Genomic DNA, 126,418 nt, shown 5'->3' with positions numbered 1-126,418 from the left:
CCCCAGACCAAACAAGTACAGCAAAATACATTGACGTGATGGAAGGACCGCTACAATGCGTCTTTTTTACGGTCAGGGGCGGTCATTTAGTGACGTCACGTACGGACTCGTCACCAACTCAAAACCAAGGCTTCCTGAATAATCAGCGCGAGTCTTAAAACGTAAAATATAGCTATATGCGGTGGAATCTTGAAATACGATCTGTAGAAGTCATTTGAAGCCATTTTACAAATTATGGACACAAAATTGTCTGGAGACGTCGGTTGTCCTTTAAAGTGTCCCAAAACTGCCACAAAATGAGCTTGGAACTGGGGGATTCAGAAAATCCCGCCCCCTTGTTTGTGAGGTCACGCTAGGATACTCCTTCACAAACTGCCTTGCTCCAGAATCAAAACAATGGCTTCGAAAGTTCAGATTCGGAGAAGATTCTTTCTTGTTACTCATCCTGTTATGAGTATATAGTGTTTGAAATAACGTCTGCCCGGAGGCCCGGGGCGTACAACTTTTACGTCGGGTGTACAACTTTCAAAACGTCTCAGCCCGGGTGACCGACAACTTTTTTTCAAATCAAACGTTTGTTTTATTCAATAAAGCAAAAGCTACAAGCAAACCACTACAAGCTACATGGACTCCTCTTTCTAAGCGCCTTTCAAAACTCTCAAGTACACTTTACAGTCACAGTATAGTCCGAAGTACGAAACAGGCTTCTGATTGCAGCCAATCACAAGCCTGTTTCGGTTGTCCTTTAATGGAAGACTCTGAATTGTGCCCAAGCGTGAGAGTAAACGCTGTTAGATTTTGGTCTTTGTACACCGTGCTAGTGGCTGCCCACCGGTTCAGTGTCTAAAAACGGCTGGCATTGGCTCCGGCGACCCTCCTGAGGATTAGGCGGTTTCAGATAATGCACACATATATGACATTGCGTCCCACATCTAAATTTCCGCCGATCAATTGTTTTTTTTTCCCCAGTTCAATCAATTACAGCTGAAAATAGTCAGAGCGCGTACACTTCCTGTCGTGTCACTTGCTGTTGTGTGGGGTGTCAAAGTTGTTTTTATGGTGGGGTCACATGTTTACATATTAGTATTAGCCTACAACAATCGGGCTGGAATATTTCACCCAAATTTGACGAATAAAAATCTACAGTTTTAATGCTAACACATGATCAAAAATGCCATAGACAGCCTAGTTAGCATTGATAATCTTTTTTTTTGCCATCAAAGAATACTGTATATGGGGAAAGTTGTTAAGATTGCACAACTGTACATGGATTTATGTTGCTGGTATGTTTATTATTTTTGCTTTATGTTGACTATTATGTGAAGCGTTTTAGTACAGCTGCAGCTGTTGTGAAAGCGCGATAAAAATTAGGAGGTATTGTATTGTACGCACTGATGGGTTAAAAGTGATCGTTCGTTCCTGGTTCATCGCTCTTTAGGGTGTTTGAAGTGGGATGGTGAAATCAGCAGGAAGCCAAGTGTTGAACAGAATAAGTTATTTTAATCTTGTAGACAGCAGGAACATTCTGGGGTCGGCCGAGGAGGGACAGAAAGGAAAGAGAGAGAGATCAACGCGCTTGGAGAGCATTTATGTCAGACGGAAAGGATGTGATGTGATAGGATGTGACGACATGTAAAGGCAGGCAGGATATGACGTAGCAGGAAGTCCAAAACAAAAACAAACGGTGCAAAAAGATGTTTAAAGATGTTTACAGATGTTCGTATAGCGGATTACCCCAACAGACCCCCCCCGCCCCTCTCGACGCCGATCCGCTCGGTCCCGGGTTTCGGCACCAATAATGATGGGTCAAAAGTAATCATTCCTTCCTGGTTCATCGCTCTTCAGGGTGTGAGAAGTGAGATGGTGAAATCAGCAGGAAGCCAGGTGTTGAACAGAAGAAGTTATTTTAATCTTGTAGACAGCAGGGGCATTGTGTGAAGTCGGCCGATGAGGGACAGAGAGGAAAGACAGATCGACGCGCTGGGAGACCATTCATGTACGACGGACAGGATGTGATAGGATGTGATGTAATAGTATGTGACATCATGTAAAGGCAGGCAGGATATGACGTATCAGGAAGTCCAAAACAAAACAAAACGATGCAAAAAGATGTTTAAAGATGTTCGTATAGTGAATTCCCCAACACGCACTGTGAATTCTGTAATCTAAATTATTTTATTTTTAATTCCATTTATTGAGAATTTAAACATTTAGACATAGTGTTGTGTTTTATAAGCGCCTATGAGTTACTTGCGGGTTGAGTGAACGCTGGCGCGTGTGGCTGCCGCTGCTCACCCGCAGAAAAAATATCCAGTGACTGTAAAGTGTCCTCAAGTTTTGAAAAGCGCTTATAAATGAAATGTATTATTATTATTATTATTATTATTATTATTATTATTATTATTATTATTATTATTAGGACATGAAGGTAGCTGGTGTGAGAGAAGGTAAAAGCCGAAAGGAAAAGAAGAGGAGAAGATTATTATTATTGTTATTATTATTATTATTATTATTATTATTATTATTATTATTATTATTATTATTATTATTATTATTATTGTTGTTGTTGTTGTTATTATTATTATTATGATCATTATTATTATTATGGCGCACATCTCTGCTCTACCGTATGTCCGCTGGCTCGGGATAACCCACAGGTGTCCTTTTCATGGGTTCAACTCTAATCACAGCCTATTTTGCTTGCAACTGCAACAAACGGTATAATTTGGTCATAATGCTCGCAATGCATTCATGAATAGTGACATGTTTATTTATTTTTTTTGCTGCTCCAAATCTGTCTCTTATTCGTGTCCTCGCAGTCCTGCGTCAGCCACTGTTCAGTGATTGGAGAAAGTGTCTTCCTCCTCACATTTGCTGGCCGTGACAGCTCCTCTCGGGGGAGAGTCGTTCAAACTTGTTGGAGACAGAGCACAGGCCAGAATATATCAGACTATAGACAAGGGCCACGAAGACCAGTAGCTGACCTTGATTTGTCCTTGTAGGGACAGAGTCGCTCTCTGGATGCCGCGAGACAGAAATAGTCATCGAGTAGCGTGACACCACGATGGCGGCCCTGCAGCATCTGGCAGTTAACTCTGGGTAGCTCTGATGCCGACAGTGATGCAGACGTCGGGTTTGATGAACGATATATCATATTACAGGTTTACAGAGACGTGCAGTCAGGGGAGGCAGGTGAGGCTGTGCCTCACCTGTCATCATGGAAATATCAAATGACAAAATAAATTAAACAGTTATATTTATTTAGTGATTTGTACTTAAATGTTCTTTTCCATTTAACTTCACAATTTTTGGAATTTTTTTCAAAATCGCTGAATTTTCACATTTACCGTTCAAATACTAAATAGAGACGAGTGGTGAGGCAGCAGCCGGCTGAGCCTCACCATTGATTGCGCAATCACTATGCTAACTGTGCTGGTTTGCTCTGCAGTGAGACCGCATTGCTGTCCCTCTGCATATCGCTATTAAAGTGTTCAAAAGCTTTTAGTATATGAACTAAATTTCTGCAGTTTAGCTGGTGTATATAATGTACAGTTACTGTCCATTATAAACACTGTACTACACTTTATTTTATTTTATTTTTATCAAAACTGTGTGCATAGGTGAGGCACACAGTTCTCCTGCCTCATGACAGGGGGCGCTGGTGATTAGAGATTGTTCTTGCGAGTCCTCGGATGCAGAATAATAGAATTAGTGACAGCAAGCTACAGTAAACAGTTAGCAAGTTAAGTGCAACCATCCAGTCTTTTTTCGTGTTGCTTGGCCTTATTTTCAGAATGGTGGATGACATATCTAACTTGAAACAATTTTCTAAACTGGACTTTCAATCGAAGCAGGAGATAATGATTGAAGGAAGACCAACACCGGAATGTATAGCTCACAAAGCTTTTTGGCCAAGAAGGATCTCATTGAAATTATTCCTGAAGCGACAAAGTTGCTACAGCTCGTGCTCACTGTTCCAGCTAATACAGCATCAGTGGAGCGGTCATTCTCAGCACAAAAGACTGAAAACATACAGTCGGACCCGGACTGATCAAGGACGACTTTCTTCACTGGCAGTGATCTCCATTGAGACAGAGACTTGGACTTCATTTATAAGTAAAGGTAACACGATAATAACATTTTTTTTTCTATGCTACAGTTTGTAGACAGTATATAAAGAATGCTGACATGACATTTTAAACAAAACACGTTTACTGTTGCCAATCAAATGGTAAATAAGCTATTCTGTGGAGTTCATAGGTTTGTAAATCTGACTATGACCTCAGTGCCTCACCAGCCATGAAACTCACCGCACGTTACTGCAGGTTTACACACAGGTGGCGCTCTGTTTGGTATACAGTACATCCAGCATGAAAACACAATCTTTGCTGAAAGGACAACCAACACCATTTCCCAACTGACATCTGAAAAACGTTTTATAGCATCTAAAATACACAAAACACGAAGGATGGTATTTTTAGTCTAATGCAAAACACAAATAAAAATGACTTAAAGTGTGCTGAAACTGCAAAAAAAAATGAAACCGGAAGTGGCCATTTTCAGAAGGTCCCGCCCCCTTGTTCGTCCAGCCTTGCTCGAAAATCAAAACAATGGCTTCAAATTCGGAGAACATGCTTTCTTGTTACTCATCCAGTTCTGAATATGATTCAAATAGTTCCGAAAAGGAAAGCATACATGTTTGCAATCGATTAAAGAATTTATTCCGTGTCATTTTGAGGCATCAGGGGGGGAAATGTCCCACCCAAAAAAGGCAGAAGATGGCGACAAAGCTCTGTGCAAATGGGCTAAAAAAAATTGTCACAACTCACAAGAATTCACCATCGCGTTATTTATGTGTTTTCCGTCTAATTTCACCATCAACACGAAGTTTTCAGACTAAACAAAGCACCGCAAAATGCATTGACGTGATGAAAGGACTGCTACAGTGTGTCCTTTCTCGGTCAGGGGCGTTCCTTCCGTGACGTAACGTCACGACTCATCACCAACTCAAAAACAAGACTTCCGGAATATTCGGCGCGAGTCTTAATATGTAAAATATAGCTATATGCTGTGGAATCTTTGTAAAATACACTCAGTAGAAGTCGTTTAAAGCGATTTTACAAATTATGGACACAACTTGCCCGTAGGCGTCGGTTGTCCTTTAAAAATCGAGCTATGAGCAACGTGATGCCCGAAAAAATGCAAATTCCATCATAAACACAGGCGGGCATTTGAAGTTCTCCCGGGCAAACTTTTGCTGCTATAGAAATATTTAGATGACCCTCCCACGTCTGTCATTTTAGGATACACTGTTGCTCTCCCAGAGTTTGAGGCTAAATGCTACAAACATACAGTGATACCTCGGTTTACGAACCCCTTGGCTTACGAACTTTTCGGTTCACGAAAGTTAAATTCATGAAAATTTAACCTTGGCATACAAACTATTTTTCAGGATACACACGGAGCGCCACAATGAGTGATGTGTCGTTCGCGAACGAGCCCATTTTCCTAACAAGAAAATGGCAGCTGACTTGTTTTTGTCCTCTATTGCCCGCCCCCAGTCTTCGGTTAAAGCCACGTGATTGGTCAAGAATGCAGCAATGGGGGGGAGGGGGTTACAGAAACACAGAGCTGCAAACTTTAAATAGATAGACAGAGAGAGAGAGAGAGAGAGAGAGAGAGAGAGAGAGAGAGAGAGAGAGAGAGAGAGAGAGAGAGAGAGAGAGAGAGAGAGAGAGAGAGAAAGGCCGTTCTTCGAGCATTGTCATCAAATGGTGAGTATAGTTTTGCTTTTTTTGATTGTTGTTGTGCTGATGACCACTTCGTGTTTGGGAGCCTTTTACTGAGCAAGTTGCTTGTTCTGTAGCCACAAAGGGACATAAGTATTCTTGTGCCGGTCCCAAGCCCGGATAAATACAGAGGGTTGTGTCAGGAAGGGCATCCGACGTAAAAGCTTGGCCAAAACAAACATGCGTATCATACCTCTGAAGATGGAGGTTACTGATTCGCTGTGGCGACCCCTTGAAGGGAAAAGCCGAAAGGAAAAGAAGAAGATTATTATTATTATTATTATTATTATTATTATTATTATTATTATTATTATTATTATTACTATTATTATTAAGGAATGAAAGTAGAAAAACAAAATACATGAGCTGCTAGAAAGGCAGCCACTCTCGCGACGCCGTCTTGAAGTCAAAAGAACAAACAAAAAAAAACTAAATTACAAATAATACGAACACACAACGACAATATGACAAACCAAAAACACAGAGAGTCATTCGTTCTTCAGGACTTGCTGTACCATCTTTGTGATGACATGAAGCAGTTCTAGATGAAAGAGGAAATGATCAAAGCATCTTTCTACCAGTGGATCAGGGACATCATGGTGGAATGTGCACGTCGACTACAAGCTAAATGTTGAAAGCAAACACGCAGCTGTAGCATCCATTGACGAAAAGAGATTGTGTCACATCTCCTGCCCCACATAAATGTGCTTCAATTCCAAGCCGCAACAGTTCAACATATGTGTCGCCACACTCCTTTCTTCTTATCGTGGGCTCGTCAAGCAATGCATTCATCCAGCCGCAGACTGTCCAATAGCACCACCGACCTTTCCGCGGAACAAAGAAGGGCTGTGAAGTTGCTGCCCATTACAGGCGCAAAAAAAGCACAATGGCCCCAGAGCTGTCCAGCGATGGCAGTCGAATGGCACGACATTCCTCCCATTCAAAAACAGTACTGGCATATTAATGCTGCCGAAAAGGCGCAACCGCTCAGCACAGTCTCCTCCTTGATGAATGTCGTGTTTGTTTCTCTAACCCCTCCCTTTTCACCTCACTAATGCGTGTGTCTGTAATTCTCCTCTCCCTCCTCTACTACGGATCTTGACCAATCGTGTGCGGCTTTAACCGAAGACTGGGGGCGGGAAATAGAGGGGGAAAGAGTCGGCTCACATTTCCGGCTCCTTCTTAGGAGAACCGGTCTCTTCGTTCATGTAAGAGTTCCGGCTGTAAGAACCGGCTCGTTCGCGAACGACACATCACTCGTCTGAATGTGCTCAGCATGGGCGTGAGTTGTGCCACCAACAGCTCCTGTAAGACTGTGCTACATGCTACGTGTGCTTAATAAAAGCCTGACCAGCTGTTGTACTTACTGCATTCCGAAAGGCAATGTGACGTTTGAAAGGCACAGATTCTTCACATGTGTACAGACAGTTGGAGAAACTATTGACCAATATGCAAATGAGCTGAGAAACAGGTCAAAGACATGTGAGTTCGGTGGACAGAATCACTGATCAAAGACAGAATAGTGTGTGGCATTACAGACAATAAACTGACAATAAACTACTCAGAGAATCAGATCTCGACCTGGAAAAAGCTTGGTCACCGGTGTGTAGTTCAGGTAGGTTCCGTGTTCCTCTGTCATGGTAGAACTTTTGTTTTTGTTTCTGTTGTTCTTTGATCTTCCTCACTTTCTCCCCTTCCTTTGTCTGTAGCAGGTTTTCCGGGATGGGTAACTCGAAGGCTAAACTGGATGAAGAAGTCGAAGCTTACGTACACATGATCACCAGTGCATTGCCAGTTGCAGATGCAAAGATGGAGATTATACGGATGGAAACAAACAAAGATGAGACACTGAAACAATGGAAACAAATCATCAAAAATGGATGGCCCGAAGTGAAACAAAATTGTTCACCAGACGCAGCAGAATATTGGAACTACAGGATGGAGTTATCTGTAGTCATATACAAAGGCAGTAAGATTGTCATTCCAAAGACTTTGAGAAGTGAAATGCTCAAAAAGATCCACGAAGGACATCTTGGAATTGAAAAGTGCAAGAAAAGAGCACGACAACTGATGTTCTGGCCTAGAATGAATCAAGACATCACAGATCAAGTGTCGATATGTACAATTTGCCTCAAATATCAAGCAAATCAACCGGCAGAACCACTACACCCACACCAAGCACCAGAAAGACCATACCAGAAGGTGGGTGCTGACCTGTTTTCGTGTCAAGGTAAAGATTATCTTTTGGTCACAGAGTACTACTCCTTGTATCCAGAGGTTTGCAGACTGCAAGCTACAACAGCAGAAGCAGTGATAAAATGCATGAAGGCCATATTTGCTAGAAACGGGATTGTAAAACAAGTGTTTTCTGATAACTGTGGTGTGATTGTTGACAAGATCAGTGGCGCTGGGCGATGACGTCAGCAGGAGGCGCCAAGGACCAGAGGGGGAGTGACTGGGAAGAAACACGGCATTGGAGGCTAAATAAAGAGTTACCCACGTTAACGCACAGCTGGACTCACGTGTGCCTTATTTGACAACACGACATGGTGTCAGAAGTCCTGTAGTTGACGTGGTGTGCGCGAAGAGGATATTTTGGAAACGCGGCGGAGAGAAAAAGGCAACATGAGCGACGTAGAGGATGGAACATCGGCACGGGCTAATGGAGCCATGGCGCGAGGTGCACAGCAGGCTGCGGGACCAGTCGTCACCGTGGGGCCGTGCGCCACGTTCAACATCCTGCCGCCAGAACCCTTTGACTTCTCAAAACCGCAGGAGTGGGAAAAATGGATCAGGAGATTTGAAAGATTTCGCCTGGCAAGTAACCTTAAAGCGAGTTCTGAAGAAAATCAAGTAAACACACTTATTTACTGCATGGGTGACGAGGCTGATGATATTTTACGCGGGTTGAATCTGACGGAGGTTCAACGGTGCACGTATCAAGAAGTGCGGAGGGGACTCCAAGACATCTTCGTTGTGAAGAAAAATGTCATCTTTGAGCGTGCAATATTCAACATGCGCTATCAAAAGGAAGGGGAGAGTGTGGATTCGTTTGTCACTGCACTGTATGCCCTGGCAGAGCATTGTAGCTATGGGACGCTACGCAATGAACTGATCAGAGACAGAATTGTAGTCGGACTACGGGACAAGGGATTGTCCGAACGATTGCAGTTGGATGCGGATCTGACCCTTGAAAAAGCCATAAGAATAGCACGGCAAAGTGAGGAGGTGAAGAGGCAACAGCCTTATCTGCGGGGGGACACCAACTCAGAGGCAAGTGGCGCCGAATCTGTTGACAGAGTGTTCAAAAGCAAATTAAAGACGGCTAAAAACTCACCCAACTATGCCAATAGCCAGACAAACAAGCCCCACAGTACTCACTTTAGAAAGGAAAGGGGGGCACAGTCAGTGTGCCAGAAATGCGGCAGCTCTCCTTCTCATCCAAAATTTGATTGTCCGGCCCATGAGGTGAAATGTCATGCTTGCGGGCGGAAGGGACATTTTCAGCGCGTATGTAAATTCAAATTGACGCATGAAATTACAGGAGATGAGGAAGACGAGGGGGAGGAGGCAGTTCTCCTTGGCAGTGTTGTGACAGACCGTGATCCGTGGATGGTCAAGATCGACATAAATCAGCGCAGTGTGATGTTTAAAATCGATACTGGCACCGACGTCACTGTTCTGCCATACAAAGCATTCAAGGTCACGTATCAAAACAATCTCCCTAAACTCAAAAAGGCAACAAAACGACTCCTGGGACCAGGGAGCAGCCCTCTTGAGGTTGTGGGCGTCGCCAAGCTTCCGCTGAGAAAAGGTGAGAAGGAGGTGATGGAGGATGTTTACATCAGTCGTCATGTGCATACTGCCTTGCTGGGGAGATCTGTGAGCTGCAGGCTGGGGCTCGTCGCACGCCTAGGCAGTGTCACTATGCAGTCATTAAAAGACAACTACCCAAAAATATGCACTGGACTCGGAAAGATGCGGCAGCCGTACAACATCAAACTGAAACCAGGGTCTGAACCTTTCTCTTTAAAAACACCAAGGAGGATTCCATTGCCATTAATGGACAAAGTCAAGAAAGAGCTATCCCGCATGGAACGACTCGGAGTAATAAAAAGAATCGAGCAGCCAACAGACTGGTGCGCTGGCATCGTGGTAGTGCCCAAGAAATCAGGTGCTGTACGAATCTGTGTCGACCTCACCAAACTCAACGAGTCAGTCTGCAGAGAAAAGTATATCCTGCCATCAGTGGAGGAAACACTCTGCATGCTGGCTGGAGCCAGGGTTTTTAGTAAGCTGGATGCAAAAATGGGGTTCTGGCAAATACCCCTAACACCTAATTCCGCAAAGCTTACAACATTCATCACGCCATTTGGACGCTATTATTTCAAGAGGCTACCTTTTGGGATAGCCTCCGCCCCTGAACACTTTCAAAACAGAATGGTAACAGAGGTTACAGAAGGGCTGGACGGTGTTGTTTGCCTCATGGATGATGTGCTCATATGGGGCCGAACGCAGGAGGAGCACGATGCCCGCCTGCATGCTACCTTGGAGAAAATCCAGGAGGCAGGCATCACTCTCAATGTGGAAAAATGTGAACTGTCAAAGTCAGAGGTGACATTTCTAGGCCATGTGATCTCAGACAGCGGCATCAGGCCAGACCCAGCTAAAACTGAGGCAGTAAGGATGATGCCGGAACCAACAAATCTAACAGAGTTGAGAAGTTTTCTCGGAATGATGAACCAACTGGGGAGGTTTGTGCCGGGGTTGGCAGATCGAGACAAGCCTCTCCGAGACCTCCTGTCCAAACGGAACTGCTGGGTGTGGGGCGTCGACCAGGCACGAGCCTTTCAAGATTTAAAAGACGCGCTGACGTCCACACCAGTGCTGGCCATGTTTGATCCCAACAGAGAGAGTAAAGTCTCTGCAGATGCGTCGTCGTACGGGTTGGGCGGAGTTCTTCTCCAAAAGTGGGAGGAAGAATGGAGACCAATAGCTTACGTGTCACGCTCGCTCACATCTACGGAGCAGAGATATGCTCAAGTGGAGAAGGAGGCTCTGGGGCTGACCTGGGCCTGCGAGAGGTTTCGTAACTTTCTCATCGGGAAGCATTTCTTGATGGAGACGGACCACAAACCTCTCCTGAGTCTCCTGGGGTCCCAAGCCCTGGATACATTACCTCCACGGATACAACGCTTCAGAATGCGACTCATGCGCTACTCTTACTCCATCTCTCACGTCCCAGGAAAAAGCCTGTTGACAGCTGACACACTGTCTCGAGCTCCAGTGGAGAAGGGGGCGACACCAGATGACAAAGAATTGCTCGAAGATACGAACATCTACGTCGACATGGTGATGGAGAACCTCCCGGCAACCACCAATTACCTCGAAAGGCTGACAGAGCAGCTGCAGAGGGACAGCGTGTGTGCACGTGTGATGCAGTTGTGCAAAGAAGACTGGCCTGAACAAGGCCCCAATGAACCGGCACTCAGGCTGTACAGAGCAGAGCAGGCATTCCTCACAGTCCACGACGGAATCCTACTGAAGGGACAGAGAATTGTCATACCTTCAACCATGAGAAATGATGTTCTCGTTAAACTGCATGAAGGTCACCAGGGCGTGGTAAAGTGTAGAGAACGAGCGCGGCGGGCGGTGTGGTGGCCTGGGCTAAGCCAACAGCTGAACGAGTTGGTTCTCAACTGCCGAACATGCTGCAAGGAGAGACTGAACCACAGAGAGCCAATGATTCCATCACCGTACCCAGGAAGACCATGGGAAAAGCTAGGAGCAGATTTGTTCATGCTCGGAAACAAGACCTACTTGCTGGTTGTAGACTACATGTCAAGGTATGTGGAAATAGCTCTGTTGGCCTCCACAAAATCGAACGAGGTAATCCGCCACCTCAAATCAATATATGCACGCCATGGGATCCCGGACCTTTTGGTTTCGGATGGAGGGCCTCAGTTCTCCGGAACAGTCTTCACAGAGTTTGCGGAGTCCTATGGGTTCCGCCACATTACAAGTAGCCCACGATACCCTCAAGGCAATGCCGAGGCAGAACGTGCAGTTCAGACGATCAAAAGCCTCTTGAAAAAAGCAGATGACCCCTATCTGGCCTTGCTTGTGTACAGGGCTACCCCTCTTGAAAACGGGTACAGCCCCGCTCAGCTTCTAATGGGGAGGAGACTCCGCACGAGGGTTCCCATCCTTCCTGTCCTGCTTAACCCAGCCATCCCCGACCGAGAAGCCATCATCCAGAAGGAAGATGAGAAGAGGACAAAAGATGCACAACGCTACAACACGCGACATCGTGCACAGAACCTCGTCAGACTCAACCCGGGACAGTGTGTGTGGATTAAGGATCAAGGAGCGGAAGGAGCCATCATCGAAAGACATGCTTCCCCACGATCATATCTGGTAGAGGGACCTCACGGGACCATCAGACGAAACCGGCGTCATCTCATCCCAATTAGGTCCTCGCCTGAGCAGAGTGGCTGTGATGCAGCGGAGCAGTCTTCGGGAAGCGATCCAGAAAGTCCATCAGCGGGACCACTACAGCACAATCTTCCAGAATCACCACCCACTCCTACTACCAAGACCAGGTTTGGGAGAGTCGTGGTGAGACCAACCAGGTTGGACTTGTGATTTTCTTTTTTTCACCCATTTTCCCCCTACTTTCAGGCTCTGCTTGCAGGGTTGTTTGTTTAAAAAAAAAAAAAAAAACGGGGGTGGGTGTATTCCGAATATTGAGATGTACTTGTACATGCTGTTCTGTTTGTCCATACAATGTTCAGCCCATTACAGAGCATAGAGGAGGATCAGTTAAGATGGACCATCAAGTTATTGTTCTCAAATGGATTGCCTCAAATATGTTTGTTTTTCCTATGCGATCCCTTGTCACAGTCTGAGGGACGAGCAGACCTTTCAACCACGAGGCAGAATAATCCTCAAGGTCTGTTGAATCATTGGTAGTCTATCCAATGATTCTAGAAAGGGGAGATGTGGTGTGATTGTTGACAAGATCAGTGGCGCTGGGCGATGACGTCAGCAGGAGGCGCCAAGGACCAGAGGGGGAGTGACTGGGAAGAAACACGGCATTGGAGGCTAAATAAAGAGTTACCCACGTTAACGCACAGCTGGACTCACGTGTGCCTTATTTGACAACACGACAATAACGGTCCACAATTCGCCAATGAGAAGTTCAGAAAATTTGCAAAGGAGTGGGACTTTAAACACATAACCTCAAGTCCACATTTTCCACAATCCAATGGCTTGGTGGAAAGTTCTGTCAAGACTGTGAAAAGGCTGATGTACAAGGCAACAGACAGTGGAACGGATTTCTACCAGAGCTTGCTGGTGTATCACACAACGCCGCTTGAGTGTGGTATGTCCCCGGCCCAGCTACTCATGGGACGCGTGCTGAGATCCAACTTACCCATCCCGGAAAACCTGCTAAAAACAAAGGAAGGGGAGAAAGTGAGGAAGATCAAAGAACAACAGAAACAAAAACAAAAGTTCTACCAAGAGAGAGGAACACGGAACCTACCTGAACTACACACCGGTGACCAAGTACGGTACAAATGTGACGGATGTCACAACAGTGACAGTCTTCATCTCCACGATGCTGCCGTATTAATGAAGACGAGACACGTGGATATGTCTTTTTAGTTCTTTTATTTCTGCAACACAGTATGGCAGAAGGGATGGGTGAAGTCGCATGGGTTTCGTCTTGTGATTAACCTGAATCTCCTCGAGATTGTTCTCAAATGCAAAACATTGTAGACAACAAAACAGAATTAACAATGTGTGATCGTATAGTGGTTATTTACAGAAAAAGAGAATACAACACAAGTTCAGGGTTATTTACAAGATGTCCCTGAACGCATCATAGGCGGAGACTCGGCAGAACACGCGGTGCGCTTGTAATGGCTGGCGCACAGTTCAACCCGCCACGGACCCTCACGGGCAAATGAAACACGACACAAGAAACTAAATATTGTTCAATAAAAATGAAATGAAACAATTATTACCTGCAACACAGTATGGCAGAAGGGATGGGTGAAGTCGCATGGGTTTCGTCTTGTGATTAACTGCGCAATAGAAAAGCACTATGAAGCACATGTGCTTCATAGTGCTCGACAAAACGTGAAGTAAATAATGACACAAAAAGTAATCTGGACTCGAAATGAATAAGGGAACTAATTAGATAACACTAGACAGTATAAAAGGGGGAACAAAATAAGATATTGTCATGAAAATGCACGTTAATCGAGACCAACAGAAAATTGCGACTCACCCTGAATCTCCTCAAGATTGTTCTGGAAACTATGGGCGGGACATGGTGCCACACTGTGCGCCGTTGCGTCACTTCCTTCATAATTTAATAATCTAAGTGCACAACTCCGTTACACAAAGACAAAACAGACACATGGTCACAGAAAGGAACTGTTCTGCGTCAGGTCCAACCAAGGTCATACAACATTCAGACAGAGGAAGGTGCTGTTTTAAGAAGAAACCGCCGAGATCTTCTCAAAGAACCAACCCAGTGACGTGCAGTCAGTGGAGGCAGGGGAGGCAGTGCCTCACCTGTCATCATGGAAAGCTGTCATGGAAATATCAAATGAAAAAATAAATTAAACAGTTATATATATATTTAGTGATTTGTACTTTAAAGTTGTTGTCCATTTAACTTCACCGTTTTAGGATTTTTTTCAAAATCGCTGAATTTTCACATTTACGTTCAAATACTAACGTATTTGAACGTAAAACGTAACGGCTGAAGAAACCTTCTCATCGATGGACCACTCCTGTACGACTGAGAGCTTACACAGACGTTCAAATACTAAGTAGAGACGAGCAGTGAGGCACCAGCCGGCTGATCCTCACAATGGATTGCGCAATCACTATGCTTACTGTGCTGGCTTGCTCTGCAGTGAGACCGCATTGCTGTCCTTCTGCATATCGCCATTAAAGCGTTCAAACACGTTTAGTATATGAACTAAATTTCTGCAGTTTAGCTGGTGTATATAATGTACAGTTACTGTCCATTATAAACACTGTACTACACTTTATTTTATTTTATTTTTATCAAAACTGTGTGCATAGGTGAGGCACACAGTTCTCCCGCCTCATGACAGGCAGGGGGTGCTTGTGATTCCAGAGATACTTCTTACTCCACGTCTGCAGAATAATAGAATTAGAGACAGAAAGCTACAGTAAACAGTTAGCAAATAAAGTGCAACCCTGCAGTCATTTTTTCGTGTTGCTTGGCCTCACTTTCAGAATGGAGGATTACATCTCTAAATTGAAAGAATTTTCTAAACTGGACTTTCAATCGAAGCAGGAGGTAATAATTAAAGGAAGACCAACACCGGAGATAAAAGGTTTGCTTCAGACAAGGGGACACAATACTCGCTCTTTTCAGGCGGACTGGTACACACGAAAAGGCTGGCTGTGCGGATGTCCAGCAAGAAACCGCCTTTTCTGCTTTTCCTGCCTTTTGTTCTCAACTTGTGACAATGTCGGGACTCAAATGGGATATTGCGACCTGAAAAATTTACAACGGAGCCTCATCAAAAATGAGCGAAGACTCAACATCAGCATCGACAATGCTAAGGTAAAGGAGAAGCGGGAGATTTTAAAAGATCTCATCAATGCCACCTGCTTCCTTGCCAAACAACAGCTGGCATTTCGTGGAAATGATGAAAGTAAATGCTCTGCTCATCGTGGCAACTATGTTGAACTATTACATGCTTTCGCTCAGAAAGATGACAGGCTAGCGAGTCATTTTGGGACATCCACTATATTTTCTAGCCTGTGAAACAAAATACAGAACGATTTCTTTCTTCACTGGCAGTGATCTCCGTTGAGACGGAGAGACTTTTAAAACTGAAGAAAGATAAGGAAGGCTTCTACAAAGAAGTTATCGATGCCTTTCTTCAGAAGGAGCGGCGCATGGACTAAAGGTAACATGATAAAAACGTTTTTTTTTTATTATTTTTTTCTATGCTACAGTTTGTATATATAAAGAATGCTGACCTGAAATTTTAAACAAAATACGTTAACTGTTGCCAATCAAATGGTGAATAAACTACTCTGTAGAGTTCATATGTTTGTAAATCTGACTATGATGACGTCAGTGCCTCACCAGCCATGAACCTCACCGCACGTCACTGAACCAACCATAGCAAGTCAACGAACAGAAACTGTAACAGAGACTGTTGTAACACCTCTAAATCCAGGACATGCTATCCGAAAATCCTCAAGGAAAGTTAAACCACCTGAGAGACTGATTGAAACCATTTAACATGTTTTTCTAAGTGATCATAGTGAAAAAAAATGATGTGAATGTTTCATTTATTGTTGCAAAAGTTAGAAATACTTTATTCAAGTTTAAGTTTGCTAATTACTGACATAATTAAATTAATTGCATTTGTTAAAAATAAAGAATTCAATTAAGAAAGGGAGATGATATGAGCAAATTGTATTTGCATGTTCTACTAGTGATGCCTGGCTTTAGATCAAAATAATTCAATTAAGAAAGGGAGATGTAATTATATGAGCAAATCGTATTTGCATGTTCTAGTTCTACTAGTGATGCCTAGCTAGTATAGATCAAAGGATGCGCTACTGCAAGTCAGTCTGATGAGAGCCTACGAGAGCCACACATGTCAATTGCCTTCTCCCTCCAACCAACACAGCCGTCCTAATAAAGACCCTCAACTCTATCCAGAAGTTGTATCATTTACCCGCTTACACAAAGCAACACAGCTGTGCCAGTGCGCATCCTTTGTAACGCCTAGGGGCATTACAATAAGTATCTCCGAAGTAACATCCTTTCCAAGCCCCACCTCCGAGTGTCCTTTGACACGGAAACGAACGAGTCACCACACGCAATTCCGCGTCAACATGGCGGCATCCGTGGCAGTCCAGGTTGCGACGAGAGGACTCGGCGTGGCCAAGTCACAGCACCGACTTCTGAACAGGCTCAAGGTATTGTCCTGTGGAATGCGAGCCACGTTCGGTAAACGTCCGCTCGACGTCGTGCTACGCGGCCAGTGCGTTCACGCGTCAATCAAACGCGAACGGGAGTGATGCCAGCTGAAGTCGACCGTCGCATCTTGATTCTGTTGCAACCGTGAGTGACGTGACTACGGTTACGCGACCCCTGTTTTGGGCGCTGCGGTTGTATCGTTCATCGCGTGGGTGACCTCTTCACCTTTTCGTGATGAATTCCTCCGAACCGTTCAACTGTAGGTTTAGACAAGAGTTCAGATCAAGTCCCTAACGCGCCGACGTTTGTGATAAAACTTGTGTGGAAAGGTCAAAGTCTGCACTTTGACCAATTGTTGACCGATTTCGGTACTTTGAACCTCACGCATGTTACTGGGAGCTGCTTGCGAACTGCTACTTTTCCGTTCTTGACCCTGCCGCTCGTGGTATGAAAAGTTGAAGTGACGAGTGCATGAACAATTGTACTCAAACCCCTCAGAGGATGGATTTCACTCGGCCGCCGTTCCTGTAATCAAAAGATGCTCCATCGGTGCACCGGTTCTCTTCCGAGCCCCATTTCTTTCATTCTGTCGACATTGCGGTTCATGATTGAGCCCAGAGAATTTCAAATTGCTTCACAAGTGCTTTACCTCCGCTTAATTACTTGTCCCCACATTCAAATTGTTTTTCTTTGCCTTCCAAATTGCTGTTTTCTGACCTTGCCCGTTCAAAACGCAAGTCACATGCTAACCAGAGAAACATGGCATCTCTGCCAAAGACCCTAAGTAGTACGGACGACCGGCCCCCTGGATTTAGATAGAGTCGATTGGCGTGCTGAAGCCCTCGCTCTAATCTCTGGCAGGCAGAAGTGTTTGACGGAGGGTACTGAAGTAATTAGCCCGTTCATAATCTCGGATCGAGCCATGTTGTCTTTTTCAATCGTGTTGCATTTGAGAAAATGCTGGACGGGTTAGGCAAAGCTGCTGCCAGATTACAAAACCGCTGCTGTGTCACTAAAATATGAAAATGGCTCTCATTTAAAAATTGATCAGTCAATGCCACATCAACACTTTGATCTCCTGGCCATTAAGGTGCATATGAACATTTAGAGATGGAAAAACAGGAAAGTGTAACATGTCAATTACAAATACAGTGTTACCTTGGTTTACGAATGTGTAAACTCTCAGTCGTACAGGAATGGTGAAAAGGTTTCTTCAGCCGTCATCTGTACTACTTTGAAGGTGTCAGACGTTTCCTAGACACTGGTTTAGATATGTGGACGACACTTTCGTCATAATTAAAAACAAGTAATTCAATCCTTCACAGATCACCTCAACTCGGTAGACATCAACATTAAATTTTCTCTTGAGGACATTAAAGAGAACCAACTAGCATTTCTGGATTGTTAAGTAATTATAAAAGAGGACAGAGCGCTAAAAACAGAAGTCTTTAGGAAGGCTACGCACACTGACCAATACTTACTTTTCAATTCTAACCACCCTCTACAACACAAACTAGGAGTTATCAGAACCCTCCAGCATAGGGCTAAACTAATACCAACAAGCGTCGAAGGTAGAGAAAAGGAGTCAAAACATGTCAGGAGAACACTCACAAACTGTGGTTACCGTCAGTGGTCTTTTAACAAATGTCAAAAGGAAAGAATAGGGAATGAATCTAACAATTCTGAAGATACTAAAAGGCAGAGTGTAGACTGCAAGGTTAAAATTCCCATCAATCAGGCTCCACAAATAACCCGCACTAGCCATCAGTTTGAAATGCAGTTTGAAATGCAGTTTGAAATGCAGCCAGCAGTTTGAAATGAAATGAAAAGACAAGCAAGGAAACAAGCTATTAATGATGTTTCTAGTGTGTCTGCTTGCATCTGTGGCTGTTACAATATCACAACTTCCAAGGCGTACAACCGAGGGCTCCTTGAAACACTTTATGCAAAAAGCTATCCTTTCCATCGAGCCATCACGACCATCACAATGGTAAATAAAACGACTTTATTATACTGTACTGTTTATTTCTTTAATTATAATACCATAGCACATTTATTATACATAAAATAAAGTATATTTTGTGTAGTTTTAAGGCTTAGGAAATTAGAAAATTATGTTCTATGGGGAACTGATTATTCTCATTGTAATGGTTTCCTATGGGAAATTATTTTTTGGGATACACACTATTCGCCTTACACACTGTCTGGGAACCAATTAAGTTCGTAAGCCAAGGTATCACTGTATGTGACTTTCTGGATCACCATTTTTTTCCGTGCCGTGGGCAGGAGACATCTTGATGTATAACAATGCGTCGTAGCAGTGCCATGGCGAGATTTATTGCTCAAAAACATCACTGTCTGCCTGAAAAATTGTTTTCCTCCAATCGAGCCCAGTCAGGTCTCCTTCACTCCAATCTAATGCAGCGTGACTATCAAAGAATGTCTTTGGGACCCCCAAAACCACAAGACGAGCTGTGTTCAAATGCAAAAGCGCACATCGGAAGGTCATTGACTCGGTTTAGCTCTTGTGTTCCAAAAAGTTATCTTAGATCCAGGCTGACAAGTTGGATGTCCATTGAGGGGCTAGTTGGCTGGATGTATATTAGCTAGCTAACTGGCTATCTGTTAGCTATCCAGCTGGTTAGCTATCCCGCTGGTTAGCTATCTGTTAGCTGGCTATCTATTAACTCTCCATTAGCTATCTAACTGGCTATCTATTAGCTATCTAATACCTAGCTAGCCTTTTATTTATTAGTTATTCCGGGTTGAGGGAACGCGTGGGGCTGCCGCTGCTCACTCACAGAAAAACTGATCCATTGACTGTAAGGTGACCTTGAGAGTTTTGAAAAGCGCTTACAAATGAAATTTATTATTATTATTATTATTATTATTATTATTATTCGATGAGAAGGTTTCTTCAGCCGTCATCTGTACTTTTTTGAAGGTGTCGGACGTTTCGCCTCATATCCAAGAGGCTTCGTCAGCGAACTAAAGTCTTACTGGTCATATCGGCCCTATTTATATATCCCTAATGTCCAGACATGGCGGCGCCGGACACAGCTATGATAGGTCCCTACTCTGAGGTTGGGGGGAGCAGAGGACCACCCCCTGTGGCCCAACTGAATGTTCCTACATTCTTGACTAACGACTGGCCTGTTTGCCCCACTCCCTCCGGTATCACCTCATTAGCATTGCGAATGTTGCCTAACCCGTGTTGCCTAAGCAGGCTATTGTATGAAAGATCCAAATTGTACATCACCCCACCAGACCGGTTTAATGAAGGATTTAGTTGTTTTATGAGAATCGCTTCTTTTACTCCCCTTTCAAACCATCTATGGTCTTTCGCTAAGATTTTAACCTCATTGTCGTCAAATGAGTGGTTGCTAGCTTTTAGGTGCAAATGTACTGCCGATTGAGGCCCACTTGTATTATCCCTGCGATGTTGATAGTCTTTTTTTGAGAATTTGTTGAGTCTCCCCAATGTACTGCTCTTTACAATTTTCATTCTTACAATGTATCGAATAAACTACATTACTTTGTTTTTCATTTGGCAGCCTATCTTTTGGATGCACTAATTTTTGCCTTAACGTGTTTATCGGTTTGAAATAAGTAGGAATTTTGTGTCGGAATTGTTGGATTCATTCCCTATTCTTTCTTTCTGACATTTGTTGAATGACCACTGAGGGTACCCACAGTTAGTGAGTGCTCTCCTGATATGTTTTGACTCCTTTTCTCTACCTTCAATGCTTGTTGGTATTAGTTTAGCCCTATGCTGGAGGGTTCTGATAACTCCTAGTTTGTGTTGTAAAGGGTGGTTAGAATCAAAAAGTAAGTATTGGTCAGTGTGCGTAGCCTTCCTAAAGACTTCTGTTTTTAGCGCTCTGTCCTCTTTTATAATTACTTTACAATCCAAGAAGGTTAGTTGGTTGTCTTTAATGTCCTCACGAGTAAATTTAATGTTGATGTCTACCGAGTTGAGGTGATCTGTGAAGGATTGGACTTCTTGTTTTCTAATTATGACAAAAGTATCGTCCACACTAAACCAGTGTCTAGGTTTTGTCCCCGGGAAGGATGTGAGGGCCTGTTTCTCCATCTCTTCCATTTACAGATTAGCCACTATGGGTGAAACTGGTGAGCCTATAGCACAACCATGAACTTGTAAAATTTCTCTCTAAATTGAAAATACGTAGTATTAAGGCAGATTTCTAATAATTGGCAGATGTGATCCGGTTTAAGTTTGGTTCTTTCATGCAGAGAAACAGCCGCCAGCAGTCTCGTCCTCACCACTGAGACTGCTGCTGGGGTTGGGACAGATGTAAAGAGACAAGTCACATCGTAAGATGCCAAAGTTTCCTCAGGTTCCAATATAAGGTATTTGATCCTCTTTACAAACCCTGTGGTGTTCTCTACGTGATATTCTGTATTACCAACCAACGGAGCTAGAATAGTTTTTAAATATTTGGCTACATTGTATGTAGAGGAGTCAGTGCTACAAACAATGGGTCTGAGGGGGAACCCTTCTTTATGTATTTTTGGCAGGCCATAGATACATGGCGTGGCCTCTCCCGGGTATAATCTAAAATACATCTGTTTGTCTATATGTTTTCCTTTCTCTAACTTTTGGAGCAGTCTGTCATTTCTTTCTTGTATCTATTGGAAGGGTCCCTTTTAGTTGCTCATAAGTGTTAGAATCACTGATTAACCTATTTATTTTGTCTTCATAATCCAATGTGTTGAGAAGCACTGTGCATCTGCCCGTCCGTGTCTGCTGGCAAAATAGTAATATTTTTGTCTTTTTGCAGAGTAGTTAACGCCTTTCTCTCTTCTAATGTTATGTTGGACGGAGGTAGTTTGGCACTACTGAGAAGGGCTGTTATTTTAATGCGTAGATCATCTGATCTCTGGATACGAAAGTTTATTTTCAATAGCCGATTCAGTAGCTGTGATGTAATCTATTGTAGGTATTGTTTTATGAGTTACTGAGAAATTTAAACCTTTGGTTAGTACAGCCTTTTCTGTCTCTGAGAGATCTCTGTCTGACAAATTTTCGATCCAATTCTCCCTTGAAATCTGCTCATTCCTAATTTTTCACGTGTTTACCAGTAGCTGAGATTGTTTCAGTAAAAGTAATTTTTGACATTTACCCTTTTGTCTCTCTTTTGTTTTGCTGTGGTGCCTCATGTATCCGGTACACATACAGTAAATTCACACACTTCCGGATAGATTTTGTGGGTAAGTTTAGTTTGTAATCGCTGATAATAAATTTCTATATCTGACTGTTTGTTTTTTATCTCTATGTTAAGTCTCCTAATTCGCAAATTTAGTATTTTCCTAGTATAATTTTGTTGCATTTTATCCGGGTTCCAGGGGTGCTTGCTTCAAGCATTTAGGAATTAACCGGCTCTGTCTACATCTAAGATTGAATCTGAGGGGGTTCTTTAAGTCAGCTAATTTAAAGGTGGCCTTTTCTAAGTTACGTACCAGCAGAAGGATGTCTCCCAAAGTTGGCAGCAATACGTCTTTGTAAGCTCTCAGTCGTACAGGAGTGGTCCATCGATGAGAAGGTTTCTTCAGCCGTCATCTGTACTTTTTTGAAGGTGTCGGACGTTTCGCCTCATATCCAAGAGGCTTCGTCAGCGAACTAAAGTCTTACTGGTCTACAGCCCTCTGTCAAGCTGCTTATTGAGAGTATATGCAAATTTAAGTGAGACATTAGTAAAACATAGTTTTTTTTAATTAAAATACCACGCCCTTGGAACGTTCTGAGCCCCAACAGCTGTAAGCAATAAAACATAGGTATTTTGTCTTTTCCATGAGCTGATAAATCTGTAACCTGACTAATGAGCTCTTCCTGTGACGGAGTTTCAAGTCGTGAATAACTCCGTTGATAAAGGAGTTTCCCAAGTCCAAAATTCTGTCCAAGGCCAGATCTCCGAGATGAAGATAACAGTTTAACTTGCTGTGTCTGTTAAACTTAGATTGACCTCAGGCCATCAGCGCCTTTTGTTTGGTTGGTCAGCTAAGCATGAAACTTTTAAATATAACTTCTTATTCTGTCTAATCTCGCTCATCATTCGTTAAAGAAATGCCAATTAACTTCGGGAAAAAGCTATTCAAATCTAACTCTGTCCCTTGCGGGCAGGAAATGTAAATGCATTCTGCAGCCGAGACAGAAGGAGAACCCGCCCGTCGTTTGAAGTTCCTACAGGAGCTGTTACAAGCAGGGGGGGTGGGGTGGGGACTCTCCGCCCTTCTGCGTAAAATATTCAGGAGCTGGTCTCATTGAGACACCTTTGTTGCCCGCATTACTGATCATTCAGTGTTGGGAAAATGTGGCAAAGTCATTAAATTGGAGTCCTTCAACAGTTAAAAAAATAGCCAAACATGTTTAGAAAGAAAACAGCTTGGCTCATCTCCATCTGCTTTGATCGATGACAGACTGGAAAAGGCGAAGACCTGTGATGCACCGTACGTGCCACAGGCTGTACATTTTGCTTCCGGATGAGCTTTTGCACAATGCAGATTCATGATGTTGATATCTGTCTCGCTCTTGATTGGTCATAAATCCCGCGAGGCATCGCGGCGCTGTCAAGCTGCAGCCGCTGTGTTTCTCTTTGCTACTCACGGACGAGATTTTTGCCATCTGTCCACACCTTGTTAACAAGCAGACGGTCAGTGTACATCACTGAATCATTTATGCCGCGGCGATTTGGGCACGCGCATCCCTTCGCGGAGCGATCCTGCTGGCGTTTAATCGCTAATCTCAGTTCATTTCTTACAGAGCGCTCGCTTCTCAGGGTGAGAGAAAACAACCCCCCCTCCATTGGTTTGACATTGGAATGCAATAGTTGCAGTCTTGTGTATTCATTCGTCCGTGTGCCTCAATCACCCGGTTTGGAGTTTGGATTCTTTTTACAGCTAAAGTCTGTCAGCAGTGTCTGAAATAAAGCCTGCCCGGATGCCTGGGGCGTGCAACTTTACCATCGGGCTTACAATTTACAAAACGTCTCCGCCCGGGTGGCTGACAACTTCTTCAAGAATAAAACGAAAAAAAAAATAACGAAAGATATTTTTTTTCTAATAAAACGTTTGTTTTAGTTTGTTTTATTTAATAAAGCAAACGTTTGAACAAAGATTTCGAAATCAGAATCAATTATTCCGATTTCGAAATCTTCATTCGCTTTTGGAAATTTCTGAATTTCGGTTTGTTTGGCAATTTGTATACTCTGCACGGCAGCCAATCAGAAGCCTTCTTCGTGTTTCCGTCTTTCGCTATCCATAACCAAGGGGGGGCCTTGGCTATCTGACCTTCTTCAAATTTCTATTCCCTCTCATTCCCTCAGATCCTCTTCCTCCCTCCACCTCTGTATGCCCCCCCCCCCCCCCATCTGTCTCAGCACGATGGGGGACAGGACTTTCAGCTGCTCTGCCCCCAAACTCTGGAACTCACTTCCTCCCAACATTCGTAACATCGATTCCCATCTCAAAACCCACCTATTTTAAGTCACATTTCCTGTGTAGCTCTTTCGATTGTTTGTATTTATATCTATTGTATTTATTGTATTCTATTAGTGATTGTATTTTATTTATTATAGTATCAATGCTTGTCTGTGACTGGAAAGTGTCCTTGAGAGCTTTGAAAGGCACTTAAAATGAAATGTATTATTATGTATTATTAGCATTTTTTTTATTATTTAAAAATTATTTATTTATTATGTTTTTATTATTTATTATTATTTATTATTTATTATTATTAGCAAGATGCACAGAACCTCAGCCCCAGAAGAAAGATTCAAAACAAGCTAACAAAATTTATGACGCTACAAAACCTAACTGTACATTATACCGTGACTGTAAAGTGTATTTGAGAGTTTAGAAAGGCGCTTAGAAATTGAACTACATTAAAAGCATCACTGAAAGAGGAGTTCACATGGCTTGTAGCAGACAACGCCAACATTGCATTGTGTAAAATGACAACCAACTGGAGCAAAATCATCAGCAAGAGATATTTACGATAAATTAAGCAAGGCTGCATTTGTGGTAGGTACATCCTTCATAAAAACAATCCTTAATACTTTACAACAAGTTTTTTTTGCTATTAGTCGTCTTATTGTGTTTCAAGTTGTGAAAAATGGGGCAGGCAACTTTTCAGAGTTGTCTGCCTGGTGTCCGCTAACTTTTAGTCATTAGTTTCAGACACTGCTGTTAGGTTAAAATATTAAAAGCTGATATTAGCATGAGCAGTTAATTTTAAAATTGTAAATACAATGAACGGAATTAAATATTTACCTTATTCCGCAACGTTATAACCCAACAATTGGCATGTTCGTTATGAGAGAGTTCACCAAAGAAGCCGGCGAGTTACTCACAGATGATTAATTCCTAACAATTTGCTCCAATACAGAATTCTGGGTCTCAGCTCTTTGACACAGAAAATATTTGTGTGCCCTCAAAATCAGCAGATGAGATAAAAGAGAGGCAAAGACTTGAGACTGAGAAGCCCAGTTTTAAAGGGTACTACGTGCATATTCAAGTTTGGCTCGAACAAAGAAATCAGCAGTTGATTGGATCCCTCTCCTCTGATGTCGTTCGTCCTCCTTTTGGCGACATCTCGCGGAGATGTCTCAAGTTGCCTCTGCCAAGTCAGCGTTGGCCACCTTTCACCGCCTTTGTGGAGCGTTGGCCATGTCGTAACTTTTCACCTTCCTTGGTTGATGAGGACCAGCTGACCCCCTTGACCCCCTGGTACCTGAACAAACAACTCACAACAAACATTCCATGTCCGCTCGCACATCCGCCCATTGAAAGCAAAGTACTATTTATGCTGAGTAACTCACTATTTTCACTATTTTATCCTACACAATGCTTAACATGGCGAACTAAATGTATTTATTTCTCTTGCTCATCTTCAGTGCAACTGGCCAAGTCCGAAAAGATGGCTGAATCTTCAGGAGTACCAGAGCAAAAAGTTGATGCAACAGTATGGCGTGGCTGTCCAACGCTTCTTTGTCGCCGACACGCCCTCGGAGGCCTTCGAGGCTGCAAAGAGACTTGGTGGGTAGTACAAAGACACATGCGCTAACGTGTTGTGCAGGTCAGTGGTGACGCGCCCCCGCCCTTTATTTTTTTTTTATTGTATCTGATTTTGGGGGGCCTCACTTGAGACAATTTCATGCTTTTCATGGTCAGTTTTTTTCTTTTTGTTTAAAATTGTTTTGAAATTGAACGTTATTTCAGACACTGCAATCGGGCTCCGCAAATAACCCGCACAAGCCATCTGTACAATTTGAAGAGAACATACAAGCAAGGGAACCAGCTATTAATGAAGTTTCTAGTGTGTCTGCCTGCATCAGTTTCTGTTGCAATATCACAACGCAAAAAGCTATCAGTCCAGGTAAACAAAACAACTTTATTATACTGTACAGTTTATTTATTTAATTATAATACCATAGCACATTTATTATACATAAAATATGATTTATTGTGTGTAGTTTTAAGGCTTATTTAGTTGCAAATTATGTTTTATGGGATTATTCTCTTTTTAATGGTTTCCTATGGGAAATTAATGTTTGGAATACACACTTTTCACCTTACACAGTCTTTCTGGGAACCAATTAAGTTTGTAAGCCAAGGTATCACTATATACAATATATGCAGTTTCTGAGTGTTTGGGAAGAGGCGGGATTTGCCACGCTGTCAGCAGTATCGACCCATCACTTTTTGCGGCAACTCAAAGGAATGGAGCCAGTTGATACGGTGTACGTCCAGCCCAAGCCAAATAGAAATGTAAAGGCATAAGAAGGCGATCAACTACGGTGAATGTGAGCCATCCGGCTGACCGGCCCTGCGCCTCACTCCATAAAGCCTACTTTGTTGCTCCTAGTGTCCCCACCAAAGTGCCTTTTTTCCAATTACTTTGGTCTTTTCCATTCAGAAAAAACAGGCGGCGTCTCTGCTGAAAAGCACTGACGGTAACATTTAGTGCAGAGGAATCTTGGTTTAACCACAGCCCTTCAGCAAGCATCTTTGTCACGTGAGCTGAAGGATAAGACGACAGTCCCTCTTAGAGCTTTTTGCATATTGCGCGTGCGATTGCCCGTACCCCGCCTGCTGCGCGGACACGGCCACGCTAGCCACCCTGGTGAAGGGGGAGTGAATCACATCACGGATAGATGAATTGACTCCGTTGTTTTGTTGTTGATATAGACTCATCTGCATATGGATACATATGAAACTAGATGTATCCAGTGGCGAGCTGTGCATTTCACATGAAGACCTTCATTCGTGCAATGTCTGAATCAATCCAACCCTTCATAAATATTTTATGACAATACTGTACAACCTTGGGCAGCTACAGCTGCAACTGCGAGTCATCTAAAAAGTGTAGTGTGCCTGACTACAAGTCCACTAGAGGGTAATGTTAGCCAGAAAAGAACGTCACCTTGCCTGTGGGAAGGCCGTGGTGTCGCAAACTCCAAATCTGATTGGTTAAAGGACAACCAACACATTTTTTTTTTGTTTCCTAACTGACATCAGAAAACCGTTTTATAGCATCTAAAATACCCAAATCACAGGCTGATATTTTAGTCAAATGCAAAACACAAATAAAAATGACTTAGTGTCCCAAAACTGCCACAAAATTTTCACAGTTTTCAAGGTGGTGATGGCAGTTGTGGATCCCAAAAAGCAGGCAGGAGGGAGCAGCAGGTTGTATTTGAGAAGTTGTATTACCGTATTTTCACGACCAAAGGGCGCACCGTGTGAAAAGGCGCAGTCTCATTTATGTGTGCCATTTCTGTATTTAACATACACATTGGGCACACCGGATGAAAGGACGCAAGTTTTATATACCGGTACATATCCTCTACTGCCATACGTACGTCTGCCTCACAGCAATACACAGGCATACAAGTGTGCGTATTTATAAAAACAGATCGGGAGCAAAACTGAGTTTGGTAGTGCTTTATTTATTAATTACAAAGTAAGAACATTTTGTATTCATCACTCAATAGGCGTCGGCATGGTTAAAACAAGTACATTACCGGTAACAGTCAGTAATCAAACCCATCAAAGTCCTCATCCTCTGTCTCAGAATCGAACAGCTGCGCTAAACCAACGTGGCAGGTTCGCTTTCCTCACGGTCAGTCACTTTCTGTGCTGTGCGGCTCCTCGGAAATTATGCCGGCTTTTCGAAAGCTCGAACCACCGCGCCAGCAGACACGTTACCCCAAGCATCCACAATCCATTGGCAAACTGTGGCGTAACATCCAGCCATTTTCGTTTGCTTTAATAATGACGCCTGCTGGAAATGTCTCTTTAGGCAAAGTCTTTCTTTTAAAAATCACCATCGGCGGGAGTTTCCCTCCGTTAGCATGGCAGCCAAGCACAACAGGAAACGAAGCCTTTTCGCCAGCTTTTCAGAATAATTCGCCCGACGTTGCTGCCCGACGTTGCTGCGCTGCCGTAGTCCTGGCCCGGATGGAAAAATGGCACACCTCCTTGGAAAGCCTTCAGTTTAAACTGAGCTTCATAACCATGTCTCTTTGCCATTTTCTGAGTTGTTAAAACAGCGATGTTCTGCATAAAGTACATACCTGTTCTTGTATACACAAACCATGCCCACACATCCCCCCTCATGTTTTCTACCACGTCCGCCTCATGGTGGCCTCTAATACATCCGCACTACAGGGCGCACCGCACATTTACAAAAAAATCTGAGACGTTTATATGCGCCTTATGGTCGTGAAAATACGGTAAAATAAAGTCAATAGGAACAAAATCTAAAACGTTAAAATCATTTGAACAGAAAAATACAAAGTATCAAAAGAAAACCAAGAGTAAAAGTCCGCCAAGGTTAAACAAACACATGCACAGCTTACAATGCATACAATTGCATACAAAGCATACAACAATGACCCGACAGCGAATGGTCGTGCCGGGAGTCCTTTTGAGTGTCACTGATTGGGAACGACCAGCACCTGCGAGGCAGCAGGCAGGGCTCTGCCTCGCAGGTGCTGACAGCACTACCCGTTGTTCGTCAATCCGAACGTGGCAGCACGCCAGTGATCGGGACGACCAGCACCTGTGCAGGTGCAGGCGGGGCCGACAGCGCCACCCGTTGGTCGCCAACCAGATCATGACAAAAATGAGCTTGGAACTGGGGATATTCAGAAAGTCCCGCCCCCCTTGTTCGTGATGTCACGCCAGGATACTCCTTCACAAACTGTCTTTCTCCAGAATCAAAACAATGGCTTCAGAGAGTTCAGATTCGGAGCTTTCTTGTTACTCATCCAGTTATGAATATAATTCAAATAGTTCTGAAGAGTAAAGGATAAATGTTTGCAATCGATTAAAGAAGTCCTTCTGTATCAATTCGAGCCGTTTGGACTCCAATGTAGTGCCCAAAAAATGCACAAGATAGCGCACAAGCTCCGTTGGAAATGGGCTGATTTGGCCGCTGGGAATTTGTGTAAACTTACACCTTCTTTATGCGTGTTACCGTAATTGGCTGCGACACACAACGATTCACCATCACGTTATTTATGTAGTTTTCCTTCTAATTTCGCGATCAACACGATGTTTTCAGACCAAACAAAGTACACAAAATGTATTGTGTGTCGCTTTCTCCATCACGGGCGTTCCCTCCGTGACGTCATTTAGGGGATCGTCATTAACTTGAAAACAATACTTCATGAATATTCATCGCGAGTCTTAAAACATAAAATATAGCTATATGCGGTGGTATCTTTATAAAATGTGCTCAGTAGAAGTCATTTGAAGTGATTTTACAAATTATGGACACAACTTGTCTGGAGGTGTCGGTTGTCCTTTAATTGTCCGTTCAAGAGTTAAGCAGCAGCAGTGGTTCAGCGGCTTGACTTCAACGCTTGACTCGCTGTTCGGTAGCCGTGACTAAATTGAGCGCGGCAAGGGAGCGATGTGCGTCACCAGTGCGTTCCCATTTTGAGTAGTTCTCATTCCTCACCGGTATTCATCTGCGACAAAGGAAGACAGATGGTTCGCGCTTCCTGCCACTGTGGCAAAAGCCCAATTCGGAGGCAAGGCAGTGGGAGGCTAAAATCGTATCAATCAAGGCTCTGAAACAACGCACAGACATTTTCAGAGTCAAAAAATGGCCGACAAAGCACTCTCATAATACAGAGGCATACAGATAGACCTGGACCGGATGTCACCACAGAAATTGGCGATTGGGCAAATCTCTGGTTTCCAAAAACCAAAAACAAAAAAGCAGCCATGTATTTTTCAACTGTTCTAGGTGCTGAAAATAGGCGTTATTTGGAATTATTTTCCACACGCATCCACCTCGATCCATTTAGCATGATACGAATGTGGCAGTGGAAGCCAACTGGAGACGATGACTTGTTTCCATGGTACCTTGCGCGTATGGAAGCAACACAACAATCCACGTGTAAGTTGGATTTTACTGAAGTTCGGATAATATTTTATGTTAAGAAACCCATTTGTTCCCTAGGTGTCATGATCTGGTTGGCGACCAACGGGGGGGCGCTGTCGGCCCCGCCTGCACCTGCACAGGTGCTGGTCGTCCCCATCACATTGGCGACCAACGGGTAGCGACGTCAGCCCTGCTTGCGGCCTCGCAGGTGCTGGTCGTTTTAATCACTAACACTTAAAAGGACACCCGGCACGACCATCCGGTGTCGGTTCATTGTTTCACGGTTTGCTATGTGGTGATGGCGGGTGCGGATCCCAAAAAGCAGGCAGGAGTGAGTAGGAGGTTGTTTGACAAATTTTATTAAAATAAAGGTCAGCAGGAACAAAATGTAAAACATCAAAATCATCTGAATGGAAAAGATACAAAGTAGGAAAAGAAGACCAAAAGTAAAAGTCCGCCAAGGTTAAACAAACACATACACAATGCATGCAGCAAACAAGCAGCAAACAGTGAATCAACACCGGATGGTCGTGCCGGGTCTCCTTTTAAGTGTCAGTGATTAAGATGACCAGCACCTGCGAGGCTGCAGGCAGGACTGACGTCGCTACCCGTTGGTCGCCAATCTGATCGGGACGACCAGCACCTGTGCAGGTGCAGGCGAGGCCGACAGCTCCCCCCGTTGGTCGCCAACCAGATCATGACAGTACCCCCCCTTCAAGGGGCTGCTTCCAGAAGTCCCAACAGTCTCCCAAAAGGTCCACTCGCCAGGGAACAATGCGCTGCCTCTCCAGCAGGTGGCGGCCTAATGGGAACGGGACTCGGCCTGGGGTGGACCCACCTCGCAGGTGCTGGTCACACACAAACTCCTTCCAAGAAAATACCGGGAACATCTGAGTTACGACCGGGTTCCGTTCCGACAAAACCATCGTAAGGCAAACGGTCGTATATCGAAAAGCATTCAAAATGGCTGACGCGAGGTTTACATGACAGGATAGTATACGATGTCAATCTGTTGTTTTTAAGCAACGTTTTCTATTGAATGCTATTATATACCAAAATGTTGACTGTTCATTTATAAATCTTATAACTTTTAGTGTCACTTTAATCATTTTATATTTTGTATTATCGACCTTTATTACTGTGTCGGCGCACACGCTTTCTGCTGACCCAAATACGCACGGCTTCCCACGCATGCAAGCTGTCCAAATATCGCTCTCCCTGCTCACGGAGAAGCCAGTAGAGGTCACCTGTCTCAAAGAGGCGGCGACGCCGACCGTGAGCGGCGTTTGCGTCGCAGCGATCCCACCCGCTTGAGCGCTGACACCCACCGACGCCTCGGTGGACACCCTACCCCAGTTATTTTGTATCAATCATCATTTATTATGATCAGAGTTATTTTGTATCAATCGTCATTTTGTGCAATACTGCTCCGGCAAACGTCCTACTTGTTCGATATTGTCACGTTCGGATTGACAGCCGGGGGCGGGGCCGCGTCTCCCCGCTTCCACCACCTCCTTCAGGACAGCGGGTACGAAAACGGGACACTGTCAACTTGTATTTATACTTTGTATTACCCTGGACGTTCTATATCTTCGGTGCTCGGTCCGAGCCCAAACACACACACACACTCACGCATCCCGTAATCCTTTCAGGATTGTTCCGTGTGCGAGTAGTTTTTTGCCATTGTCGGGTTTCCCATTACCCCCCACCCCCACTCGTCGTTTTTGTTATTATTTATTTGTGATCATTCCCCTGGTCCTCTTTTTGGGACCAGCACTTTGTGTTGTCTCTTAATAAATCATCCTGCACGGAACTCTGTCCCTGTCGCTTACTTCGGGATCCAGACATTCAATTTTGCTCCGACGAGTCAGCTGCTCTCTGCCTCGTTCAGAACGTGACAGATCTAAACAAGAAGCACCATCTTGAGTCTTTTATTCGACCAAATGCATCGCAAACACGCTACAGAGTTCAACAGCGTTGCTGGCTGTCGCGGTGGCAGCCGTAGAATTAAAAAAAAAAAAAAAAAAAAAAAAGTCTGCCGGTCACGGTCGGAAGTACGGGTGGTCGTAACTCGTAGTGGTCGTAAATCGGATGTTACCTAGACACTATTTCGCTTTTTGCAAAGTGGCCATTTTTATTCATGGTTTAGTCATTGATGAGTCCTCTCAACCCCGTTGGTCTAATGGTGCACCTTTTTATTGCCCTCCCCACCCAAACTCTCAGCTCCCGATTGCGAAGATGCGGTCTCACGAATGCTATGTTAGTTTAAAGGACAACTGACACATCGGACAAGTTGTGTCCATAATTTGTAAAATCACTTCAAATGACTTTTACTGAGCGCATTTTACCAAGATTCCACTGCATATAGCTATAATATAATATTCAGGTAGCTTTGTTTTCGAGTTGATGACGTCACGGAGGGAACGCCCGTGACCGAGAAAGCGACACACAATGCATTTTGGGTACTTTCTTTTCGTCTGAAAACAGTGTTGATCGCGAACATGCATAAAGGAGGTGTAAGTTGACACAAATTCCCAGCGGACAAATCAGCCCATTTCCAACAGAGCTTGTGCGCCATCTTGTGCATTTACTGGGCGCTATATTGGAGTCCAGACGGCTCAACTTGATACGGAACGACTTCTTTAATCGATTGCAAACATTTATGCTTTCCTGTTTAGAACTATTTGAATCATATTCATAACTGGATGAGAAACAAGAAAGCATCTTCTCTGAATCAGAACTCTCTGAAGCCATTGTTTTGACTCTGGAGCAGGGCAGTGTGTGACCAATAGTGACATCACGAACAAGGGGGCGGGACCTTCTGAATCTGCCCAGTTCCAAGCTCATTTTGTGGCAGTTTTGGGACACTTTATGTAATTTTTATTGGTGTTTTGCATTTGACTAAAAATATCAGCCTGCGTGTTTTGGGTATTTTAGATGCAATAAAACGTTTTTCCGATGTCTGTTAGGAAACAAAAATGGTTTTGGTTGTCCTTTAATCCCCGTCATTCTGTCAAAAACTATATTTTTCTCTCTTCGTTGTATTTCTCTCTCTGGCTCCTCCTGCGGCAAATGTATTTTTTCGGCCTCCGTGACTTCCCGGATTGTGTCTTTGTGTTCTCCTTGCTTTCGCTGACATGGGATGAGCTTGTTTCTTTCCTCATGCTCAAGGTGTTCATCCAGCTGTCCCAACCTGACCAAAGCCGTTTGTCAGTGGCTGAACTCGGCCACTGAGACCAGAATAACCTTTGCCCGGAGCCATTTCTCATCAAGAGCGCCGACTCCCGTTTAATCGGGGCAGTTCCTGGATGAACGCTGAAGCGGCGTGGGGAATTTTCAGCTCTGAAATACGAGAGCGCCATCAAGGCTTTCTTGATTTTCCTGTTTTCTTCATTTGAGAACGATCACTTGATCAATATAGAAAAGCCCGTTTTCTACATTGCGTGCTCTGGTCAGAGGAGCGAGACCGATTGATGTACGCAGTAAAAGCATCGATCGTCATCCTTGTCCCTGAAGTGAATATGCAAAGGCCGTACTTAGACGTCCCATTTCACGGCCAATGTTTTCTCTAATGGGTTATAGCGAATTATCCCAACATTCTCCACTTCCCCTGATCTGATGAGCAGCACGCTTAAAGGACAACCGACACCATTTTTTGTTTCCTAACTGACATCAGAAAAACGATTTATAGAGTCTAAAATACCCAAAATACACAGGTTGATATTTTTAGTCAAATGCAAAACACTAATAAATGACTTAAAGTTTCCCAAAACTGCCACAAAATGAGCTCAGAACTCGTCAGATTCAGAAAGTCCCGCCCCCTTGTTCGTGACATCACACCAGGATACTCCTTCATAAACTGCCTTGCTCCAGAATCAATACAATGGCTTCAGAGAGTTCCGATTCAGAGAAGATGCTTTCTTGTTACTCATCCGGTTATGAATGTGATTCAAATAGTTCTAAACAGGAAAGCATAAAGGTTTGCAGTCGATTAAAGAAGTCCTTCCGTATCAATTCGAGCCGTCTGGACTCCAATGTAGCGCCCAGAAAATGCACAAAATAGCGGCCACGCTACGTTGGAAATGGGCTGATTTGTACGCTGGGAATTTGTGTCAACTTACACCTCCTTTATGCGTGTTACCGCAATTGGCTGCAACACACAACGGTTCACCATCGCGTTGTTGATGTAGTTTTCCTTCTAATTTCGCGATCAAACACACTTAGTCTCCCAAAACTACTTCAAAATGACCCCGGAAATTGGGAGTTTCAGAAGGTCCCGCCCCCTTGTTCGTGACGTCTTCGCCTTGCTCTAGAATCAAAACAATGGCTTCAGATGCGTAGAAGCAGCTTTCTTCTTACTCATCCAGTTATGTATATGATTCAAATAGTTCTGAAGAGGAAAGCATAAATGTTTGCAATCGATTAAAGAAGTCCTCCCGTATGAATTCGAGCCGTCAGCACTCCAATTTAGTGTCCCACAAAATTCACAAGATGCCGCACAAGTTCTCTGCTGGGAAATTATGTCAACTAGAATCAAACAGTAGTCTTGGTGCAACACATAACGATTCACAATCACATTATTTATGTATAGTTTTCCTTCTAATATTGCGATCAACACGGACCAAACAAAGTACCCAAAATGCATTGTGTGTCGCTTTCTCGGTCACGGTCTCGGTCTCCGTGACGTCATGTCAGGCATCGTCATCAACTCGAAAACAAGACTTCCTGAATATTCAGCGCAAGTCTTAAAACGTAAAATATAGCTATATGCGGTGGAATCTTTGTAAAATGCCCTCAGTAGAAGTCATTTGAAGTGATTTTACAAATTATGGACGCAACTTGTTCGGAGGTGTCTGTTGTCCTTTAAATGGGACGTCGTGGTGCAAATCCTTGATTTATCTATTTGTGTCTTTGAATTGATTAGATTTTGAAGTGCCATTCTTGTCATGTTTTCCATTGATATCTTTCTTCCTTTCAGATGCCAAAGAGATTGTGTTGAAAGCTCAGATTCTGGCCGGCGGCAGAGGCAAGGGCGTATTTGACAATGGCCTCAAAGGTGGAGTGCATCTAACCAAGGAGTGAGTGGGCCTTCTGTTTGCTTTTAAAAAAGATATATGAAACTAATGGCAGTGTAACTTCTTTGGATGTTTTTATTTTTCTTTGTTTTTACGTCTCATTTTCTGCAGTGACCTCTAGTTTTATTTCCCAATGTAGTTTTGCCGTATGACAGATTTCACTGCAATTTTCCTCTCTTTACGGCATTGAGGAGCGCTTGTTTCCCGCTCTGCTGGATCCCTCCGTATATCCCCCAGTAGGCAACCACGTCTTTGCATCTTCTGCCATAGCCCCGCAGTTGTTGGTGAGCTGGCCAATAAGATGCTGGGTTTCCATCTGACAACCAAGCAGACGCCTCAAGATGGAGTCAAAGTGAAAACGGTCAGTTTTTGTCCAGGGTGGGGGTGGGACGATGGTCTTTGGTCCTAAGGCTCCTTGTGGGGGTCACCCTTCTGAGCTGACCCCCCGCCCCCCTTGTTGTCTGAGTGAAAGACGACAGTTGGCTTTCAAACCGGCAAATGGGTTCTTGCCAACGATAGCGGTCATCCATGTAGTGTGTTTTTGTTTTTTTCTTGTCTTAAACTGCCGTTGTCACCAATTTTGCTCATATGCTAGCTAGCTATATAATTGCTATCTATTTGTTATCTATTAACTGGCTTGTTATCTATTAGTGTTCAGCTAGTTAGCCATCTATTTTGTAGTGTTTTTTTAATTCTTTTTTTTTCTTGTCTTAAACTGCTGTTATCAATTTTGCTCATATGCTAGCTAGCTATATATTTGTTATCTATTAGCTATCTGGCTATCTCTTAGCTTGCTATCTAATAGCTGTTTATCTAGCTGGTTATCTAGCTGGCTATCTAGCTTGCTATCTAGCTGGCTATCTATTAGCGATCAGCTAGATAGCCAACTTTCCATGTATTTTGTAGTGTTTGTTTTTTTTCTTGTCTTAAAACTGCCGTTATCAATTTTGCTCATATGCTAGCTAGCTATATATTTTCTATCTATTAGCTATCTGGCTATCTATTAGCTGCTTAGCTATCTAGCCGGCTATCTAGCTAGCTATCTTATTAGCTATCAGTATATGTATATATCAGTATATGTGGCTGCCGCTGCTCACCTGCAGAAAAAAATATCCTATGACTATAAAGTGTCCTTGAGAGATTTGAAAGGCGCTTATCCATGCAAAGTCGTATTATTATTATTATTTGCTATCTATTATCTATCTGGGTATCTATTAGCTGGCTATCTATTAGCTGGATAGCTATCTAGCTGACTAGCTAGCTAGCTATCTATTAGCTATTAGCTATCTGGCTATCCATTAGCTGGCTATATATTAGCTGGCTAGCTATCTAGCTGGCTATCTAGCCAGCTAGCTATTAGCTATCACCTAGCTAGCTCTCTTTCTATTTTGTAGTGTTTTTTACTTGTTTTTTTCTTCTCTTAAACTGCCGTTATCGAACTTTTCAGTTTACGAACGTTACATTTATAAAAATTTTACCTTGGCATACGAACAATATTTCGGGATACACACGGAGCTGCCACAATGAGTGATGTGTCGTTCGCGAACGATCCCGTTCTCCTAACAAGAAAATGGTGGCCACTGTTTTTGTCGTCTATTCCCCTCCCCCAGTCTTCGGTTAAAGCCACGTGATTGGTCAAGAACGCAGCAGTGGGTGGGGGAGAGGGTTAAACATTAAAGATACAGGCAGACAGACAGAGTGAGAGAAAACACACACACAGAGGAAAGGGAGATGACAATTTTAAACCAAAAAACAAAAGTGAAAAATAAAAGGAAAAAAAGGTTAGAAAATGGATAGAAAACAGTGAAATTTAGACTCGTTTCAACTTAGATAATTCAAAAGCAGAGTGTAGGTTAAAAATATCCCATCAATCAGCCTCCACAAATAACCCGCACAAGTCATCTCTACATTTGATGCAAAAAGCTATCAACCCAGCTAAACAGATCACAATTGATGAAGAACTAGATTTATCACAGAGAAAGCACCGACAAGGGATCATTCCTCAAGATAGTGAAATAAGCCTATGTTCCTCATCAAGTGTTTAATGCTGAGGAAACCGGACATTCCATTCCATCAAGCCATTCACGACCATCACAATGCTAAATAAAATGACTTTATTGTACAGTACAGTTTATTTCTTTAATCATAATACTATAGCACATTTATTACACCTAAAATAAGGTATATTTTGTGTAGTTTTAAGGCTTAGAAAATTAGAAAGTAGAACATTATGTTTTATGGGGACCAGGGAACTGATTATTCTCATTGTAATGGTTTCCTATGGGAAATTATTTTTTGGGATACACACTTTTCGCCTTACACACACTTTCTGGGAACCAATTAAGTTCGTAAGCCAAGGTATCACTGTATTTGGTATCTTTTAGCTATCTTGCTATCTAGCTGGCTATCTATTAGCTGGCTAGCTATCTAGCTGACTATCTAGCTATCTATTAGGTTTCAGCTAGCTAGCTAACTTTCTACCTATTTTGTAGTGCTTTTTATTTGTTTTTTTCTTGTCTTGCCGTTATCAATTTTGCTCATATGCTAGCTAGCTATATTTTTTCTATCTGCTTATTTATTTACTCATTTATTTATTTCTATGTCTGGTTATTTGATTGTTTTTATACACTTGCGGGTTGAGCGAACGCAGGCGCGTGTGGCTGCCGCTGCTCACCCGCAAAAAAAATATCCTATGACTGTATAGTGTCCTTGAGAGTTTTGAAAGGCACTTATAAATGAAATGTTGTATTATTATTATTATTTGCTATCTATTAGCTATCTGGCTATCTAGCTGGATATCTATTAGCTGGCTAGCTATCTAGCTGGCTAGCTAACTTTCTATCTATTTTGTCATGTTTTTTTTTTTTTTTTTTGTCTTACTTAAACTGCCGTTGTTATCAATTTTCGACTCTGTGTCTTTGTGTTATTTGCTATTTTGTTTAGTTTTTTTTACTTTGTGTTACTTCCGGGTCGAGGCGTGGCTGCCACTGCTCATCCGCAGAAAAAATATCCTGTGAATGTAAAGTGTCCTTGAGAGTTTTGAAAGGCGCTTATAAATGAAATGTATTATTATTATTATCACTCGTGTTGTCCGTGCTTAGGTGATGGTTGCCGAGGCCTTGGATATAAGCCGGGAGACCTACTTTGCCATTCTCATGGATCGCTCTTGTAATGGTCCTGTTATGGTGGGAAGTCCCCAGGGAGGTGTGGATATTGAGGAAGTAGCAGCCACCACGCCAGAACTCATTTTTAAGGTATATGTCAATCCTGCTGAGCATTCCACATATGCTATTCGTCCAAATAGGAGATTGGAAGCCTCTAAGAAAGAATGCTGAGGAATGACTCTCACTTTGCTCCATCACGGTAGTATATTTCAATTTATAGTGATCAACCCCCCAGACGTATGTGCTGCTTCTTCAAATATTGTTGTCATAACTTGTGAATGACAATGAGGCTCATATTGCGGGAGAAGAATTCCTCGCAGACGTATTCTGCTGGACAATGACGCCCGATTGTTTGTGATTCCAAGAGAGTCTTTTTCACTGTCTGTGCTTCATCTTTTTTTTTTTCTTCCTCCCTGTACTCCGCCTCTCGTAGGAAGTCATAGATATCTTTGAAGGTGTACAGGACGCCCAGGCAGTTCGCATGGCAGCTAATTTGGGTTTCAAAGGCCCTCAGCAGAGACAGGTAATTGGCTTTGTAACAAAGTGTAATAGGCAGAGATTGTATATACAGTGATACCTCGGTTAGCTGGAAATGGGCTGATTTGTCTGCTGGGAATTTGTGTCAACTAGTATCAAATAGTAGTCTTGGTGCAACACACGACTATTCACCATCACATTATGTTTTTACCTTCTAATTTTGCCATCAACACGGCTCAACACAAAGTTTTCAGACCAAACAAAGTACCCAAAATGCATTGTGTGTCGCTTTCTCGGTCAGGGGCGTTCCCTCTGTGACGTCACTTAGGGCATCGTCATCAGCTTGGAAACAAGACTTCCTGAATATTCAGCGCGAGTCTTAAAACGTAAAATATAGCTATAAATGTGCTCAGTAGAAGTCATTCGAAGTGATTTTACAAATTATGGGTGCAACTTGTCCGGGGGTGTCGGTTGTCCTTTAAGTGCTGTGGTAATAAGTTGGGTTGAGTTGAGTGGCTGACAGCAAAGGTGATCCGCTATGTTTTGTTGCGCACGTGGGAGGCTGATTGGTGTCGGACGGACCGGCTGCTCGGATCTGAAGCATTGGGTAATCATTTTCCTCTGTGGACTTTGCAGGCAGCAGATCAGATTAAGAGGCTCTATGATCTCTTCCTGAAAGTCGACGCCACTCAAGTTGAAGTCAACCCCCTAGGAGAAACCCCTGAAGGACAAGGTGCGGCTTTTCTCTCATTATTTCAATGTTTTTCAATTTTGTTTTGCTTTTTTTTGCATGCCTGTAAGATGTATTTTGGGGGCTTTTGCAAGTGCTCAATACAACAGCAGCACCAACCACTGGAAGGGTGACGGTATGGCCATAACCCAGGGGTGACAAAGTCATTTTTGGCTGCGGGCCAAAAATGATCGCAGGCCAGCTAGCTAGCTATTTCCTATCCAGCTGGCTACCTACTAATCAAGCCAGCTCTCTATTACCTATATAGCTATTAGCTAAATAGCGATCTAGCTATTTTGTAACAGACAATAAGGAGATTAACTTAACACAACTAGCTACCTATTAGCAGTGTTTGAAATAACGTCTGCACGGAGGCCCGGGCAACTTTTACGTCGGGCGTAAAACTTTCAAAACGTGGCCGACAACTTCTTATAGGAAAAAAAAAAAAATATATATATATATATATATATAAAATCAAACGTTTGTTTTATTCAGTAAAGCAAAAGCTACAAGCAAACCACTACAACCACGTGGAGTCCTCTTTCCAAGCGCCTTTCAAAACTCTCAAGTACACTTTACAGACACGATATAGTCCGAAGCACGAAACAGGCTTCTGATTGGCTGCCGTGCCGAGTATGCAAATTGCCAAACGAACGTTCGTTTGGCAATTTGAATGACGACAAACGACAACTGGAGCAAAATCTTCAGTGAGGCATGAAAGTTTAACGTGTTAGGTTCACGCAACGCATGTTAGCTTATCCGTCTGATTCACTCTGCACCTGCAAATGGTCGCGTCTTTCCATTCAAATTTTCGCATTTATTGGACATGATTCCGTGTCACATGTCAGACTTTTATTTCGTGCCGATGACCATTTTGTGTTTGGGAGACTTTTACTGAGCATTTTCAGTTGCTTGTTCTGTAGCCACGAGGGGACATAAGCCAATGTCTTCTTGTGCTGGTCCCAAACCCGGATAAATACAGAGGGTTGTGTCAGGAAGGGCATCCGACGTAAAAGCTTGGCCAAAACAAACATGCAAATCAAACCTCTGAAGATGGACACTGATTCGCTGTGGCGACCCCTTGAAGGGAAAAGTCGAAAGAAAAAGAAGAAGAATCAATGTAATGCCTGCTTTTTTTTAAACCACGATTGAACTCGCTTGCTCACAATGGAAAGCTACACGAGAATAATGTCTGATTTTCGGGGATCTCAGCCAAACACGTCTGCTTCTTAGTAAAATATTGATTCCACAACACTAATGCGTTGGTTACAATCTTCTTCTTTTCCTTTCGGCTTTTCTCTTCAGGGGTCGCCACAGCGAATCAATGTCCTCTATCTAACCCGGTTTTGTGCATCCTCTTCTCTCACACCAGCTACCTTCATGTCCTCTTTGACCACATCCATAAACCTCCTCTTCGGTCTCCTGCCTGGCAGTTCAAGGCTCAGCATCCTTCTGCCGATATAGTCAGTCTCTCTCCTCTGGACATGTCCAAACCATCTCAGTCTGGCCTCTCTGACTTTCTCTCGAAAGCCTCTAATATGAGTTGTCCCTCTAATGTACTCATTCCTGATCCTATCCAACCTGGTCACTCCCAAAGGAAACCTCAACATCTTCAGCTCTGCTACCTCCAGCTCTGCTTCCTGTCTTTTCTTCAGTGGCACTTTTCTCCAGTCCAAACATCATGGCTGGTCTCACCATTGTTTTATCAGAATCAGAATCAGAATACCTTCATTGTTTTATACACTTTTGCTTTCATCCTAGCTGAAACCCTTCTATGACACACACCACACCTGACATTTTTTTCCAGCCTGCCTGGACACACGCTTCGTCACCTCTTTTCCACTCTCTCCATTGCTCTGGACCAGACATGGGCAAACTACGGCCCGCGGGCCAAATACGGCCCGTTAGGCTTTTTAATCCGGCCCGCCGAACTTGCCCAAATTAGAGTACAAACAGTGTCTAAAACTCATGACAAAAAGTTAGCGAACAACATGGCAGATAACTGAAAAGTTGCCTGCCCCATTTTTCACAACTTGAAGCACAGAGACAACTAATCACATTAAAAAACATTGTCACAAAGTATAACGTTTTTTTTTTTTTTTTTATCAAGAATGCACCTACTATAAATGCTACCTTGCTTAATTTACGGTAAATGTGCATGGCTGTAGATTTTGCTGCAGTAGTCGACTGTCATTGCGGTGCACAATGCAACGTTTGCATTGCTTCCTACGAGCCACTAAGCCCCTTTCATAAGTGTCACGTACACTTTACAGTCACGGTTTAATGTAAATTTACGTTTTGTAGCGTCACATATGTTGTTAGCTTCTTAGAGGTAGAGGAACATATGTTGTTAGAATCTTTCTTCTGGGCTGAGGTTCTGTGCATCTATTTTGGAAAATGACATGCAATTGCACGACTTTATAACGCTTGCGAAAGTCAGGAAGAAATAAGCAGCCTTCTGATTGGCTGCCGTGCCGAGTATGCAAATTTCAACTGCAGGTAGTCTGTTTGTGTGCTCGGCGACGGTACACGTGTATTGTTTGCGCGTGAAGGCGAGGGCGTCTGTGAGGAGTTTGTTGAGCGCGCGGTCAGGACAAACCATCAATGATTTGGCGGAATTTAACACAAGTAGGTATTATTGAGCCTGAATATTTCGTTGTGTAATAATATGTTTTGAATGTTGAAAGTGATTCCATTTTTCAATAAATGTTGATTTCTTTAACTTTGCCCCTTCGATGGAAATTAAAAACAGACACAATCTTGATAAATCACAGTGCATATGTTATTTTAATCTATTTCCATTTCCTCCTCCAAGTATCTGCGAAATAGTATGTAAACGCCATATTCCTTGAGACAAATGTATTAACTGATCAGGGATATTTTTCACATTTGAAAAACAGTTAATAAATCTGGTTGTAGTGTTCTTACTGTGCTATGAGGTTTGTACATACTACATTTAAAGGACAACCGGCACCATTTTTTGTTTTTGTTTCCCACTGACATCAGAAAAAACGTTTTATAGAATCTAAAATACCCAAATCAGGCAGGCTGATATTTTTAGTTAAATGAAAAACACCAATAAAAATGACTTCAAAATGAATCCGGAAATGGTCAGTTTCAGAAGGTCCCACCCTCCTGTTCGTGACGTCACGCCAAGACGTCTTGCCTTTGATCGAGAATCAAAACAATGGCTTCAGATGCGGAGAAGATGTTTTCTTGTTACTCATCCAGTTATGAATATGATTCAAATAGTTCGGAAGAGGAAAGCATAAATGTTTGTAATTGATTCAAGGAGTCCTCCCATATCAATTCGAGCCGTCAATGACAGCAATGTAGCACCCAGAAAATGCAGAAGATTGCGCCCAAGCTCCGTTGGAAATGGGCTGATTTGTCAGCTGGGAATTTGTGTCAGCGAATATCGAATAGTTGTCTTGGTGCAACACACGATTCACCATTGCGTTATTTATGTGTCTTCCTTCTAATTTCACCATCAACACGAAGTTTTCAGACCAAACAAAGTACCCAAAATGCATTGTATGTCGCTTTCTTGGTCAGGGGCGGTCCAAACGTGACGTCACATGGGGATCGTCATCAACTCGAAAACAAGACTTCGTGAATATTCAGCGCAAGTCTTAAAACGTAAACTATAGCTATATGCTGTGGAATCTTTGTAAAATACGCTCAGTCGAAGTCATTTGAAGTGATTTTTATAAATTATGGACATAACTTGTTCAGAGTATTTCCGGCCAAAACACTCCCTCCAAATGCTCCTGGCCCGGCCCCTCTGTCAAATTTTAGAACACAATGCGGCCCGCGAGTCAAAAAGTTTGCCCGCCCCTGCTCTGGACAGTTGACCCCAAGTACTTAAAATCCTCCACCTTCCTTATCTGTTCCCCCTGTAGCATCACTCTTGCACTTGGATCCCTCTCATTCACACACATATATTCCGTCTTGCTGCGACTGATCTTCATTCCTCTCCTTCCCAGGGCATATCTCCACATCTCTAGTTTCTCCGCCACCATAGCAAATAAGAAGGGGCTCAGAGCTGACCCCTGGTGGAGTCCCAACTCCACCTCGAATTCCTCAGTCACACCGACAGCACACCTCACAACTGTCTTACAGTCATGATACATGTCTTGCACCGCTCTGACATACTTTTCTGTCACTCCAGACTTCCTCATGCAATACCACAGCTCTTCTCTGGGCACCCTGTCGTACGCTTTCTCCAGATCTACAAAGACACAATACAATTCCTTCTGACATTCTCTGTACTTCTCTATCAATGATAATACAAGACAATAATAATAATAATAATAATAATACATTTTATTTCAAGCGCCTTTCGAAGCTCTCAAGGACACTTTATCAGTCGCAAACTTATTTAAGATGGCTGCCTTTCCAGCAGCTCATGTGTTTTGTTTTTCTATTTCTTTCATAACTTTGCTGCTGTGAAATGTAAATTTCTCCACTGCGAGACTAATAAAGGCAAATCCAATCCAATCCCCCCTGTGGGGATGCCTCCACAGCAGCTCTTTCTTTTTCTTTTCTACTTTTTCATTTATTTACTTTTCTGTTTGTGCTTTGTTTACTTTCGTTCCCTAAACCTACGGGGAGGAGATGGGCATCTTCACTTCTGCTCATCGCCGTTATTTTTTTACTTTTTCACCGCTCCTGTTAACGGGGAAACCACTCGCACTCGGAATCCCATTGTGTACAGTCGAGACCAGCATGGCGAGCTAATAGCGGACTATCGGCCGCCGCACCGGACATCCCCGACGAGCTGAAGAGGAGAAAACGAGGATGTCGGGTCAGGAAAGATCGCTGCAAAAGAACGAGAAAATACCGACATGTTCTCCCGTCTGTCATCATGGGAAATGTGAGATCGCTCCCGAATAAAATGGACGAGCTGGCGGCGCTAACGCGGCACCAGAGGGAGTACTGGGAAGCCAGCTTTCTACTCGTCACGGAGACATAGCTATCGGCAATCACTCCGGACACTCACGCTGAGTTGGAGGGCTTCCAACTTGTACGAGCGAACAGAAATTCAGGCAGCGTAAGCAGAAAGGAGGGCGGATTGCTGTGTTTGTGAATGACAAATGATGCAACCCTGGGCACATCACGGTCAAGGAAAAACTCTGCACTCGCGACATCGAGCTGCTAGCTGTTAGCCTCCGGCCGCATTACCTGCCGCGGGAATTTTCCCATGTCATAGCCGTGACGGCGTACATTCCCCCTACGGCAAATGGCCGCGCTGCTTCGGATGCCCTCATGACTGTTGTAAACGAGCTGCAAACCCAGTCCCCCAACGCCTTGTTCATCATCTCAGGGGACTTCAATCACGTTTCCCTGGAATGCTCCCTCCCAACATTCACACAGTATGTAACTTGTGCCACCCGAGACAATAACATATTGGACTTATTCTACTCAGATGCCGAGGATGCATACAACCCCCCCCCCCTCTTGGAAGAGCAGACCACAATATGGTATATCTCCAGCCTGTGTACAAACCCGTTGTCCAGAGGCAACCAGCTGTGACCCGCACGGTCAGAAGATGGTCCACAGAAGCTGAAGAAGCTCTGCGGGACTGTTTTGACTCAACCAGGTGGGAGCTCTTCAGATTCATGGGGAGGACATTGATTCACTCACCGACACCATCACAGACTACATTAACTTTTGTGAACAAAACACCGTACCCACTAGGACTGTGCAGGGTTTTTCCAACAACAAACCATGGATTAATCCCGGCATAAAAGCCCTCCTGAAGGAAAAGAAAAGTGCTTTTGTGTCGGGCAACAGAGAGGAACTGAAGGCCGTGCAGATCCAACTGAGGAGGAAGATCAGAGAGGGGAAGAAGGCCTACAGGAAAAAAAATGGAGGAGCAGCTGCAAGCCAGCAATGTGCTGGTGTCTGGAAGGGCCTGAAAAACATCTCAGGCCACAAAAGCCCAGTGACATTGAACGAAAAACACAAGGACTGGGTGGATGAACTCAACCGCTTTTTCAATCGGTTTGACAAGACGCCTGTCGCCCCCGGCCCACCGTCAACTCCACCTGCACCAACTCTCACTGTTGACTTACCCTCCCTGCCCACTCTCACGACCAGCTTCCCACAACCAACAACTGCCCTCCCAAACGTTGCCACACCCTCAGCCGCCACAGGTCCTGGTTCCTGCCTGTCTGTCACAATTGCGCAGGTGAGGAACCAACTGTGGAGGATGGAAGTGAGGCAGGCAGCAGGTCCGGACGACATCAGTTCCCGACTCCTCGAGAACTGCTCCGACTATCTGTGGGTCATTGTCCAGCGCTTGTTCAACCTGAGCCTGAAGCTGGGCAGAGTTCCACAGCTGTGGAAAACGTCATGCCTGTTCCCAGTGCCCAAGATTGCCAACCCAAAGGAGCTCAACAGCGACAGACCAGTGGCGCTTACGTCTCACCTGTTGAAGACGCTGGAGAGACTCGTCCTCGCCCACCTGCAACCGCTGACAAGCTCATCGCTGGACCCGCTAAAGTTTGCCTACCAGCCCCGCATCGGTGTGGAGGATGCCATCATCTACCTCCTCCACTCGGCGTTGCTGCACCTGGAGAATGCTGGGAGCACGGTGAGGATCACGTTCTTCGATTTCTCCAGTGCCTTCAACACCATCCAGCCAAATCTACTGGGGGACAAGTTGCGGCATGCCGGAGTCGACACCAACTCACATTCTGGATTACAGATTACCTCACAAACAGGCCACAATACGTGAGGGTAAAGAACTGTGAGTCGGACAGGCTTCTCTGCAGCACCGGAGCGCCGCAGGGGACATTCCTAGCTCCATTTCTGTTCACCCTCTACACCTCGGACTTCAACTACAACACCCCAACCTGCCACCTTCAGAAGTTCTCTGACGACTCCGCTATTGTCGGCCTCATTACAGAGGGAGACGATCAGGAGTACAGGGGACTGACAAAGGACTTTGTGGACTGGTGCCAGCAGAATCACCTCCAGATCAACACTGGGAAAACCAAGGAGCTGGTAGTGGACTTCTGCAGGAAACAATCCTCACCGGCACCGTTGAACATCCAGGGTTCGGACATTGACAGGGTGACCTCCTATAAGTACCTGGGTGTTACAACAATAAACTGGACTGGACTACAAACATGGATGCCCTAATCAAAAAGGGACAGAGTCACCTCTTCCTACTCAGGAAACTGAGGTCTTTTGGAGTTCAGGGGTCATTCTATGACTCTGTGGTGGCTTCAGCCATCCGCTATGGAATTGTCTGCTGGTCAGGCAGCATCACCACCTGGGACAGGAAAAGACTGGAGCGCCTTGTCAAGAGGGCCAGTTCTGTCCTGGGCTGCTCGCTGGACTCTCTGGAGGAGGTGGGCAACAGACGGACGCTCGCTAAACTAAAAGCTATGATGGACAGCCCCTCCCATTCCCTCCTGCCCACCCTGACAGCACTGGGTAGCTCCTTCAGCCAGAGACTATTACACCCGCGCTGCAAGAAGGAGAGGTACGGCCGCTCGTTCCTACCGACTGCTGTCAGGCTTTGCAATTCTCAATGATCACTTGTGGAAAAAAAACTGGAGACTTGTAAATATGGGTTTATGCAATATATCAATATGCCTTTCTTGATACTTGCACTATGTACACTTTTTTTATGAAACGGTTTTGCACATTAACATTTGCACAGTATACAGTTGACATTTTTATTTTGTTATGCTTAGAGTATCTTGTTTTCTATCCTTTCAACCGCCCCCCACCCCAGCCCCTTTCAAATTGCTGCTGTGGACTGCAAATTTCCCCATTGTGGGACGAATAAAGGTTTTCTGATTCTGATTATCTCATTCTGATACAATAATAAATAAAATACAATTATAAATAGAATACAATAAATAAAATAAAATACAATTACAGCAAAGTCTCGTTATATTGATATCGTTTATATTGATAATACTGCTTATTACGACACTATTTTCATTTCCCGTGCAGTACGATTCGTGGTTTTTACCATAATCCGGTTACTACGGTGCTCTTTTTCATCTCCCGCCGGCCATTTTGCTATGTTTATATCGATACACGCCATCGGTCGCGCCATTGGTCCACTTGGTCACGTGAGTTTGTTACGTGACCAGCTCCCGTGTAGCAGAGCCATTTTCATTTTCAGACGCTAGCTCGTGTGTAGCAGAGGAGATTGAAGTGTTTGTGCTAAAACAGGGGTCGGGAACCTTTTTGACTAAGAGAGCCATACAAGTAAAATATTTAGAAATGTTTTTCAGCGAGAGCCACAGGCACGCGCGCGCGCACATACAAACACTCGCCTGCGCGCGCACGCGCGCACACACGCGCGGCCACTTTTCAACAAAATATCAGAATGTATTTTTTTAAACAACTTTGTGATAGTACTCACCGTTAACATGGATGGTTTTCCGTTCGTCGTGTCTGGTACAAATCCAGGAAAACGATCGGAATGAAATTCAATTTGCCGGTCCAGAGGCGAAGTTACTGCTAGCTAGCCTGCACACGGCTCATAAGCTTCCACACTTGCTATCTGCAATCTACTACGTTAACATGGGGCTTGTTAAAATGTCACTGACATTCGACTGTTTCATCGATGGTATTGTTTCATTGCAAATTAGAATCAGAACATTTTCTCTCCTCTAATGCTCCGGTGCTTTCATGCTGAAGTGCACTAGTTGGGCGTGAAGTGCACTCGTTGGGCGTTTTCCTGTTTCAACATGACGGCCACTATCATCCAATCAACATGGCGCTTTCGGCCATTCTAGGTCAGTGTCATCCAATCAAAATTGTGCTTTCCGACAACTGCAGCCCCAACGGGAAATGAACGACGAAAAAAACGACAATATGTATTATAATATGTAATATTTATCGGCGAGCCATATGCAATCATTAAAAGAGCCATACATGGGTCGCGAGCCATAGGTTCCCGACCCCTGTGCTAAAAGGTAAAAATGGGAAGCAGAAGAAGATTGATGACTTTTTTAAATTGCATACATAATACAGTAAGCTGTAAGCGTTGCCCACTGTACTGTATATGAATGCAATCGTTTTTTGCAACAATGTTTCTTGTTTTGTCTGCTGAAGCGTGATGATTTTGAAAATTACCATACATTCCATGCTGTGTATTAAAGGACAACCGATGTCACTTTTTATTCAAATGCAAAACACCAATAAAAATGACTTCACGCCAAAACGTCTTGCATTGCTTGTGAATCCAAACAATGGCTTCAGATTCGGATAATATGCTTTCTTGTTACACATCCAGTTATGAATATGATTCAAATACACTGTAGTTCTGTAGAGGAAAGCATACATGTTTGCAATCGATTAAAGAATTATATGTGCCATTTTGAGGCAACATTGGGGGAACATCTATCACTAAAAAAAAGAGGCACAAAATAGCAAGCTCATGGCCAGCTCCGTTTCTTATATGGCGCTTGGATGCCCTCTTTTGGCGGCTTTTGTTAATGCAGTTCGCCGCAGGACTTGTATATCGACAGTACAGTTATACAGTGAGACCTCAACTTACAAACACCTTAACTTACAAACTTTTCGTCTTACAAACGTCAAATTTATGAAAATTAAACCTTATAATAAGCACTATTTTCATAATACACACCCACCACGGCTGGCGGAGTGATCTTTAGCGAAAGCACACGACCGAACAGCACCAGAGGTTAAGTTACCAACAGTCCTTATGGAAGGTGACTGTCCTTCCATAAGCCATCAATGGCCATCAAAAAGGTAAATAAAACTTTATTTCTTTAATTACAGTCCTCATGTAATGCGCCTCTCTTTCCAAACAGCAATTCCCTTTGACCTTCGACCTCCAATGCCATTCCATCAAGCCATAAATGACCATCCCAAATGTAAATAAAGTGACTTTATGATAAAATTCAGTGTATTTCTTTCATTACAATACAATAGCACATTTATTATACATATAATAAGGTATGTTGTGTGTAGTTTTGAGGCTTATTTAGTTGAAAAGTATATTTTTTGGAAACCCGGGAACGGATTATTCCCATTTTAATGGTTTCCTATGGGAATTTTTTTTTAGATACACACTTTTCGCCTTACACACTCTGTCTGGGAACCAATTAAGTTCGTAAGTTGAGGTCTCACTGTATCAACATTTTTTCTAACTCCCGAGAATATCGATATAACGAGACTTTACTGTATAAATAGAAACAAGACACAGAAAATGCTATTTTAAATAGATGGGTTGATGAGACACACAATGACACTCAACACAAGGAAGTGACGTAGAAGGAAACGGTGGGTAGAAGAGTGGTGCATTCAGGTGTGCTCAGTTTGGTCAAGAACTCTTTTCGGTTGTAAACCAAGGCATAAACTGCCCCCATTGGGAATCCGTGACACATCCGACACCAGAGGCGATCCCACCGGTCGCCTGGAAAGTCTTAACGCCACCTCTACGACCTGCACAAAAAGTATTGAGGAGGAAGATGAAGGCCCCGTGACTGAAGACCTGATCGTCATGGCTGCCTACACCCTGGGCCAATGCCGCCAGTCGTCCACCGCCGAGAAGGGCGCCTTAGTTACCGACAAGAAAGCCAACTCCAAGCATTTCAAGTTTGAGGAGCCCTTCACTGTCGTGCAAGAAGTCCCTGGGGAGTTAATCTACTAAAAAAAAAACACCCAGAGAAGGAAATCAAAAACCATCATTGTACAAATCTAGCTAGTTATCTATTTGCTGTCTATTAGCCATTTAACTAACAAGCTGGAAATCTAGCTAGCTATCTATTAGATTGCTAGCTAGCTAGCTAGCTATTAACTAGCTATTACCTAGCCAGTTAGCTTTCTATCTATTTGTTATTCCGGGTTGAGTGAATGCTGGCGCATGTGGCTGCCGCTGCTCACCCACAGAAAAAAAACTTATCCTCGAACTGTAAAGTGACCTTGAGAGTTTTGAAAGGCGCTTATAAATAAAAATGTATGATGATGATGAACTAAACACACTTTGGGTCAAACACCCAATTGGTCGAGAACCGAGACGTTCGAAAACCCAGGTTTGTCTGTCGCTTTTGGTGTTTGACATCCTGTTGCCTTTTTGCCTCAGGTCGCATTGGCGCTTGGGGTCTCCGGTTTGTTGCCGCCCGGTGCTTATTTCCGTCTTCTGTTTCCAGTGGTCTGCTTTGACGCGAAGATCAACTTTGACGACAATGCGGAGTTCCGGCAAAAAGCCGTCTTTGCCATGGACGACATGACCGAGAGTGACCCCACGGAGATGGAAGCAGCCAAGTGGGATCTGAAATACATCGGCCTGGATGGGAACATTGCCTGTTTTGGTATGGAAACGACACGGCGGGAACCACAGCTGATGTTTGCCTGGGGCAGCGGCGAATTGCACAGAAATGATTTCAATCTGCATCCTGAACGGAGATCTTTGTTCTCCATTGATCAAGTTCCGTTTGCTTTTCAAGAGCGTCATTTGGCTTCACCGGTCAGTTGCTGAAGGTACCCGCCCGCTTAGAAGGACAACCGACACCATTTTCTTGTTTGCTAACTGACATCAGAAAAACGGATAGCATCTAAAATACCCAAAACACACTGATATTTTTTGTCAAATGCAAAACACCAATAAAAATGACTTAGTGTCCCAAAACTGGCACAAAATGAGCTCGGAAATGGGCCGATTCGGAAAGTCCCACCACCTTGTTCGTGACGTCACGCCAGGATACTCCTTCACAAACTGCCTTGCTCCTGAATCAAAACAATGGCTTCAGAGAATTCAGATTCGGAGAAGATGCTTTCTTTTTACTCATCCATTTAGGAATATGAATAAAATAGTTAGGAAAGCATAAATGTTTGCAATCGAATAAAGAAGTCCTTCCGAAGCAATTTGAGCCACCTGGACTCTAATGTAGCGCCCAGAAAATGCCACTCAACGTTGAGGGCGCAAACGTCACCCAAGACTTGGGAAAGCCCATGTTTGGAGACTAAGAGCTGAACACAGGAGATGCCCTCGCTTTGTGACAGATTTCAAGGCTTTTGTATGCACAAGACTTGCTAGATCAAGGTGCGGTGTGCAGCTTGGCTAATAGTGTGTTCCAGGACACTTTGTTGGAGAGACTCCAAATTGATTCAGCCAGATTCCCTTGACCTTTTTTATGAAAATAGCTTGCACCCAAAAGCTAGCAACCACGCATTTCACACCAATGAGGTTAAAATATTAACGAAAGAAAATAGATGGTTTGAAATGGGAGTAAAATATGCTATTTTTATGAAACAGCAAAACCCTTCACTAAATCGCCATGGTGGGGTGAGGTTCAATTTGGATCGTTCCTACAACCGATTTCTTGGGTAACATAAGCTTAGTTATGCTGATGAGGTGATACCAGAGTAAATGGGGCAATCAGGCCAGTCGTAGACCCCATACTCAGGCAGGACAATAGACAATAGAAGTAATCAGTGTAGCCGCAGGGAATAGTCTTCTGCTCTCCCCAACCTGAGAGCAGAGACCTATTATAGCAGAGTCTGACACCGCTACATCTGGACAGTAGGGAGATATATATATATATATAGATATAGATATAGATATAGATATAGATATATATATATATATATAGATATATATAGGAGCAAAACTACCAGCAAATTTTAGTTCGCTGACGAAGCCTCTTGGATAAGAAGCGAAACGTCCGACACAAAGAAGTACAGATGACGGCTGAAGAAATGTTCTCATCGATGCCTTCAAAGGTGTCATTGCATTTTCCAAGTGGGTTGCAGGGGTCATGCGCGTGGTCACTTTGCACGCTGTCAAACGGCTCGAAGCTCACCGCCTCGACTCCCTCGCCGCCTCTTTTCTGAACTTCCCCGGGATGACCAGTTTCAACCCTCGCCAAGGCCAAAACGCGCCACTGAGCTGGCTTCCAATCCACGTTTCAAGCGCTTTTTGACTCCAGAAGGGACGGACGGCGGAGTAACCAACATGCTCTCATTAGCAATAATCCAGCCGCAAATCTCTGATTGTTAACGTTTCGCATTAGAGGCGCGCGTCCTTGTCATCAATCAAAGCTCCGACAGAGAACGGCTGCACCAACAGGTGTGTCGTCTCCTTCCTCCTCCCAGTGTGCCTTGTCACCACACAGTTTTCTCTCGGTGTTGCCACTCGTGGGGACGCCCACACCGTTTTAAAGATCCCGCTGGAATGCAATACAGTGACACCTTGGCTTACGAACTTAATTGGTTCCCAGAGAGAGTGTTTAAGACGAAAAGTGTGTATCCCAAACATGAATTTCCCTTAGGAAACCATTAAAATCAGAATAATCTGTTCCCAGGTCCCCATAAAACATAATATTCTACTTTCTAATTTTCTAAGCCTTAAAACTACACAAAATATACTTTATTTTATGTATAATAAATGTGCTATGGTATTAAAGAAATAAACTGTACTGTATAATAAAGTCATTTTATTTACCTTTGTGATGGTCGTTGATGGCTTGATGGAATGCTCTGGGTTGTACATCTTGGAAGTTGTGATATTGCAACAGCAACAGATTCAAGCAGACACACTAGAAACATCATTAATAGCTGGTTCCGTTGCTTTTCATTTCAAATTGAACTGATGGCTAGTGCGGGTTACTTGTGGGGCCTGATTGATGGGAATTTTAACCTTGCAGTCGACACTGTGCCTTTGAACAATCAAAGCTCAAACAGGTCCAAATTTCACTGATTTCTATCCATTTTGTCCAGACGTGGCGGTGCCAGACTGCTATATGTGGTCCCTGATATCAGGTAGGGAGGAGCAGAGGACTACTCCCTGCGGCTCCACTGATATTACTTCTATTGTCCTGCCTGAGTATGGGTCTACGACTGGACTGATTGCCTCATTTGATCTGGTAACCCCTCATCAGCATAACTAAGCTTATGTTGCCCAAGAAGTCGGTTGTAGGAACGATCCAAATTGAACCATACTCCACCATGGAGATTTAATGAAAGGTTTTGCTGTTTTATGAAAATAGCTTCTTTCACACCCCTTTCAAACCATCTATTTTCTTTCGCTAAGATTTTAACCTCACTCTCGTCAAATGAATGGTTGCTAGCTTTTAGGTGCATATGTACAGCAGATTGAGGCCCACTAGTATTATCCCTGCGATGTTGATAAAGGAAAGGAAGAAGTAGAAAAACAAAATACAGGAGCTGCTGTAAAGGCAGCCACTCTTGCGGCGCCATCTTGAAAGCAAACAACAAAAAAACAAATAATGTGACACAACACAAAAGACAGTCATTCAATCTTAAGCACTTTCTGCACCCGCTATGTTGTATGAAGCAGTTCTAGATGAAAGAGCAGAGGATCAAAAGCGTCCTTTTCACCAGTGGACCAGGGAGGCATGGTGAAACGTGCACGTCTGCTACAAGCTAAATGTTGAAAGCAAACACGAAGCTGTAGCATCCATTGACAAAAAGAAATTCTCTCACACCTCCTGTCCCATGTAAATCCGCTTCCATTCCAAGCCGCGACAGTTCCACATACGCATCGGTGCTCTGTGCTGACACTCCTTTCTTCTTATCGCGGGCTCCTCAAGCCATGCATCCATCCAGCCAGCCGCAGACTGTCCAACAGCACCGACCTTTCTGCTGAACGAAGCGGGGCTATGAAAATTCTATCCATTACAGATTCAAAAAGTGCAATGGCCCCTGTGGTGTCAGTCAGGCACCGACATTCCTCCCATTCAAAAACAGTACTGGCATATTCATGCTGCCGAAAAGGGGCAACCACTCAGCAAAGTCTTTACCTTGATGAATACCGTGGCCTAAAAGGGTTGAAAAACAATCCGTATCCGTTCCACATGATGCACAACAACACAGCTCTTGAGAGCACTTGCGGATGGCTATCTACTCGGGCGCCATCATGGACTTAAATTTCAATTTTGTTTTTTGTCCACATGTGTAGTGAATGGAGCCGGTCTGGCCATGGCCACGTGCGACATCATTGACCTGCATGGAGGGAAACCAGCCAATTTCCTCGATCTTGGAGGAGGAGTCAAAGAGAGGCAGGTGTATGAGGCCTTCAAGCTTCTCACAGCTGACCCAAAGGTAGGCCACCCCCCCACCCATCTCCCCTGTCCCTTTCAATCTTTCCACCGTGTCTCTGCCTTTACTTAAAGGACAACCGACACCATTTTTTTGTTTCCTAACTGACGTCAGAAAAATGTTTTATAGCATCTAAAATACCCAAAACACGCAGACTGATATTTTTAGCCAAATGCAAAACACCAATAAAAATGACTGAAAGTGTCCAAAACGACTTCAAAATGAAACTGAAAATTGCCAGTTTCAGAAGGTCCCGCCCCCTTGTTCGTGACGTCACGCCAAGACGTCTTGCCTTGCTGGAGAATCAAAACAATGGCTTCAGATTCGGAGATGATGCTTTGTTGTTACTCATCCAGTTATGAATATGATTCAAATAGTTCTAAAGAGGAAAGCATAAATGTTTGCAATCGATTAAAGGAGTCCTCCCATATCAGAGCCGTCAAGTACAGCATGTAGTGTCCCAGAAAATACAAAAGATGCAAAGATACAAAAGCTCTGTTGGAAATGGGCTGATTTGTCTGCTGGGAATTTGTGTCAGCGAATATCAAATAGTAGTCTTGGTGCAACACACAACAATTCACCATCGCGTTATGTGTTTTCCTTCTAATTTCGCCACCAACACGGACAACGTCGGTTGTCCTTCAAAGGACAACCGACACCACCGGACAAGTTGCGTCCATAATTTGTAAAATCACTTCAAATGACTTCGACTGAGCGCATTTTACAAAGATTCCGCATTTTACAGAAGATTTTACATTTTAAAAATTCATTAAGTCTTGTTTTCGAGTTGATGTTGCTGCCGGAAGTGACATCACTTTCGATGCGCCCCTGACCGAGAAAGCGACACACAATGCATTTTGGGTACTTTTTTTCGTCTGAAAACACATAAATAAGGAAAACTTCATAAATAACATGATGGTGAATTGTTGTGTGGCAGCCAATTGCGGTAACACGCATAAAGGAGGTGTAAGTTGACACAAATTTCCAGCGGAGAAATGAGCCACTTCCAACGGACCAGAGCAGTATAGCGCCAGCAAAGGTGAACGAGGAAGCTAACCGGAGGTACTGATTCAGCGCTAGGATAGCGGAAGTTTGATGCATGTTTACTCATTCAGTCACACTGCATGCTAACTTTGAGCTCCCCTGGTGAAAGAGAGCAATCACCATATTTGTGGAGCAAACTGATCGGACAAACATCCACTTTCCACCGTGTCATTTGTTACTCTGTAGCGCTGTCGAGCTGTCTGTCGTCCCAACTTCCCTGATGTCCGTGTGCTGCTCTAATTGTGCCGCTGTGCGTAAAATCCACCCCCTCTGATTGCCACGGATTTCAACCAATCACGAGTGGCTTTAACCGAAGGTCGGCTCATATAAGCGGCTATATATACTGGACGAAACGCCGCTTGTGCGCCATGTTGTGCATTTTCTGGACTGCTACATCGGAGTCCAGATCTCCTTCACCGGTTTCATCGCTTGCAGACGGCTCGAATTCATACGGAAGGACTTCTTTAATCGTTTGCAAACATTTATGCTTTCCTCTTCAAAACTATTTGAATCATATTCATAACTGGATGGGTAACAAGAAACAATCTTCTCCGAATCTGAATTCTGAAGCCATTGTTTCGATTCTGGAGCAAGGCAGTTTGTGACCTAACATGACGTCACGTTCATGGGGGCGGGATTTTCTGAATCTCTCCAGTTTCGAGCTCATTAGTGAAAGTTTTGGGCAATAACACAAGTCATTTTTCTTGGTGTTTTGCATTTGACTAAAAATATCAGCTTGCATGTTTTGGGTATTTTAGATGCTATAAAACGTTTTAGGAAACAAAGTTAGGAAAGGAAGTTAGGAAACAAAACAAAAAAATGTTGGTTGTCATTTAAAGGACAACCAACGCCTCCGGACAAGTTGCGTCCATAATTTGTAAAATCACTTCAAATGACTTCTACTGAGCGTATTTTACAAAGATTCCACCGCATATAGCTATATTTTACGTTTTAACACTCGCACTGAATATTCAGGAAGTGTTGTTTTCGAGTTGGTGACGATTGCTGACGTGACGTCACGTCAGGAACCCCCCTGACCGAGAAAGCGACACACAATGCATTTTGGGTACTTTGTCTGAAAACATCGTGTTGATCCGTGTTGATGGCGAAAATAGAAGGAAAACACATAAATAACGCGATGCTGAATCGTTGTGTGCTGCACCAAGACTACTATTTGATACTAGTTGACACAAATTCCCAGCAGACAGATCAGCCCATTTCCAATGGAGCTTGGGCGCCATCTTGTGCATTTTCGGGGTGCTACATTGGAGTCCAGACGCCTCAAAATGATACGGGAAGGACTTCTTTAATCGATTGCAGACATTTATGCTTTCCTTTTCAGAACTATTTGAATCATATTCAGAAGCCATTCTGAAGCCATTGTTTTGATTCTAGAGCAAGGCAAGACGTTCTAGCATGACGTCACAAACATGGGGGCGGGACCTTCTGTAACTCGCCATTTCGTAGGTCATTTTGAAGTAGTTTTGCATCTGACGAAGAATAGCAGCCTGCGTGTTTTGGGTATTTTAGATGGTATGAAATGTTTTTCTGATGTCAGTTAGGAAACAAAAAAAATGGTGTCGGTTGTCCTTTAAGTTTGCGTCGAGAAGAGTCGAGGGCACATGTGTGCACCGCTGCCACTATTAGCAGACACGGGCTGCGAAGTGACAAAGGCCTCCCTTGTTCACCTGCCATTCAAGCGTTTGCAGCCTTTGTCCTGATTATTTCCTGAGCGAAAATGGAGACGGGAAAGTTGGGAGAATTCCCTTGCTCCTGGGGAAGACACATTTAGTGAGAGAGAAAAGGATTGCGTTTTTTATTTGATTTCTGTATATTTATGACTTTATTTTGGCCAGGCAATGCGGGGGCGGCATCTTGAGTCAACCGGAAGCGGTTCGGCTTTGTGTTTAGGCCTCCAGCGAGTTGAAAGTGCGCCGATTTGTTTTGCGCACAGCAATAAATCGCACCCTCTCTCTTCATGGCCAGACATGCGAATGTTTGTGACCAAAATTCCCCCCCCGCCCACTGTCGAGAGGTTTACTTGATATCACCTGGAGGCAAGACGCCGGCCAAAGCAGCAGGAAAGACCAAATCAGCCTTTTATTGCCGTGCGCCGTTGCAGTCGAGTGACGGATGGATATTTTGTCCGGCTCGACATCCATTTCCTTCTCGGAGCTGCGGGCTGTTTTCGCGATATTTCTTGACATGAGCGCTATATGAATCCGGATTGGATTGTGTTGCGTTGTGTGTTGGCTTGAGTCAATCCTGACATTACGGAGGAGTGCAAAACATGGCCAGCGTGGTCTGGAAAGACGCGCTAGCTGCAGTCGACTGCGTAGTTTGACGTCCTGTGGTTTTCGCTTGCAAAAAGGAGTTTGGCTTTGATGTTGCTCCTTCCGACTGCCAGTCGCCGCCACAAAGCAAGTTCTTGCATCTATTTGCATCCATTTTGCATACCACCGCTAACGACGAGATGCCAAGGGAGCAAATTAAAATTTGCTGCCGTCAGTGTCTTTGGAATATCCCAAGATGCTTACCTGCAGATAAGTTGGTGAGTTCTGATCGCAGCCGTGATTTTGCTTTCCATTTTTTAATGATGATAATGGCAGTGTTTGAAATAACGTCTGCCTGGAGGCCCGGGGCGTACAACTTTCACGTTGGGCGTACAACTTTCAAAACGTCTCTGCCCGGGTGGCCGACAACTTCTTCAAGAAAAAATAAAATCTATATTTTTTCAAATCGAACGTTTGCTTTATTTAATAAAGCAAACGTTTGAACAAAGATTTCGAAATCTTAATTCGTTTGGCAATTTGCATACTCGGCACGACAGCCAATCGGAAGCCTGCTTCCGTCTTTCCCGAGCGCTATAAGGTTGTGCATTTGCACATCATTTTCCAAAGTAGACACACAGAACCTCAGCCCCAGAAGAAAGATTCAAAAGATGCTAATTAAATTTATGACGCTACAAAATGTAAACCTACATTATCCCGTGACTGTAATGTGTACTTGAGAGTTTTGAAAGGCGCTTAGAAATAGAACGTACATTAAAAGCATCGTGGAAAGTTTACGTGGGTTGTAGCAGACGACGCAACGCAAACATTGCATTGTGCAAAATCACCAGCAAGGGATATTTACAATAAATTAAGCATTTGTGGTAGGTAGATCCTTCATAAAAAAAATCCTTAATACTTTGCAACAATGTTTTTTTTGCGATTAGTCATCTTATTGTGTTACAAGTTGTGAAAAATGGGGCAGGCAACTTTGTGCCCGGGCAGGCAACTTTTCAGAGTTGTCTGCCCTGGTGTCCGGTAACATTTTGTAATGAGTTTCACACACTGGCAATGCTTTTGTTTGAATGGATGGATATGAGCTTTTATAAGCCAAGCTTTTATTGGGTTGGGGTGAGGAGCTCATCGTCAGAGAGGTAACAAAAGCGAGTCGTTACCGCTCAAGAAATATAGGCTAAGAGCAGTGAAACTCATGACAAAAAGTTAGCGGACACCAGGGCAGACAACTCTGAAAAGTTGCCTGTCCGGCCATAAAGTTGCCTGCCCAATTTTAACAACTTGAAACACAATAAGATGACTAATCGCAAAAAAAACAAAGTTGCAAAGTATTAAGGATTTTTTTTTTAATTCAGGATGTACCTACCACAAATGCTCCCTTGTTTAATTTATGGTAAATATCCCTTGCTGTTGATTTGTCTTCAGTTGTCGTTTGTCCATACACTGTTCGGCATGTTGCACAATGCAATGTTTGCGTTGCGTCGTCTGCTACAAGCCAGGTGAACTCCTCTTTCCCCGATGCTTTTAATAATAATAATACATTTAATTTCTAAGCCTTTCAAAACTGTCAAGGACACTTTACAGTTACAGGATAATGTACATTTATGTTTTGTAGTGTCATAAATTTTGTTCGCTTCTTTTGAATCTTTCTTCTGGGGCTGAGGTCCTTTGGAAAATGATATGCAAATGCACGACCTTATAACGCCCGGGAGAGTCCGGAAGCACGAAGTAGGCTTCTGATTGGCTGCCGTGCCAATTATGCAAATTGCCAAATGAACCGAAATTCCGAAATTTCCAAACCAACCGAAGATTTCGAAACCTGAATAATTTATTCAGATTACGAAATATTTGTTCAAACGTTTGTTTTCTTGAAAAAAGTAAACGTTTGATGAGAAAAAAAATATTATTTTTTGTTGTTGTTTTTTTTCCTCCAAAAAAGCGGAGATATTTTGTAAATTGTACGCCCGACATAAAAGTTGCACGGCCCGGGTGTCCGGTCAGTCGTTATTTCAGGCACTGCTAAGAGTCTCAGTCAGCTATTCCAGTGCTTCTCCGGAAATTACAACAGACTCACCAAGTTTTTTTGTGTGCGTGTGGGTGGATGTTTGTGTGTATTCAATGACTCTGGAGAGGCTGTTTGAACAAAGACAAAGAAAACAAATGCAGCCTTTGCCTTTTTGACACGTCAACACCGGCCTTTTGTTTGGTGTCCAAGCAAAACGATCAAAGCAGCTCTGCTGCTCCTCAATTATATGACGAAGGGTGGGGAGTTTTATCGGGCGACACATTGAGAGTTGCGAGTCCCAGAGAAGGTTTGGAACCCGCCCAAGACTTGAAGGAGCGTCGCCATCACGAACCACTTGTTGCCTCCTCGTGCCAAAACAAAGCGTTGCGGGAGTGGCGTGGCCATGAGCGGCTCTCCCTCCTCTCACGGCCCCCCGCCAGGGTGCCGTGGCATCCTCGCACGCTGCGATAACGCAAAGCCACTCAATCGGCGGGTTAATGAGATCACCCGTGTAGACTGGAAGTGCTCATCCTTGTTTGTTTTCCTTCTGCTGAGCGTATTAATTGACGTTTGGCTGCTAATTGCCATGAGAGCAATTCGGTCCTGCTGCAAATTAATTGGCGGTTTAAAAGATGAGCACCCTGCAAACTAACATGCTGACGTGCAAGGGAGGGAGGGCTCAAGCGATGCGAATGGATTTTTTGTGTGGGCTACTAAAGTGCTCGCCGCTATTTCTGAGACGCCGCTCTTTTCCAAAACGGGAAGTGTGGTACTTCTGCTTATAGTGACGCCAGGACGTACGGGAGTTTGGACACTTTTGGTACAATGCATACTTCAGACACTTTGACTTTTTCAGCAGATTTCCGACTTTTTCAGACCAAAATGACCATTCTCAAGAAAAGTGCAAATCCATTGAGAAAATTTAATGGGGAGTGGTATGGACAGTGTTCAAATCGCCTGCCTTCGTTAGAATCTAAGTCAGGGGTCGGGAACCTATGGCTCTTTTGAATATTGCATCTGGCTCGCAGATAAAACTAAATATGCATTCTCGCTTTTATGCTGTTGATTTCCTATTTCGGCTTGTGTTGGCGGTAATTTTGATTGGATGATCCTGACTTAGGTGCCATTGATGTCGAAACAGGTAAACGCCCCCTTTTGATTAAGTGGACGAGTAAAAAATAAAAATCAGGTTGAATGGACGGAATGACTCGCCTATGTGGAGATACAGGTTGTAATTTGATAGATTCTAATTTGCAATACCATCAATGAAACAGTCAGTGGCACTATGACAAGCCCCATGCTAACGTTAGCAATAATGTACTTCTGCGAGAGGCAGCAGAAAGCAGCGTGCAAGCTAATGAGCCGTGTGCAGGCTCGCTAGCAGTAACCTTGGGTATGTACATGGCAAGTTGAATTTTATTCCGATAGTTTGGCTGGATTTTTACCAATGATGAGGAATAGAAAGCCATTCATATTAATGGTGAGTATTATCATAGTTATTTTAAATACAGTAAAGTCTCGTTATATCGATATTCAAGGGAGTCCGAAAAAATATCGATATAACCGGGACTATCGATATATCCGACCCTGTTTGCATGTAATTTTCTCCGTGCGTGCATAGAAATAGTATCTATATAACCGGGACTATCAATATATCCGATATCGATATAACGAGACTTTACTGTAATACATTCTGAGATTTTGTTTAAATGACACACACAGCTATCTATCTATCTATCTATCTATCTATCTATCTATCTATCTATCTATCTATCTATCTATCTATCTATCTATCTATCTCTGCGTGAATTGGCTGAATTGATTTTCATTGGTAAAATGCAACTCATATGGTTACTTCTGAGTGAACGCTGGCGCGAATGGCTGCCGCTGCTCACCCGCACAAAAGCGTCCTTGAGAGTTTTTGAAAGGCGTTTAGAAATTAAATGTATTATTATTATTACTATTACTATGACGATTATTATTATAAAAATATGACGTAGAGCGCCATTCCTGAATGTGTTAGGGGTTTTTTTTTCATGCTTGGGTGCCGATAAAGCGCTGGTCAGACCTCTGGCAATTTTTTTTTTTTTTTTCCCCCATCCACGACGGGGCAGCATTTGCCTTTTGTCCATGTTCGCGCTTTGAGACAGCTTCAGCTGTTGCTAGCTAGCTATTAGCTGTCTATTAGCTAGCTAGCTTTCTATCTCTGAGTTATTCCAGGTTGATTGAAAGCTGGCGCATGTGGCTGCCGCTGCTCACCCCCAGAAAAACTCATCCTGTGACTGTGAAGTGACCTTGAGAGTTTTGAAAGGCGCTTATAAATTAAATTGATTATTATTATTATTATTATTATTATTTATTTACACTTTACAATTACAATGTATGTGTGTGTGCGTGCGTGTGTGTGTGTGTGTGTGTGTGTGTGTGTGTGTGTGTGTGTGTGTGTGTGTGTGCGTGCGTGTGTGTGTGTGTGTGTGTGTGTGTGTGTGTGTGTGTGTGTGTGTGCGCGCGCCCCCCCCACCCCCGCCTTTTTTTCACACTTTTTTCTCATTTGTCATTCTTATCCCTGCTTTTTAAATGCCTTCCAGCACAGAAGCTTTTGTCAGGGGCGGGCACTCGGTTGAGAAAATGACCCTTCCCCAAACAAAGCGCAACGTTGATCGATTATTGAGAGTGACAGTGAATGTGATCAAGGACTCATCAACTGATCTCGCGGAGGAAAACGGTCGTTCGGTCAAGTGGACCGAACGTACACTTGAAACGAGTTTCCGTGTCTATCGCGTTGTCAGACAAAGCGGCCGTGGCACAGCAAGAGATTGTTGTCGGCATAATTGCATTTTCCGGGCCTGACTCGATCCCTCCCCTCGACATCTGTATTATCTTGCAGAATGGAGAGATGATGACTCTCACTTGGAACATTGGCAGCCGCCCCATCCCCGTTCAGAATGCCGACTCCGCCTTTTTTTATGTCTGTGCTCTGGATGGAAGGTCATGTGACCCGCACGGGCGGGTATCAGAACTAGACGATCAGAATCATTTTTCAGAATCATATGTAGAACACACAAGGAATTTGTTTCGTTGTGTGTTTCCAACACGCTTCACTAGTATCATCATAAGAAAAATGGAGGCACAGTTCTACTTGGGTTCCTGTTTAGTTTAGAGAGTTAACGGCGGCGGGGGAAGAAGCTGTTGAAATGTCTGCTGGATTTGGTGTGCATGGATCGTTAGCGCCTGCCTGAGGAGAGTAGCTGGAAAAGGTGGTGGACAGGGTGTGGAGGGTCCAGTAGGATTTTCCGCGCCCTCGTTATCAAGCTATTCCCTATAAAAAGTTGCTGGGAAAAGGTAGTGGGCAGGGTGCGGAGGGTCCGGTAGGATTTTCCACGCGCTCGTTATCAAGCTATTCCATATAAAAAGTTGCTGGGAAAAGGTAGTGGGCATGGTGCGGAGGGTCCAGTAGGATTTTCCACGCGCTCGTTATCAAGCTATTCCCTATAAAAAGTTCCTGGGAAAAGGTAGTGGGCAGGGTGCAGAGGGTCCAGCAGGATTTTCCGCGCCCTCGTTATCAAGCTATTCCCTATAAAAAGTCGCTGGGAAAAGGTAGTGGGCAGGGTGCGGAGGGTCCAGTAGGATTTTCTGTGCCTTGTTTGGATTCTTGCAGTGTGCAAGACCTCGAGAGTGGGTAGGGCGGTGCCAATTATTTCTTTCTGCCGTCCTAACTGTCCATTGAAGTGGGATTTTGTCCATTTTTGTGGCGGCCCCGAACCAAACTGTGATGGAAGCACACAGGATGGATTCGATGACAGCCGTGTAAAAATGTCGTAGCACCTCCTGTGGCAGGCCATGCTTCTTTAGCAGCCTCGGGAAGTACATCCTCTGTTGGGCCTTTCCCAGGATGGAGTTGGTGTTGACCACCCACTTCATGTCCTAGAAGACTTGATTCCCAGGAACTTGAAGGTCTCAACCGTTGACACGAGGCAGTTGGATAGTGTGAGGGGCGGCTGTGGTGATGGATGTTTCCTGAAGTCCACGATCATCTCTACTGCCTTGAGCGTGTTCAGCTCTAGGTTGTGACGGCTGCACCGGAGCTCCAGCTGCTCCGCTTGTTGTCGGTACGCAGACTCGACGGCGTCTTTGATGAGACCGATGACCGTGGTGTCGTCTGCGAACTTTATGAATCTGACAGCTGGGTGCGTTGAGGTGCATCGGCCCTGTGTCGTCTTTTGGCGTCCACGGGGTCCATCGCTGGCTGAGCGGTTCACTCACACATGGCCCCCAAAAGTCAGAGACCTTTGGACCGACTGGAAAGGTGCGAGCAGGCGATCAAGCCGCTGATGACGCTGTCCGTCAGGGCGCGCCACGGCCCGCATCAACCCACGGGATTGATGCTTGACAGGATAATTAAAAAGCTGTCTTGGCCTGTAATCAGCAGCACACATCTCGCAGGAGAAGTAACACTTCCATTTTCTGTCCCTGCCCGCACAAAAGCCGGCCCATCTGTCACCCACTGTCAAGCGGCGTCTATCTTCATTCGGAGGCGGGCTTTGGCCGAGGCCAGTCCGCCTCCCGTGGACGACGCCATGGGGAGGGGGAGTGGGGGTTCCACAGAATAATAATAATAATAAGAAGAAGAAAAAGGAATAATAGTAGTAATGGTAGCAGTAGCAATAGTAGTAATAGTAGCAGTAATCGTAATACATTTCATTTATAAGTGCCTTTCAAAACTCTCAAGGACACTTACAGTCACAAGATATTTTGTCTGCGGGTGAGCAGCGGCAGCCACACGCGCCAGCGTTCACTCAACCCGGAAGTAACATAAAGTTTAAAAGTGTGAGAAGCAGAGCAGCTGAAAGCTCTGTCCCCCATCGTGCTTAGACGGGCAGGGTGGGGGGCACACAGAGGTGGAGGGAGGAACAGGATGTGAGGGAAGGAGAGGTAATAGAATTTTGAAGAAGGTCAGATAGGTATGGGGGGACAAGGATATGGATAAGCGAGGTCTCATTCTTTGGCTCGCGACAAAACATGTGGGCGGGAGCTTGACTCGCTCCAGGAAAAAAAAGTCAAGAACAAATGTTTGTCAGAGTAACGTGAACCTTTTTGTCACCGGTGTGACCGAAGACAAAATGTGGTGTTCACACTCTATTTTCCACCCTTAAAAAAGTCGGCACGGATGCCGCCAAGTATGTTGATGAGCTTCAAGGTGATAATTGGGTTTGTTTTCCTCATCGTGCCAGTAAATGAGAACAACAGCCGAAAACACGCTTCCAACTGGAATTTTTCTCAACAGCCACGTTGCGATCGGCATTTCTCCAATCGGCTTTGACATTCGTCGAGCCCACGAGTCAGCATGCAAATGCTGCAGCGGTGGAGGGGGCGGGGGGTCATTTGCCTTGCAAAGTACACCCATCTGCCCTTTCAGCGGCTCATTGGCTTCCGAGATCACCGTGCGATCTGAACCCAAGTTATTTGCTTAATTGACCTTCTGTGTGCCTACATTACAATAAATTAATTCGGGTACGGCGTGCAGCATTAAGAACACAGCGGGGAAGGCCTATTTAATATTCAGCCATCCGCCCGTGTGCGTTACTTGGCTCCACTTTGCTGCGGTGTAGGGGGTGGGGTGGCGGGGGTCCGTCACCTTGCCTTTGCTCCCCAAACCACTTTTTGCAAATTCCCAAAGTGACTTTGCACTTTGGGCTAAGGTGTCACCCCCCCCCCCCCCACTCCGTATTGGGTACACCCCTCTTGTCAATGGACAAGCATTCACAAAGGGGTTGTCCAATATTTGACGTTGGGGGTGAGTTCTCTTGCACACTTGCCTTACATTCGTCAGAAGATGTAACGCGCCAACTTTGGGCTTTGCGTGATATTTGCTCTTCCGCAGTAAGTCGATTGGACTCTTTTCTCCTCTTTTGACATGAAAACGCCAACTTTTGCCTTTCCGACAGCAATGATCCTATCGGGTCAAATTTGAATCATTTCATGCGGCACACAGGTACTTGCCTGAACATGGATATCGCCCCAAAACGCCGAGTCCGTGCATTATCTCTATTTTTTCTTTTCCTCCACAAAATAAAAATAATAATAATATCCATCCATCATCCATTTTCCGTACCGCTTATTCGTCACTAGGGTCGCGGGGGTTGCTGGAGCCTATCCCAGCTGTCTTCGGGCACGAGGCGGGGGACACCCTGAATTGGTTGCCAGCCAATCGCAGGGCACACAAAGACGAACAACAGTCACTCTCACACTCACACCCAGGGACAACCCGGAGTTGTCAATCTGCCTGCCATGCATGTTTTTGGAGTGTGGGAGGAAACCGGAGGGCCCGGAGAAAACCCACGCGGGTCCGAGGAGAACATGCAAACTCCACCCAGGGAGAACCGGCGACCTCTGCACTGTGAAGCCAGTGTGCTAACCACTCGACTACCGGGCCGCCCCTAATAATAATATGATTATTATTATTATTTATTTTCCATCCATCCATTTTCCGTACGGCTTATTCCTCATTAGGGTCGCGGGGGGTGGTGATGGCTATCCCAGCTGTCTTCGGGCACGAGGCGGGGGACACCCTGAATTGGTTGCCAGCCAATCGCAGGGCACACAAACAGTCACTCTTACACTCACACCTAGGGACAATTTGAAGTGTTCAATCTTCAATCTATTGGCTATATAGCTATCTAGCTGGCTGACTGGCTATCTATCCAGCTAACTATTAGCTATCTATTGGCTAGCTAGATAGCTTTCTATCTATTTGAGTTACTTCCGGGTTGAGTGAACGCTGGCGTGTGTGGCTGCCGCTCTCACCCACAGAAAAAATTATCCTATGACTGTAAAGTGTCCTTGAGAGTTTTGAAAGGTGCTTATAAACGAAGTGTATTATTATTTGTATTATTATTATTATCCTTCTTCTTATTCTTTTTATTATTGTTATTGTTTTGATGTTGGAAACAGATTTTTTTTGGACGAGTGTGGCAAAATTGGCAATTGGAGCGCCACTTGAAATTCCACACTTTCTTCTTTCTTCCATTTCAACACTGTCCCCAAAGCCGTTTTCGGCTGATCAGTCGTATTCACCTGCGTCGACGTTCAAACGTGATACGACTCGCCGTGTCACCCCGCCTGGGAAAGTTCTCTTCTACGGCCCCTGCGAGCAACTAAGGAGAGGCAAAGTCTTTGGCGCACGCGCATTGTTGCGAAACGGCGCTGACCTCCGTGCCAACTGACATCAATCTTCCCTACTGTATCATTTATATCCACGGATGTCAATGGGGGACGTGTGAATGGAAGAAATATTGTCCTTCCCAAATGAGACGGGCTTGAAAAATGACTTGCCAACACCAAGGGAGCGAGAGGGAGGAAGCCGGAGGAAAGTTTCTGGATCTCTGCTTCCCCCTTGTGGCGGTCCCTTGGCGTACGGCAGGGGTGTCAGTCATTTTTTTGCCACATTTTTTTGACATTTGGGGAGGCCATGAGAATGCATACTTGCCTAGAACTTTCCATATCCTATTCCGGGTTAGGGTTTATTAAGGAATATTACGTTTTTAAATTTTTTAACAGGTAATTGTCACCGTGCCAGCTGTTAGCTTCCTTCAGATGAATTGCGCATGCTACAAGTAATTCCTTGAATCGAGAGCAAGGCATGAGCATGATTTTTATCATTGTCATGTAATGGCATCTGCCGGAAAAAAAACAACAAAAAGTGTGAAATCTAAACGAAAACCACAGTCATTTCATAAAATGTGATCAAAACCATTCCTTCAATATCCATCCGGGGGTGGGGCTCGGACGAAAATATAGAAAGTCCAGGGTAATACAAAGTACAAATACTAGTTGACAGCGTCCCGTTTTCGTACCCGCTGTCCTGAAGAAGGAAGTGGTGGAAGCGGGGAGGCGTGGCCCCGCCCCCAGCTGTCAATCCGAACGTGACAATATCCAACAAGTAGGATGATTATTTGCTGGAGCAGCATTGCACAAAATGACGATACAAAATAATTGTTTCTTAACAAACGCGTACGACAATTTTCTCCAGCATGACACCATCTCACTCGCACAGCAATCGGGAGGATGGAGGGGTGTCCACCGACGCCGAGGCGAAGCGGGTGGGTTCGCCGCAACGCAAACGCCGCATCGGGCTCACGGTCGGCGCCACCGCCTCTTTGAGACAGGTGACTTCTTCTGGTTTCTCCGTGAGCAGGGAGAGCGATTTTTGGACAGCTCGCATGCGTGGGAAGCCGTGCGTATTGGGGTCAGCAGAAAGCGTGTGCGACGAGCGTGTGCGACGAGCGTGTGCGACGAAACAGTAATAAAGATCGATAATGCAAAATGATTAAAATGACACTAAAAGTTATACGATTTATAAATGAACTGTCAACATTTTGGCATATAATAGTATTCAATTGAAAACGTTGCTTAAAAACAACAAATTGCCATCGTATACTATCCTGTCGCATATATGTTATGATCACGTGATCCTCGCGTCAGCCATTTTGAATGCTTTTTGATTTATGACCGTTTGATTTACGACCATTTTGTCGGAACGGAACCCGGTCGTAACTCGGATGTTACCTGTATTTTCATGATTGACAAGTTTAAATATGGGTATTACTTTCACAAGTATATCTTTGATATTGATCAATTTTGTATGTTGTTTTTAGCCTCATTAAGTAGTTGTAATGTTAAAAATAATTTGGCTTTAGAGGGGCTTTTAACCCCTGACCAGGACTTTGTTCTGCGGCCCCTGGAACCCGCCATGTTACTCGGCTTTTATGGTTTCAGGAGTTGGCAGGTATGAGAATGTTTCATCGACTCCACATATTACATAGAGAGAGCACAACAAATTAATGAATAACTCGTTTTCAAATTTGAAGCCAAACTAATGACTGTTATTGTGGATTATATTTGACAATTTGAAATTTTGTTTCAGACTAACAAGCATCATAGCACTTGTTTGATTGGCTTTGGCGGGCCGAATAAAATGATACAGCAGGCCAGATTTGGTGTGTATGGACTTGTGGTGTATGGACTTTTTCCTCATTTTCTTTTTTCAATGAGTGACTATTCTGAGGAAGCCAAACACAAAACATTGGCCGTGTGAAATCTTTCAAAGTGATCCGTTTGCTGTGGGTGATCATTGAGCTATTTTCTCTCCGTTCTGTTGCCTCTGCTGAAGCCTGATGGCTGCTGTTTCCAATGACAGCATCATTTGGACAGCGTGTAAAGGAGGACGCCTGAACTGTCACTCTATTAGCTGGCCAAGTCCTTGATCCACTCTGCCAGTAAACATCATTAGCGCACGCTGAACGCGTGCACATTAGCATCCAGCGCACGCAGATGAGACACATTTACTTACAAGGCGTTCGCCCGAGTCGGCGCTCGCAGATTAGCGGTGATTACAAACACGCGTCGCGGATTAAGCCTGCGCATTCGGCATCGACTTTTCAACTCGGCAAAATCGGGCTAATTGACGCACACGAAGACGCACAAACGCTAAGCTTGCTTCTTTTGTTTGATGGCTGCCTAAATTGGCGCCGCTTGTTCTTTACGAGCAAATGAATTGTGGCGTCGTCTCGTCGGGATGAGGTCGTGGGTCCATCGTAAAGGCCTTTGCGTCTTTTCAGTGGCTGCCAAGGAAAGGTGGGCGCCGAACAAGTGCAAGTACAGTGTTACCTTGGCTTACGAACTTAATTCATACGCCGGCTGGCAACTGCGGATTCCAGACAAAGCAACTGAACATGCCCCGACCTTTGTTTATATTTCTTCCGTTCGGTTTTTGGCTGCCATGCCGATCCCGGATGCGCACATTCCGTCCAGTGAACCTGAAAGAAGTTCCGGGCACCCCTGCGAAAAGTGAAAAGTGAATCTGATTGCTTCAAACGAAAGCGGCTATTTGACAGCATGTGTGCCGATGCCGGTACAAAGTACAGTGTTACCTTGGCTTACGAACTTAATTGGTTCCCAGACAGAATGTGTAGGGTGAAAATTGTGTATCCCAAAAATGTATTTCCCATAGGAAACCATTAACATGAGAATAATCCATTCCCAGGTCCCCATAAAATATACTTTTTAATCTTCTACTTTCTAATCTTCTAAGCCTTAAAACTACACAAAATCAGACATCAAAATCAGAAAACCTTTATTTGTCCCACAGTGGTGAAATTAGCAGTCCACAGCAGCAATTTGAAAGGGGATGGGGTCGGGGTTGAAAGGATAGAAAACAAGATGTTCTAAGCATTGCAAAATAAAAATGTCAACTGTATATTGTAAATGTGCAAAAACCGTTTCATAAAAAACTGTACACAGAGCAAGTATCAAGAAAGGTATATTGATATACAGTAAAGTCTCGTTATATCGATATCGGATATATCGATAGTCCCGGTTATATCGATGCTATTTCTATGCACGCACGGAGAAAATTACATGCAAACAGGGTCGGATATATCGATAGTCCCGGTTATATCGATATTTTTCGGACTCCCTTGAATATCGATATAACGAGACTTTACTGTATGTAGCTGTATTGCATCGACCCATAATTACAAGTGTCCAGGTTTTTTTTTTTTTTTTTTTTTCACATGTGATCATTGAGAATTGCGAAGCCTGACAGCAGTCAGTAGGAACGAGTGGCGGTACCTCTCCTTCTTGCACCGCAGGTGTAATAGTCTCTGGCTGAAGGAGCTACCCAGTGCTGTCAGGGTGGGCAGGAGGGGGTGGCAGGGGCTGTCCATCATGGCCTTTAGTTTCGATAGCGTCCGTCTGTTGTCCACCTCCTCCAGAGAGTCCAGCGAGCAGCCCAGGACAGAACTGGCCCTCTTGAACAGGCGCTCCAGTCTTTTCCTGTCCTGGGTGTTGATGCTGCCTGACCATCAGACAATTCCATAGTGCATGGCTGAAGCCACCACAGAGTGAAAATCTTTAGGAGTGACCCCTGAAACCTAAAAGACCTCAGTTTCCTGAATAGAAAGGAGTGCCTATGTCCCTTTTTTATTAGGGTGTTTATTAGTGTTTGTAGTCCAGTCCAGTTTATTGTTGAGAATAACACCCAGGTACCTGTAGGATGTCACCCTCTCAATGTCCGAACCATGGATGCTCAACGGACCAATATACCTTATTTTATGTATAATAAATGTGATTGGATTGGATATGCCTTTATTAGTCTCACAGTGGAGAAATTTACATTTCACAGCAGCAAAGTGATGAAAGGAATGAAAGTAGAAAAACAAAATACATGAGCTGCTGGAAAGGCAGCCACTCTCGCGGCGCCGTCTTGAAGTCAAAAGAACAAAATGGTATTATAATTAAAGAAATAAACTGTACTGTACAACAGTCATTTAATTTACCTTTGTGATGGTCGATGGCTTGATGGAATGGATAGCTTTTTGCATAAAGTGTCTCAAGGAGCTCTGAGTTGTACATTTTGGAAGTTGTGATATTGCAATTGCAACAGCAACAGATGCAAGCAGACACACCAGAAACATCATTAATAGCTGGTTTCCGTGCTTGTCTTTTCATTTCAAATTGAACTGATGGCTCGTGTGCGTTATTTGTCGAGCCTGATTGATGGGAACTTCAACCTTGCAGTCTACACTCTGCCTTTGCCAAATACCAAATGTCACTGTTTTCTATCCATTTTGTAACTCTCTCTGTCGTCTGGCTGTCTCTTTAATGTTTAAACCACCTCCCTTCACTGCTGCGTTCTTGACCAATCACGTGGCTTTAACCAAAGACTGGGGGCGGGTAATAGAGGACAAAAACCATGTCGGCAGCCATTCTCTTTTTTGGAGAATGGCTTCACTCTCTCTCTGTCTGAAAACCCCTCCCCCTTCACTGCTGCGTTCTTGAGCAATTACGTGGCTTTACCGATGACTGGGGGCGGGGAATAGAGGACCAAAATAAGCCGGCTGCCATTTTCTTGTTAGGAGAACGGGCTCGTTCGCAAACGACACATCACTCATTGTGGCATCTCCGTGTGTATCCCGAAGAATAGTTTGTATGCCAAGGTAACAGTTTCATAAATTTAACGTTCGTAAACCGAAAAGTTCGTAAGCCAAGGGGTTTGTAAACCGAGGTATCACTGTAAAAAAAGTAGAGGTGACAAAAGTACTTGCGCTGGACTTGAGTACAACTTCTTGAGTGAGGAGGTACAAGTTGTCGAAGAGTCTCAAAGTGTGCAGATTCTTAAAATCCGATCAAGAGCAAAATGGTCCTGCAATTTCCATTGAGGAAATTGCATGACTTACATTTCATACCCGAGGCAGCCAATCGTGTTTCACATAAGCCACGACGCTGCATTACAAATGCAACAGTTGACAGTATTTTCATTCGCATCTGGCGAGTGTGGCGTACAAATGCGCCGAGGATTGAGAGGAAATAAATGTGATCTGTGCAATCTGTCATGCAAGGAGCATATTTGACCTTCAGTAAGTCAGGCCTCATCTTGTCCATTTCAGGTGGAGGCCATCCTGGTAAACATTTTTGGCGGGATTGTCAACTGCGCAATCATTGCCAACGGGATCACCAAGGCCTGCCGGGAGCTGGAACTCAAAGTGCCTCTTGTGGTCAGGCTGGAAGGTAAGAAAGCTCTAGAAAGCGGAGGGTTCCGCCATCGCATTGCCGCACCGGCTTGCATCGACTCCGCTCGCTAGGGTGTCCATGTGGGTGGGCGGCGGCAATGTCGCTGGCACTTAGCTTCTCCGTGATGGGCTCGCCCCATTCAAAGGTCATTTTAATCGAGAGGAGAAAAGACACACCGCGATTCCCACTGATCGCGAGAATAATAATAAATTTTATTTTAAGCGCCTTTCAAAGTTCCTAAGGACACTTTGCAGTCATAGACAAACATAGATACAATAATAAATAAAGTACAATCACAAATAGAATACAATAAATAAATTGCAATTATAAATAGAAACAAGAAAGAGCTACACAGAAAATGCAATTTTAAATAGGTGGGTTTTGAGATGGGATTTGAAGATGGGAAGAGAATCCATGTTACGAATGTTGGGAGGAAGTGAGTTCCAGAGTTTGGTGGCAGAGCAGCTGGAAGCTCTGTCCCCTATTGTGCTGAGACGGGCAGGGGGCAAACCGAGGTGGAGGGAGGAAGAGGATCTGAGGGAATGAGAGGGAATAGAAATTTGAAGAAGGTCAGATAGGGATGGGGGGCAAGGTTATGGATAGCTTTAAATGGATAAAGAAGAATTTTAAAGTTGATTCTATATTTGACCGGGAGCCAGTGGAGCTCTCGGAGGACGTGGGTGATGTGGTGAAAACATGAGGTTCTGGTGATGATCCAAGCTGAATAATTCTGGATGAGTTGAAGTTTGTGGAGAAGTTTCGGAGGGACACCAAGGAGAAGTGAATTGCTATAGTCAATCCCGGCAGGTGACAAGACTATGAACGAGGATAGCAGTGGTGTGAGGGGTAAGAGACATGCGAAGACGATTGATATTGCGTAAGTGGAAGTACAGTACGCAGATCGGGTTAAGCTATTTATATGGGAGTGGGAAGATAGTGTCCTGTCAAGGATGACATCTAGGCTTTTGACCTGATGGGAGGGAGAAAGGGTCAAAGTAGACAGAATATAAATTATCATATTTAAAAGTTTCATGTTATATGCTTATTGAACATGTCTGACTCGAGTACACAATGACAGCACAGAAACTATGGGTCAATCTGAACACAGCTTGTTAAACTGTCATCTTCATCTTGGAGATCTGGCCTTGGACAGTATTTAGGACTTGGGAAAACTCCTTCGTCATAGGAGTAATTTAGGACTTGAAACTCCCTCACAGGAAGAGCTCATTAGCCAGGTTACAAATTTATCAGTTCATGGCAAAGACTATGTTTTATTGCTTACAGCTGTTGGTACTTAGAGCGTCCAGGGCGTGGTATTCTAATCAAGAAAACTATGTTTTACTAATGTATCACTTTAATTTGCGTATACTCTCAATAAATAGCTTGGCAGAGGGCTGCAGAAATTGGGCGTCTGTCATGAACGACTGCGTCCCCTTCCGGCAGTAAAAGACAATCTTGCTGTGTTCAAGCCTTTGTCCACGGTGTCCGACCGAACATCTCTGACAAACTCTTTGCTTGGCTTAATGTGGATTTGATACCAACGAGGAGAATTTCAGTTTTTTTGCTGTTAAGTTTGAGGAAGTTATGGGTAAACCAGGATTTAATTTCAGAAAGGCAGAGTGAAAGGGAAGTATTCCCACTACCGACGAGGATGCTCACATCGGCTGTGGAGAGAATTTTTTTGGCAAAGTCACGTGTGACTGTGACTTGAAGGAAAAAAACCCTTTGTTCCGCAACAGAGTGGCTCTGCAGCAGCACCTAGTGGCAGCAAGCCAAGAAGGCAAAGAGCTTTAGGCCCAGTGTGGCTGGATTGAACCTTTGCGCTGTTGGACGCCCCACACCCTTGAGTTGTGACATCCTTGTCAGCTTTGTGTTTGTTTTCATGGTGGTGGCCAGCCCGTGGCTCAGTCTGTGTGGCTGTGTGGGGGGTGTCTCTCTCTCACTCACGCTATGTCAGGCAGCATCTGCTGCCGTCTTGTTCTAATGCAGTGGTCTCACACTCGCGGCCCGCGGGCCAACTGCGACCCCCGAAAGAATATTTTGCGGCCCGCCTTGACATGAAAGATTAATGTTAGTGCGGCCCGCATGATTGATGTCAATGAAACTTGTGTGTGGAGCTGAACAAATCATGGAACAAACCACCATTTTGGAGCTCCAGAGGGAATTTTATCACAGATTTGCAGACTTCTAGACGCACATAGCCACATTTAAAATGTTTGCGGACCCATTCTCGTTTGATGTGCAAGGTGCCCCTCCTGTGTTCCAAATGGAGCTCTGTGACCTAGAGTGCAACTCTGCACTCAAAGCCAAATTCAGGAATGTGAATGGAGAAGCAGACAAACTTGGGCAATGTTTGAGAGAGTTAACCCCCAGCTTCCCTGAACTTTCCCGAATGTTCAAGCAGACCATGTGTCTTTTTGGGAGCACATACTTATGTGAGAAGCTCTTCTCCACCTTGAACTTCAATAAGTCCAAGTACAGGTCCAGACTTACTGATGAGCATCTTCAAGCCCTACACAGATTCTCCACTGCCTCCTCCTTCAAGCCAAATGTGGCTCGGCATTGTGAAAAGAAGCGCTGCCAGGTCTCTAGCAGCAAGAAGTAGGCTAGAGAAGCCATGTTGAGGACAGTTCATGTTCAATATTTTCATTATGTTCAGAAAGTTAAAGGTTAAAGGACTGAATACAGACATTTGAAACTTTATGAAAATAAGTAATTTTCCTGTGTTTTTTTTTTCAGTCGTCTGCCTTATGATCATTATAATTATTTTATTTATTACTGGTTAATTTATTTTTTATTCATTTTTCTATTTATTTATTTAATTATTTTTTTGTGTGTTAAAAATAAACATTTTGAGAACATTGAAATGTTTTATCTGTGCCTTTCTTGTGGAAATCCTAATGCGGCCCAGCCTCACCCAGACTCTGCCTCAAGCGGTCCCCGGATAAATTAAGTTTGAGTCCCCTGTTCTAGTGGCAAGCCAGCGGCGCATACGGCGGCTGGCAACTGCGGATTCCAGACAAAGCAACTGCACATGCCCCGACCTTTGTTTATATTTCTTCCGTTCGGTTTTTGGCTGCCACGCCGATCCCGGGTGCGCACATCCCAAACATTTGAAATGGACTTTTAATCGGATGGTTAAAACTAAATCTGATTGCTTCAAACGAAAGCGGCTATTTGACAGCATGTGTGCCGATGCCGGTACCATGTACAGTGATACCTTGGCTTACGAACTCAATTGGTTCCCAGACAGAGTGTGTAAGGTGAAAAGTGTGTATCCCAACAATTAATTTCCCATAGGAAACTATTAAAATGAGAATAATCCGTTCCCAGGTCCCCATAAAACATGATTTTCTACTTTCTAATTTTCTAAGCCTTAAAACTACCCAAAATATACGTTATTTTACGTATAATAAATGTGCTATGGTAATTGAAGAAATAACCTCTACTGTATAATAAAGTCATTTCATTGACCTTTGTGATGGTCATTGATGGCTTTGAAAGGCGCTTAAAATGTAATGTATTCCATCCATCCATTTTCCATACCGCTTATTCCTCATCAGGGTCGCGGTGGGTGCTGGAGCCTATCCCAGCTGTCTTCGGACACGAGGCGGGGGACACCTTGAATTGGTTGCCAGCCAATCGCAGCGCACACAAAGACATACAACAGCCACTCTCACACTCACACCTCGGGTCAATTTGGAGTGTTCAATCAGCCTCCCATCCATATTTTTTGAATGTGGGAGGGAACCGGAGGACCCGGAGCAAACCCAGGCGGCATGCTAACCACTCGACTACGGGGCTGTATGTATTATTATTATTATTATTATTATTATTATTATTATTATTATTGATGGAATGGAGTGGGGGCGGCCCGGTAGTCTATTGGTTAGCACACGGGCTTCACGGTGCGGAGGTTGCCGGTTCACGTCCCGCTCCGGCCTCCCCGTGTGGAGCCTGCATGTTCTCCCCGGGCCCTCGTGGGCCCTCTCCGGGTTCTCCGGTTTCCTCCCACATTCCAAAAACATGCATGGCAGGCAGATAGAACACTCCAAATTGTCCTTATAAGGAAACTTTTGTGGCAACTGATTACGTCAATTTTTTTGTACAGTTTACTCTAAATTTTTGAGTACAGTTTACTCAAAAATTTTGAGTAGCGGAAATAACTGTTATGGGTTTGACTGAACTTAAATGTTATGAGTTTGATTGGACATAAATGTTATGAGTTTGAATGAACTTAAAATATGTACTTTCAGTTTACTCTAATGTTTGTTGTTGTTGTTATCTTAAATTTTAAGTTAAAATTAGGTTTCATATTTAAGCTTAACCAACTCAAATTTATAATGTTACATGAAAACATACATTGATGTATACTGTACTTACATTTGCCTTCTATGTCTAAAAACAAAAACCCACCTCACATGTATGTTTTAGTGCACATTTTTTTATTAAGGTTTAAAACAACCTTTGATAAAACATTAATGATAATAGTACCAAAATGCACAGCATGTCCACGTACCAAAACAACAAATAAACCCCTGAGCAGTTCTTTTTTTGTAATTAACACAACATTGTGATAAAGATGTGAAATAAACACAACAAAACAGAAAAAAAAAACAAAAAATTATGCTCTGCTGTTCTGTAAAAAAATTAATTCTCTGATAAGCATATACTGGAATAAATACAAGATAAAGAGAATACATTTCAATGTACTCGTTATAAGGTGCAAATCAAGGCAGAACTTACTAAAAACAAACAGTATTCATGAAATGAAAAAACACATTTTGGTGGAATCCAAGTTTACACATCAAATTATTCATAGAAAATCAGTCACAAACAGTACATCAATGTTGAGGTATACAAAGCAGAGTAAAACTATGAAATTACTTATCGAGTGTTGCTTTGTTCCGTAATATTGGAGGCACTGGTGCCTCCAATATTGCGGAACAAAGCATTTTTCAAACTTAGCAGGCGTGGTTTGAGTGGTCTGTTATCATCAAAACAGCAGTATTTTCTGAATGAAGGTCAATGTGTGGATTAATTTTTTGGGATAATCTAAATGCAATGCATACATTAAACCAAACAAGAGGAGGTGTGCATCAGCCAACCTGGGGAGACATCTCACAATAATGCCATCTTCTATCACAACAGAAATGCTGTCGGGGTTAAACAAGATGGCGCTAGTGAGGTTGTCAGTTGTCACGGAGAGAAGTGCTACAGGAGTGTTTTCAATGTCTGGATCCTCTTCGCACTGCAAAATGCACACAAACGTACACATACTGAATAAAGTAAAATGTTATAGAGATGAGTCAAGAAGCTGGATTTGGGGTTATGCACTGGAATTTCATGCAGAAATAAAGATTTTTACATTTCCTTGTCTTTAAACAACACTTTCATGCAACTTAGTTAAGTTAGTTGGTTAAATTAACAGGCTTTTAGGAGTCATGATTTGTTCTCTTTATCTTGACTCGAAAATCTCGGCCAAATGTGGTTTTGGGATTTTTTTCACATTAGGAACCCAGGTAGGCACTTAAGTATTCTTGGGCCTAATGTCTGTTTTGTTTTATAAGAATTACCACAAACATGCATGTGCTCGGTCACTGAATCGAGTACAGTGCCAGAGTACAAGCATGTTCGCTTGAAAAGCAGGTCTCATGCTTGAATTGCTATCTCAGGAATGGAATACTAGAGATGTGAATGCATCTGTTTGACAAATAATATGAGACAGAGATATTCTTTCTTCCTCGATATTTTACTTTTTTTAAACTCAACTACTTTCTACATTCAACAAGAGGCATACATTTGTCACAGATTTCTTAAAAGCTTGGCCTTGAAAAAAGAAGTAATGCCTCAGCACCAATAGGCCAGGCTGAATAGATGATCACTGTGATATTTAAGTCAGATTTGGTTTGCTCAAAAAAGATAACATGTATAGCATATATTGTAGCCATCAATAGACATTTGTGTTAAGTCAGGCAATACATACATTGCATGTATTGAAGAACTCTGAGTCATCTTCTCGTAGGTATGAAGCAAGAGCACGAAGGGCCAGACCGCGTCTCGTGTATATCATGCTGTTCCTTTATCAAAAGCAAGAGGAGATAAAAGCCAAGTTTTAATTTGGGGAAAGCGACAGGACCTTAACATTGCAGTACAGTGAGACCTCAGCTTACGAACCTAATTGGTTCCAAGACAGAGTGTGTAAGCCAAAATGTGTGTATCACAAAAAACATATTCCCATAGGAAACCATTAAAATGGGAATAATCCGTTCCCGGGTTTCCATAAAATATACTTTTCAATTAAATAAGCCTTAAAACTACACACAACATATCTTATTCTATGTATAATAAATGTACTATTGGATTGTAATGAAAGAAATACACTGCACTATATAATGAAGTCACTTTATTTACATTTGTGATGGTCATTGATGGCTTGATGGAATGGTGTTGGAGGTCGAAGGTCAGAGGGAATTGCTGTTTGGAAAGAGAGGCACATTAGATGAGGACTGTAATTAAAGGAATAAACTGTGCTGTAAAATAAAGTTCTGTTTACCTTTTTGATGGTCGTTGATGGCTTATGGAAGGAGAGTCACCTTCCATAAGGACTGTTGGTAACTTAACCTCTGGTGTGGCTTCTCTTCTTTGCTTCTTTGGAGACTCCTCATCATTTTTGCTGCTTAAAAACCTCTTAATTGACACCTGTTGCTTTCTGACTTGTAAGGTCTTACGAAACTGAGGCATCACATTATCGTTCATCATGTTGATGATTGTCATAGCCACAGTATTTTCTGGATGGAACTGTTCGGTAAAAGCCTGCACATCATTCCACTTTGCCAACATTTCCTTTATGAGCTCTCTTGATGCGGCAGCCATCTCCTCCTCGCCCTCAGATGTTCTCGAACCATCCGTTGCTGGCTTTAAAATCCTCAATAAGCGCCGAACTTCCAGGTTGGCGCATGGCGATATCGGCGTGAATTAGCCGTGCTTTCTCGCATAAAATAGCTTTACTCACGCTGTCGCCGGATAGCTGCTTTTCGTTAATCCAAATTAACAGAAGTTTTTCGACTTCTTCGATTGCCCGAGACCGTCGCTTTGAGAGCACGGAAACACCTTTTGCAACAGACACACCTTTGATGGCTTTTCTGTTCCGGAAAATGGTAGCAATGGTTGACTTAGCATAGCCGTGCTCGGCCACTAAATCACACAAATGCACACCTCGTTCGTGTTTTTCAATTATCTCCTTCTTCTCAGCGACTGTGATTTTATTTTGTGTCTTCTTGGGCTGAAGACAAGCCTGTGGTGTTTTTTTTTTTGTCCCATAATAGTAAAATTATCAGCAAAAAGCTTGTACTTGTCTTCAGCATCTCAAACCAGTACATGCCCTATGGAGAATTAAGTTTAGGTAAAATTCTGTTCAATATAAAAAAATACCAACATACGTATATTATTTTTAATATGCATCAGGTAATTAATCATGTATCATGAATAAAAATGTAAACATACTTTAGATAATGGTGGTGTTACTCAATTTCCACCCTGGAGCTAAAAGGTTGAAGAGAAAAAACAGACAACAAATGTAATCCTTTAATTTAATAAAACACCTTGATCCATGTTTACTTTTTAAATTGAATAAATAATCTAATTTACCAGATTAAATGATGCCATCAAGCCAGTCAGGTGTTCGCAGTTTGATGACTTGGCCTCGAACAGCTCTCTCAGTATCCTTAATGTGCCAAAAATACATTTAAAAAGTTTTATGTTTACACATGAGTGACCATTTAAAACTACACCAATTGTACATAGTGATATTTTATTTGGCTAGCATTATATTTACTTAGTGCCTTCTTAAAGCAGCTGCACAACTGTTACACGGTGAATGAGCATGACTTCTTGTGCTGCCTGCCGTTTGCAAACAAAGTTAAGTCAAAGCACCAACCTGCAGGCGTTGCACCCTCTGTGTGGCGGATTTCGGATGACCCTTATAACTTTTGAAGTTCATATAAAACTTAATTTAACACCCATTTGACGATTATTCTCTGACCTTCGCCGACACAAACATAACTTGCAACACCCCGTGATAAATATTACTCCACCACCGCCCAAACAAACCTGCACGGTACAATTCTTTTAATAACACTGCTGTGTCTTTCAACAAACAAGAGACGTTGAAGAAACTTTCCGACTTACCACAGAAGAGCTCGTAACACTAGGAGAAGTCTTTGGCTCGAGCGGTGGACGATGTCCTCAGTCGCAAGCACGACCACAAACTAGCATCTTTGCTAGCTTGCAAAGGCGGCAAGAGCCCCAAACGGATTTTCCAAAATATTCCTTTCCTTATTATATATAAATAAAATACTATTGTTTGTCTTTCCACCCTAATTTAAGATAAATAATCTGTCGGTCTCTGCTCGATTCAGCCGTTGAGAATTCAAATGGCGTCCAGTGACGCCATCACGCAGCTTCCTGCCGTTTACTTAAAATATTTGAGTATACAATTGCCATGAACTCAAAAGTATTGATCTACTGCAAATTAAAAACGCAGGACTCATTCAGAAAACTCAAAACATTTGAGTTTTTGAAACAAAAAAATCGGCTTTTGAGTTTACTGACCTTAATGACTGAGTCAGTAGTACTGTTCGGGTTTACAGTGTACGTGTGAGTGGGAAAGTCACTGTTGTTTGTCTCTGTGTGCCCTGCGATTGGCTGGCAACCAATTCAGGGTGTCCCCCGCCTCGTGCCCGAAGACAGCTGGGATAGGCTCCAGCACCCCCCGCGACCCTAGTGAGGAATAAGTGGTATGGAAAATGGATGGAATGGAGTGGCCCATTTCATCAGCATTAAACACTTCATGAGGAACGTCGCCTTCTTCTTTCACCATCTTGAGGAATGACTCCTTGTAAGCTTTGGCAGCTTTATCATCAGAACTGGCTGCCTCACCATAACGAATGACACTATGAATCCCTGTACGACGCTTAAAGGACAACCAACGTCACTTTTTTGTGTCCTAACTTACATCAGAAAAACGTTTTATAGCATCTCAAACAGGGGTGCTCACACTTTTTCAGCTTACGAGCTACTTATAAAAACAACCAAGTCAAAATGATCTACCCACTACAAAAAATGCAAAACATAATTATTTTCAAATGTATTAAGGATTCTTCGTATATACAATGTATGTTGATGTACCTTGCATAACTGAAAAAGCCATATTGCAACACACAATAACTACATATACATAACATAATAAATAACTACAGTAAAGTCTCGTTATATCGATATCGGATATATCGATAGTCCCGGTTATATCGATACTATTTCTATGCACGCACGGAGAAAATTACATGCAAACAGGGTCGGATATATCGATAGTCTCTGTTATATCGATATTTTTTCGGACTCCCTTGAATATCGATATAACGAGACTTTACTGTATTAACATTTTTTGTAATTACCTGAGTTTACTTTGATGACTTGCACTGAATTGAATCAGCCAGGGACAGTAGCTGCTGACAGCCAGCCTCAAGCACATTTCCAAATGTTCATCAGTCATGGTGGAATGGTATTTGGACTTCATGATTTTCATGTAGGAAAAGGCTGACTCACATAAATAAGTGGAGCTGAATAATGCAGTCAAGGAGGTAGCACATTTCCTCATGTTGAGTATTTTAGCGCATAATGCTTGTTGGTGGATTATGCAATGGTAATTCAAGAATTTTGAAAGTGAAGAAAAAGTCCACCTCCCATTCCGTATGAAAGTAATATGTTTTTGCCTTCTTACTTGGTCCAGCTTTCTCACTCATTTTGATCACCATATGTTTTAGCAAGGGTTTAAAATCTGAGGTAATTTGCTGACTAGCTAGTAAATTTTGCTGCGCTTAGCGCCGTTGTTTACGCATGCGCGGCGACCTAAATGTCAAAATTTAGTTGTCATCTGAATGGTTGCCCTGTATGTCAATCAAGTGATGGGACGTTTGATAGGCTGATAAATGTTTTTTTACTGTCACGCTGCGATCGACCAGTACTACCTCCGCGATCGACCAGTAGATCTCGATCGACGTAATGAGCACCCTTGATCTAAAATACCCAAAACATGCAGTGTGGTATTTTTAGTCAAATGCAAAACACCAATAAAAATGACTTAAAGTGTCTAAAAAGTACTTCAATTTGAAACAGGAAGTGGCCAGTTTCAGAAGGTCCCGCCCCCACGTTCTTGGTGTCACGGCAAGACGTCTTGCCTTGCTCGAGAATCAAAACAATGGCTTCAGATTTAGAGAATATGCTTTCTTGTTACTCATCCAGTTATGAATATGATTCAAATAGTTCTGAAGAAGAAAGCATACATGTTTGCAATCTATTAAATAATTTATTCCGTGTCATTTTGAGGCATCAGGGGTGGGAAATGTCGCACCCAAAAAAGGCAGAACATGGCGACAAAGCCGTATAAGGAATTCATCAGCCCGTTTCCACAGGCTGATTAATTCCTTACATGGAGCTTTGTCGCACTCTTCTGCCTCTTTTTGGTCCTTCACGACGTTATCAGACCAAAGTACAGAAAAATGCACTGACGTGATGGAAGGACAGCTACAATGTGTCCTTTTTTCGGCGTTCCTTCAGTGACGTAACATACGGACTCATCACCAACTCTAAAACAAGACTTCCGGAATATTCAGCGCGAGTCTTAAAACGTAAAATATAGCTATATGCGGTGGAATCTTTGTAAAGTAAGCTCAGTAGAAGTCATTTGAAGAAATTATGGACACAACTTGTCCGGAGACGTCGGTTGTCCTTTAAAGTTCTCAAACCATCCGTGGCTCGCCTTGAAATCATCAATGGATGACGAACTTCCAGGTTGCCTCTTGACGATACCTGAGTAAAGTTGCCGTGCTTTCTCTGCGATACTTTTACCTAGTTCCTCATCAATTGTGTTCTGTTTAGCTGGGTTGATAGCTTTTTGCATCAAGTGTTTCAAGGAGCTCTGCGTTGTACATCTTGGAAGTTGTGATATTGCAACAGGTGCAGGCAGACTAGAAACTGCATTAATAGCTGATTCCCTTGCTTGTCCTATCTCTTCAAGTTGATGGGATATTTTAACCTTGCAGTCTACACTCTGCCTTTGAACTATCAATAAAGTTGAACCGAGTCGAAATTTCACTGTTTTCTATCCATTTTCTCACTCTCTCTCTGTCGTCTGCCTATCTTTTTATATTGCAGCTCTGTAAACCCCCCGACCCCCTGAATTTAACGTTCGTAAGCCGAAAAGTTTGTTAGCCAAGGCGTTCCTAAACCGAGGTATCACTATATTCTGAAAACCTTGGATTCATGTTTTTGATTTGGGTTTTGTTTTTCTCTTCCGCCTGCACCTTTTAGGGACCAACGTGCACGAGGCCAAGAGGATCCTGCGCGAGAGCGGCCTGCCCATCACGGCCGCGGACGATCTGGACGATGCGGCCCAGAAAGCCGTGGCCGCCATCAATAAGTAGAAAAGCACCCCCCCTTCAGCTCCTACGCCACCCTCGTGTTTGGTTTAAACAACAACAGATGGGTTTGGGTTTACAATCTGCTGACCAATCGAGCCAATCATTTTTCTTCCCTGCCGATCGTCACCGACTGATCTGTCCTGTTGGCCCCTTTTCCTTCTGTTGTCTTCATTGATTCCCTTTACATTTCACTTTGAAAATATTTGCTCACCATGAAGATATCAAGGCAATGCATAGTGTGTCGCTCTCGTGGGACATTTTGGGTCTCGGGTCTCGTTTTATGAAAATGAATCGTTCCAATCGAGAATTTTTTGAAATCACCTCATCTTTGAAAGAGGGGGAGGTGTTGGGGGTGTGTTTCCTTCAATGCTCTCTTGTGAAAGATGTCCAACTCGACTGCTGTGAATTTTCTACGTCAATTAATGGACAGCTTTTTCTTCGTGAATCAATTCAATGTCATCAACTTTGAAAGGGAAAGAAGATACACCGCAGGTGTGTGTGGTGGGGTCAGTGTGTGCTTTGTGATTGACTGGTTTAAGGTGTCACCCGCTTACTGCCCAAAGATGACTCGGATAGGCTCCGGCGAGCCCCTCCGAAAATGGATGGGGGCATCCAGATCCATATCTCCATCGATATTTGACCTCTGTACTTTTTTTATGACTGTGCGTGTAATGTGCGAAAAGGGCCAAAGTGAAACCGAGGAATCAAACTTTAATACATAATGAGTGCCTAATTTCATTCAATAAAATTGCAACTTGTGTCATTTGTGGCAATTGCTTCATTCAAATGTTCTCCCAAACATGAAAAGGTTTCTTCAGTAGAAGTCATTTGAAGAAATTATGGACACAACTTGTCCGGAGACGTCGGTTGTCCTTTAAAGTTCTCAAACCATCCGTGGCTCGCCTTGAAATCATCAATGGATGACGAACTTCCAGGTTGCCTCTTGACGATACCTGAGTAAAGTTGCCGTGCTTTCTCTGCGATACTTTTACCTAGTTCCTCATCAATTGTGTTCTGTTTAGCTGGGTTGATAGCTTTTTGCATCAAGTGTTTCAAGGAGCTCTGCGTTGTACATCTTGGAAGTTGTGATATTGCAACAGATGCAGGCAGACTAGAAACTGCATTAATAGCTGATTCCCTTGCTTGTCCTATCTCTTCAAGTTGATGGGATATTTTAACCTTGCAGTCTACACTCTGCCTTTGAACTATCAATAAAGTTGAACCGAGTCGAAATTTCACTGTTTTCTATCCATTTTCTCACTCTCTCTCTGTCGTCTGCCTATCTTTTTATATTGCAGCTCTGTAAACCCCCCGACCCCCTGAATTTAACGTTCGTAAGCCGAAAAGTTTGTTAGCCAAGGCGTTCCTAAGCCGAGGTATCACTATATTCTGAAAACCTTGGATTCATGTTTTTGATTTGGGTTTTGTTTTTCTCTTCCGCCTGCACCTTTTAGGGACCAACGTGCACGAGGCCAAGAGGATCCTGCGCGAGAGCGGCCTGCCCATCACGGCCGCGGACGATCTGGACGATGCGGCCCAGAAAGCCGTGGCCGCCATCAATAAGTAGAAAAGCACCCCCCCTTCAGCTCCAACGCCACCCTCGTGTTTGGTTTAAACAACAACAGATGGGTTTGGGTTTACAATCTGCTGACCAATCGAGCCAATCATTTTTCTTCCCTGCCGATCGTCACCGACTGATCTGTCCTGTTGGCCCCTTTTCCTTCTGTTGTCTTCATTGATTCCCTTTACATTTCACTTTGAAAATATTTGCTCACCATTAAGATATCAAGGCAATGCATAGTGTGTCGCTCTCGTGGGACATTTTGGGTCTCGGGTCTCGTTTTATGAAAATGAATTGTTCCAATCGAGAATTTTTTGAAATCACCTCATCTTTGAAAGAGGGGGAGGTGTTGGGGGTGCGTTTCCTTCAATGCTCTCTTGTGAAAGATGTCCAACTCGACTGCTGTGAATTTTCTACGTCAATTAATGGACAGTTTTTTCTTCGCGAATCAATTTAATGTCGTCAACTTTGAAAGGGAAAAAAGATACACCGCAGGTATATATTTGTGTGTGCGTGTGTGAGGTGGGGTCAGTGTGTGCTTTGTGATTGACTGGTTTAAGGTGTCACCCGCTTACTGCCCAAAGACGGCTCGGATAGGCTCCGGCGAGCCCCTCCGAAAATGGATGGGGGCATCCAGATCCATATCTCCATTGATATTTGACCTCTGTACTTTTTTTATGACTGCGCGCGTAATGTGCGAAAAGGGCCAAAGTGAAACCGAGGAATCAAACTTTAATACATAATGAGTGCCTAATTTCATTCAATAAAATTGCAACTTGTGTCATTTGTGGCAATTGCTTCATTCAAAAGTTCTCCCAAACATGAAAAGGGTTCTTCAGCCGTCATCTGTACTTCTTTGAAGGTGTCGGATGTTTCGCTTCTTATCCAAGATGCTTCGTCAGCAATCTTAAGTCTTACCGGTAGTTTCGGCCCTATATATAACCCTACTGTCCAGACGTGGCAGTGCCGGACTCTGCTACCGCCACGTCTGGACAGTAGGGATATATACATAGGGCCAACACTACCAGCAAAAGATTTTTGTTTGCTGACAAAGCCTCATGGATAAGAAGCGAAACGTCCGACACCTTCAAAGAAGTACACATGACGGCTGAGGAAACCTTTTCATTGATGACCACTCCTGTACGACTGAGAGCTTACACAGACGTTCTCCCATACAATTACAAATGTATTTTTTGTTCCATTTTTAGTCAATGTGCAGTGCGCTGTCACTAAAAATGGCGACTTTCAGAACCAAATCTCGGTTTTGCACGAATGTCTTTGGTTGTCCCTGCTCACACCTGCACGCCTGTGCTTCATAGACCAAGAGGAGATTCCTTCATGCGATGATGCAACATCCTTTTGATTTGGAGTGACATGCTCTAATTCATTTTTTAAAAAGGGGAAAAAATGGATTGGAGTTATTTTCAACAGGTGTGAAAAACAGCTCATGTGCGGCACAGAAAGGACTTGTCTCCCTCTGAACTTTTGACCTTTGGCTGATGCTTTAGGGGGGTGTTAGATATTACCAGAGAAAGCGGTATTTGCGCTTTGGATTTTTTTCTTCTCCGTGCATGTCCAGTACACGTGCCGTGTCGACCTTGAACGTCGGCGGGAAGCCCAAGTCAGCAAATGTGTTGCAAGTGGCATTGCACCGTTTACTTGTCGCATGTGCACACCAACAATTTGGTTACAGTGTTTTCCGGCCCAAGCTTCATACAATGAAACTATGGGAAAGAGTAGTTGAAGTTAGACTAAGAGCATAAGTGAACATTTGTGAGCAGCAGTATGGCTTCATGTCAAAAAGGAGTACGACCAATGCAGTGTTTGCTTTAAGAATGCTGATAGAGAAGGTCAGAAGGAATTGCATTGTGTCTTTGTAGATCTGGAGAAAGCGTATGACAGGTTGCCCAGAGAAGAGCTGTGGTATTATTGCATGAGGAAGTCTGGAGTGACAGAAGAGTATGTCAGAGCCAGCCAGCTATTTGCTAGCTAGCTAGCTAGCTTTCTATCTATTTGAGTTATTCCGGGTTGAGTGAATGCTGGCGCGTGTGGCTGCCGCTGCTCACCCACAGAAAAACTTATCCTGTGACTGTAAAGTGACCTTGAGAGTTTTTAAAGGCGATTATGAATGAAATGTATTATTATTACAGTGAGACCTCAACTTACAAACACCTTATCTTACAAACTTTTCGTCTTACAAACGTCAAATTTATGAAAATTAAACCATATAATAAGCACTATTTTCATAATACACACCCACCACGCCTGGCGCAGTGATCTTCGGCGGAAGCACACGACCGAACAGCACCAGAGGTTAAGTTACCAACAGTCCTTATGGAAGGTGACTCTCCTTCCCTAAGCCATCAACGACCATCAAAAAGGTAAATAAAACTTTATTGTTTTTTACTTTACTTTATTTATTATAACTTTATTTTACAGCACAGTTTATTTCTTCAATTACAGTCCTCATGTAATGCGCCTCTCTTTCCAAACAGCAATTACCTTTGACCTTCGACCTCCAACGCCATTCCATCAAGCCATAAATGACCATCACAAATGTAAATAAAGTGACTTTATGATACAATGCAGTGTATTTCTTTCATTACAATACAATAGCACATTTATTATACATAGAATAAGGTATGTTGTGTGTAGTTTTAATGCTTATGCACACTTTTCGCCTTTCACACTCTGTCTGGGAACCAATTAAGTTCGTAAGTTGAGGCCTCACTGTATTATTATAAGACATGTATCATGACTGTAAGACAGTTTTGAGTTATGATGGAGGAATTTAAGGTGGAGGTGGGACTCCACCAGGGGTCAGCTTTGAGCCCCTTCTTATTCGTTATGGTGATGTACAGGCTGAAGGATAATGTTAGACAAGAATCCCCTTGGACGATGATGTTTGCAGAGGATATTATGATCTGTAGCGAGAATAAGGAACAGGTGGGGAAGAAACTAGAGAGGTGGACCTATGCCCTGGAGAGGAGAGGAATGAAGATCAGTAAGACATAATATATGTGTGTGAATGAGAGGGATCCAAGTAGTGATGCTAAAGGGAGAAGAGATAAAGAAGGTGAAGGATTTTAATTACTTGGGGTCAACTGTCCAGAGCAACGGAGAGTGTGGAAAAGAGGTGAAGAAGTGTGTCCAGGCAGGGTGCAACGGCTGGAGAAAAACGTCAGGTGTGATGTGTGAAAGAAGGCTTTCAGATGAAAGGAAAGGTGACTAAAACGGTGGTGAGACCAGCCATGATGTTTGGACTGGAGACAGTGCCACTGAAGAAAAGACAGGAAGCAGAGCTGGAGCTTAGCAGAGATGAAGGTGTTGAGGTTTTCTTTGGGAGTGTCCAGGTTGGATAGGGTCAGGAATGAGTACATTACAGGGACAACTCATATTAGAGGCTTTTGAGAGAAAGTCAGAGAAGCCAGACTGAGATGGTTTGGACATGTACAGAGGAGAGACAGTGACTATATCGGGAGAATGATGCTGAGCCTTGAACTGCCAGGCAGGAGACTGTGAGGAAAACCGAAGAGGAGGTTTATGGATGTTGTCAAAGAGGACATGAAGGTAGCTGGTGTGAGAGAAGAGGGTTAGATGGAGGACACTGTTTTGCTGTGGCAAACGCTGAAGGGAAAAGCCGAAAGGAACAGAAGATTTTCCGTCGACGCGAAGGCTCAAAGGTCAGGGAGAGGAGGTGCACACGGCTCATTTGAGCTTCCCTAACGCCGCCGACCAAGCCGTCGAAATGGACCGGAGGGTTCAATAATTGCCTTATTTCATGCTCAGGGCAGCGCGTGTCAGAAAGCTCAGCGCTGACGGATCGGACGCGGGGATTTAAGGCTTGTTAAAGCAGCCTCTTCCGGGGAACCGGCCCCGATATCCTTTAATTCGATGTCAAGTTGGAGGTCACCATGAGCGAATGCGTGCTCGCTGATTTACTGGGCAAAATTAGTGCCGCCCCATCATATAAATAGAGATGAGGGCCAAAAAGCTTTGGAGGTCAGCCCGAACCAAGACTTTGGTGTGTCAAGCAGTCAAGTGCACTAAACACAACACCTCTGTATAGGGCGTGGGGGCTCTTTATAATGCCAAGGCCGTTTTATTCCTTTTGGTGGGTCACTTTAGCATTGTGGTTGTTGGCTTAGCTTCATCAATGTGTGGCTGCTTATGTTCAGCTGTTGACTTGAATAATAATAATAATAATGCATTATATTTTAAGCGCCTTTCAAAGCTCTCAAGGACACTTTATAGTCACAGACAAGCATAGGTACGAAAATAAATAAAATACAATCACCAAATAGAATACAATAAATAAAATACAATTATAAATAGAAACAAGAGAAAGAGCTATTTATATTTATCTATTAGATTCTATATTTGTCCGGGAGCCAGTGGAGCTCTTGGAGGACGGGGGTGATGTGGTGAAAGGATGAGGTTCTGGTGATGATCCGGGCTGAAGAATTTTGGACAAGTTGAATTTTGTGGAGAAGTTTCCGAGGGACACCAAGGAGAAGTGAATTGCAATACTCAATCCGGGAGGTGACAAGACTATGAACTAGGATATCAGTGGTGTGAGGGTTGAGAGACCACGACACCGGGAGGCCCAACGAGCTGGTGGGCCAACCGATAAAGAAATCAATGTGCTACTTTCTTCCCAAGCAGTTGTCAGCAAATGTCCGTCAGTGGAGGACTCGAAATAGATTCCGATGACTTTGCCCGGAGCGTTTTGAGCAGTGGTTCTTAATCTGGGTTCGATCGTACTCTTAGGGTTCGGTGAGTCGATCTCAGGGTTTCGGCAGAGCCTACGCCGACACACCTCTGTTAATTACGGAAACGGAACACTTCATCTGGCCGCAGAGGTCGTTTCGTCCGTTGTTATGTCCGTTTAGCAATCGGTAGAGCTCCTGATGAAACAGAGAAATACCACAGGAAATCATGGGGGCACTATAGAGTCAGAAGCTTACCAAATCAGAAAAATGAATACAGAGAGAAGAAGAGAGGCCAGCTAAAATGCTGCTGCTTCCCCCATTCACAACGAATGAACAGGATAGCTAGTAGTAATCAACGTGTGACTGTCGTTGTAGTACGTCATTTCTATATTATATATAATATAAAACTGAAACTCATGACAAAAAGTTAGCGGACACGACAGGCAGCTTTTTAGAGTTGTCTGCCCAGCCATAAAGTTGCCTGCTCGGCCATAAAGTTGCCTGCCCCGTTTTTCACAACTTGAAACACAATAAGATGACTAATCACAAAAAAACATTGTTGCAAAGTATTAAGGATTTTTTTTAATTATGGATGTACCTACCACGAATACTCCCTTGCTTAATTTATGGTAATTATCCCTTGCTGAAGATTTTGCTCCAGTTGTCGTTTGTCGTCATGGTGCACAATGCAATGTTTGTTTTGCGTTGTCTGTCTGCTAAAAGCCACGTGGACTGCTCTTTTCAAAACTCTCAAGTCGACTTTACAGTCAAGGTAATTTCCAAACGAACGTTCATTTGGCAAATTGCATACTCGGCACGGCAGCCAATCAGAAGCCTGTTTCTTGCTTCGGAAAGTTTTGAAAGGCGCTTAGAAAGAGGAGTCCACGTGGCTTGTATCGGTTTGCTTGTAGCTTTTGCTTTATTGAATAAAACAAACGTTTGAATAAATATCTATAATATATATCGATACTATTTCTATGCACGCACTGAGAAAATTACATGCAAACAGGGTCGGATATATCGATAGTCCCGGTTATATCGATATTTTTTCGGACTCCCTTGAATATCGAGATAAAGAGACTTTACTGTATATATATATATATATATATATATATATATATATATATATATATATATATATATATATATATATATTATTATTTTTTTTTTTTCTTGAAGAAGTTGTCGGCCACCTGGGCCGCAACGTTTTGAAAGTTGTACGCCCAACGTAAATGTCGTATTTTAAAGACGTTATTTTAAACACTGATTATATCCATACTAACTATGTCGGGCAAAAGGAAGTGGTCGGATATGTACAAAATGGATTCTCATGTATCACAGAACGTGATGGGAGTCAGCGTCCTATCTGCATGATTTGCAACGCCAAGTTGAGCAACTCTAGTCGAGCACCAGGAAAACTAAAGGAACACTTCTTCAAGCTGCATGGAGACGGCGAAAACAAGAACACAACACTTGCTGAATTCAAGGTGAAGATAGCTTGATTCGATGAAAGGGCCACTCTACCTGCTCTTGGATTTGTACCTGTTAGCAAAGTTTATGCATTTTGTTGGTTTTGTTATTTGAACAAGGTGATGTTCATGCACGGCTCATTTTGTGTATCTATCTATCTATGTTGAATTTGAAAAAAATCATATTCTATTTTTTAATCAAGAGGGGTTTGGTGAATGCACATATGAAACTGGTGGGGTTCGGTACCTCCAACAAGGTTAAGAACCACTGGTTTTGAGTGAGTCATGGAGAGCTTCCTAACGGTAATTTTACATTTCATTTATAAGCGGCTTTTAAAACTCTCAAGGGTACTTGACAGTCACATGATACATTTGTCTGTGGGTGAGCAGCGGCAGCCACACACGCCTGCGTTCACTCAACCCGGAAGTAACCCAAAAAGATAGAAACCTAGCTAGCCACCCAATCGATAGCCACCAGTCATTTGAAGTGATTTTACAAATTATGGACACAACTTGTCTGGCGGCGTCGGTTGTCTTTTAAGCGCTGTCAGCCGCCGCGACCGAGCGGCCTTTTACGCCAACAAGCGTTTTCCCCGCCGCGTCGCGTGCGCGGAGCCAAATGAATGCACGACGACAGCATCGAGAGATGTGTGGTGCCTTTCTGTCTCTGCGAATTTTCCCGTTAGTCAGTTTGCGATGACAGCAGTGGGGGTCGGGGGGGGGAGTCAAATAAACAAGCCCGAGTCACAAACTCATCTTGTCTCCTAGATTTAAAAAAGTTGTCTTTCAAAGCTATTTTGGGAGCGCAGAGCAGGTGCATCCCTCAACGCCCGACAAGGACGTGCTTTTGTGTTGGGACGGAGGGACAGCTCCTGATGTAAGGAGGGATCCGCTCCCGTCCCGTTGGGTCCCGCCGTCGGATCGGCAATGAAAACAGAGGCCGCGTCGGCCTCGCGGTTCCGCCTCGTTCGTGTCCGTCATCCAGCGTGAGCGGGGGCCTATCGGACGGGCGGCGTCAGTGACAATGGGCGTCGGACCTGCCGAGGGCTCCAGCTCATTTTTCCTCCACATCAGCCCCCTCCTCGGTTCCCCGCTGACGGGGGACCGAGGAGTGATTGATGACTGCGGCAACATTTTTTTCACTTGGCTGTGATTTCCCCTGACCGGTCCTTTCGCTGTTGTGCGGAAATCCCACTTGCGCTACCGGAAAACCCTTGGGTGCCAAAACCGGGAAAAAGTCCAATTCAATGGAATGAAACTGATAGAACGTTTATATACACATCCGTAAACATCCTGTTATTTCATTTCTAGTTTAGTCTATATTTGGATGGATGTAGTTTATTAGATAACTGCGTATCTGTAGGGCAGGCGTCGGGAACCTACGGCTCGCGAGCCATATATGGCTCTTTTGATGATTGCATATGGCTTGCTAATAAATCTAAATACATATTCTCGCTTTTTTCTGTTCATTTTCTGTTGGGGCTGCAGTTGGCGGAAAGCGTTTGTTACAAATCGATGAGAAGGTTTCTTCAGCCGTCATCTGTACAAAAGTGAAGGTTTCGGACGTTTCGCCTCCTATCCAAGAGGCTTCGTCAGCGAACTAAAGTCTGACTGGTCGTATTGGCCCCATTTATATATCCCTAATGTCCAGACCTGGTGGCGCCGGACACAGCTATGATAGGTCCCTACTCTCAGGTTGGGGGAGGCGCGGGACCCCCCCCTGTGGCCCCACTGATTGTTCCTACATTCCTGACTAACGATTGGCCTATTACACCCACTCCCCCCGGTATCACCTCATCAGCATAACGACCCTCATCAGCATTGCGAAAGTTGCCTAACCTGTTTTGCCTGAGCAGGCTATTGTATGAACGATCCAAATTGAACCTCACACCACCAGACCGGTTTAATGAAGGATTTTGTTGTTTTATAAGAATCGCCTCTTTTACCCCCCTTTCAAACCATCTATGTTGTCACTCATTGTCGTCAAATGAGTGGTTAGTAGCTTTTAGGTGCAAATGTACTGCCGATTGAGGCCCACTAGTATTATCCCTGCGATGTTGATAAAGTCTTTTTTTGAGAATTTGTTGAGTCTCCCCAATGTACTGCTCTTTACAATTTTCATTCTTACAATGTATGGAATAAACTACATTACTTTGTTTTTCATTTGGTAGCCTATCTTTTGGATGCACTAATTTTTGCCTTAACGTGTTTATCGGTTTGAAATAAGTATGAATTTTATGTTGCCAAAGGACTCTTTGTAATTTTTCAGAAACTCCTGCAATGTACGGTACTGCTACTCCTCTCCTTTTAGAATCTTGAGAATTATTGGTTTCGTTCGCTATTCTTTCTTTCTGACATTTGTTGAATGACCACTGAGGGTACCCACAGTTAGTGAGTGCTCTCCTGATATGTTTTGACTCCTTTTCTCTACCTTCAGTGGTAGTTGGTATTAGTTTAGCCCTATGCTGGAGGGTTCTGATAACTCCTAGTTTATGTTGTAAAGGGTGGTTAGAGTCAAAAAGTAAGTATTGGTCAGTGTGCGTAGCCTTCCTAAAGACTTCTGTTTTTAGCGCTCTGTCCTCTTTTATAATTACTTTACAATCCAAGAAGGCTAGTTGGTTCTCTTGAATGTCCTCACGAGTAAATTTAATGTTGAAGTCTACAGAGTTGAGATGATCTGTGAAGGATTGAATTTCTTGTTTCTTAATTATGACAAAAGTATCGTCCACATATCTAAACCAGTGTGTAGGTTTTGTCCCTGGGAAGGATGTGAGGGCCTGTTTCTCCATCTCTTCCATGTAAATACGACCAGTCAGACTTTAGTTCGCTGACGAAGCCTCTTGGATAGGAGGCGAAACGTCCGAAACCTTCACTTTTGTACAGATGACGGCTGAAGAAACCTTCTCATCGATGTACCACTCCTGTACGACTGAGAGCTTACACAGACGTTTGTTACAAAGTTTGGAAAGTTTGATTGGATGACACTGGCCGTCAGTTGAAACAGGTAAACGCCCCTTTAAATGAGCCCGACGAGTAAAACAAAGTACACTTCAGCTTGAATAAACTGAAGGCTTCGCCTTTGTGGAAATAAAAGGTTCTGATTCTAATTTGCAATGAAACAATACCATCGATGAAACAGTCGAATGTCAGTGACATTTTATCAAGCCCCATGTTAACGTTAGCATTTAAATAGTTCTGTGTGAAGTACGTATGGTGCATAGCAAGTGTGGAAGCTAATGAGCCGTGTGCAGACTAGCTAGCAGTAGCTGGAGGGCAAAGGTTCTGATTCTAATTTGCAAAGAAACAATAGCATCGATGAAACAGTCGAATGTCAGTGGCACTATGACAAGCCGAGAGATAGCAGAAAGCAAGTGTGGAAGCTAATGAGCCGTGTGCAGGCTAGCTAGCAGTAACTTCGCATATGGACCCAACAAATTGACTTTCATTCCGATCGTTTGGCTGGATTTTTACCAATCATGAGGAACGGAAAACCATGTTAACGGTGAGTACTATCACAATGCTGTTTTAAATAATACATTTTGACATTTTGTTGAAAAGTGGCTGCACGTGTGTGTGTGTGTGTGTGTGTGTGTGTGTGTGTGTGTGTGTGTGTGTGTGTGTGTGTGTGTGTGTGTGTGTGTGTGTGTGTGTGTGTGTGTGCGTTCGTGTGTGTGTGTGTGTGTGCGTGAAAGGTGAGGAATGAAGATCAGTCACAGCAAGACGGAATATATGTGTGTGAATGAGAGGGACCAAAATACAAGAGTGATGTTACAGGGAGAAGACATAAAGACGGTGGACGATTTTAAGTATTTGGGGTCAACTGTCCAGAGCAATGGAGAGTGTGGAAAAGAGGTGAAGAAGCGTGTCCAGGAATGCTGGAGAAAACGGTCAGTGTTATCTGTGATAGAAGGGTTTCAGCAAGGATTAAAAGAAAATGTTGATGTCTACAGAGTCGACTCTGTAGACATCAACATTAAATTTACTCGTGAGGACATTAAAGAGAACCAACTAGCCTTCTTGGATTGTAAAGTAATTATAAAAGAGGACAGAGCACTAAAAACAGAAGTCTTTAGGAAGGCTACGCACACTGACCAATACTTACTTTTCGATTCTAACCACCCTCTACAACACAAATTAGTTATCAGAACCCTCTGTCATAGGGCTAAACTGATACCAACAAGCATTGAAGGTAGAGAAAAGGAGTCAAAACATATCAGGAGAGCACTCACTAACTGTGGGTACCCTCAGTTGTCATTCAACAAATGTCAGAAAGAAAGAATATGTAATGAAACCAAAAATTCTCAAGATACAAAAAGGAGAGGAGTAGCAGTACCTTACATTGCAGGAGTTTCTGGAAAAATTACAAAGAGTCCTTTGGTAACACAAAATTCCTACTTATTTCAAACCGATAAACACGTTAAGGCAAAGATTTGTGCATCCAAAAGATAGGCTGCCAAATGAAAAACAAAGTAATGTAGTTTATTCAATACATTGTAAGAATGACAATTGTAAAGAGCAGTACATTGGGGAGACTCAACAAATTCTCAAAAAAAGACTATCAACATCGCAGGGATAATATAAGTGGACCTCAATCGGCAGTACATTTGCACCTAAAAGCTAGCAACCACTCATTTGACGACAATGAGGTTAAAATCTTAGCGAAAGAACATAGATGGTTTGAAAGGGGAGTAAAAGAAGCAATTTTCATAAAACAGCTAAATCCTTCACTAAACCGATATGGTGGTGTGAGGTTCAATTTGGATCGTTCATACAATAGCCTGCTTAGGCAACACAGGTTAGGCAACATTCATAATGCTGATGAGGCGATACCGGTGGGAGTGGGGCAAATAGGCCAGTCGTTAGTCAGGAATGTAGGAACAATCAGTGGGGCCACAGGGAGTGGTCCTCTGCTCCCCCCAACCTGAGAGTAGGGACCTTAGGGACATTAGGGATATATAAATAGGGCCGATACGACCAGTCAGACTTTAGTTCGCTGACGAAGCCTCTTGGATAGGAGGTGAAACGTCCGAAACCTTCAAATTTGTACAGATGACGGCTGAAGAAACCTTCTCATTGATGGACCACTCCTGTACGACTGAGAGCACAGACGAACCCGTAATAACTCAAATAGATAGAAAGTTAGCTAGCTAGCTAATAGATAAAAATGGAACTGTATAGTGCCACTTAGCAGTTTTTTTTTTGACGACGATACTAGTGCAGCGTGTTCTACCGGAAATAAATTCCTTGTGTGTTCTACATACTTGGCAATAAAGATTATTCTGATTCTGATAGATAGCTAGCCAGCTAGCTTCAACCCATATTCAAATACAAGTGCATCTTAATTAAGTGCAGTATTGGCGAAAACAATTGTTTTCAGTAATGAATTTTCTTTTATTTAATGAGTTTTTATGTTCCTGCTGTGTTCATTATTTTGCTTTGTGTTGACTAGTATGTGAAGCGCTTTGTTTCAGCTGCAGCTGTTGTGAAAGCGCTATATAAATTAGGATGTATTGTATTATACCTCAGATACATTTATCACTTCAAGATGGCGCCGTGAGAGTGGCTGCCTTTCCAGCAGCTCCTGTATTTTGTTTTTCTCCTTGTTTTTTTTTTCCTTTCCTCTTGCTTTCATAACTTTGCTGCTGTGTTACTGCTGTGTCGACCCGAATGGCTGCCGCTGCTCAACCGCACGCAAAAAAAAGTGTTATCCCGTGACTGTAAAGTGTCCTTGAGAGTTTTGAAAGGCGCTTAGAAATTAAATGTATGATTATTATTGTTATTAAACTTGCAAATAGAGGCTGGGGAAGAGTCTGTCATTTCTAATCTCCTGATGGAGCTCTTCTCCACAAGTAAAAGTGGCGGCGTGACCGGCGTCCAATCAGATCAATGAAGACACAAGCAAGCACACCAGCAGCAAGCACAGGGTTGCCACCTCCCGGCTTCGTTACAGGACAGCAGGTGCCCTGTCAGGTGTGGCGTAGTACTCAAATGTCAATGACGCAGTGCGTCTATGTGTGTGTACATGTGGAATGGGGGAGGGTGTAGTGCCCCCCCACGTGACCATGAATAGTTGCCAGGCCTGAAGATCATGCCAAGGGCACTCTGCACAGCTGTAGCCAAGCTGCATTTCCTCCCCATCATGGACCATTCAATGACACTGTACCTTTGTTAATGTGTGTGTGTGTGTGTGTGTGTGTGCGCGTGTGTGTGTGTGTGTGTGTGTGTGTGTGTGTGTGTGTGTGTGTGTGTGTGTGTGTGTGTGTGTGTGTGTGTGTGTGTGTGTGTGTGTGCCCGGAAAGTGGTCCGCAGAAAACATAAAAATGTGTGTGTGTGTGTGTGTGTATGTGTGTGTGCGTGTGTGTGTGTGTGTGTGTGTGTGTGTGTGTGTGTGTGTATGTGCGTGTGCGTTTGTGCGCAGGTGTGCGTGTGTGTGTGTGTGTGTGTGTGTGTGTGTGTGTGTGTGTGTGTGTGTGTGTGTGTGTGTGTGTGTGTCCGGAAAGTGGTCTCCAGTAAACATAAAAACGGGTGTATGTGGGGGGTGGCAAGCGTGTGTGTGAGTGCGTGTGAGTGAGCATGGCAGCTGCCACCTGCTGCGCTGTGCTGCGTTTGCCCAACGGGCGCCAGTTTGTCTTTGCGCTGACATTATGAATCTGATCGAATGCTTCTCCCTTGCACTTTGTCAACACTGAGACTGAGAATTTTTACAGTGAGAAATTAGGCACCAAGATGCTTGAGATGAAGGATAGAGATGGCAATGTATTAACAGTTGCCAGTAGTGTGATGGCAAGATGCAAAGAGTACTTTGGTGAATTGATGAATGAGGAAAATGAGAAGGAACAAAGAGTAGAAAACGTGACTGTTGTGGTCCAAGACGTAGCAAACATTAGCGAGTGAGTAGGGTGCTGAAGAGGATGAAGAGTGGAAAGCCACTCGGGCCTGATGGTTCACCAATCGAGGTATGGAAGTGTCTTGGAGAGGTGGCGGTGGTGTTCCTGACTGGGTTGCTCAACAAGATGTTAGATGGTGAACAGATGCCTGAAGAATGGAGACAAAGTGTATTGGCGCCCATTTTTAAGAACAAGGGAGATGTGCATCGTGGTAGTAAATACAGATGAATAAAGTTAATGAGCCATACAATGAAACTATGGGAGAGAGTAGTTGAAGCTAGACTAAGAGCAGAAGTGAACATTTGTGAGCAGCAGTATGGCTTCATGCCAAAAAAGAATATGACAGTTTCAGTGTTTGCTTTAAGAATACTGACAGAGAAGTATAGAGAAGGTCAGAAGGAATTGCACGTCTTTGTAGATCTGGAGAAAGTGTATGAGAGGGTGGCCAGAGAAGAGCTGTGGTATTGCATGAGGAAGTCTGGAGTGACAGAAAAGTACGTCAAAGCGGTGCAAGACATGTATCATGACTGTAAGACAGTTGTGAGGTGTGCTGTTGGTGTGACGGAGGAATTCAAGGTGGAGGTGGGACTCCACCAGGGGTCAGCCCTGAGCCCCTTCTTGTTTGCTATGGTGATGGACAGGCTGACAGACGATGTTAGACAAGAATCTCCTTGGGCCATGATGTTTGCAGATGACATTGTGATCTGTAGCGAGAACAGGAAACAGGTGGCGGAGAAACTAGAGATGTGGAGGTATGCCTTGGAAAGGTGAGTAATGAAGATCAGTCACAGCAAGACGGAATATGTGTGAATGAGAGAGACCCAAATACAAGAGTGATGTTACAGGGAGAAGACATAAAGACGGTGGACGATTTAACGTATTTGGGGTCAACTGTCCAGAGCAATGGAGAGTGTGGAAAAGAGGTGAAGAAGCGTGTCCAGAAATGCTGGATAGGCTGGAGAAAAATGGTCAGTGTTATCTGTGATAGAAGGGTTTCAGCAAGGATTAAAAGAAAAAGTGTATAAAACGGTGGTGAGACCAGCCATGATGTTTGGACTGGAGACAGTGCCACTGGAGAAAAGACAGGAAGAAGAGCTGGAGGTAGCTGAGTTCAAGATCCATCCATCCAACCATTTTTCGTACTGCTTATTTCTCATTGGGGTCGCGGGGGGTGCTGGTGCCTATCCCGGCTGTCTTCTGGCACTAGGCAGGGGACACCCTGAATTGGTTGCCAGCCAATCGCAGGGCACACAGAGACAAAGAACCTGTCACTCTCACACCTAGGGACAATTTGGAGTGTTCAATGAGCCTACCATGCATGTTTTTGGAATGTGGGAGGAAACCTACGGGCCCGGGAAGAACATGCAAACTCCACACGGTGCAGAGAGGAAGATGTTAAGGTTTTCTTTGGGAGTGATCAGGTTGGATAGGATCAGAAATGAGTATATTAGAGGGACAACTCATATTAGAGGCTTTGGAGAGAAAGTCGGAGAGGTGAGACTGAAATTGTGTGGACATGTCCAGATGAGAGAGAGTGACTATATCGGAAGAAGGATGCTAAGCCTTGAATGCCAGGCAGGAGACCAAAAGGAAGACCTAAGAGGAGGTTTATGGATGCTGTCAAAGAGCACATGAAGCTAGCCTGCGTGAGAGAAGAGGATGCACATAACCGAATTAGATGGAGGACACTGATTCGCTGTGCCGACCCCTGAAGGGAAAAGCCGAAAGTAAAAGAAGAAGTAGATGGTTGAGATGAAGAGTCGACTTGATTGTGGAGCACCACTGACCTCTCCTGGTAAATCCAAGTCATTCTTCCAGGGGTCTGAGACATTTCAACCCACCGCCACCACAGCTTTCTCAAATCATTTGCTGGTGAGTCAGGGGGGGACATAAAGCGTAGGAAGGGGGGGAGACACAAAGAGCAGTGCCAATGACTGGACTGGCTCTGGTTTGGCATCGCTCCCGTAAAAATGTCATCAATCACTTGCCGACGCTAGACAAACCACTCACTAAATAAGGGGGGAGGGGCGGTCACGCGGTTCTCAACAAAGTAGGCCTCGCCTCGTGAGCTGCTGCTACCCTGAAGCCGCCGCCATTTCCAAACTTGTCCCCGAGTGTATCTACCCCGGTCAAGTATGACGCCTCATACTGATGTCCAAAACGTTTATTGTGGAACACAGTGAAAACTAAAAGACATTTGAAGGACAACCGGCACCATTTTCTTGTTTCCTAACTGACATCAGAAAAACGTTTTATAGCTTCTAAAATACTCAAAAGACGCAGGCTGATATTTTTAGTCAAATGCAAAACACAAATAAAAATGACTTAGTGTCCCAAAACTGCCACAAAATGAGCTCGGACCAGGGGGATTCAGAGAAGTCCTGCCCCCTTGTTCGTGATGTCACGCCAGAATACTCCTTCACAAACTGCCTTGCTCCAGAATCAAAACAATGGTTTCAGAGAGTTCAGATTCGGAGAAGATGCTTTCTTGTTACTCATCCAGTTATGAATATGATTCAAATAGTTCTGAAGAGGAAAGCATAAATTTTTGAAATCGATTAAAGAAGTCCTTCCATCTCATTTTGACGTGTCTGGACTCCAATGTAGCGCCCAGAAAATGCACAAGATGGCGCACAAGCTCCATTGGAAATGGGCTGATTTGTCTGCTGGGAATTTGTGTCAACTAGTATCAAATTGTAGTGTTGGTGTAACACACAACGATTGACCATCGCGTTATTTAAGTGAAAGCATGGGCCTAGTGGCTGCGGATAACGAGATTTATAATAATAATAATATATTTCATTTTAAGCGCCTTTCAAAGCTCTCAAGGACACTTTACAGTCACAGACAAGCATAGGTACTATAATAAATAAAATACAATCACAAATAGAATACAATAAATAAAATACAGTTATAAATAGAAACAAGAGAAAGAGCTACACAGAAAATGCGATTTTAAATAGGTGGGTTTTGAGATGGGATTTGAAGGTGGGAAGAGAATCAATTGTTGGGAGGAAGTGAGTTCCAGAGTTTGGGGGCAGAGCAGCTGAAAGCCCTGTCCCCCATCGTGCTGAGACGGGCAGGGGGGTGAACATACAGAGGTGGGGGAGGAAGAGGATCTGAGGGAACGAGAGGGAATCGAAATTTGAAGAAGGTCAGATAGGTAAGGAGGGGCAAGGTTATGGATAGCTTTAAATGTATAAAGAAGAATTTTTAAAGTTGATTCTATATTTGACTGGGAGCCTGTGCAGCTCTTGGAGAACGGGGTGATGTGGTGAAAGGATGAGATTCTAGTGATGATCCAGGCTGAAGAATTCTGGATGAGTTGAAGTTTGTGGAGGAGTTTCTGTCAAACAAGTCAATCCGGGAGGATTATGAGTGGTGTGAGAGACAGGCGAAGACGATTGATATTGCGTAGGGGGAAGTATGCAGATCAGGTTAAGTTATTTATATGGGAGTGGAAAGATAGTCTGCCAGGATGACACCTAAGCTTTTGACCTGATGGGAGTGCGAAACGGTCAAATTGTCAATAGTGAGAGAGAAAAACTGTTAGCTTTGCTCAAGGTGGATTTGGTGACAATGAGGAGAATTTCAGTTTTGGAAGAGTACGGGCCTAGTTGCTCAGGAAAATGTGAGTGTGAGCCAAGTGGCTCAGGAAAACGATAGTACAGGCCTAGTGGCTCCAGAAAATGAAGCTCGTTTCTGTGGTAGTGAGAGTACTGGACTGAGGTTAGCTTTGGGGGCACATGGTCTGATCATCCTTGTGTTTGTGTCTCTGTCTATGACTTTGTGTGACGAAGGACTGGGCAGAAGAGTCTCTATGTGTGGGGCTGTGAGTAAATATTGCGAGCTCGACGATGTGTATTTCGCTCGAGCTGTTCCAGGTGAACGCCGGCGCGTGTGGCTGCCGCTGCTCACCCACAGAAAAAATATCCTGTGATTGTAAAGTGTCCTTGAGAGTTTTGAAAGGCGCTTAGAAATGAAATGTATTATTATTATTATCAGTGTGGTTGGGTATTAGGAGAACATGTCGTAAGCTAGCTACCTAACTATCTATTTGCTATCTATTAGCTGTCTGGCTGGCTATCGTTTGGCTATCTAGCTGGCTGGGTGGCTATCTTTTAGCGACTGTATCCTGTGACTATAAAGTGACCTTGAGTTTTGAAAGGTGCTTATTAATCTTCTTTTCCTTTCGGCTTTTCCCTTCAAGGGGTCGCCACAGCAAATCAGTGTCCTCCATCTTTAGATTGTTTTGGCCGAGCTTTTACGTCGGATGCCCTTTCGGTCGTTGCTACGGTAATTACGGTAAATAGAACACAAAAGGTGAAGGTGAAGTGTTTGTCGAAAACACTTGATTGGCTGGTAATGGATGATGAAGGATCGACACGGTGTGTGCAAGTAAATATTTATTATACCGAGGAAAAGAGAAACAGCGAGACAGAACCTTCTTCAAAAAAATAAGAGAAAAAAAAAGAAAGATGTTTGATCCCTCCAAAATGACTCCAGAACGACAACAAATCTTTAAAGGACAACCGAACCCAGTATTTTGTTTCCTAACTGACATCAGAAAAACGTTTTATAGCATCTAAAATAGCCAAAACACGCAGGCTGATATTTTTAGTCAAATGCAAAACGGCAATAAAAATGAGTTAAAGTGTCCCAAAACTACTTCAAAATGACCCCGGAAATGTCGAGTTTCAAAAGGTCTCGCCCCCTTGTTCGTGACATCGTCAGTACGTCGTGCATTGCTCTAGAATCAAAACAATGGCTTCAGATTCGGAGAAGATGCTTTCTTGTTACTCATCCAGTTCTGAGTATGATTCAAATAGTTCTGAAGAGGAAAGCATAAATGTTTGCAATCGATTAAAGAAGTCCTTCCGCATCAATTCGAGCCATCAGGACTCCAATGTAGCATTCCAGAAAATGCACAAGATGGCGCACAAGCTCCGTTGGAAATGGGCTGATTTGTCTGCTAGGAATTTGTGTCAATTAGTATCATATAGTAGTCTTGGTGCAACACACAACGATTCACCATTGCATTATTTATATGTTTTCAGATATTACAATAATAATATCAATGGCCAGCTGTGGATTTGGTACTTCGGCCTTCACTTGAAGATACACAATACTTGTACTACTGCTTTGCAATGACAGAAATCATCAATAATATTTTACTGCGTACAAAAAATGCAATTTAAAGCAAAATACCATTGCGGCACATTGTATCATCATGTATTGAGCTGTTCAGAACAAATTTTCATTGACATGAAAAGAAGCCATTCAAAAAACACGCAAAAAAATAGACAATGGTATTAAAAGAAAACCGACACCATTATTTTTTGTTTCCTAACTGACATCAGAAAAACGTTTTAAAGCATCTGAAATACCCAAAACACGCAGGTTGATATTTTTAGTCAAATGCAAAACACCAATAAAAATGACTTAGTGTCCCAAAACTATTTCAAAATGACCTCAGATTCAGATGTCCCACCCGTTTGTTCGTGATGTCACCTAGGACGTCTTTCCTTGCCCTAGAATCAAAACAATGGATTCAGATTCGGAAAAGAGGCTTTCTTGTTACTCATCCAGTTATGAATATAATTCAAATAGTTCTGAAGAGGAAAGCATAAATGTTTGCAATTGATTAAAGAAGTCCTTCTGTCTCATTAACAGGCGTCTGGACTCCAATGTAGCGCCCAGAAAATGCACAAGATAGCGGCCAAGCTCCGTTGGAAATGGGGTGATTTGTCTGCTGGGAATTTGTGTCAACTAGTATCAAATAATAGTCTTGGTGCAACACACAACGATTCACCATCGTGTTATTTGTTTTTTTCCTTCTAATTTTGCCATTACGGATCAACACGAAGTTTTCAGACCAAACAAAGTACCCAAAATGCATTGTGTGTCGCTTTCTTGGTCAGGGGCGTTCCAGACGTGACGTCACGTCAGGCATCGTCATCAACTCGAAAACAAGACTTCCTGAATATTCAGCGTGAGTCTTAAAACGTAAAATGTAGCTATACGCCATGGAATCTTTGTAAAATACACTCAGTAGAAGTCATTTGAAGTGATTTTACAAATTATGGACACAACTTGTCGGGAGGCGTCAGTTGTCCTTTAATGTTGCAACCTAGCTCCCTGCTATCTAGCGAGCTATCCCTCTCCCCACTGTCCCCATCCCCCCTTTTGCGCCAGGTGACAGTTCTGAAAGAAGACCCACTGGCCTCTTTCCATGGCGGTGCGCATCAGGGCTTCGGCCAAGGGGCCCTAAAATCCCACGCAGAGCAGAATAGGAAAGCGCAGCTCAAGGCACGCTCTCACACCAAAGCCATCACGAGCCAGCGTTTCCTGCGAGCGCGTGTCTGACCTGGCCCTGATCCAGGGAGATGGCAGTCATCTTCTTGGAGAAGTGCATGGCGTCTGCAAACTTGTAGAGGTCAGACACCGGGTCGGTGCCCGGAGACAAAATAAAAATGAGAGGAGACGTCGGGGACGACTCCTTAAAGACCACGGCAAGGTCCGACGTCTGAGGTTCGTGAAGGGTCTTGCTGTTTTATGAGAATTGCTTCTTTTACCCCCGTTTCAACTACCAGCAAAAAAAATTGTTTGCTGACAAAGCCTCTTGGTTAAGAAGCGAACTGTCCGAGACCTTCAAAGAAGAACAGATGACGGCTGAAGAAACCTTCTCATCGATCAACCTGTTGGATTATTGTTATCGTTCGCCCTTGGTTCATTGCTTCGACGGGTGTAGATGGAGATCGATGGTTAAATCATCAGGGAGCCAGGTCTTGAACAGAAAGTTGATTTTATTGGGAGAGCACGGGCATTGCGGTGTCGGCCGTGCGGAGGGAGCATGGAGAGAGAGAGAGGCGAACGGGCTGCAGGAGTATTTATGCAGCGCATAGTAATGATGCGACAGGATGTGACGTAATGAAAATGCGACATCGTGTAGGAAGACAGGATATGACGTATGAGTAAGTTCAAAATGTAAACAAAGACGACAGAGCGATGTCTAGAGATGTTTGTATGGCGAATTACCCTAACACAACCTCTTATATTGGCTGAGACTGTTGCTTAGACAACACAGAAACACCCTTAGCCACACGTAGCAATGGTCGACTTAGCATATTGGTATTGGGATGCTAAATCACACAAACGCATACCGCGTTCGTGTGTTTCGATGATCTCCTTCTTCTGCTCGACCGTAATTTAGTTTTGTGTCCTCTTCGGCTAAACACTAGCCAGTGGTGGGGTCTTTTTCGGTGCCAATAAAAACAAAAGTATCCACTTGGTAGCAAACCACGTATGCACTCAGAGAAAGGGTGTGTGGAAAACCACGGTGGCGCTGTTCGGCCATGTGGTTTGGTGTTCTTCCACCAAAAACTAGCACGCCAGCGATTGTGGCGCTCAGTGTGTTTCTCGAAAACTAGTTCGTATTCTAAGATTATATTCTCGCAAATTTAATGTTCGTAAGGCGAAGTTAGTTAGCTAAAGCGTTCGTAAACCGAGGTATCACTGTACCATATATTAAAAACATTGGCAGGGCTGCAGAGTTCAGATGTAAGTCGAGAAATGCAGAGTGGCTTCATGCTTTTCTTATATTCTTATACAGGTAACATCCGACTTACGACCAAGTTCCGACCAAATGGTCATAAATCGAAATCCATTCAAAATGTTGCATAGAGACTCGGAGGCTAAATGACTCACAAACTGCCCCTCTTAAAATGTTAAAAATAGGGTCTGAAGGTCATGGTCGCAAGTACGGGTGGTCGCAAGTCGAACAGGTCGAAAGTCGGATGTGACCTCCATCTGCATTATGTACAGTTTGTGTTTTTTTATCTTTTCACCCCCCATCCCATTTCAATTGCTGCTGTGGACTGCATATTTTGCCATTGTGGGACTATTAAAGGACAACCAACACCTTTTTTTTTTTGTTTCCTAACAGACATCAGAAAAAAACGTTTTATAGTATCTAAAATACCCAAAACACGCAGGCTGATATTTTTAGCCAAATGAAAAACGCCAAGAAAAATGACTTAAAGCAGGGGTGTCCAAAGTCAGAGCTGGATGATGAGCTGATGATTTGAATCAGGTGTGCTGCTCCTGGGAGAGCTGGAAAACAGGCAGGACGGCGGCCCTCGAGGACCGACTTTGGACACCCCTGACTTAAAGTGTGTTAAAACTGCAAAAAATTGAGCTTCGAATTGGGCATTTTCAGAAAGTCCCGCCTCCAGTTCGTGACATCACGCCAAGACGTCTTGCCTTGCTCGAGAATCAAAACAATGGCTTCAGATTCGGAGAAGATGCCTTCTTGTTACCCATCCAGTTATGAATATGATTCAAATAGTTCTGAAGAGGAATGCATACGTGTTTGCAATTGATTAAAGGAGTCATATCAATTCGAGCCGTCAATGACAGCAATGTAGTGTCCCAGAAAATTCAAAAGATGGTGCCCAAGCTCCGTTGGAAATGGGCATTTTTGTCTGCTGAGAATTTGTGTCAGCTCGCATCAAATAGTGGTCTTGGTGCAACACACAACAATTCACCATCGCGTAATTTATGTGTTTTCCTTCTAATTTCGCAATCAACACGGATAAACACGAAGCATTCAGACAAAAGAAAGTACCCAAAACGCATTGTGAGTCGCTTTCTCGGTCAGGGGCATTCCTGATGTGACATCACGTCTGGAATCGTCACCAACTTGAAAACAAGACTTCCTGAATATTCAGCGCGAGTCTTAAAACGTAAAATATAGCTATATGCGATGGAATCTTTGTAAAATACGCTCAGTAGAAGTCATTTGAAGTGATTGTACAAATTATGGACACAACTTGTCCGAAGGTGTCAGTTGTCCTTTAAAGGCTTTCTTATTCTGATTCATGAAAACTGCACCTCCAGCTGACAGTAAAGGACAATCTTCTCGTGATCGAGTCTGGTCGAACTGTCCGAGCAAACATCTCTGATACTTTCCCCGAAAAATGTAAACATCATCATCGACCTGCCGGCCAACTTTGCCAAAACCGCCGTACGGTTTTGGCAAACTGTCATTTCAAATGTCAACGTTCAACTTCCCCGCGACTCGCAGCACACGAGAAAAAAAACATTGATTAGATGAACGACGTTGTGACTAGAGGTCAAAATACTCAGGAGGAGGCGAGCTCCGCCCCTTTTCCTGCGATGCATCGGGAAGATGCAGATTTGAGAGCTCCAAGAATTGCTTCATTCCATCCTCTGTTGGCTTGTCGCCCCCTTTGGCGCCTGCCACAGACTTGTCATCTGGGGCGTCATCTGGGCCGGCCAGCCTGGTCTTCTGGTTTTCTAGCCTGCGGTAGTTGTAAAGGTTCATGACGAAAAGGAAGATCCCACCGCTGACGATCACTCCACCGCACAAGAAGAAAAGGTACTTGTAGTCATCAAAGATGTCCACCAGCAACCCTGGAAGGGAATGCAGAGCAGAGGAAATCACTCATTGTCTGTCGCCTATGAAATCAGAAGCCACATGTCCACAAAAGCGGACATACATACATAAATACATACATACATACATACATACATACATACATATAGAAGGAAATAGATACATTTATTTAGCCATATTAAACATTGCTCAAGATAAACATAGTTAGTTTAATCAATGAAAAGGTTTCTTCAGCCGTCAGCAAACTAAAGTGAGGTTTTAGTTTGCTGACGAAGTTTCTTGAATAGATAGGAAGCGAAACGTCCGACACCTTCAAAGAAGTACAGATGACGGCTGAAGAAACCTTTTCATCGATGGACCACTCCTGTACGACTGAGAGCTTACACAGACGTTTAGTAAGTTTAATCAGTATAAATATTGCTTTGCTTGTAATCGAAAGATCACACAACAAAGAAGTGGTGTTTGGTTGGAGACATGTTTCAGGTGCCAGGAGATCGAAAGGGAGCCGGCTGGCAGACACGAAGGAAGTGTGAAATGACAACATAACCAAATGCTGGGCAACGCAGATGAAAGGAACTGACCAAACACTAACTCGGCAGGACGGAACTTTTGATCTACTTTGCGGGGTGCCTGGAAGTCGGGGAGCTCCCTTGGGAGGAGACACGTGAACCAGATCCCAGAAGGACCAAATGGGAACTTGATTTCTTTGTGTAGGCCAAATTTGAATATGCATGTGGTACACAGTTAAGTCTGGGCAGCTCAGTCTTAGTCTTTGTCTTTCGTCTCTCTTGCTGATTAGGGGGCACACGAATATTTTCTGTGTCAAGACCTGAGACCCAGAATTCTCCATTCGATCAAATTGTTAGGAATAAATTGCCGGCTTCTTTGGTGATCTCTCTCACAACGAACATGCCAATTGTTAGGTTAGAACAGGGGTCGGGAACCTATGGCTCGCGAGCCATATATGGCTCTTTTGATGATTGCATATGGCTCGCCGATAAAACTAAAATATGTATTTACTTTTTCGTTTCGTCGTTTGTTTTCGCCGTTCATTTCCCGTTGGCGCTGCAGTTGGCGGAAAGCGAAATTTTGATTGGATGACACTGACCTAGAATGGCCGAAAGCGCCATGTTGATTGGATGATAGTGGCCGTCATGTTGAAACAGGTAAACGCCCCTTTAAATGAGCCCAACGAGTGCACTTCAGCGTGAATGCACCGGTGTGTGTGCGGGGAACCGCATCGGGTGGGAGTGAGCTGGGGGGTGACGCAGCCTCCCTGGAAGTGTGACAGCGGGCGTCTGCGGAAGTCTTCAAGCCGGCTTTCGATCACCGAATGCGGGCGTGCACGGGGGAATCTCGGCCTGTTCCTTTTGAAATATTTTCAAAGTGTTTGAGCTCCAGCAAGACGGCGAGGAGAGAAAATGTTCTGATTCTAATTTGCAATGAAACAATACCATCGATGAAACAGTCGAATGTCAGTGACATTTTAACAAGCCCCATGTTAACGTTAGCATCGACATACTTCTGCGAGAAGTATGCAGATAGAAAGTGTGGAAGCTTATGAGCCGTGTGCAGACTAACTAGCAGTAACTTCGCCTGTGGACCGGCAAATTGAATTTCATTCCGATCGTTTTCCTGGAATTTTACCAAACACGAGGAACGAAAAACAATTCATGTTAACGGTGAATACTATCACAAAGTTATTTTAAATAATGCATTCTGATATTTTGTTGAAAAGTGGCCGCGCGTGTGCGCGTGCATGCGAGCGTTTGTATGTGCGCGCGCACGCGAGCGTGTGGCTCTCGCTGAAAAACATTTCTAAATATTTTACTTTTATGGCTCTCTTAGTCAAAAAGGTTCCCGACCCCTGGGTTAGAATGTTGCGCAATAAGGTAAATATTTAATTCCGCTCATAATATTTACAATTTTAAAGATAACTGTAAAATGCTAATAGTAGCCAGTAATATTTTAACCTAACCAGGACACAGGCCAGAGATGATCTGGCTGTTAAAAGGCAACGGTTTATGATGTTATTTTTACTCTAGCCACACCGGACAAGAGCAAGCCAATTTTTTGATGAAGTGGTGGCCAGACAAAATTTTACATGTTTGAAATTACAATGTGTGGGTATTGTATGCATGCATCAATGTCATCCGCATGCATGTCATCCGCAAAGCAGTGAAAGTGAATGTCAAAATTGTGGAATATATCACCAAGGGGAAGAAGGTACATAATAAAGGGAAGGGGCCCCAGGACAGACCCTCGGGGCATACCAGAAGACACAGGAGAGTACCGTGAAGTGAAGGAGTTAATTTGGACAAACTGTGACCGGCCAGTGTGGTAGGAGTGAAACCAGCTAAGTGGGGTGTGCGTGACGCCTAGAGTGGAAAGTCTGTTGAGCAGAATGGGGGGAGAAATGTGTCAAATTCTGTGCACAGGTCGAGAAGGATGACAATAGAGAGGGAACTGGTATCTGCTGCTATGAGAAGATCACTAGTGATCATCAAAATGAGCCCGGTGAACCTATCACTCCAGTAAACCCGACGCCTTTCTTCCACCTGCATCCCTTACACTTTGCCTCTCAGAAATTAAATCCTGGTTTTCTCATAACTTTCTCAAACTAAACAGCGTAAAAAAGTGAACTTCTCCTTGTCGGTACCAAATCCACGACACACAAAGCAAACAGTTTCTCTCTCACCATTGACAGTTCAACCGTGTCCCCCTCCCTTTGGGTCAAGAGCCTGGGTGTCATCCTTGATAGCTCACTATCTTTCCACTCCCATATAAATAACATAACTCGGTCTCCATATTTCCACCTCCGTAATATCAATTATCTCCGTCCCTCTCTCACCCCTCACACCGCTGTTATCCTTATCCACAGTCTCGTCACCTCAAGTATCAATTATTGTAACTCACTTCTATACGGTGTCAATCAAAAATGTCTCCATAAACTCCAACTAGTCCAAAATTCCTCAGCCAGAATCATCACTGAAACCCCCTCCTTTCAACACATCACTCCTGTCCTCCAGCAGCTCCACTGTCTACCTGTTAAACTTCGTATTGAATTCCAGATACTTCTGTTTACATAAAAAGCCATCCATAACCTTGCCCACCCCTATCTGTCTGACCTACTTCAAATCTCCGTTCCCTCAGATCCTCATCCTCCCTCCACCTCTGTATGCCCTCTGCCCGTCTCACCACGATGGGGTGCGGAGCTTTCAGCCGCTCTGGTGCCAAACTCTGGAACTCACTTCCACCCAACATCCGTAATATTGACTCCCTTCCTACTTTCAAATCCCACCACAAAACCCACCTGTTTAAACTTTCATTCATGGTCTAGTTTAATCTGCTATTTTATTATTTATCATTTTATTCGTGGTTTTATTGTTCTATGTATTGTTCTTTTATTGTAAAGTGTCCTTGGCTATTCAGAAAGGCGCTTGTAAAGTCAATGTATTGTTATTATTAACAGACCCAGCTTGTTAAACTGTCATCCTACCAAGACAATTCGGGCCTGGAAGAATGTGCCAATACCACTGACTCCATTTTGTATTTGTCTTAGACTGTCTGACACTGTTGGTGATGAGTCCGCGTTCACCATCGAACATGAGACAAAGATTCGGCTGAAAATGTCAAACGTACTTTGACTCAATCAAGGTTGGGAAACACTTTGGGTTTCCAATTTGGATTCGTCTCAGGAGCAGAGATGCATGCGGATTCTCATGGGTCAACTACATAAGCCTTAACACGACACAAAATATACCTTATTTTATGTCTAATAAATGTGCTATGGTATTATAATTAAAGAAATAAACTACTTTATAATAAAGTCATTTTATTTACCTTTGTTAAAGTCGATGGCTTGATAGAATGGATATCTATTTCCATAAAGTGTCTCAAGGAGCTCTGGGTTGTACATCTTGCAAGTTGTGATATTGCAACAGCACCCGAGGCAGACAGACACACTCAAAGCTTCATTAATAGCTGGTTCCCTTGCTTTCTTTTCCCTTCAAATTTTACAGAGGGCTTGTGCGGGTTATTTGGGAAGCCTGATTGATGGGATATTTTAACCTTGCAGTCTACACTATGCCTTTGAACAATTCTTACCTGCAGTGGGCGGGCCAAGCAGCATGGGGACGCACTCAATGATGGTGACCAGTCCGACAGCGCGGGGGAAGCGTTTGGGTCCCATCAGATCCATCAGGCACTCAAAGATAAGGGCGAAAACCATGCCGAAGGCCACGCCGAAAAAGACGGCGTAAACCACCAGGAAGGCATAGCTCCCGATGAGCGGGCAGAAGAGATGGCAGGCGCCGTTGAAGACCACGGCGAAGCTGAACAAGTACTGCACCCTGGGCCGAATCCATTTGCTGTTGGCGATCAGGCCGGTGCCGGGGCGGACAAACATGTCCACGAAGCCCATGATGGAGAGCAGGTAGGCCGCCGAGTATTGGTCCACGCCACGACTGACGGCGTACGCCGACAGGAAGACAATGGGAGCGTAGGCGCCAAAAATGAACAGGACATTCCCGACCAGGTAAATGACGAAACCGGGATCTTTGAAGAAGGACCAATCCACTACCGTCCGGGCGCGAGCGACGCAGCCAGCCTTCCCCCCACTGCCGCCGCCGTCGGGTGGCGACCCACTCCGGGACCCGATCGGTCTCATCAAGGCCCCGGCGACGCAACAGTGGAGCATGACTGCACCCAGGATGAGAAAACTTCCTCTCCAGCCAAACTTATCCAGCAGAAATTGATTCAGGGGGGCCAAGAAGCACAAGAAAACAGGGCTCCCCGCCATCGCCAGGCCGTTGGCCAACGGACGCTTAACCAGGAAATATTTGCTGAGGATGGTGAGGGATGCGTTCAGGTTGAAGGCCAGTCCGCAGCCTGTGTGGAGACAAAAAAAGTGGGGGAGGGACGTGCATATGCAATAATAATAATAATAGTCTTCTTGTGCCGGTCCCAAGCCCGGGTAAATACAGAGGGTTGTGTCAGGAAGGGCATCCGACGTAAAAGCTTGGCCAAAACAAACATGCGGATCAAACCTCTAAAGATGGAGGACACTGATTTGCTGTGGCGACCCCTTTAAGGGAAAAGCCGAAAGGAAAAGAAGAAGATTTTAAGCGCCTTTCAAAGCCCTCAATGACACTTTAGAGTCACAGACAAGCATAGGTATTATAATAAATCAAATACAATTAAAAATAGAAACAAGAGAGAGCTACACAGAAAAGGTAATTTTAAATAGGGGGGTTTTGAGATGGGACGTGAAGGTGAGAAGAGAATCGATGTTACGAATGTTGGGAGGAAGTGAGTTCCAGAGTTTGGGGGCAGAGCAGCTGAAGACTCTGTCACCCATCGTGCTGAGACGGGCAAGGGGGGGAGGGGCACACAGAGGCAGAGGGAGGAAGAGGATCTGAGGGAACGAGAGGGAATTTAAATTTGAAGAAGGTCAGATAGGTATGGGGGGGCAAGGTGATGGATAGCTTTAAATGTATAATGAATAATTTTAAAGTTGATTGTATATTTGATCGGGAGCCAGTGGAGCTCTTGTAGGACGGGGGTGATGTGGTGAAAGCATGAGGTTCTGGTGATGATCCGGGCTGAAGAATTCTGGACTAGTTGAAGTTTGTGGAGAAGTTTCTGAGGGGCACCAAGGAAAAGTGAATTGCAATAGTCAATCCGGGAGGTGACAAGACTATGAACGAGGATAGCAGTGCTGTGAGGGGTGAGAGACGGGCGAAGACGATATATATTGCATAGGTGGAAGTACGCAGATCGGTTATTTAAAGATAGTGTGTTGACAAGGATGACACCACGGCTTTTGACCTGATGGGAGGGAGAAACGGTCGAATTATCAATAGTGAGAGAGAAACTGTTAGCTTTGCTCAAGGTGGATTTGGAAACATTCTCATGGCCATAAAACCCCTAAAAAATCATGTGATGGCTTTAGAGCAGAGGTCGGGAACCTTTTAGACTGAGAGAGCCAAACAAGTGAAACATTTTGGAATGTTTTTCAGTGAGAGCGAACGCACACACACGCGAGCACAAACACACATATATTTAATAATAATAATAATAATAATAATAAATTTAATTTCTAAGCGCCTTTCAAAACTCTCAAGGACACTTTACAGTCCAAGATAAGAACTTTTTTGTGCGGGTGAGCAGCGGCAGCCATTCGCTCCAGCGTTCACTCTACCCGGAAGTAACACAGCAGCAAAGTTATGAAAGGAAGAGGAAAAAAAGAAGTAGAAAACTAAAATACAGGAGCTGCTGGAAAGGCAGCCACTCCCGCGGCACCATCTTGTAGTCAAAACAAGGAAAAAAAAACTGAATACAAAAATATGGAACGGATTAACAATTTTTACATTGATTATAATGGAAAATGTTGTTTTGGTTTTCAACAAAATAACAAAATAATATGACAACACAAAGACACAGAGTCGTTCATTCTTCAGCACTTGCTGTACCCTCTTTGTGACCTGAAGCAGTTCTAGAGTAGCGTGCCAGTCTCACAAGGGACCTCTTTATATGTATGAATACGAATGGTATGTATGAATTATATGTATGAATATGAATGGTTTTCTGTTCCTCATGATTGGTAAAAAAAAATCCAGCCAAACGTTCAGAATGAAAGTCAACTTGTCGGGTCCATACACAAAGTTACTGCTTGCTAGCCTGCACACTGCTCATTAGTTTGCACGCTTGCTTTCTGCGGGCTCTCGCAGAGTATAGTGATGCTAAAGTTAGCATGAGGCTTGTCATAGTGCCACTGACATTCGACTGCTTCATCTTTTTATATTGTTTCAGTGCAAATGAGAATCACAGCAGAACCTTTTTTCTCAACAAAGGCGAATCCTTCGCCGAAACCTGAAGTGTAGGATACTCTTCTTTTTTGACTTGTCCGCTTAGTCAAAAGGGGGCGTTTACCTGTTTCGACATCAACGGCACCTAAGTCAGTATCCTCCAATCAAATTGCGCTTCCAGCCAACTACAGAACCAGAACGCCATTGCCGGCGGGACCAAATGCAGCATGAATTAATCCTGACAAAGTCACCCTTGTTTGAGTAATGAGCCACCAGCTATCTAGCTGGCTGTCTATTGGCTAGCTAGCTAGCTTTCTTTCTATTTGAGTTACTTCCGGGTTGAGTGAACGCTGATGCGTGTGGCTGACACTGCTCACCCGCAGAAAATGTTATTCTGTGACTGGAAAGTGACCTTGAGAGTTTTGAAAGGCGCTTATAAATGAAATGTATTATTATTATTATTATTATCTAATAGCTATATAGCTATCTAGCTGGCTGTTTATTGGCTAACCAGCTAGCTTTCTTTCTATTTGAGTTACTATTTGAGTTACTTCTGGGTTGAGTGGCGCGTGTGGCTGCCGCTACTCACCCACCCACAGAAAAACTTATCCTGTGACTGTAAAGCGACCTTGAGAGTTTTGAAAGGTGCTTATAAATGAAATGTATTATTATGATTATCAACCAATAGCTATATAGCTATCTAGCTGGCTGTCTATTGGCTAGATAGCTAGCTAGCTTTCTTTCTATTTGAGTTACTTCCGGGATGAGTAACGCGTGCGGCTGCTCACCCACAGAAAAACTTATTCTGTTACTGTAAAGTGACCTTGAGAGTTTTGAAAGGCGCTTATAAATGAAATGTAGTACAGTGGTACCTCGGTTCTCGAAAGCCTCACTGTTCGAACAAATCGGTGTTCGAACAAAATATTCGAGATATTCTTGATTCTGCGTTCGAACATCAATCGGTGTTCGAACGCCAATACGACGCGTGAGTGCGTATGCGAGGGTGGGGAGCTGAGCGGCGCACGGGTTTATCGCTCTCTCTGTGACCAACTGTACTCGCTAGCGGACGTGCTGCGTTTTGCTCTAGCGTTTAATAAAGGTGTACAAAGAGTTTTATCCCCTAATCATGCCTTCAAAGAAAGTAAGTGCTGGTTAAAGTGACAAAAGAAAAGTAGTGCGTACAACTACTGCATTTAAGAAAGAAATAATTGCAAAATATGAAGGAGGTGTGCGAGTGTCTGATCTGGCGAGCGAATACAGCATGACGAAATCTACGATCAGTACGATATTAAAGAATAAGGAGGCTGTGAAATCTAGTGATGTGACCGTGGGAGTGAGAGCAAGTGTCACTGGATAGATATTTGAAGAGAAAAGAACATCCTATAGCCGAGTCAACCGTAGCTGTCACGTTCCAAGCGAGAGTGACGGCAGATGACTCGTCTGAACGTAGTGGAATGTTTGGGATCCCAAAACAGACACGTACTACCCAAGCAGGATGTTTATTCACAAATAAAAGAAAAGACAGCGAGTAAGAAGGCAGGGGGTGATCCGAACCGCTTACTACGCCAAAAAGCAAATGGCACACGAGGGTGCAAAATTACGCAATCCCGGAAGATGACATAAATTTACGGGACGCAGGGAAAATACCTCGGACCGGATACACTCGCGCATCGAAGGAAGAGTCCAGGTACGGTGGCGAGGTGAGTCAATCATCCGGCATTGACGAGGTGATCGCGAACCGTATAAATGCCCCGTGTCCGTGATTAGAGAATGACAGCGGGTGGAGAACGGCCGGGAGAGGCAGCCCCCCCCCCCCCCCCCCCACTGTCAACTCGCAAGTGACAGGAGCAAAGAGATGGTTTCGGTGTTCGAAAAAAAACGCTTTTTGAACAGGGTCCTGGAACGAATTATGGTCGAGAACCGAGGTACCACTGTATTATTATTATCTAATAGCTATATAGCTACATACCTGGCTGCCTATTGGCTAGCTAGCTAGCTTTCCTTCTATTTGAGTTACTATTTATGTTGCTTCAGAGTTGAGTGGCATGTGTGGCTGCTGCTCACCCACTGAAAAACTTACCCTGTGACTGTAAAGTGACCTTGTGAGTTTTGAAAGGCGCTTATAAATGAAATGTATTATTATTATTATTATAAAAACTATGGACTCAAACAGCAAAAAAAGGGACAGGGGGTGTCAAGCATCAAAAGTGCGACAAACTTGTTGAACAATTACCTAGGCTTCACAGCGTCCCCCCAAAGCCAACCAAAAATACAGATGTTGAAAATGGCAGGGGTGGGGTTGGGCGCAGAGGAGCGTACCTGCAACGGCGCCGACGCATAAGTACAGGTAAACGATGGATTTCCCAAAGGAGGCGGCGACCATGGAGACCCCGCACATCAGGCCCCCCAGCATGACAATTGGTCGGCTTCCGTAGCGATGGACCAACGCGCTGCTCACTGGTCCTGCGCACGTATGACAAGAGAAAATTGCATCCATTGTCAACATGACCAAGAGTGGAGTAGAAAAAAAACCCAGAAAATCTAAGGTGAAAAGTGTGTATTCCAAACATTAATTTCCCATAGGAAACCATAAAAATGAGAATAATCCGTTCCCAGGTCCCCATAAAACATAATTTTCTACTAAATAAGCCTTAAAACTACACACAATATACCTGTTTTATGTCTAATACATGTGCTATGGTATTGTAATTAAAGAAATAAACTGTACAGTATAATAAAGTTGTTTTATTTACCTTTGTGATGGTCGTTGATGGCTTGATGAAATGGATATCTTTTTGCATCAAGTGTCTCAATGAGCTCTGGGTTGTACATCTTGGAAGTTGTGATATTGCAACAGCAACAGTGCAGACAGACACACAAGAATCCTCATTAATAGCTGGTTCCCTTGCATTCCTCGAAATGGTGAAAGAAGAAGGCTACGTTCTTCACCAAGTATTTAATGCAGATGAGACCAGCCTTTTTTTTGAAAAAGATGCCTAGCCATACTTTCATAACACAGGAAGAGAATTCTGTCCCTGGGCATAAACCTATGAAAGATAGGCTAACCCTCCTGTTTTGCGCTAATGCCAGTGGTGACTGTAAGATAAAACAAATTGGTTTGGTTGGTTTATCATTCAACCCAAGGGCCTTCAAGAGAAACCAGGTGGTTAAATCCAAGCTTCCTGGAATGTGGAAGAGGATGTAGAATCAAGCCATCAACGACCATCACAAAGGTAAATAAAACGACTTTATTATACAGTAGTTCATTTCTTTAATTACAGTCCTTATGCAATGTGAGTCTGCTTCCAAACAGAAATTCCCTCCGACTTCATTCCATCAACGACCATCACAAATGTCATTTTATTTACATTATTATTCAGTGCAGTGTATTTCTTTCATTACAATATAATAGCACATTTATTATACACAGAATAAGGTATATTGTGTGTAGTTTTAAGGCTTATTTAGTTGAAAAGTATATTTGATGGAGACCTGGGAATGGATTATTCTCATTTTAATGGTTTCCTATGGGAAATTAATTTTTGGGATACAAATTTTCGTCTTACACCCTCTGTCTGGGAACCAATTAATTGCATAACCCAAGGCTCCACTGTAGTTGGTACGGCAAGATTATATTCTCGCGAATTTAACGTTCGTAAGGTGAAAAGTTCGTTAGCTAAAGCGTTCGTAAGCCGAGGTATCACTGTATTTCGAGAGCATTTGGAATTTGAGTCTCGGAAAAGAAATTTAATGGGGGTGGGGGGTGAGACCCCCTCCTACTTGAAAGCTAATGAATGCACTCAGTCACGCGGAGTCATGTATCAATTTGAAAAGTCCTAAGGATCTCATGCGACTGCAATTTGTCGCTTGGTGGAGAATCGTCACGTGATGACGGGTGGTGGCCACTTAGGGGCGAGCGGACAAACATAGGGATTGTCCTCAATCAGTGTACTTAAAAGTAGAAGTTTTCAGTATAGGGACTTTGCATCTGTCTTTTATGCCGCACCCCTTTTTTGTTTTAGTCGATTAAAGGAAAACCGACATCATTTTTTTTTGTTTCCTAACTGACATCAGAAAAACGTTTTATAGCATCTAAAATACCCAAAACACGCAGGCTGATATTTTTAGTCAAATGAAAAACACCAATAAAAATGACTACTTCAAAATGACCTTGGAAAGTTTCAGTTTCAGAAAGTCCCGCCCCCTTTTTCGTAACGTCATGGCAAGACGTCTTGCCTTGCCCGAGAATGAAAACAATGGCTTCAGATTCGGAGACGAGGCTTTCATGTTACTCATCCAGTTATGAATAGGATTCAAATAGTTCTGAAGAGGAAAGCATAAATGTTTGCAATCGATTAAAAAAGTCCTTCCATGTCATTTTGAGGCGTCTGGACTGAAATGTAGCGTCCCAAAAAATGCACAAGCTCCATTGGAAATGGGCTGATTTGTCTTCTGGGAATTTGTGTCAGCTAGTATCAAATAGTAGTCTTGGTGCAACACACAATGATTCATCATCGCGTTATTTATGTGTTAACCTTCTAATTTCGCCATCAACACGGATCAACACGAAGTTTTCAGACCAAACAAAGTACCCAAAATGCATTGTGTGTCGCTTTCTCGGTCAGGGGCGTTCCAGACATGACGTCACAGTTGGTATCGTCACCAACTCAAAAACAAGACTTCCTGAATATTCAGCGTGAGTCTTAAAAGGTAAAATATAGCGATATGAATCTTTGTAAAATACACTCAGTAGAAGTCATTTGAAGTGATTTTACAAATTATGGACACAATTTGTCCGGAGGCGCCGGTTGTCCTTTAAATACAAACACCAAATAGGTTTGGTGATTGTTTGACAGCAAAGATGCTAAGATGGCGTCAACTCACCTCCGGCGTACATGACGGCTAATATGATGGAGGAGATCCAGGCAATCTCACTGTAGCTGGCTTGCAAGTCCGATTGGATCGCCTTGAAAAAAATGGAGAGGGCTTTGGGGGTAGCATAGGAAAATCCAATGGAGATATGCGCCCCGATCACGACCATCCAACCCCAGCCTCCGTCGGGCGGTTTGAAGTCCGGCTCGTGGGGGGTTGGTGCGGGCGACATGTTCCTGAGGAGAACGGAAAAGCCAAAGAGACTCATTTCCAAGCGTGAAAATAAAAATTAATGAATAACTACTTTTCAAATCTCAAGTCAATAATAATAATGACTATGATTTTTGTTTACGTGGGACAATTTCACATTTTGGTTCGGACTTTAGCAAAGCATCATGGAATTTCCATACATGTCAACGTATAGGTTTTTCCCGTATTTTATACGTTTTTTCATAATTTTGAATTGTGTACGGCGTATAACAACTTTCATACGATAAAAAACAAAAATCTGTGGTTATCAAGTCTCTGTCGATGAAGCATGATATGCGCGTCACATTGTTTTCGTGATTTTGTATTTCCGTTTCCGTATTTGAAGTCGGGCATTTGTGTTGCAATTGAAGAATTAACTAGTTATAACGTGGAAGTAAGTATGGGAGAACCGCCAAGTATGAAGAGAAAAACTCAAGGATCGGGTCGCCATCAAAAAGAATGGGTCTCAAAGGTGATGTCATGATGTCCCTGATCCACTGGTGGAAAGACGCTTTGATCCTCTCCTCTTTCATCTAGAATTGCTTCATGTCATTACAAAGAGGGTACAGCAAGTCCTGAAGAATGAATGTCTCTCTGTGTCTTTGTTTTGTCATATTATCTCTATGCTGTCATATTATTTGTTATTTAGTTTTTTTTTGTTCTTTTGACTTCAAGACGGCGCCCCGAGAGTGGCTGCCTTTCCAGCAGCTCATGTATTTTGTTTTTCTACTTTCATTCCTGTCATCACTTTGCTGCTGTGAAATGTAAATTTCTCCACTGTGAGACTAATAAAGGCAAATCCAATCCAATCCAAAGGTGAATACGCTGGATGGATAAGATTGTCGACAATAGGTCCTCATTTTTCATTCTGCGTTCCGTGTAAAAAGGACGTAAAAGTTGCTGCAAGTGGATTTTACGATCTAAAGAGCTACTTTAAAGGACAACCGATGTCTATAAATTGTGTCCATAATTTGTAGTATCACTTCAAATGACTTCTACTGAGCGTATTTTGCAAAGATTCCACCGCATGTAGTTATATTTTACGTTTTAAGACTCGAGCTGAATATTCAGGAAGTCTTGTTTTTGAGTTGGTGACGATTCCTGACGTCACGTCATGACAGGAACGCCCCTGAGCGAGAAAGCGACACAGAATGCATTTTGGGTACTTTGTTAGGTCTGAAAACTCCGTGTTGATGGTGAAATTAGAAGGAAAACACAGAAATAACGCGATGGTGAATCGTTGTGTGTTGCACCAAGACAACTATTTGATATTCGCTGACACAAATTCCCAGCAGACAAATCAGCCCATTTCCAACGGAGCTTGGGTGCCATTTTCTGCATGTTCAGGGTGCTACACATCAGTCCTGACACCTCAAAATGACCCGGAAAGACTTCTTTAATCGATTGCAAACATTTATGCTTTCCTCTTCAAAAATATTTTAATCATATTCATAACTGGATGAGTAACAAGAAAGCATCTTCTCCGAATCTGAAGCCGTTGTTTTGATTCTCGAGCAAGGCAAGGCGTCTTGTCATGACGTTACGAAAAAGGGGGCGGGACCTTCTGAAAATAAAACTTTCTCAGATCATTTTGAAGTAGTTTTGGGAGACTTTAGGGCATTTTATGGGTGTTTTTTATTTGACTAAAAATATCAGCCTGCGTGTTTTGGGTATTTTAGATACCATAAAACGTTTTTCTGATGTCAGTTAGGAAACAAAAAAATGGTGTCAGTTGTCCTTTAAAACTGCCGGACATGTGGAAAATGGAGCCAAAAGCAAGTCTCATGTTCCATTGACCAAACACTTCGTATCTAGTGCTGATCCAGCGGCATCCCACAAAGTCACAAATGCTGAAATTCTCTTCTGCCATAAGTAAATAATTATGTGTCGGGTTGTGTTTGTAAGGTTTATTATCGCTTAATAAGGGGAATTGCAATCATTAATTAGGGGAGCAAAAGTAATACTCAATCATCTGTATATATTTGTTATCGCTGCGTACAGTTGATTATGAAAGCATAATGTGTGCATGCGCGGTAAACTGCATTTCCGCTTGTGTTAGCGCTTTTTTAATCATTTCAAATAATGTACGACATAGTACAACTTTTACATGGGAATTGTAATCATTTATAAGGGCAGCTATTCGCCAAGGTTGACAGGTATGAATTTCACAAGTTTGACTTGCTTTCATGGGCCGAATAAAATGAAGTGGCGGGCCAGATTTGGCCCCAGGCCTTTACTTTGACATTTGCACAACAACTTTCCTGCACGTGAGGGATATGGGATCATATTTGCACACCAGCTGTTACGACGTACACGTCTCGACGCACAATGCGTGTTTCGCGTACGGCAAGAAATGGTTTAATTCATTTCGTTCGCAATTGAGTCGTGTTTTTCTCCTTCCACTAATTTTTCCCAACGACATTGAGAGTGTGGCTTTGACTCTGGCTGATTTCTTGGACCTTAAACGAGGACAAGTGTCCCCAGGCGGCTCAGTGATGCAAACGCGAGGCTACCCGGTCGTCCCCCAGCAGCGGGCGTTTTTTATATGAATTCATATTTTATTTTTAACATTGGAGCAACAATTTGTACGCATTCGCCCAGGCGACGGTCGTTCTGCTGGGTTTTACGCGTTGTTCCGCGTGAATTCGGCGTACGAACAACCGGTAAATAGTTTTGTGGAAGCAAGATCGACGTGCATTGAGAGGACTTGCATCACGCGTGTCGATTTCAAATCTGAAAGCTTGCAAAATCTTTACTCACTCGTACTTGTCGCGCAGTTCCCCGACTTTGCTTTGACCGATGAGGGCAAAGAGCGTTCACCCGGCGGCTTTCACTTGTGCGTTAGGAGTGACTCGGCCACTGCGAGTAAAGCACGTTGGAGCCTCTGGCGTCATCATTATACCAGTGGAAGTCACAAAGGGAATTGAAACTTTTACATCACCGGGAAACAAACGGTCAATTTGTCTCACTGCCAAAATTAAAAGTAAAGCATTCGTACGAGTTGTACAGGTCGAGTTTTGGACAACAACATTTTTAAAAAGGGGTTCCACACCTTTCAATGGGCCGCATTGCTGACTGAGGATCCACGTCGTAAATGTGCGACGCTTGGTCGCTATCAATTGGGACGAGACAAAGTAGACACAAAGATTAATTTGAAACCGTTGCAAGCAGCACTTTCGCGTCTAATAAAACAAAGTCGGCTTGATCGTAAATCGGCTTACATTTTGGTGAGAGCGTCGGTCGCGGAAGCCCGAGATTGTTCGGCAAACTCCGGCTACTCCGTGGGTCACGTGTCACTCACCGGGTCGCGGAGCAGGGTGGGGCTAAAGGGCGCTACGCCGGCGGGGTTGCGTTCAACGTGCGAGGGAATTATCCTCCCGTGTAGGTGTTTTTAATTTTACGCCTTATCAGTGTCTGAAACTGATGACAAAAAGTTACCGGACATCAGGGCAAACAATTCTGAAAAGTTGCCTGCCCCATTTTTCACAACTTGAAACACAATAAGACGACTAATCGCGAAAAAAAAACAGTTGTTGAAAAGTATTAAGATTTATTTTTAATTCAGGATGTACCTACCACAAATGCCCCCTTGCTTAATTTATGGTAAATATCCCTTGCTGTTGATTTGTCTCCAGTTGTCGTTTGTCCATACACTGTTCGGCATGTTGCACAATGCAATGTTTGCGTTGTGTTGTCTGCTACAAGCCTCGTGAACTCCTCTTTCCACGATGGTTTTAATAATATTAATAATAATACATTTAATTACTAAGCGCCTTTCAAAACTCTCAAGGACACTTTACATTCACTGAATAATGTATGTTTAGGTTTTTTTGTAGCGTCATAAATTGTGTTAGCTTCTTTTGAATCTTTCTTCTGGGGCTGAGGATCTGTGCATCTACTTTGGAAATTGATACGCAAATGCACCTGATAACGCTCGGGAAAGTCCGGAAGGACGAAGCAGGCTTCTGATTGGCTGCCGTGGTGAGTATGCAAATTGCCAAACAAACAGAAATTCCGAACGAATATTTCGAAATCGTAATAATTTATTCCGATTTCGAAATCTTCGGTCAAACGTTTGCTTTATTGAATAAAGCAAATGTTTGATTTGAAAAAAAAAATCTTTGTTTTTTTTTCTTGAAGCAGTTGTCGGCCACCCTGGCAGAGATGTTTTGTAAATTGTCCGCCCGACGTAAAAGTCGCACGCCCCGGTTGTCCGCGCAGACATTATTTAAGACACTGGCCTCATATTTGAAAAGAGACATCAATTACTTGTGCTCCTTACTTTTGTAAAAATATGCTTGTTCATGGGGACGGACGAGGACCCCCCCCCCCCCCAAAAAAAAAAAATCACAATAGAGTGAACCTCGTTGATCGCGGGAGATGCATTCGAAAAATAGCCTGCGATAGGTAAAATCCGCGAAGTACATTGTAGTCAGCTTTTTTTTTACAATGCAAAACTGTACATACTGCAGAATCAAACAAAAAATAAAACTTACTTTTTAATAAAGTAAAGTTCCGTTATATCAATATCGGTTATATTGATAGTACTGCTTACTACGATACTATTTTCATTTCCCAGCAAATTTCTAGTCTTCTTCTCGTCTGCATAATTAGTTTTGGTTAGTACGATACCTGGTTATTACAATAATACGGTCACTATGGTGCCCTTTTCATCTCCCGCCACCCAATTTTGTCTGTTTATATCGATACAAAAGCAGCATAAGCGGAATCGATTTTTGCTTAAAGGACAACTGACGTCTCCGGACAAGTTGCGTCCATAATTTGTAAAATCGCTTCAAATGACTTCTACTGAGCGTATTTTACAAATATTCCACCGCATATAGCTATATTTTACGTTTTAAGACTTGCGCTGAATATTCCGGAAGTCTTGTTTTTGAGTTGGTGACGATTCCTCACCCTACATCACTGAAGGAACGCCCCTGAGTCAGAAAGGACATACCTTGCATCCTCAATGCATTTTGCTGTACTGAAAACTTCGTGCTGATGGCGAAATTAGAAGGAAAACACATAAATAATGCAATGGCGAATCGTTGTATGTTACACGGAGACAACGATTAGATATTAGCTGTCAAAAATTCCGAGGTGAAAAATCAACCAATTTCAAACGGAGCTCTGGCGCCATCTTCTGCATTTTCTGTGACGCTACACATCAGTCTTGATCCCTCAAAATGACCCGGAAGACCTTCTTTCATCGATTGCAAACATTTATACTTTCCTCTTCCGAACTATTTGAATCATATTCATAACTGGATGCGTAACAAGAAAGCAATGCAAGACGTCTTGGCGTGATGTCATGAACTGGGAGCGGGACTTTCTGAAAATGCCCATTTCGCAGCTCAATTTGTTGCAGATTTTGGACACTTTAAGTCATTTTTATTGGTGTTTTGCATTTGACTAAAAATATCAGCCTGCATGTTTTAGGTATCTTAGATGCTATAAAAGTGTTTCTGATGTCAGGAAACATAAAAGTGATTTTCGGTTGTCCTTTAAGGATTTCAATACAGTACTACCAGTAGCGAAATCTGTATCGTGTGATTCTCGGGCAATAGCATCTCAAATATACTGCAGTCTTCTTATACAGTATACAGTTGTTCAACACCAATTTCAACCATGGGGTAAGAATTGTGACATTGAAACAAAGTACAAGGCAATAGTGGCTGTGGAGGAGAATCCTACAAGAAGCAAATCTTCCATTGTGAAAGAGTTCGACGTGCCGTAGAATACTTTATCAACGTAAGTAATGTAAACGTTGCAGTGTTTGTTTTCCATACATGTATTTAATTGTGTTGTATTCAGATATCTTTATCGCTTGCAATAATCACTGTTTTTCATACAGTATGTACATGCTGGCGTTCGTGGTTTCTCTCGTGTGTATAGAACAATGTCGAGTGCTCCTCAGTCACGATTGCAAGAGTGCATTATGAAAATAATAAATGAAGTTTTTATTTAATGCATAAGTTTATTTTTCACTTCACTACAGTACAAAAGCATGCTAGTTATGCAATCCATGAACTCAAGGAGAAAATTGCATGCCATATCAAAGATCCCTCATTTATGACCCACTTTTAATGCAGTTCTTCGACGCAGGATCGGATAGATCGATAGTCTGGTTATATCGATATTTTTTCCGACTCCCGAGATAGATTTAACAAGACTTTACTGTAGTTTTTAAGAACGGTGTTGTAAAACAATATTTTGCTGCTGTGCCTATTCGTCCTGACTCCGCTGCGCTGTAGCGGCTTTTTCTACTGAAGGACTCTTTCTCCGAGAGAAAAACATTGTTATCGGTAGTCGTTGGCACTCTCTTCTTTCTTTTGAGAATAGAGAACAGCTC

At 43.5% G+C, this 126,418-nt stretch overlaps 2 protein-coding genes across 6 annotated transcripts; one reads left to right on the top strand and one right to left on the bottom strand.

Annotated features, from left to right (window-relative positions):
• The first annotated feature begins 16,621 nt into the window (after positions 1-16,621).
• suclg2 (succinate-CoA ligase GDP-forming subunit beta) lies at positions 16,622-84,849 on the top strand. 3 transcript variants are annotated; one of them, XM_089010699.1, is made up of 11 exons: positions 16,622-16,781; positions 25,695-25,836; positions 35,175-35,274; positions 35,542-35,632; positions 38,373-38,525; positions 38,869-38,958; positions 39,549-39,645; positions 50,793-50,954; positions 54,563-54,705; positions 72,483-72,603; positions 83,977-84,849. In XM_089010699.1, the coding sequence occupies exons 1-11, from the start codon at positions 16,698-16,700 to the stop codon at positions 84,087-84,089; spliced, it is 1,296 nt and encodes a 431-aa protein (XP_088866825.1). In that variant the 5' UTR covers positions 16,622-16,697; the 3' UTR covers positions 84,090-84,849. The 3 variants fall into 3 exon arrangements, with proteins under 3 accessions (XP_088866825.1, XP_088866824.1, XP_088866823.1); XM_089010698.1 differs by having other exon boundaries at positions 35,512-35,632; XM_089010697.1 differs by having other exon boundaries at positions 35,509-35,632.
• A 21,446-nt stretch (positions 84,850-106,295) lies between these two features.
• On the bottom strand, positions 106,296-123,392 carry LOC148890847 (monocarboxylate transporter 2-like). 3 transcript variants are annotated; one of them, XM_089010956.1, is made up of 7 exons: positions 123,285-123,392; positions 123,116-123,175; positions 122,824-123,031; positions 119,827-120,050; positions 117,262-117,405; positions 112,241-113,023; positions 106,296-108,150 (listed from the first exon to the last, which is right to left on the bottom strand). In XM_089010956.1, exons 4-7 carry the CDS (start codon positions 120,044-120,046, stop codon positions 107,843-107,845), a joined length of 1,455 nt encoding a protein of 484 aa, XP_088867082.1. In that variant the 5' UTR covers positions 120,047-120,050; positions 122,824-123,031; positions 123,116-123,175; positions 123,285-123,392; the 3' UTR covers positions 106,296-107,842. The 3 variants fall into 3 exon arrangements, with proteins under 3 accessions (XP_088867082.1, XP_088867083.1, XP_088867084.1); XM_089010957.1 differs by having other exon boundaries at positions 122,824-122,947; XM_089010958.1 differs by having other exon boundaries at positions 122,824-122,922.
• Between the last annotated feature and the right edge of the window lie 3,026 nt (positions 123,393-126,418).

Source organism: Hippocampus bargibanti, linkage group LG12 (assembly GCF_051943395.1).
Source record: "Hippocampus bargibanti isolate YZ-2025 linkage group LG12, ASM5194339v1, whole genome shotgun sequence".
NCBI classification, from domain to species: Eukaryota; Metazoa; Chordata; class Actinopteri; order Syngnathiformes; family Syngnathidae; genus Hippocampus; species Hippocampus bargibanti.
Note: the sequence above shows the minus strand (reverse complement) of the source record. Positions and strands in the feature narration are given on the sequence as shown.

Excerpts from the sequence above, each read along its gene's own strand:
- LOC148890847 (XM_089010956.1), bottom strand. The coding sequence starts at position 120,046 with ATGTCGCCCGCACCAACCCCCCACGAGCCGGACTTCAAACCGCCCGAC. Across the intron at positions 117,406-119,826 it reads AGCCGTCATGTACGCCGGAG|GACCAGTGAGCAGCGCGTTG; the intron begins GTGAGTTGACGC and ends ATACGTGCGCAG. Across the intron at positions 113,024-117,261 it reads ATGCGTCGGCGCCGTTGCAG|GCTGCGGACTGGCCTTCAAC; the intron begins GTACGCTCCTCT and ends GTCTCCACACAG.
- suclg2 (XM_089010697.1), top strand. The coding sequence starts at position 16,698 with ATGGCGGCATCCGTGGCAGTCCAGGTTGCGACGAGAGGACTCGGCGTG. Across the intron at positions 35,633-38,372 it reads ATGGAGTCAAAGTGAAAACG|GTGATGGTTGCCGAGGCCTT; the intron begins GTCAGTTTTTGT and ends GTCCGTGCTTAG. Across the intron at positions 38,959-39,548 it reads AAGGCCCTCAGCAGAGACAG|GCAGCAGATCAGATTAAGAG; the intron begins GTAATTGGCTTT and ends TGGACTTTGCAG.